The 121,896-nt window shown below is 47.5% G+C and overlaps 2 protein-coding genes across 4 annotated transcripts in view; both read right to left on the reverse strand.

The window, feature by feature from the left end:
• Nucleotides 1-7,075, reverse strand: part of LOC127383811 (5-hydroxytryptamine receptor 7-like) — an 8,542-nt gene extending 1,467 nt beyond the window's left edge. Inside the window, exon 1 of the mRNA XM_051617357.1 lies at nt 6,563-7,075. Within this exon, the coding sequence (XP_051473317.1) occupies nt 6,563-7,074 (512 nt within the window). The 5' untranslated portion in view covers nt 7,075. The remainder of the gene's footprint in view (nt 1-6,562) is intronic.
• Nucleotides 7,076-21,387: 14,312 nt separating this feature from the next.
• On the reverse strand, nt 21,388-120,356 carry SLC4A11 (solute carrier family 4 member 11). 3 transcript variants are annotated; one of them, XM_051617319.1, is made up of 21 exons: nt 120,071-120,356; nt 106,429-106,479; nt 92,909-93,061; nt 82,149-82,195; nt 76,678-76,909; nt 76,000-76,062; nt 75,376-75,457; nt 66,053-66,176; nt 62,688-62,894; nt 57,335-57,419; nt 48,561-48,686; nt 47,485-47,598; nt 46,477-46,609; nt 46,086-46,159; nt 41,249-41,498; nt 40,394-40,500; nt 39,072-39,240; nt 35,638-35,811; nt 31,160-31,355; nt 29,046-29,215; nt 21,388-24,988 (listed from the first exon to the last, which is right to left on the reverse strand). In XM_051617319.1, the coding sequence occupies exons 1-21, from the start codon at nt 120,294-120,296 to the stop codon at nt 24,925-24,927; spliced, it is 2,847 nt and encodes a 948-aa protein (XP_051473279.1). In that variant the 5' UTR covers nt 120,297-120,356; the 3' UTR covers nt 21,388-24,924. The 3 variants fall into 3 exon arrangements, with proteins under 3 accessions (XP_051473279.1, XP_051473281.1, XP_051473280.1); XM_051617321.1 differs by lacking the exon at nt 120,071-120,356 and adding an exon at nt 117,684-117,722; XM_051617320.1 differs by lacking the exon at nt 76,000-76,062.
• Between the last annotated feature and the right edge of the window lie 1,540 nt (nt 120,357-121,896).

Genomic DNA, 121,896 nt, shown 5'->3' on the forward strand with positions numbered 1-121,896 from the left:
TGTGTGTTTGTATCTTGCAGCCCTGGCACCCATGGGAGACACCACTGTCAGCAGATCACCCCCTCACTTCCCTATCCATCCAGCTTGCACTGTGAGGACAAACCTACAGGTTCCTGCAACGTCTTCTGGAGATCATAGAATGGTTTGGGTTGGAAGGGAACTTGTAGATCATCTAGTTCCAACCCAGCTCTGGAAAGTAAGACAGGAGTAAGACAAACAGCTGGAGCAGTTTGCTCCCTTGCATGGCCCATAGCTCCTCAAGTGCTGGTGTCCACCCCTCCCTGGGGAGTAAAATGAAAGGAGCTCTGAGCAGGAGTTCCCATAAGCATGTGGTGACCCACATATTCAGCAGTCCTGATGCCTGGAGTTAGGAGTTACCTTGTTAGCTTGGCTGGAAAGAGCTGGAGACTGCATGACCCACCAGCTCCTGGATAGACTATGGGATGTGATGTTGAATCCTCCCAAGCCTTGGCTGAGAGAGGTCATCTGACTGGAAAATGGTGTTAGTTGGGAAATTACCACTGGAGCTAAGGAGTCAGTATGGAGTTGGCCATGGCCAGCTCCTCCTGCTGAAGAACTTCTGCCTCCTGTTCAGACCCAATCGTTCCAGCAAAAGCTTCTGGCTGTCAGATGAGTTCTTTTCGTGTTACAGCCTTTGTGATTCAACCTGCCGGTTGTCAGGAATTTCCAGGCATTTTCAGACAGGGTCACATCACCTCTTGAGTGTTTTGGGGATGCTGCATCAGTCCAGAGAGGTGGTGGGAACAGTGTGTCCTGGGTGGCATCAAAAGAAGTGTGGCCAGCAGGGCCAGGGAGGAGATTCCGTCCCTCTGCTCTGCTCTGGTGAGACCCCACCTGGAATACTGTGTACAGTTCTGGGGCCCTCAGCACAGGAAGGGCATAGACCTGTTGGACAGGGTCCAGAGAAGGGTCACCAAGATGATCAAAGGCCTGGAGCAGCTCTGCTCTGGAGACAGGCTGGGAGAGTTGGGGTGTTCAGCCTGGAGAAGAGAAGGCTCCAGGGAGACCTGAGAGCACCTTCCAGTGCCTGAAGGGGCTCCAGGAAAGCTGGGGAGGGGCTTGGGACAAGGGCAGGGAGGGATGGGATGAGGGGAAAAGGTTTCAAACTAGAAGATGGGAGATTTAGATGAGATATAAGGGAGAAATTCTTGACTATGAGGACAGTGAGATCCTGGCCCAGGTTGCCCAGAGAAGCTGTGGCTGCCCCATCCCTGGCAGTGTTGAAGGGCAGGTTGGATGGGGCTTGGAGCAACCTGGGCTGGTGGGAGGTGTCCCTGCCCATGCAGAGGGGTTGGAACTGGATGATCTTTAAGGTCCTTTCCAACCTTAACGATTCTATGATTCTATCTATGGGAACAGCAGCTCTATGGAGATGTTTTGCTGAAAGCTTGTCCAGGGAAGAGCAGGCTTTTCTGCCAGAAGAACAATTTCTGCAGAGAATTTCACTTCTGGTTGTACTGTTATTTCTCCCCGACAATCGGTCTCACTGGAGGTGTTAGGAGATGTTTTCTTCCCTGTTTCCCTTTTGCAGATTCTCCTCCAAGATTGGAAGAAGAAGGAAATAAAAGAACAATAATCCAATTCCTCCTCCCTTCCTGGCTGCAAAATAAATTCAAAGCCCTGACTCTGTGATAAACTGAATTTGAATTAATTCACTGAGTTATTCTTGTCCTGTTTTTCTCCTCCCAGGCAAAGCTCTCCATGACCATTGATGCTGCTGGAACACCAGGAAGTGGTACAGGCTGAAGAACAACACTCATGGATGCAAAGGCAACACAACCTCTCAGGAAAGGGCTTTTCACCCCACCACCCTGTGGGTCTCTGTCTGTGAAGGCTGAGACCTGATGAGATGGAGATGGACAACAGAGCTAGTTTTGGTGCTGTCCTTCTAAAAGGACAGATGGACTGAATCCATCTGACTTGGGCCAAGTACAGTGAGAAGTGATGAGCCTGGATCAAAGGTCATAGAATCATGGAATAGCTTGGGCTGGAAGGGACATGTAAAGGCTCCCTGGAGCCTTCTCTTCTCCACGCTGAGCACCCCAGCTCTCCCAGCCTGTCTCCAGAGCAGAGCTGCTCCAGCCTTTGGATCATCTCTGTGGCCTCCTCTGGACTCTCTCCAACAGCTCCATGTCTTTCCTGTACTGAGGAGCCCAGAACTGAACCCAGTCCTGCAGGGGGGGGTCTCACCAGAGCAGAGCAGAGGGGACAATCCCCTCCCTGGCCCTGCTGGTCACGCTGCTGGTGACACAGCCCAGGACACAGTTGGTTTCTGGGCTCCAACACACACTGCTGGCTCATGTTGAGCTTCTCATCCACTATCACCCCCAAGTCCTTCTCCTCTGGGCTGCTCTCAGTCCCCTCACCCCCAGTCTGTACTGGTCCTGGGGGTTGCCCTGACCCAGGTGCAGGACCTTGCACTTGGCCTTGTTGAACTCAGACTGATGGGTTGGGAGCAGCTTGGAGGGATGGTGCCAAATGCCCTCCTGCTGCAGGAAGGGACTTTGGAGGGAGAACACACTCCATGTCCCCTGGGCTGGGAGAAAACCGTGCCCTGCTGTAACAACTCCTAACTCAGCACCCCAAAATCACTTCTTTTTATAACCAAGCCAAGAACTTTGCAAATTAATATACACTGTGATGCATGACACCCTTCATTATTACTGTTATTAATTATTATTATTATTCTATTACTGGGTTTCCTTGAGAAGACGATCCACTCAGGATTTGCTGAAACCTGAAGGAATTTACACCCTGGCCAAGCAAAAGGCAGAGTGACAAGATGTAAAAAGCAGGCAAAGCTGACACGTTTCATCTGGGAGCTCCTCGTGCAGCCACTGCTGGAGGAAACGGGGCCTTTCTGAGGTCTTTACTGGTAATTTTGGTGAGAACAGGAAGACCTCCAAATAGGCCAGTGGATACAGGGGGGGAGGAAGGCAGGATTGCACAGCAATGCAATGAAATTCAAATCAGTTTCTATTGCTTTTATCCTTCTTTTCTCTTGTAATGTGTGTGTTGCTGTTAATCAAGTTTAGAGGCACTCAGGTAGCAGGAGCCATTTCCCAGGGCAGTGATTTAGGGGGGGCTCTTTGTGCCACGTTGCAGGACCCCCAGCCCTGCAGAGCTGATGGTGGAATCCCTCAGTCCTTGGGCCATCAAATCCTGCCATGTCCTTGCTCAGCCCTGGCCATGGGGCAGGAGATCTGCCCCAGGGTGGGCTCCACCATCAACCCCATGGATTAACCAGGTCAGTTCACTTATTCTACACCCAGCAGGAATCGATGGATCTTGTTGCCAGGGATTAAATAATAATAATAATAATAATAATAATAATAATAATAATAATAATAATAATAATAATAATAATAATAATAATAATAATAATAATAATACCCCAACAAAACCAAACCAAACCTCTCCAAGGTGCCCCTTTAGGGTGAAGATGGGACAAGGGGAAAGTGTTTCAAGCTGGAAAAGGAAAGATTTAGGTTGGACATGAGGAGGAAATTCTTTGCTGTGAGGGTGGTGAGACCCTGGCCCAGGTTGCCCAGGGAAGCTGTGGCTGCCCCATCCCTGGCAGTGTTGAAGGGCAGGTTGGATGGGGCTTGGAGCAACCTGGGCTGGTGGGAGGTGTCCCTGCCCATGCAGGGGGGTTGGAACTGGATGGTCTTGAAGGTCCCTTCCAACCCAAACCAGTCTGGGATTCTATGATTCTGTCTCCATCCTGTAGCTGGCAAACTGGGAAAGGACAAATTTCCACCCACACAGGATAGCTGAGCCCAAAGGAGCTCAGAATTGGGGTTTCCTGGACCCCACTGCTTTACCACAACCCCATGTCTCCTCAGGGCCTCAGCTCTGCATCTCTCTTCCCAGCTGACCCCGTGCCTGCCCCATCCTGCTGAAGGAGAAAAAACCCCCAGATGGAGAATATAAAGGGCAGCTGGAGGCTGCAGCTCCCTGTGGTTTCATGTCCCTGCCCAAGACAGGGGTGGTGGGAGCATCCCAGAGATGCATCCCAGCCTGGGATACGTTCAGATGAAGGACACAGCAAGATGCAGTGCAGGATTTATCCCACCAGCTCTTTTGGGAGGCACCCTTTTCACTGAGGACGATGCCAAGTTGGAGCATTTAATCTGATTTCAGGCAAGAAACACCTTTTTTTGTTTGTTTAAGGGAGAGTCTCAGGGGAGCTGCCTGGGAAAGGGATGGAGATTTTTTTCCTCCACTAGGAAAACCTGAAGTGATGTGTGGGGTATGGGGGAGCTTCTTTTTTCAGCTGCTTGGCACTTTTATGGAGAGCTTCCACAGAAGCTGAACAGCCAAAATGTTTTTTTTTCTTGTTGTGCTTTTGTTTTTGGTTCGTGGCAATAAAAAATCCATAGCATTGGCAGGCTTTTATGGAAGAAAAATGGACAAGAAAGATGGATTTTTTCCAGCGTTTTTCTATTTTGATTTAAAAGAAAATCAATCAGACTTCCCTTCAGAAGAGATTGGTTCTTACCAGCTTCAATCAAGAGGCTTTTAGAAAGTGCTCTGCATTAATAACCAGTAATAGCAGCCTACATTTTAATTGTACCTTCATCTTGGGCAAGCCAAGCATCTTTCATATCTAAGCTAACAAAAACACGTGGACTCTTCAGCCACCAGTACAATCACCACCTCTTCCTTGGCAGAAGAAGGCACCTGCCTATCAGTGCTGGCCAAGTTGGAATTCAGGACAGAACAAGAGGAGGTACTGGCCAGAAGACTGAGGAAGGTGATTTTCCCCTTCTACTCTGCTCTTGTGAGACCCCACGTGGAGAACTGTGCCCAGTTCTGGAGACCCCAGCACAAGGAGGACATGGAGCTGTTGGAGAGTCCAGAGGAGGCCACGGAGATGCTCAGAGGGCTGGAGCAGCTCTGCTCTGGAGACAGGCTGGGAGAGTTGGGGTGTTCAGCCTGGAGAAGAGAAGGCTCCAGGGAGACCTTAGAGCACCTTCCAGGGCCTGAAGGGGCTCCAGGAAAGCTGGGGAGGGGCTTGGGACAAGGGCAGGGAGGGGTGGGACATGGGTGAATGGCTTTAAACTGGAAGAGGGGAGATTTAGGTGAGACATGAGGAAATTCTTCACTATGAGGGTGGTGAGACCCTGGCCCAGGTTGCCCAGGGAAGCTGTGGCTGCCCCATCCCTGGCAGTGTTGAAGGGCAGGTTGGATGGGGCTTGGAGCAGCCTGGGCTGGTGGGAGGTGTCCCTGCCCATACAGGGGGGTTGGAACTAGATGATCTTGAAGGTCCTTTCCCAACCCAAACCAGTCTATCATTCCATAAATCTAGGATTTGAGGGAAGGAGAAAGGGAAGAGAAGGGAAGTGGAAAGCAAAGAGGAAAAGGAAGGAATAAGGAAAGGGAATTTTTCAAAGCAAAGCCCATCTGCTCAGCGTGTATCTCCTTGCTGCTCAAGAGGCAGCTCTGACGTGTCACTACTTCATTTCTTCCCTCTAGCAGGGCCAGACCTCTGCCAGCTCCCGATGCACCTGCTTTTTTTAGGCTTTTTATTACCACAGAGCGAGTTCAGCAGCAGTGCTGGCCCTTCTCTGCTGGCCTGGCAGGGATCTCCTCTGTGTCCAGCAGCTCCGAGCTGTGCCAGCCTGAGGAGCAGAGGGCATTTCAGGGTGGGGGCTGGGGCAGGAGCTGCTGTTTGCTCCAGGGGCATCACATCCCCTGGCGGCAGCAGGATTTTCTCTGTCCTCTCTGCTTTCTCACCGGGTTTCACACCTGGGGAGGGTGGTGGAGCTGCAGGCAGGTGTCTCGTGGGGTGTCTCATCCCCTGAGCTGCTCAGCACCCACCAGCCTGGCCCAGTGGGGTCAATGTGAACCTAAAGAGGAACCAGCAGACGTCAGGCCTGGCCCCGGCTCATCAGCGCCGGGTCCCTAATGACGCAGCTGCTGTAATTAGAGCCACGGGGGTGCTGACTTGTCCCAGCCTTGCCTGTTTGCCAGGCAGGCCTTTCCCTCCCGACCCCAGGTGAAGGAGCTGAAGCCAGCAGATCCTCACAAACGCCTGCACTGGGCTAAGCCAGGGATTTCAGGGACGTGGGATGGGGTGGGAGAAGCTGCCGACAGCCTCAGCCAAGGGGTGAGTCCAGGCAGCAGCAGAGCGTCCTGTAGGACTGGGCTCCAGAAGCTCCATCACCTGGATTTTCAAAGGGCGTACGTTTTTGTTTTGTTTTGTTGGATAATTTCATGGTCTAACCTCCTTCCAGGAAGCAGGTCGGGTGACGGAGCTGACCTCTAGGCTCTGTTCCTCAAGCCAAGGAAGAACAATGGGAAGTAGCTGCCTGGAGCTGGGAGCAAGTCACTTAGGGAAGTTAGGTGAGAACGCACCTTAAGCCCAGCTCCTCCAAAGACACTGAGGCACCTAATCCCTACAGAAAACCCTCAGCCACCCCATGCACCTGGAGAACACAAAGCAGCACTTATCCAACCAGCACCATACCCAGCCAGGGCTCAACCTCCAGGGACACCCTTCCACTCGGCAGCCGGCGGGCGCCTCGTCCTCCCTTACCTGTCCACGCTGATGATGCACAAGGTCATGATGGAGGCCGTGCAGCACGTGACGTCCATGGCGATGAAGACGTTGCAGAAAACCTTCCCAAAGAGCCACTCTCCCCCCAGCAGGTCGGTGATGGTGACGAAGGGCATGACGGCGAAGGCCACCGACAGGTCAGCGGCGGCGAGGGACACCACCAGGTAGTTGGAAGGTTGCCGGAGCTTCTTGACGATGCAGACGGAGATGATGACCAGCCCGTTGCCAGCGATGGTCATGAGGATGATGATGGAGAGGACAGCTCCAATGACCACCTTCTCCGTCTCCCCATAGGGCAGGATCTCCTCGGCACAGTCCGTCAGGTTGGTGAGGTTGGAGGAGGACGGCGGGTCTGGCTCGGCTGGGGTGGAGAGTTCCTCAGGCATGGATGGATTCGGGAGCGGTTTCCCAGCTGGGTGCTGCTGCTCTGCCTCCTCCACCAAGAGAAGGGGGTGCTCCAGAAACCTTCTGGGGCTGGCCCTCAGCAACATGCTCCGAGCTCACCGCAGCGGGCGGCGGCACCAGGTGTCTCCCGGCAATGACACCTCCGGTGAGGAACCAGAACAGTTGGTCACAAACAGGCTAAGACAATGAAACATCACCCACCATCACCCTCTCCTCTAGCTCGTGGCTCCCAAAGCTCTGTCTGGATCTCAGGTTCTCAGCAAGAAGCTGCTTCCCAACTCTTCCTACCGCCGTGATCCGTCTCCTGGAAGGCACGGGGTTGGCTGGAGGGAGCTGGTCTCTGCTCTGAGAGGAGCACAGGCTGCCTGGTGCTGCTCCAGGAGGACAGACCTCGGCAGCTGGTGGTCGCCGCCGTGTTTCTTGCTCCTTCCTGCTGGGCTCTGACTTGGCCCGCCCCAGCCCCAAAGCTTCCAGGCGCCGGGATCCCGCGCACCTTCCCCGCGTGTGGGTAGAGCAGAGCGTGCGACCATCAGGCAGGTGACAGCCACAAGCCCCTGCTCGCACGTCTCCTGCCTGCCTCAGCACACCGACTCCAAAGCTGCCGCTGCAGCCCCTGCCCGGGCTGTCTCACCCACCCCTCCGCACACCCACGGGAGCTGGGAAGGGGCGGGGGGGGGGGGGGGAATCCTGCCCATCCCATCACACCCCCCACCCCAGGGTACCAGGCACAGCCAGGGCATCCCAAGCCCTGCCTGCAGCTGCCACCAGCATCCCCAGCCCAGGCACCCGGGGAGCAGCCGCTCTGCTCCCACCCCACATCCCCCTCCCCGGTTATTCACCCCGGTGAGGATTTCCCAACCATCCATCCACCGGGAAACTTCAGGGCAGGGCTCTCCCCCCATACACACACCTCCCCCAGCACAACCTGCTTCCTCTTCTTTCATTTTTTTTGCTCCAAATCCCCTTTTTCTTTCTCCTGGAAGGGGAGTTGAGCCGGAACCGAAGCAGCATTGATACTCCCCCCCCCCCCACTCTTCCTCCTCTCCTTTGGGGAAGCACAACCCGCTCCCCCTTCCCTCCCCGAAGCTGGGGTGATGGGGGTGTCAGCCTTACCTGTGCCGAGGGGGTGAGACATCCTCCAGGCGAGCTCCTGCGAGCTCCGGGCAGGCGAGGAAGCAAAGAGCCACCACCCCTGGAGCATCCTCCTCCCCTCCCCGCTCCCTCCTCCTCCCCTCGCCTCTCCCGGCCAGGGACCCAGATGGTCCCCGGCTCCCTCGGAGCCCCAGGGAGGAGCAAAGCAGCGGGAGGGTAGTGGGGGGGGTGAGGGTCCCGCCCCCACCCCAGCCCTGCAGAGATGCGGGGGGAGCCTGCGGGGAGCGGGAAGGAGAGGCTGGAAGTTGGGGAGATGCCTTTGAGCGCGCTCCCGCAGCGCAGACACCGGCAGCTTCCAGAGCATCCTTCCCCCCCCCCTCTTATGTATTATTTTTCCCCTTATTATTGTACAGGAGAGGGTTTCTTCCCCGGCTCCATTCATCCAGGGGCACGGGTTAGCGGTGGTCTCGGCAGCGCTGGGGGAACGGTTGGATTTGATGATCTTAAAAGGTCTTTTTCCACCCGAAAAAAAACGAGGCTGGGATTTCTCTGTTACGGTTTTTTCCACCCCCAGTGCTTGCAGGAGGTCCCAGGTTCATCCAGCTCCACGCTAAGGAAGCAGCCAACAGCCAGGGTAGAGGCAGGTCCCTAAGGATGAGCCTTTCCCTCGTCCTAGTAAAAAAACCCAAGCAGGGAGAACAAACCGACCAGGCAGGACCACAAGAGATCCAGAGGCATTTCCCTCTCTGCCAAAGGTTTCACGGGCACTCGGGTGCTGGGATTGCTCCGGGGCTTCCACCCAGGACATCAGACAGCAGCTGCTCCCTCCTCCCTGGGCAGAGCAGACTCATCTCCTCCTGCACTGCTTGCTCCTAGAGGCACATCTCCGGGGAGCTCAAGCCCATCTGCTGCCTCCCCAGGGGGACCCTGTGGGGCTTCTCCCCTTGTGTGGAAGCCCCATCCTGCACCCCTGGGGATGGTGGGGGTGCAGGCAGGAGAGGGGCAGGCAGGAGAGGGCAGGCAGGAGAAGTGCAGGCAGGGGAGGGGCAGGCAGGAGAGGTCAGGCAGGAGAAGTGCAGGCAGGAGAGGTGCAGGCAGAAGTGCAGGCAGGAGAAGTGCAGGCAGGAGAAGTGCAGGCAGGAGGAGGGCAGGCAGGAGGAGGGCAGGCAGGAGGAGGGCAGGCAGGAGAGGGCAGGCAGGAGGAGGGCAGGCAGGAGGAGGGCAGGCAGGAGGGCAGGCAGGAGAAGTGCAGGCAGAAGTGCAGGCAGGAGAGGGGCGGGCAGGAGAGGTCGGGCAGGAGAGGTGCAGGCAGGAGAGGGCAGGCAGGAGGAGGGCAGGCAGGAGGAGGGCAGGCAGGGGAGGGGCAGGCAGGAGGAGGGCAGGCAGGAGGGCAGGCAGGAGAGGGCAGGCAGGAGAGGGGGAGGCAGGAGAGGGGCAGGCAGGAGAGGGGCAGGCAGGAGAGGGGCAGGCAGGAGAGGGCAGGCAGGAGGAGGGCAGGCAGGAGGAGGGCAGGCAGGAGAGGTCAGGCAGGAGAGGTCAGGCAGGAGAGGGGCAGGCAGGAGAGGTGCAGGCAGAAGTGCAGGCAGGAGAAGTGCAGGCAGGAGAAGGGCAGGCAGGAGAAGGGCAGGCAGGAGGAGGGCAGGCAGGAGGAGGGCAGGCAGGAGGAGGGCAGGCAGGAGAGGGCAGGCAGGAGGAGGGCAGGCAGGAGGAGGGCAGGCAGGAGAAGTGCAGGCAGGAGAGGGGCGGGCAGGAGAGGTCGGGCAGGAGAGGTGCAGGCAGGAGAGGGCAGGCAGGAGGGCAGGCAGGAGAAGTGCAGGCAGAAGTGCAGGCAGGAGAGGGGCGGGCAGGAGAGGTCGGGCAGGAGAGGTGCAGGCAGGAGAGGGCAGGCAGGAGAGGGCAGGCAGGAGAGGGCAGGCAGGAGAGGGGCAGGTAGGAGAGGGGCAGGCAGGAGAGGGGCAGGCAGGAGAGGGGCAGGCAGGAGAGGGGCAGGCAGGCAGCTCCAGAGCTGCTTGCAGGGCTCAGAAAATGTTTCTTGCTTCCCTGCCCCACACTAAGCACGTGGTGCAGCTCCATCCCTGCTGCCACCAGCTCCTTCACCCACCCCAGGGCTGTGCAAACACCTTCCAGGCCTCCTGGGGAGAGCACAAAGGGCTGATGATGGGAAAAAGAAAAAACACCCCAAAACAAACCCACCTTTAAATCTTGGGGCTGCAGAGCACCCCATTTACCTTGGGTCAGAGTCGGCAGCAACCCCAGGAGACTTTTGGAGCAAAGGATTCCTGCAAAAGTACCTCAGTGAAGGAGAGCTCTGGTGAGCTAGACCAGGGCTGGGAGGGCTGTGCATCACACCAGGGTTTCTCCTTTGCTGCTCAAGCAGCACAGTGTGCGTGGGAGGCTGGCTGAAATAGCTTCCTCACCAGGGCAGGGTGAGCTGAAGCTCTTGGCTTTTTGCATTATGTGCATGAAGATGGTTGGTTTTTTTTTTTGGGGGGGGGTTGTTTGTTTGGTGGTTGTTGTTTTTTCCCCAGCCCTTTGGAAGTGGTGACGTGATGGGGCTGACACAGAGGCACAGCCTGCACAGCCCAGCCCCTGCCTGACCAGGGGAACAAAGGCCACTCTGAACTCACCAGGACTTGGCTGGAAAAAGACACCCAGGGTGTCCAAAGAGACAGGGGGACCTACAGAACACCCTGCTGCAGGACCGAAAGGTTTTGCTGCCTCAAAATGCAGACAAACTCACTCAAGAAGGAAACAATTCCCTAAGGATCAGCTGTCAGGTGCCAGGGCAGTCTGTCACCAGATCAAAGAATCATGGAATCATTTAGGTTGGAAAAGACCTTTAGGATCATCCAGTCCAACCATTCCCCCAGCCCTGCCAAGGCCACCACTGCCCCATGTCCCTCAGCACCACATCTACAGGGCTTTGAAACCCCTCCAGGGATGGGGACTCCACCCCTGCCCTGGGCAGCCTGGGCCAGGGCCTGACAACCCTTTGGGGAATAAATTGTTCCCAAGATCTAATCTAAACCTCCCCTGGCACAACCTGAGATGCCGGGAGAGTTCCAGAAAAACCATCTGAACAGGAGCTGCCAACTCCTACTCTGCTTTCCACCTCCAGGACTGGGGTTGGCCAGGAAGGATACAGGATGGAGGACAAACAGAAGAGGTTTTTCCAGCTTCCCTGGAGACTGCCTTTGGGAGCAGAGCTCAGGGAGCAGCTCCTCTGCATTAGCAAAGAGACACAGGAAGGGATTTTTTTTTTCCCCCCTCTCAAGGCATTGCTGGGAAGCAGTTGGCTTGTGCATAGTGGCCAAGTTCATGTCCTGGCAGAGGGTGGAGGGAGAGAAGATGCTTATGAAGGTGATTAACTTCATGAGCCCTTTGCTCTGGCTGAAGTTTATCTATGGCAGAGCCCCAAAATCCTGCAACAGCTTCAGGAGCAGAGTTAACAACAGAATCACAGACTGGGTTGGTTTAGAAGGGACCTGAAAGATCATCCAGTCAAAATCCCCCTGCATGGGCAGGGACACCTCCCACCAGCCCAGGTTGCTCCAAGCCCCATCCAACCTGCCCTTCAACACTGCCAGGGATGGGGCAGCCACAGCTTCCCTGGGCAACCTGGGCCAGGGTCTCACCACCCTCATAGTGAAGAATTTCTTCCTCATGTCTCATCTAAATCTCCCCTCTTTGATCTTAAAGCCACCTCCTTTGTCCTATCACTCCATACTCCTCTTTAAATTAACCTCCCTCTCTTCTATCCCAACCCCATTCCTTTAGGATACAACCTGTATCTTCTCCCTTCTGAAACCCCTGTTGTGCTGGGGGTTCCAGAGGAGGGTATCCCCCTTTCCAGGGAGAATGAGCTGCTCTGATAAAATGAGGAGCAGCAAAATCCCTGGAAAAGGAAGAGCAATGAGCTGCTGGCTGGCTCATAGGACATGCACTGAGCAGCTGGAGGGCACGTTCTCTGCACAGGTTGGGGAGGACAGAAGATGCTAATTTTTATGTGAATAATAAGAATTCTTCTTCTTCTCCCTAAAACTCTTAGTGCAGCATTTCTCCAGCTACAGGCCATGATGACCTTGTTAAGACGTTTGCTCCTGGGACAGGCTGGGAAGTGTTAATTGCAGTTAATGGCCATTAGGGCAGGAAATGGCCAGCACACCTTAGCTGAGCTGCTAACCACAGCTTTCTGTCTTTGGCTGAGAGGAAAGCAGGGGTTTGGAGGAGCAGGGAGGGTGTTGGAGCAAGGTGGATGAACCCCAAAGAAAACTGTCCTTGCAAGATAAAGCTGAAGACCCCAAAATAGCCAGAGTTTTCCCCCTGCAACTTCAGGCAGGCAAGAGATGAACAAAATCCTCCTCCCCTGTCATGAAGGCAACGCTCACATCCATTCTTCCACCTTCATGTACAAATGACCATTAAAGTGGCTATTTTATTAACTATTGATTGTTAATATTACACCCTATTAACTCTAACGGCAAGGTAATAGGCACAGTTATTAATATGCAAATTGTAAGAAATCTCATCAGCTCCAAGGTCTCCAGCCTCTCCATGTTTTCAGGAGCAATCTTCCCTGCACCCACAGTGTTGACATTTCTCCCTCTGAGCAAACACAACCTGCCCAGATGGATGAAATGAATCACTGGATGCTATTTGTTTTCAGGGATAATTGCTACGGACTGGTCTTCAGAGATATTCCTGATGAACTGGCCTGTGGAATTTAAACCTTCTCTGATGTGGAAACAACGGGGCTGAAACCAATTCCACAGCAGAGGGAAGTCCAACCAAGTGCAGATACCATGCTGCTTCTCCAGTGGTTTGGATCAGGAATCGTGAAGACCCAGGGGTCTGAGGAACACAAAGTGCTCAAAGCATCACCTCCTCTCCATGGACATGTGTCCCTGTTTCCCTCTGAGGCTTCTGCTTCCTAAAGACAGCCCCATCTCCTCCTGATGAGCACTGAAGCCCAGCTCCCCAGAGGAGTTCACCCAGCAAACACCATCTCCATGTGATGGCAAACGTGGTACCCAAAACACAGCTGGGTCTCAGAGAATGGATCTCCAGACTTGGGGTCCAGCCCAAGGCTGCTGGTCTCCACCTCTCAGTGCCTGCCAGAGCTCTGTGGCAAGTGAACCAGAGCACGAGGGGAAACTGAGGCACGTGAAAGGCTCAAGAAGGCAGCCAAGCTCTGCACTTCAGCTTTCAAACCACACAGCTTCAAAGACCAACCCTCAGTTCTAAAAAGGATAAAGGATGTTTAAAGACAAGACTCTAAATAAGACACTGGACCTTTGATGTGGAAGAATTTCGGTTGGACCAGGGCAAGATCTCCTCTCTGCTCCTCCTCCAAGGCACGTGACCCTCAGCATCCCTCCATCCTGCCACCTCTCTGGTTTCCCTCTGCACCAAAGCAGCCAGGGAAGGAGCTGCCTCCTCTGTAAGGACACAAAGAGCAGGGACACAGAGAGGGGACGGGGAGCAGCTCGTCCCGACGGCGCGTCCGGGGCTCCCTCTGCTGGAGCCGGCACGGGGAGCGGGCAGGGCTCCCCAAGAACCCCACTGTGCCCCGAGACAGGCTGGGAGAGTTGGGGTGTCCAGCCTGGGGAAGAGAAGGCTCCAGGGAGACCTTAGAGCACCTTCCAGTGCCTGAAGGGGCTCCAGGAAAGCTGGGGAGGGGCTTGGGACAAGGACAGGGAGGGATGGGATGAGGGGAAAAGGTTTCAAACTAGAAGATGAGAGATTTAGTTGAGATATAAGGGAGAAATTCTTCACTATGAGGTTGGTGAAACCCTGGCCCAGGTTGCCCAGAGAAGCTGTGGCTGCCCCATCCCTGGCAGTGTTGAAGGGCAGGTTGGATGGGGCTTGGAGCAGCCTGGGCTGGTGGGAGGTGTCCCTGCCCATGCAGGGGGTTGGGATTGGATGATCTTGAAGGTCCCTTCCCACCCAAACCAGTCTGTGAGACTATGGGGAGATGTGCTGCAGGATGTGGATGAGGCTGAGGAACCCCCAGTAGCAAACCCGTTGGTGCTAAAAGGGGGGGGGGGGAAGGTTTGGATAGTGGGGGGGGGGGGCTGATGAAATTAGCAGAGAAAAATGTAAAAGCCTGAAATAAGAGAGGAAAGAGTAGACTATTTGGATGGTTCCTCTGAAGTTTCCAACAGACACCTTCAGCCCTGCAGCTGGAGCTCACAGCTGTAGTCACCCATGTGCCAGACTTTCATTAGCCAGCCAGTATCACTAGTGCTCATTATTTATTCAAATGCACGTCCACGTGCAGCATTTCCACCTCCTGCTCTCCCATCCACCACCTCCAAGAGTTTGGGCAGAGCTGGATATTAAAGCATCTGCAGTGAGGTAGGTGCTGATTTAAGGTTTTTTTGGGGCTCAGACAGAGGGTCATGCAGCACCAAACTGGTCCCATCACCTGGAGGGGGGGGAGTTACACCTGGGGACCATCCACATTCAAGAGGGGGAGAAACAAGTGATGCAGAGCAAGCACTCCTGATCAAACCTTTCACAAAATCCACCAGGATACAGCCCTTTGGAGAGCAGCTGGGAGAGGGAAAGTTGTTTCAGGACATCAGAGGACACCTAGAGCTGGAAACGTGAGCTGTGCCTGCAGAGAGGTGAGCTGGCAGCACTGGGGAACTCTCAGGGTTTCTCCATAGACTTGGAGCAAAACCACCAAAGAAAAACCTTGGAGCAAGCTCCTCCAGCCCACGGCTTTGGGCATGACTGCAGCAGAACACGGGGTGATGGTTTTAAAACAAAAGAGAGTGGATTCAGACTAGGAAGAATTTTTTTTTCACACTGAAGGTGGTGAGACCCTGGCCCAGGCTGCCCAGAGAGGTGGGAGATGCCCCATCCCTGGAAACACTCAAAGACAGGCTGGACAGGGCTCTGATAAACCTGACCTAGCTGAAAACGCCCCTGCTCACTGCAGGGGGTTGGACTGGATGAGCTTTAAAGGTCCCTTCCCACCCAAACCAGAAGGCAGATGCTTTATGCTCCAGGTCTGGGGCCAGGCTAATCTTGCACCCACCAGCTCCCCATGTTGAGCCCTGGTTTCTCCAGGCTTCCTGCTGATACCACCAGGAGAGCATCAGGGATGCGGGCTGAGACCCTTTAGTGTGCTGGGGCAGTGGGCAAGTATTCCAGGTTTGGGAATGAAGCATCTCCTTGCCTTCTGTTGTCTGTCCCCTAGATGGCACCTGGTCTCAGCAGATCAGATCCCTGATGCCATCCAGCAGGTTCTGGTTCCTGGGAAGGCTCGGGGCTGCGAATTGTTTTTGCCAGGGAAACAAACAAACAGAAAACCCACCCAAAAAGGCTAAAGAAAAAAAAAAAAAGCTACAATCACTTGTTCTTGACATACCTGACCCGCTGTTGGCTGCAACGTTGCTTCTGCTTTTCCTTCTGGTCCATCTCCGGGTCCCCAAAGGCAGTGAACTGGGATAACGAGCCCTTTCCCAGCAGCAGATGCACATCTGGGGGCAGCAAGGGAACCCATCGGCTCAGGATCACCCCTTGGTGTCAGGATCAGGCCTTTGTAGGGTGGGGAAGCCCAGGGAGGAACACACCAAGGCCCTTGCCAGGGTAAACCAAGGCAGGACACTGAGAACACAAACGTACTGACCAAGTCCTCGTGTCAGTTTGAGGAAAACCCAGGCACAACCACCCCCAAACCCCTCCTTTTTCCAGCTCCTCCGTACCAAGACACAGTACAGAGACAGGTGGGCACTGACAGTCCCACAGATGGCATCTCTGGGGCCCAGCACCTCTTTGAACAGTTTATCCATCTCGGTTTTGGCCAGTGGATATTTAAGCTCCTCCTGCAAAGCTCCTGGCAGGGCATTGCATGGGTGTCCTGGTAGGAAAGGAAGATCATGGTGGGGGAAAAAAAACATATCCTCATCTGATCCTCTCCTTCCCTGGCTCAGATCTGCACCAAATGCCACTGGCATTGAAGCTGACTATTATTAGACACCTGCTTTAACTGGGGACACTTTGCACCTTGCAGGGTGATGGCCTTGCCAGGCTGCAGGTGCCCACCAGATTAAACCCCACCCAGGGACAGCCAGGTGGTGACAAACACCCTGCCCAGCCTCTCCCTGCTCCCCAGCACCCGTTCCAAGGGGATTGCTGCACCTCCAAGCATTTGTGGTCCTGGAGTAGCACCGAGCTCGTTGCTACTCCTCGCTTCCACCCAAAGGTGCTGCCCAGTCTTCCCAGCTTTCCAGAGCTGCTCCTGTGCACCAAGCACAGACCTAAGGAGAGATCCCCATGGAGAGGGCTGTTCAGAGAGGTGCTAGGCCCAGGTGACCCCATAGCTCTCAGGATGCTTTCAGTGATGGGTTCACAACCCCTTCTTACACATTCCAAGTCTGTTCTTGGGCCTTCCTGCCTGTCCAGGAGGGAGCAGCCTTGGCTAGGAACACACTCTCACTCTCCAGTCATCTTACAAGAAGTGCCCCAGGGGTTCAGGACAATTCCTCCACATACACCAGCCTCCATCACAGACCATGGAGGGGGAACATCTGTCCCATGCCCCACTCCCCTCCCACTCTAAGCTGCTTCTTGCTGCCCAGGCCTTAGTCCTGGCACTAGCTTGAGGATCTCTCTATTTGGCTCCTTTCAGAAGTCCTTTTTTTTTGGGTTGTTTGCCCAGCAAACACAGTCTGAGCACTGCCCAGGGCCCAGCACATCGTGAGGGTCCTTGTGCCAGAGCACAGAGCAGCTCAGGTCCCAGAAATTTCAGGCTACCCACGTGCTCAACACCCCTCCCAAGTTATCCCCACAAGGACTGTTTCTCCCCATATTTCCATGGCACTTCCCATGTTCCAGCTTGTGCCCATTGCCCCTCGTCCTGTCCCTGGGCACTGCTGAGCAGAGTCTGGCTCCATCCTCCTGCACCCACCCTGAGACACTTGCAGGCACTGATAAGGTCTGTCCTCAGCCTTCTCCTCTCCAGGCTGAACAGTCCCAGCTCCCTCAGCTTTTCCTCATCAGGGAAGTGCTCCAACCCCCCAGTCAGCTTCATCACACACATTCCTTCCATTCACAGTGGAGATGCTCAGATGCTACAAGTATTGGGGATTCCAGAAGCATCTCAGCTACAGGGATCCCCCCTGGTCCCCAGAGCAACACATCAGCTCAAACACTGCTGGAAGCTAAAGTTTAAACAAAGGAGACTAATCAGGCACAAAGTAGAAATATATAAACAGTATAGCTCTTTTTATTTTGTTTTTAAATACAGAGTTTCCTTAGGCAATAAAGGAATTCCCTTCTCCCCACCCCAAGCAACTCTTATCCAAAGAAATAAATCCCTGTAAAATCAACACCAGGTCAAGGCATGTGCTTTAAGAGCATCTTCAGCAAGTGCAGTATCTATAGGCCATCTCTCCCAAAACAGGAACATGTGCTTTCCCTCACTTCAAATAGTTCATAGAATCATTAAGGTTGGAAGGGACCTTAGAGATCACCAAGTTCCAACCCCCTTGCCACGAGCAGGGAACCACCAGACCAGGCTGCACAAAACCTCATCCAACCTGGCCTTAAAAACCTCCAGGGATGGGGCATCAACAACCTCGCTGGGCAACCCATCCCAGTTCCTCACCACCCTGAGAGTGAAGAATTTCTTCCTGCTGTCTAACCTAAATCTCCCCTCTCTCAGTTTAAAACCACCACCCCTTGTCCTGTCACTGTCCTCTCTGATGAAAAGCCCCTCCCCAGCAATCTGGGACAGGAACCTCCTGCTCACCAAACAGGGAAATATTTAACCAGTTACATGCCACAGGAGACTTTTGGAAGGGAAACCCATCACTGGTCTTCTCCTGGTGGGCTGCAAACCACCCCTGTTCAGCAGCTCCATGAGAATTCACCTGCAGAGGGATGTGATCCGAGATGAGCCAGCTCTGCCTCAGGAAGGTTCCTCCTCTTGGTATCACATCTTCAGACCTTATCTTGCATTTGACACCCCCTCCAAGGGAAGCAGGAGGGGAAGGGAGGGAGCATTTAAGCTACAGAACTTCTCTCAGGTCAGACCAATGCTCAGGAGCATGTACTTAAGAGAAATAAGGGTGGGTTTGTTTTCTCTTTAGTAGGACAATGTTTTTTTTCTGGGGTAACATCTGTGTGGGAGCAAGGTACAACTTCACAGCAATAAAGAAGACAGGGAGAACCAGAGGGGCTACACAATCCCAGAAATAACAGAGCACTAAACCACCTAACTCCTTAAATCAGGGTGGCTCTGCCCAAATTAAGAGGCTAAAATCCTCAACAGCTCAACAAGCTCCTCATTTTGCAGCAGCTGCTTGTGCCTGGTGACTGAACCATGTTTTCTCCCACGGGAACAGATCCACTCAGCCCTGCTGGGTCCTGCTTCAGATCATGGCCCAGCACCTGCCAGGGACAGACACATCCCAGCAGTCCCAGCTTCCAGATGTGGGCACTTAAAACCAGGCTCTGGGTAGACTTTGGCATCAGAAGTCGGGGAGGTAGCTGCCAACACCTGGGCAGGCAAAAGGAGCTCAGCCATGAGGATGTGAATCACCTAGAAGTTTACGTAGGCAGGCTGGGGCTCTGCTGGGGATGCAGCTTGAAACTGGTGGCACTGGTCCCAAGTTTGAGAGGTCCAGAAAGAAGTGATGCTGTAGGTATGTGCCTTAAACAGCAGCAGGGTGGGTAGCACAGCTCCCAAGGTAAGAAGGTGGTGGAGAAGAGGGGGCACTGCGTGAGCTCAGTCACACCACTCAAATGTCAACCAACCACCTCCTGAAATCATCTGCAGGCCTGGAGATGCCCCCCTTATGGCACCAGGGGCTGCATCCTCTGCTCCAGCCACATTACCCTGCCATCACTTGTATGGACACTTGCAGAGACCATCCAACCACGTGGAACTTGTCTAAATTCAATGCTTGGAAAAAAACCAAACATGCTGAGGTACCCAAGGGTGCTGATGGACACGCAGCAAGAACTGATCTCAGCCCTTCAGCAAACCTCCCAAGCACCCAAACTGCTACCCCAGCTGCTGAGCTTGATATTCTAGTTCTCTGCAACCCCAGATCTCATCAATACTCAGAGTGATTAAGGTTGGAAGGGACCTTCAGTCCCAACCCCCTGCATGGGCAGGGACACCTCCCACCAGCCCAGGTTGCTCCAAGCCCCATCCAACCTGCCCTTCAACACTGCCAGGGATGGGGCAGCCACAGCTTCTCTGGGCAACCTGGGCCAGGGTCTCACTACTCTCATGGTAAAGAATTTCTTCCTGATGTCTCACCTAAATCTCCCCTCTTTCAGTTTAAAACCATCACCCCTTTTCCTATCACTGCCCTCTCTGGTGAAAAGCCCCTCCCCAGCTTTTCTGGAGCCCCTTCACTGCTAGACAGTTGTTTTTTGTTGGTGTTTTTTTAATACAAATAATTAAAATACTAAGCAAAAAAGCAGCATAGCTCAAGTCAAGAGGGAGAGTATTTAAGTGCAACCTGTTTTTTCCAACTCCTTGCCATTATCTTCACCTTTGGAACACCCACCTGCAGCTGAAGGAGGGACACCGATAGCTTCTGCAGCAGCAGGAATTTGTCCCAACAGATGAATCTGTCCCAACAGATGACCCACCTGAGGTGCCACACACATCCCTTCTCCTCCTCCAAGAGCAGACCTCAGCTCTCCAAGCCAGCAGCTCTTTGCAGCAGAGATGCAGATGGGGAGCAGAAGGCAGCAGCTCCCCCAGGACACACTCTTCATGTTTAATGAGCCATCAGAACAGTGCCAAGTGACCCAAGCTCAGGCAGAGTTTTCTGCGAGGGAAAGAAAGGCACAGCCAAGGATTTGAAAGGAAAACAACACAAAAGCTGAAGAGGAAAGGGCTAATTTGTGTTCCTAAAGCATGTACTCCAGGTGCTCCCTTGTCTGTCTGCTCTTTAGACAATATTGATGGTTTGCTCTTTGCAACCAGATCTGCAGCCAGGAGTGTAAGGGACAGGGTTTGGTACTTAGATGTTGTAATTAGGTATGAAAACAGTTAAAGAAAGGACTGTTCTGATGTCCACAGGCCTCAGCACAGACAGAAAAAGGGGCAAACCCTTCCCATGATGTCTATTAAGCTGTTTTGGAAGCTTGACAGATGACAGGACAGCTCAGCTGGAACACTGAAGAGATGCAGAAGACAGTGCAACTGTAGGACAATTATGGATCCTTTGTAATTGCTTATTATGGCAAAGCAAGCCCCAAGGGGGCAGCTGCTGCTCAGACACAGGCTCCAGTTCTCTGGAGAAACAAATACCTACTTGGCAATTTGGCAGTACATCCACAGGGGGGGATGCCAGAGAGCCAACTTCCAGAGAAGGGCTGGGGAAGACGAGAGCTGGGTCAGATGATGACAGAGAAAACGGATTGCATTGAAGTTTTGGGAGGATGGACACAAGAGATGAGGTTCAGGCAACCCTGGGTGTGGACATGAACCTTGTCCAGGCAGGTAGAACCACTGTGAAGGGCAAGAAACAGGACACTGTGAACAAGAGAAAAAGCTTGATCCAGGAGTAAGAAGGACACGTGCCAACAGACAGTGGACGTTCATGCCTAGTGGGACGCAGACTGGAGAATGATCACTGCTTTTGGTGACATGGCATGTTTCAGGTCCCTTTTTTTGTCACTGAGAACACCACAAAAACAACCCAGGCCTTTCCCTCCAACCCCCAAGCATTCTCCAGCCTTGACCAAGCTTCATGTTTCTTCGGAGTGCCCACAGAACACAGTTCAGCAGCAGTTCCTAAAGCAGCCAAACTCGAGGTGCAGGAGTTCACAAACAGTTTCAGTCTTCTGGTACAGCTGGGGGTGGGGACCTTTTGGGGAGAACTGTTTGCCCTCCAGTACATGGAAAGGTGACCATTAACGCATTTGTTTTCAGAGCATCCCAGTTCAGAGGTCATGAGGAAGTGTCTCTCATGTCCCACAGTCCTTGGGCTCACCTCAAAGTACTTCACCAGATGGCAGCTCTGAAGCAAACCAGTTCTCTTCCTTTCCTCCAACCCCATCCTCTTGCAACAATGCACTGATGCATACCCAAGTGGAGCTTGACATTTATTAATCACTCCAAACGTTGACACCAGAGAATTTGGGTAGTGTTGCTATGGAAGTGGTCATACTTGCTTCCTAAGCAATCTAGAAAGTGCTAAGCAGCGTGCTCAGCAGTCCATGTTTTCACCAACACTCCTTCATTTACACGGAGCAAAATCTGCTCCCACACACAGCGTGTCAACAGTCTTTCTGAAGGCAACAAAATAAGTCTCAGACCAACAAAACTATTCAGGTATAACTCCAATTTTAATTGTCAAGCTAACTTCTAGCTCCTACATTCAACGCAAGGATCAAAAACTACAAGTTTGAGAGCAGAAGTTTATTCCATCTCCAGTTTCTGATCGTTTTTGGCAGCTGTCAAAAGATAACTTCCCAAATCCACTCGTTCCAGAAGCTTTTGACTGCCTTGGGGTTCCAGCTGAACATCATGGACTCCCTTCATAGCTATCAACATCTTTCAAACCCAGTTCTTTGGCAACAGTTATACATAGCATTGTGCGTATACAAAGAGCTTGTAATAAAACTTCTTTTACATTCTAATTGTCTTAACCTTCACAGAAGTATTAAAGTGCTCAATCATCTCTGAACAAACTCGCCTTCCCTGGTTAGCCTACTTCCTGGAAACGCCTGCACTTCAGTCAGCAAAACCAGAAGCAAACAAGAAGAGAAAAGGTACTTGTATGGGAAAATAAAAATAAACCCTCTGCAGGATCGTTACAGCCCTTCTCACACGTCCCTTCTACCCATCTATTGAGATGTGGGTCCAAGTGTCCAACCCATCTAAGCCAGCCCAACTGCTTTGCCCAGGTTGCACTGGTTTCCCAGCAGTTGATTCTTTGGCCCCTCCACGTTTGTTGAAAGAAAACCCTGTGCAACAGGATCCCACTGATGCTACCAAGAAAATAGGAACACTGAGGCCACTCTGGTAAAGCAACAGCAACAAAAGAGAGAAACAAGTGTTGTGATGGATGTTGAACCCTTCCAAGCCAACTGGATTTTAAATGATCTCAGTTAGCCACGTCTGTCACTATCTGTAATTAATGCTTTCTAACAGGATTTACGTGGGGACATTTTCAGTCCCTCAGAGTGGGGGGATGGAGGGTACATCTCAAAACTACTTCCTCTGGCCAGACCTGCGTGCCAGTTTACCCCACCACGCTCTGTGCTGGAGGAAATCCCACCCAGAGCCTCTGTTCTTCCTTGAAGCCACATTCCCTTGTGCATGTCCTCTCCTTTCTCCAGCACGAGTCCAGCCAGCCCACAGGGTGACTCCTGCCTGCCAGGAGCTGAGACACCAGAAACGCAACCCCAGGACACGGGCATTTAACAGCTTAACCACAGGATGATGCTTTTCATTCTACCTGGAGTTAAATCTTCTGACACCCGTGGGAAAAGCGTGTTATTTAAGCATCATCAGACCTTTGCACTCCCTGTCTTACAACAGGTACTGAACTGTTTGCTGTCACCTGCTCTTTTTCTGTTGACTGAAGATCAGACCTGCTTTTACCACCTCCGCCTTCGCGCTGCCCCCAAATCCTGTTGACTGTTTGTTCTCTGTTCCCACACGCAACCCTTGAGGAACACCTATTAGTGAGCTCGCCACAGAAATGACTCAAAAAGCCAGGAAATACTGTCAACACAGAGTTTTATACCTGCTGTCATGCCACTTCCCAGCTGTGGCAGGAATTACCCTCTGCTGAGGGCCAAACGTGGGGCGTTACCTGCTTCGACGCCCTGGGGTGGTCAGCAGTGGGTTGGTGCTACATGAAGGTCATGCTTCCAAGGGCACACCAGGTTGCTTGACTTGCTAAGCTGAGGGCTTTCCCCCTCCCCAGAACTGTGCAGGGATAATAAAAACCACCTCCACTTCCTTGGGAATACTGCTTTCCTCCATCAGGTATCGACATGAAGATGAAGGGTTTTGTAAGAAAAGAAAACCATAGGTTTTCAAACATGTTTTAGAGCCACAGGCAGCTAGGTCAAGGTGAAATACCATGTGATATTTAGTGCAAATAACACCAAATCTTCAGTGCCTAGAGTCTGGCTTGGCTTCAGCATAGGAGCTTTTGACCCAATGCCTTCCTCTCTCCTTACAGAGTTGGTTTTCCTCCTCAAGCAGAGGAACACTCCACCAGTTTGGGCACGTGCTGCTAAAAACCTGGCACCGTTGAGTGGGCAAGCAATTGGTAAGAAACACTTTTCTGTGCTAAAAATATATTTGCATTTCATTTTAGACAGTTCTTCTTCCCTGGTTTCTCCTGTTAGGAAAGTTCATTACTTTCAGAGGTCCACATTTTCCTTAACACTTTACCTGTGATCTGGAGCGTGCAGCAAAGGACAAGCACTGAGCTAAAGGGGCAGCTTGTTTCACAGTACTCCAAGTAAGAAAACTGACCATAGTACAAGCAAAATTAAATAAACTGAAAATTAAAAGACAGCAGAAATTAGATTCATCCAGAAATATAATATAATGTCTGGGAGTGGGGAAAACTGGAGATTAGCTACATAAACAGAACCGATGAAATGACCAACAAATATTGATTAGGCAAAGGAGGAAAACTTTCATGGCACGCTGTACATTAAAATGAAATGCAAAATTCACACATGTTGGAGCATCATGACAGAATTATGAAGGTCTCAAGCAATGGAAAGAAGAAAACAAAGGAACATCTTGAAGAAAGCAAAGGAACACCTTGAAGAAAGCAACACATGAACAAAAACAGTAACTGAGCAGCTTCAGAAGGAAAAAGAAAAAGCAGCACTGAAGCAGAGAACAAGAATAGGGTCAGGACATCACAGGTAACACTGACTGCACAAAACACTTTTGATATTTTGAAAGAATCAGGCCTATTTGTATTCTATGCAAAATATATACACAAATCCATATGTATATATGTACACATAGGCACTACTGTACATATGTATATGCAATCATCAACACAACTGCCCCCTGACAGGTTTCTGACTCTGGGTGCAAGCAAGAAGGGTGCAGTTGTGCAAAGCTACACTTCCTGTATTTCATTACTGAGAAGAAACAGGAGAAAGATCCAAAATAATTCCCAGATGTGGTTTCATCAACATCACCCCACAGCCCAACCTCTGAACGTTTCCAGCTCGTTCGTAGGAATTGAATATTCACCCAAAGCTGTGGATTGTATTGGTACAAATCAGATCTGTTTCCAACCCTGAGGAGATGGCCAGACAGCTCTCCTGCCCATCAGTGGCTTAACATCAGGCCACCCCACACAGAACACCAATTTGGGAATGCTGGATGCATGGGAAATGGAATTCCAAGGCCCGGACAGGAGTGTCATTCCGTGAGGGAAGGGTCAGGTGCTGTCCTTGTAGTGTTTTGGAAGAAAACACGAACGTGGTGCATAAAAAAAAAAACCACCCCAAAACCAAAACACAACAAAACATTTCCCCCCACACCCCTCAAAGAGAGGAACACATGACAACTCTGAGAAGGCATGCTCCATGCTGATCTTTGGGGTTTCCAGTTTTGGGATGTGGAAAGTAGCATTTCCATCAAGCTCGCTCGCTTCCCTCGCAGCTCCAAAGAGCATCAGCCTCCCGAGTCCAAGGCTGGTTTGGTCTGATACTTCAATGCTCAACTGGTCTTTGATATGTCATATGAGAGCAGAAAGAGAGTGGAGAGAAAAAAAAAAAATAAAGAACTGCAGATAGATTGTTTTATGCCTCAGCAAAGCCACCTTCCCACTCCAAGGGAGCTGCCCTCGCTGCTCAGCGTCAGAGGAGCCTGTTTAATGCTCTGCATCCATAGCATCCAAGTACTTGGCTTCAATGATCTTAGGGAGCAGGTTATACCTAAGAAGAAGCCAGAGAGAGGGAATTAGTGCTTGTTTGTACCTCCTGCAACATCTTGTCTGTCCCAGGACTCTCAGCTGAGTTTGCCCATGGCCATGCAACACAACAGATTCACCCAGATGAAGGGGAGAGGGAGTGGGAAGTAAAACCAACCAACCCTGCAAGCAAATACAGCAATTACAGGAGGAAAAACACAGAGCTCCTCCCTGGAGGAAGCCTCCTCATTTCAGTCAAGGAGGAAAGAGAACTTCCTCATCCTCATATCAGAAAAGTCACTTTCCTAGAGCACTGTCACCACAAAGTCTTCAAGATGCCAAAAATGTACCATTTCACCCAGCCCACATCTCTGCTGCTGGTTTGAGCTGAGGAAGCAGGCAAAGCTTCCTGACAGTTGGCTAGCAGATGGGTGGCTTTGCCAAGAATCCCCATTTACTTCCAGTATCTACTTTCTCCACCACTTTCCCTGTATTTTCCCAACACAAAAGCCCCACCTGGTGCAGCCTTACAGTCACAGAAGCACAGAATGGTTGGGGTTGGAAAGGACCTTTGGAGATCATCACGTCCAACCCTCCTGCCAGAGCAGGACAACACTGTCCACACCAAGCATGGAGAGCTCACAGGAGAAACCCTCCTCTACACTGACAGGCCTGGCTCACAGACCTGCATACATGGGCTATTTATCTTGCACCTCCACAGTTCTGCACATACCCCAGGCCATTCCTTTCAGCTCTCCCACAAAGAAGTTTTAACAGACATTTCAGAAGCTTTGGTCTTTAGAGAAGCACCAAACATATCACCAAGAACAACAGAATAAGGACATGGAGCTGTTGGAGAATGTCCAGAGGAGGCCACAAAGATGCTCAGAGGGCTGGAGCAGCTCTGCTCTGGAGACAGGCTAGGAGAGTTGGGGTGTTCAGCCTGGAGAAGGCTCCAGGGAAACCTCAGAGCACTTTCCAGTGCCTGAAGGGGCTCCAGGAAAGCTGGGGAGGGGCTTGGGACAAGGGCAGGGAGGGATGGGATGAGGGGGAATGGTTTCAAGCTGAAAGAAGGGAGATTGAGATGAGATGTTAGGAAGAAATTCTTCACTATGAGGGTGGTGAGACAGTGACCCAGGTTGCCCAGAGAAGCTGTGGCTGCCCCAACCCTGGCAGTGTTGAAGGGCAGGTTGGATGGGGCTTGGAGCAGCCTGGGCTGGTGGGAGGTGTCCCTGCCCATGCAGGGGGGTTGGAACTAGTTGATCTTGAAGGTCCCTTCCAACCTAAACCATTCTATGATTCTATGACTTGAGAGCACAGTAAGAGGCTAAGCAGGGCTGTGACACTCATTCCTCCATCCCTACCTGGAGTTTGGTTTCCACTGGATCATGGAGACACTAATTCCCTTACTTTTGTTTGCAAGAGCATCCTCACGACTCAATGTATTTGGATGAGCAAGGCAAGGCACTGTAACAGTGTAACAATGCACTATGAAGTTGCTCTCATTAAATCCTTCTACATATTTAGTTTGACACTCGTCTTTGCTTAACAAAGAAGCTGTTCTTCAGCTGTTAAAATAGGGCACAGAGCATTAGAAGACAGTTTAAGACTTGGAAGTGCCTCTTCAACGCTCTGATAGAGATCCCAAACAGCACTACTGAGAAGCATCAGAAACTGCTTAGTCTGCCATGAAGTAAAATGCAGGAGAATCATAGAAACACAGATAAGCATCACAGAGAACTTGGAATGAAGATTATTCCTTTCTGAGGACCTTGACCCTCTTTTTCTCCAGAGCAGGAATAGCTTGTATCCAGAAACTAGTCACCTCAAAGCTCTGAATCAATGCCAAGAACTGGGGATACCCAAAAAGATCACTTTTTCTCCCAACAGGCTGCTCTCCACTGCAAGGAGAAGCCACTGAAGTTCTTGATCTTTCACATTACCACACCACCAGTGGGAAAAAAGATGGTCCCTCACCACTGACAATGCAAATCACGTGTCTGATGCTGTCAGACAGATGGAAACATAGCTTTGAGACAGACAACATGGCTGGTTTTCTGGGTGGGACACTTAACCGTGACTCACTCATCTGGGTTTGATTCTTGACTTTGACCCCTGGCTACTCTCCCATCTCCTCTTCCATCCTTCACTTCTTAAAAAAATATAGATATTTCTTCAACTGTATCTCATCTATTTAGAGTGCCAAGTCTTTGTGAGAAAGTAATTGTTAACTACAAGGCTTATGTTTTGTGGTGCTGTCTTCTCATCTGGAGTCCACAGTAATAACATGAAGGCAAAAGGTATCAGAACAAGGAAAACCAAGGGCAAATTTCTGTGGGGTGCCAGGTAGCACCATCTTCCCCTCAGCAGCAGGGCTGGTTATCCAGCTACTAGAAAAAAGCTGCTCTGGAAGAAGAAATGAGTTAGCAACAGAGCTAGTGTAAGATGACAGTATCTTAGTGACTCAAAACAAGATGTATCTGCACTATTACGTGACCTTGCTCTTATTAGAAAATGGGGTTCTTTGACAGCCCCACATTTCTTACACCACGTCCAACACTCAAATGTTTGGCAAAGAGTGCCCCACCTTTTCTTTTCTGTAGGCAGCTGCTCTGGGCAGAGACCTGCAATTCCCTCAAGAGTCACCCATCCAGAACTGCACACAGTTGAAGTATTTACCAGCCACTTAACCAGCCACCCAAAGTGATGCCTGTGTGAAGGGTGGGTGAGACACTCTTCCCACAGGAACAGCAGTTTCAGTGTTTTCCAAGGTTTTGTTTATCTTTACAAACCCAGCCCAAATAGCTGTAACCTGATCCTGTTGAAAGCCACGGTAGTTTTGATATTTGCTGATGTTTTAGAAAGAACTGGGGCCATCTTTACCACCCAAAGAAAACACAATAGCTGCCTGTGCAGATTATCCCATTGGTGGCCTTGAACTTGAAGATCAGAATGAAAAATCTGAGGCTGCAAGCTCAAAGACAACCAGCTATCACTGGATGCCATGCTGGCCTAAAAATAACCAAGCGGACTGGAAACAGATCTGTTCCTTTCAAGATCTTATTATGGCTTCTCATTATACCCAAAGGATGGAGAGCATTGAATTTAACTGGAGAATGATGGGCACTCACTGTTAATGAACACTAAGGAAGAAATTAGTTACATTTCCCAATGATTCTCTCCCAAGGCTTCAAGATATTGTGGGGTCGTCCCAATTTTAAAGATGCATTTTAAAACCAAAAGTGGCCAGTTTGACCTGACTTCTCATTTGCAATGGCACTCAGCAGTGCAGAAGGTTTGTAAGGTCCCCACAGTACTAGATCAAAGAGAAGGATTCCTCTTAAGAAAAAGTTTCTAGTTCTACTCTGAGCACAGGCCTTAGAAAATCAAATTGCAAAGCCATAAAGGATGTTATCAAATGCCTAGAGGGAAGGCTCAGAATGCACCTTCTCAGGAAGACCAGGCACCTCTCAGACTGCAAAAGGAGACTCATTTGCCTCTCTACTGGCTGTAAGAAAAGTACCTGCCAGCCCAGAACCCTTTGCACAGCACCCAGCATCAGTGAAATCACAGGCTCTCTGCACTATTGCACGTCAAGCCTGAGGAGCTGGTGAAGAAGGGGAGGGACTGTTCACAAGGTTATGGAGTGATAGGACAAGGGGCAATGGTCTTAAACCAGAGCAGGGTAGATTTAGATTAGACATCAGGAAGAAGTTATTTAGAAAGAGGGTTCTGAAGCACTGGAACAGGTTGCCCAGAGAGGTGGTGGAGGCCCCATCCCTGGAAACATTCAAGGTCAGGCTTGAGGAGGCTCTGAGCAACCTGATCTAATTAAAAAGGTCCCTGCTCACTGCAGGGGGGGCTGGACTAGGTCACCTTTAAAGTTCCCTTCCAACCCTACACATTCTATGACTCCATTAGATGAAAAGGTCACCATCATCCACTTCCAGGATCAGGCTACTCAGGAAAGTACCAGATGCCCCTCTAGACCCCTCAGACTTCCTGCAGTCTGAGGCCTGTAGACAAAAGGCACAGGAGGCAGCAAAAAAGACAGCCAAGCTTTGCCCAGAAGAGCTTCCTACCTGATAGGGATCATCCCTATCATGATGAGTGGGAAGATCATCTTCATGTAGGGCAACGGTGACATGCCAAAGCCACAGAGGATGAGGAGCTGCAGGACCTGCAAGCCTGTGAAGTAGTGGATCTTCCTCTGGGGCACTCTGCGGATGTAATGTGTCGGAGGATAAGCAGTCTGGAAGAGAAGAATGACATGTTAGATATGCAGCTACCTGGGCTTGTGACTGCAGGATGTGGCACAGGCTTTTGGACACAGGAGTTTTAAGGAACTCCGTTTACACACACACAATGTGCATCAACAGCAGAGTCTTTAACAGGATTTGTAGGGTTAAAGCAGGTGCCTTAAGCCACAGCATTGGCAGCAACACACAGATGATGACTGGGCACTAGAAACCAGGGGGAGAAAAGACAGACCACATGGCTAAGTTTGCCTTTGGGAGCATCTGGAGTACAATAAAGTATCTTGATAAATACAATAATGAGATTCCCCGAGTAGGATTATCAGGGCTTTGCAGCAACACATGTGGGGGTGTGCAAGGGGGTGATGGTACACTTCCACTCTCTGGCAGTGTTGAAGGGCAGGTTGGATGGGGCTTGGAGCAACCTGGTCTGGTGGGAGGTGTCCCTGCCCATGCAGGGGGTTGGAACTAGAGGGTCTTGAAGGTCCCTTATGACCCAAACCAGTGTGGGATTCTATGGTAAGCAGGTGTATTTGGGTGGTGATACTGCCAGATGGTTTCTCCACCTGAATTCTGTCCTCTGCTGATCTGACTCCATCCTTGCCCTTGGTGGTCCCATTTCTTGGCTTAACCTTGATAAGGGAAGACTAGGAGATGAGACTGGGGAGGTGTAGAAAGAGGCTGTAAGCAGGCTGCAGTGATTAACTCATAAACCACTCATTTTTGAGAAAGAAGAGAAAAAAGTGACACGAATAGGCTAAACGTTGCTCGCGGTTCCTTCTGACAGTGACTTGCTCATGTCTGAGCACAGGCTTTGACTCACTGTCTATACATCAGTGACAAGTATGAGCGACTGTCTGCTGGCACTGATACAGACTCCATGGATTTCAGATTGTGCCATGACTCACTAAAAGGTTTCCAGAAAAGGGAGATCTCCATATTTGAGAAGACTTTGATTTTTTCCCAAAAGCGAAGCTTGGAAAATTCCACAGATAAATTAGCACTAAACCCAGCAGTAATATTCCACATACACCAGTAACCATTCAACCCTCGTTCAAAAATTGACGTGACAAATGGAAGCTTTACCCGGATTTTCAAGAGTTTTAACCTCTGGGATGTAAAATTAGAGATCAAGATAGATTAGCAGAGGTGCAGAACCAACTGGTGGGCTCATTAAGTCCTCGTTGCATAAGAGAAGGTGAGCTGGAGACTCCTTACAACTCCCAGGTACCGCAAGGTAACACCTTCTTAGCAACTGTCACAGAGATGGGTTTGAAAGCAAATCTTCCAGGTATCTTTTCAGCCCACATCAGAGGGGTTTCAAAACTGCAAGTCGTTTTGTTTTGAGTTTAAAACCTTATCTCGTGGTATTTCACACAAGTCAAAATGAAATCACCCATCCTGGAGCTTTGTTGGGGAAAGTGAAAGTCATAATTTACTCATTATCGTGTGCTTTCTAGTACTTTATTATTTTAAATGCACAGCCCCTGCAGCTGGCACTCATCACAGTGGGTTTTTAAAACTTATAAACAACCTACGTTCTGTAAGCTTTTTTTTTCTTTTTTAAATAATCCTTGTTTGAAGGTATTTTTGATTTGCACTCTACACAGTTGAAGGGGCACCTTCACTGGTAGCAGCTCTCCTGGCTCCACTCCCACACTTGTCTTTGCCTCTGGAGAACTGGCCTCCAGAGCAATTCTTAGACTGAAAAGAGAAGGATCATATCCAACACAATGCTCTGAACAAGAAAGCTCAGACTCTTTTGTGGCAGGGAAATGCAGAAAGCCATTTATATGGAATTTGAAAGGCAGAGGAGATGCAGTGCAGTTCTATGAATAAGTCAGCCACCACCTTTTTTTTTAACCCAACAACAGCCTTGCCACTTCTGTTGCTTGACACTGCACTACCCTCCCAACTCCTTTGACTGCTTTTTTGTGTACCTGTTCTTTGAGCAGGAGAGCCACCCTCTCAAAGAGCTGGTTCCCATCAATGGAGGTGAACGCGATGTAGAGGAAGAGGCCATAGAGGACCGGCTTTGGGATCCACTGGAGAGGGAAAGGGAGGAGGAGAAGAGAGAGGCCAACAAAGAAGTTTGCTACTAGACTGGTCAGTCGTGTCTCCTTCACGCTCACAATCCTGAAAGGAAGAAAACAGGGATTAGGGGAGTGGGATTATATCCCAGTATCCATGTCAGCTCCCAGCCGGGGCTCACCGCTCTGCGCTGCTGCAGGACACGTGCCGCTCGGGAAAGGGAAACTCATCTCCACTGCTCTGAGATCAGCACTTCTGGCCCCGTGCTGACACGGAGAAGGCAGAGCTCTGCTGGATCCAGGCCAGGCACTTAATCCACAGCTCAAACAGAGCAGCTGGAAAACCGCCAAATTCCCCTTCTGCAAAGCTCCGTAGATCCTATCCTGAACTAAATTGCCCTCTAAGCTAATTCTGTTCAGCACATTTGAAAAAAAACAAAACACAAACAAAACAACAAACCACAACACACAACAAAACCAAAAACCACTACAAAAAAACCAACCCAAACCAAAACACAACAAACAACAAAAACCCAAACCAGGCAGGAATCCTCTTTCTGGGCAGTAATCCCTTCCTCGATTGAGCCAGCACATCTGTAATTGGCTTTGATCCAAAAGAAAACTCGTTGGCTCCTACAGGAACTAATGAAGCTCTTGTAACAAAACCTGTCTGCACCCTCCTGACTGCCAGGCAGCATCTTTGATGTCTGCAAGGATCTCCTTGTTTACATGGAAGGGAAAGCTGAGAGGGAGCTGGAAACTTAATTCTGCTGTGGATAATTGCAGTTGTGCTGCAAATTGCCTATTACCATGCAAAGCAGGTAATTAATTCATGCAAATTTTCCAGAGCTGACAGGCTACGGATTGATTTGTTTTTTTTTTATTGGGGATGGGGGGAGAAGTCAACCCGACAGGAAAGCTTACAGCAACTTTCAGAGGCTGCTCGGGGGGATGAGAGGAGGTTGCTTTGTTTTCACTTCAACTACACTTGTGAGCATCTCCTAGTTTGAAGAAAAGTAAAAGACCAGAACAATAGGAGGAAAGGAAACCCTCATCTTTCAAGACTACTTACAGATGGAGAAAAGGAGGATTGTTACTTTAACTTTTTTTTAATGATAAATCCACCAATTCAGTGGATAAACTAGTGGATATCCTATTACCAGGATAAGTTCTTGTCTGTAGGTTGTTTTGGTGTCATCCAGTGGTGTCATTCCCTGGGTGTCAGACCTCATATTCCAAATGAACCCTCTACTCAAAATACTCTGAGGATTAACAGAAGAGCCAGCCATGAGATCTATCAAAACACATTTCCCTCTTTTGCATATTCACTGCTGGGACCTGGTAACCTCTTCTGTCCCAAAGAAGACTGCTTCCCACTGAATTCTTTCAGTATTAAGTTTCTGAGAGTCTTGCTTATAAGTAAGGTCAGGTTGATCTCCAAATCTGTTTACACATTCAAGAGCAAAATGAAGCTGTGGGGATGAAGGAGCCTTCCACACCTGTATTTTGAAAGAGGGAAAGGGTAACAGCTCAAGGCTTGATCTCAGGATTTGGAAAATGTGGCAGAATTAACATGGATGGTCATGAGACCTAAGGAACAGCAGGTATCACAAACAGTATACAAAGTCTTGGGGACAACACTTGAATTCCTTGGTGAATAATGGGGCAGGTTGTACATATTATGCAGGATTACCAGGAGAGGATGCTCAGGAGGGACACAGAAGGTGTTAAACCTCTAAGCAACCTGCTCTGCTCTGACTAGGGTTAAACAGCAGGAACTACATCCTTCCTCCTTCCACACAGATTTCGTTCAGATCCTCTTGCCAGCCTCCCAGATCAAGAGATCCCTGCCAATGCAGAAAGCTGAGGTGGGGAAGAGCAGAGCACTTCACTCTATTACCTGCAGACTGCTTTTGCCAGCTCTGGAGGAACAGGGACATCACCTGGGCAGATATCGTTTGACCCCTTTCATCACCTCCAGGTCTGGTTCAAGTCTCAGAGATGGCAGAGCCAAACACCTTGAAGTGCAACTGCAAGTAGCTAATTCAGGGGAACTGGACAGTCTGATAAGCATGTGTTCAGAATCTGGTTTGGCCCTTGAGGAAACAGCTCCAGAAGTCCTGTGCTGTTATGGAAATGAAGTAATTCATGGGGATTAAAGAGCATAATCCAAGCTCATTTCCCCAGAACCCTCTAAATACAACTAGAACAGGATTGGCCATTTCTGACCTCCTCCATATGAGGAAGTGACAGCCTCTCTGCAGATTGCCCCATGAAATTCAAGTGGTTCTTTTACAGTGGAGAAGGAAATTTTGCTTTGAGATAAATCTTTATCCTTGTTTATATCATCATCTTCACTGAGAGCTTTGAGTGCTGGAAAAGAGCCTACCAAGGGAGCCAGCACTGAAAGAGCTCCTGATTTTCTAATTGAGCTTCAGTATGTTTCTTTTTCAGCTCAGCTGGCTAAGAGGAAAAAATAGGGTAATATTGCTCAGTCTCCTGTTTATAGCTCAATGTTTTGCAGAGAGCAAAAAGCTTCAGTTTCAAAGGGAGTTGAAATAACTAGGAAATCCTCGTTCCCTTCTTCACTCCCAATATCCAGTTGACAGCACTCATGTGCCTACCAGTTTGCCTCCAGCAGAGGAAGTGATGTGCCAGGAGAGAACACACTTAGTGAGATCAGGGCACCCCTCAGCCCTTTCAGGATAATCTTTGGAGCTATAACCAGGTTAGCATGAAAAAAAGAGAGCTGTACACCAATCTTTTTGGGCAGCTGAGTGAAGAAGCAGAGGACTAGGGCACAGAAGATAGTCCTTACTTCGGGCACTGGACTTTATTTCGTCAAGGATAAGTCAGAATGCAGAAGACAGTGGGTGGCAAAACAGGAAAAAAGTCACCAGGGATTAAAATTAACAACAGAAGACACAGGAGGGAGGTTTGGAACGAGGGCTTCAATTTGTAAATTCTGCATCTCACAAAGAAACAGAGAGCAGAGGCATCTCAGAGCAGATCCACACCAGGAGCAAGGGTGTGGACTAAGACCCAATAGAACCCAAATTACAAAGTTTTTTGAAACAGGGTTTACTCAAGACAGATATTTGTGGGCACAACTAGGAATACAAGCCCGAGGGACAGATCTCCCAGGAAAGGTCTGTAAAGGCATTGCAGGGAGCAGCAGCACTCAGCAATCCCCAGATGTGCAAGGTGAAATCTGTCCATCACCAACCTACAAAGGAACCGTGCCAGGTTGGGCTGGGCCGGCTGGCACCGAGACCAACACAAAGGCAAGGCTGAAATTAAAAGACAAACTCACTCCATTCCCCCAAAGTAAATGACCATTAGCCTCACTTTTGGTAAGTGGCAACTCTGAAAAGGGAAACCAAGACAGCATAATTGAAACTAATAGCACGTGAGTGGAAATTACCACTTCTGAGCTAAAAGCACTCAACCGTAACACACTGAGATCAAACAGACCAGATAATCTCTGCTCTGGAACAGGTTTAATGAGAAATTAGGGGTTCAATTTATCTTCTTTTTTAAAATACATCTCTGATAAGAGCATGTCAAACAACTCAGAATAGCAAGAAAGCTGATCTTCAATAGAAGGCTGTGACCCAGGCGTGGCTTCACAGTCGCTTTTGCTTAAAACCAAGAGGATTTAATAAGCATCTCACCTTCCTGAAACGTGGTGGAAGATGCTATGGGAGCTCTGAAATAATGCTGCATTTTTCCTACCCTTTGTAATAACCACCAGACAGGTTTCAGGCAATGAATCAGACTGGATTTTTTCTGGTGAAGACAAGTGGAAAGATCTGGCCAAAGCATCTCCTCAGCATTTCCAGATGGATAAACCTGAAAAAGGCCTTGGCAGACTCTTCCAGAGGACAATTTACACCAGGGTGGGTGGAATCTCTGCAGGCTGCCACCAGCCACTGACAACAGCATCAGTCTGTGGCTGTCCTAAACCAAGCTCTTTGATGAAGGGGAAAGAAGAGGGGTCACAGGCTATGCTGGCTGAGTTGGCTTCATTCGGTGCATCTCTCCTCCACCTTTGTATCTTGCAGATGTCCAGGATGACAGCCAGCTCCCCAGCCACATAACCCACTGTACCCAAAGGACACCCACAGGAAGCTCCACCTCAACATGAGGAAAAAACTTCTTTCCTGTAAGGGTGACAGAGCCCTGGGACAGGCTGCCCAGAGAGGTTGTGGAGTCTCCTTCCCTGGAGACATTCAAGACCCAGCTGGGTGTCTTTGTGTGACCTGCCCTAGGTGATGCTGCTCTGGCAGGGGGGCTGGACTCGATCTCCAGAGGTCCCTTCCAACCTCTAACACTCTGTGATCAGGAAACCACAAGTGAAACCAAAGAGATCCAAGATTCCTACTTACGTTTCATAGATGTGTCCATTTTCAACCCTCTCCTCCACATAGGCCAGGGCACGGACGTGCATCGGGGAGTGAGGGAAGGCAGCGTGGATCCACGGGAAGCCAAAGACCGACAGCCCCGTGTTGATCAGTGCCACGAGCAGCAGGTCCCAGTGATAAGCTGTTCCCTTCACCAACCTGAAACAAGGATTTTGTTCAGAGAAGTTACACCCGGGGCAACCTGTAACAGGCTGCTCTGGCTGGACCCAAACTCAAATGCCCAACACCAAAGTGTATTCCCATGTACAGCGTGATTTCACGCTCCTCCCGCTTTACAGCCTGTGCTACATGAACACGAGAGGTAATGAAACTTGATAGCTTGCTCCCAAAGCAGTCATCTCCTGGAAAGAACACGGCTGAGCAGAAAGGCAACCCACTAAAATAACAGCCCATTAAAGTTTCATCAGTGTTTTGCAGAGTCCACTCAAAATACACACACAAACCTGCTGGCAGAGGACGTGTGGGGAGGGGTTGGAAACCTGGGCACAGGCTGCCAAGCTACTGACACTGAAGTTCCCCACTTGTCTTCTTTTTAACCCTGATCTCCCTCCTTCCCCAGCAACAGAACATGTGCTGCATATGCTGCAGCAATCCCCTAATAATGTAATTGCTACCTCATGATAAGTAAACGGGACATGAATTCACCTCCTTAGCGGCCAACCAAGGAGATGTGAAATTTGGTGAAGGAAGATGACCACATTCACTTTCTGCATGGTCTGCCCCACTCCTGAATATACCCATCTGGCACCAACTGCTCAGATAGTATGAGTAAAGTTTAGGAAAAGGCTGGAAAAGGATTCAGCTCTCAGACTGATACCTGGCTGGGAGGTCTATAGCTGTGTTTTTGCCTGGGTATCAGAGCTGACAGCTGTTGTCACACTGATGCAACACAAAGGATCAGTTGAATTGCTCTCCAGGCACCATCAACTGGAAAGGGAGCACCATTTGGGTGTCAAATCATGGAATCATAGAATGCTTTGGAAGGGACCTTCAAGATTATCTAGCTCTACCCCCCCACCACAGGCAGGGACACCTTCCATTAGACTGGTGCAGGCCAGGACATGGTTGGCTTTCTGGGCTGCAAGTGCATATTGCCTGATCAAGTCCAGCTTTTCACCAACCAACAACCCCCAGTCCTTCTCCTCAGGGCTGTTCTAAATTTTACTGGCACCCAGGCAAGCTGTGTTCAACACCTAGAGGCAGGGCCTTGGGAGCCATATGAGATGCTGCAGGATGGGAGGGGCATGGAGCTAAGTAGACAAGACCCAGCACGTGAAGATCTATGCATAAAGCCTGTCTCAAAGAGCAGCAGATGCCATTGTCCAGGCAGCAGAAATCTTGGGTGAGGTTCAGTTTTGGAACAAAGACTTGTCTCACTGGAAGTGCTCACCTCTATTGACTGAGAAGGCCACGGGGTGACTAGGTCAGGTAGATGTCTACATTGCTGTGCCTCTGAAGCTGGAAGGTGCTGGCAGGAAGGGTGGGATTGTAAACGTTTCCTGTGCTGGCTCACCCTTTGAAAGCAAGGCCCCTGCTAACATGCTGCTTTCCCAGAGCAAAGGCATCTCCAGCATCCCTAGGGTTATGGTGATTGTCCTGTCTGCCCTTTTCAGAGGGCTTTCTATGTACAAAGGCCAGACTTTTAAGAGCAGCCATGTCTTAGTCCCCTGGGACACAGTTTGGTCTCAGCAGTCTTACAGGCTGAAAGACTTGGGGTTCTGGGGAAGGCTCTGGGGAGACCTCATAACAGCCTTCTAGTGCCTGAGGGGGCTACAGGAAAGCTGGGGGGGCACTTTGGACAAGGGCAGGGAGCGAGAGAACAAGGGGTAACGGATCAAAACTGGAAGAGGGGAGATTTAGGTGAGACATGAAGAGGAAATTCTTTGCTGTGAGGGTGGTGAGACCCTGGCCCAGGTTGCCCAGAGAAGCTGTGGCTGCCCCATCCCTGGCAGTGTTGAAGGGCAGGTTGGATGGGGCTTGGAGCAACCTGGGCTGGTGGGAGGTGTCCCTGCCCATGCAGGGGCTGGAACTAAACAATCTTGAAGGTCCCTTCCAACCCAAACCACTCCGTGACACTGATTCTACAGCACTGTTTATGACATACACCTGAGCTGCACTGAGCTTGTCTAGATCAAGACACACAAAAAGATCTAGATGTCTTATCCTACATTATTATCTTCACACTTGCCAACCAGCCCAACATTCCTTGGACTGTCCCATCAGCTTGCTGTTACTCTTTACCAAACACACTAGTGTGTGTTCAGGGGAAGCATAATATTTTCCCTATTTTTTTCTACAGGAGGTAAACACTATGCCTGGCAAGACACCAAACAGCACGTTCTCCACTTGGCTGGTATTTTTAATCTGTGATGGTACCACAAACAGAAGGTCTCAAGTCCTAGTTTTTCTGTCTCTAAAAAACCATGTCTTGATACCTGATCAGCATAAGCTCATCCCTGCAACAAGGCATTATGAAAAATACTACCAAGAACTCCAAAGAACAGTTTACACTCTAGTGGAAAACACCACAAGTTTGGAAGGAACTCACAACAGGAGAGAGATGACCCACTTACATGACAGTTTTATGCAACACTTTGAAGGGATAGAATAAAGATAAGAGGAAAAAAAATCAAGTGGTCAAAGAAAACTGAATTTCTCTCCCCTAATTCAGTGTCACTCCAGCTACCACAGGGAGAATGTTAATGTGTGTTATGCAAGGAGAGAACCCTCCCACACGTTACATCAGCACAAAATCCTTGGAGACGTGGTAGTTTCCCAGGAAAAAAAGTCATGCACAGTCATTCTTGCTATCATATCTAATTGCAGCTGGCACAAAAACATCAGAGGGAGTATTTTAATAGTGCAACATCTTGCCTCAAGTTGGCATGTAAATCAGACCTAGCAGTGTTTTGCTTCACTTCTGCCTTTCAGTTGCAGACTGACAGCTCCAAAGCCTTTCCTGATGCTCAGCTGCAGCAGATCATGACATTTATGCAGGTCACTGAGCTCTCATTTTTAAAAAATTCTCTGTACTGCAAGAGTAGTGCAAGTGTCCACGAGGGTCAGGCACTTCCTAAATATCTGGAGGTATTTAGGACCTCTGGAGGTATGTCCACTGACCTCAAACCATACAAAAAAAATATCCAGGTAACGTTCACTCACGGGCAAAGAACAAACAGACTCAAGTGAGGAGCTCACTGGTGCTTTGCATTTTTGACTCATTGCCACAATATTGGGTTCTGGGGACAGCGAGGAGTTGAACAGTAGAATTGCTTTAATCTCTGACAACAGAAGTTCTGAAGAACAGATCCCAGTAATATTCAGACAACGTTTAGCAGTCCTGGGAGAAGACTCGAGGTTGTCCCTCAGCAGAGGAAGAGGAATAGTAAAAGTATTACCTGTTCTCCGGGGCGTTGGTGAGTGATGCCGTAATGTTCTGCTCTATGAAGAAGAGCATTGAGAGGAGGAACCCCAGCCCCATGGCGCTCATCACTGACCCAAAGGAGAGGGACTGCACTGGGGCCAGCACAAACAAGCTCTCAGATGGGTTGTAGTTAAATTTGGACACTGGAAAGAGGAGGAGAATGATGTTAGGAGGCACCTTCTTGTCAACATCATCTACACAGACTCAAGCAACTGCCCATACTACAAATGATGGGGAACCAAGACAGCAAACCAGGCGTGATGCTCTGGGCTGTGGGAGCCAGAAGGCCACAGACAGGCTCACCTGGCTGGTTTAGTTTATATTTTTTCCTCCGTCCTCTTAGAACTTGGCTGCCATCCTGATTTGACAGATTACTGCTAGTTTGGGTGAGGCATTACATACATTTGAGCAAAACAAAAGAGGGAAACTTATTTTCCACAGATGTGAGGTGGTTTTAGATTAGAAAACCTTATTTCTAACTACTCCTCCTGCTCAATTAATCAACTGACAGAGGCAGTTTGAAACTTCCTCATCTCCAACAAGCTGTGCAAGGCAGTTTAGTATAATATGCCCCTACTTTCCTGCCACTGGAAGAAATCCATGGCCAGGGATAAATCACACATGGCCACACATTATACTGAAATCCAACTAGATGGAATGGCCATCAGAAAAAAGCCATTTCTTATTTGTTTCCATACATTTCCTCACATCACCCACTCACGTCACCACAGGACAATGCAATTCCTGTCCCCATAATCACTTCCTGATATGGAAAAGCTGATCTATTTGGCCAATGAATGGTGTCTCATTTTTAGATTTCCTTATGTAACTTAGAAACTGCCCAGATGCTCTGCACCATTTCACCTAAATTAGGAAAACGTAAACTGGAGACAAAGAGGACAGACTGGGATCATCAACTCAATGTCTGTAGGACTGGCAACAACCCTTCCTGCCTGCTAATTACCCTGCCCTTTGTTCTTTGCCAAAAAATTGTTGATCCTCTTTATTGTAAGAGATACATACTTTTAATTATGTTGAAAAGAGACAATGGAATATTTTCTCTAGAGAAAAAGAAGCCTTCATCCAGCATAGTTTTATTAGAGTTTTGAATGAATTAAATCTACTGTTGAGGAAACTCAAGCTCTTGGGGTGGTGGGAGGTACACAAAGAATTTGTGAAATTTTAAGGGAGACTTAGACTATTTTTTTAGCAAAACCTTCCAGGGATTTCATTTCAATTTTTCAGACATCCTAAATAGCTTCCCTCAGTGTTCCAGAGAATAAAAATGTAACTTACTTTTGATTTCCTTGAAGATGTAGGAACCCACAACAGAGAAAGTCAGAACTGAGATGGGTAAGGCACAGTCGGACAGGATTTCACGTACTCTGGCGTGCAAATACGGGCTGCAATTTAAAGACAAACAACTTCCATCAACACCACACAGGAGGGACAATTGCTCAGTCCAGATAACTTTAACAAGTGACAATTCAGTCCAATTCTAATGAGGTATTTGTAGTGGAGAATTAGTCTTTAACTCAGCCCTAAATCGTCTGGAATCTAGAGCTTTTGACAGTTAATGAATGCATAAGCAAAACCTACAAAGAAACAAGAAACTAAGATGTAAGCTAGAAAACAGTCCTCCAAGCACCAATTGGTGTCTCATTTCCACTTTATTTAATTGCTTACTCAAGAATTTCAAATTAAGAGTTTTAAGGGCAATGGGAGTAAAACCCAAATGAGAGCTGGGCATTTGATTCTTGAGAGCACACTGAAGGCACGTTCCCAGGAGACCTTCCAGCACCATGAGAGATTTTTGCCCCCCCCAAAGTGGTTCAATCCCTACTTTGGGGGGCAGTTACAGGAGTTCCAACATGAAATGCATGGTTCACCCAAAGCTTTTTAGAAAGTCACTCACGATGCCAAACCAAATACAGAAGGGCATCATCCAGTGACCTAACATTCTGTCCTGCTGCTAACGTTTTCCAGGTGGCCAGCCAAGTTCATCTCTGGCTTTGGCTTCCACCACCACTAATGGAAGAGTTCCACCTGATTTTTCTGAGTTACAAAATTAAAACCTAAGACCATTAGTGATTTCTCACAGGTTAACAGGAAATAACCAGTAGTCTGAGCTCCAAGACTGAAGCAACTCACCTTTTCTTAAACTGATAGAGCGTATGGCCAAGCCAAAGGGTACCCAACATCAACATGAGACTAAGGACGGCAGTTTCATGTCCACAATGCACATCATTCGTGCCTGTTTGATTCTCTAGGGACATGGATCTGCTCACTGATGAATTCATCAAGAAGGTGGTATTGATGCCGAGGCTTGGAAGAGCATTAGCTCGTGCTTTTTCCAAGTAACTGTCTCCTGTGCACCCTTGGTAGTAATATTTCTTAAAAACTGTACAAACAACCAACAGGCAAGCATTAGGATAGGTTTGTGACAATCAAAGCAAGTAAAATAAAGTGGTTTTTTCTTGCTTGATCATGCAGCATTAACATTATGCTTCACCAGGCTTATAACTCCTCAAACCAGTGAAAAGAAATCAGGAGAACTACTTCTCTGACAAAGCCAGTGCTTCACAAATGTATTTTTCACTTATTTTAACCGGGAAAAGTTATTCTTCTCTAAAGCAACACGTTTCAACTGCAAGGACTTCCAGTGTGAGTTATTTACCTGATCTTGTTCTTAGCACTAGAATCACTTAAACATTTATAGATGTTAAAAAAAATACCTACTTTTCAGCAGACGGGTAAACAAATTCCATCAGGATCTCTGAAAAAAAATTAAGAGCAGCCAGGCTGCTCAGATCCTTAAGGGGACCACAGAATGTGCAGTAATTCCTTTTCCTCCAAAGCTGGTGCAGATTTTAAAAGATAAGTGTTGATGATATGCAAAACCTGGCAGAACATTTAAATTTACACAGCAAACTGAAAATGAGTAACAGAGCACCTGAAGAAAACCTGCACAAGGGAAACACCCAGGAATGCCCCTGGAACTGCCCACAGATGTTCTAGGTTAGCTCAGCATTTACAGGAATAATTAACAATTGTAAATTCACTCTTCCTTTTGGGTATTTAGACAGCTGTGTTCCCATTTCTATGGCATGGGCTGGCTCCAGGCAGGTAAATGTGGTTTTGGGGATGATTTTACTTCTTTTGGGAACATGAGCAAGAAGAAACAGGAGATGGGAGCTGGGCTTTGCAGCCTCAATACTGCCATGTGATGTGACTGGACAGCAGCAGCTGCTCTCCCTCAAACCAACGGGGAGATGCAGGAGGATGGAAACCACCATGTCAGAGCTTTGCTGTCCCTCTACCTTTCCTTGCTTCAGTCATATTATCCCTTCAAATTTTGCAGAGAGATACTCAAAAGTTTAGGGCAGGATCATTCTCCTTATGCAAAAATACAACAATCTGAAGCTTAAACTAGAAAGCTCATCCTAACATCTCCCCTCACCCCTGAGTAACTCCCTTCCCAGCCAAAACACTATGATTTTAAGAAATAATAATGATAAAGTTTCTGAAAACTCCAACCACCCCACTTTTCCCCTCTGCAGCAGCTACAGGGAAAACAGGGAAACCAAACTGTAATTCTAAATACTTGAAAAGAAGCAAAAGAAACTGTGAACACTATTGGAAAGCACAGTTGGTATGTGCAACTACCTTGAATTTGGCTGAAGCATAGCATGTGTTTCTGCTGGTTTGGAGCTCACCCCAACAGCAAATGTCCCACATTTAACTATGCTGCCATTTGAAGAGGGTGATAACCCTTCTTGTACCACCTTTCAAAAGGAGTCTGGGCATTCAACAACTGGATGGGGTCAATAGGGCTTGAAGGTCACAAGAGCCAAGACCAGTTACTTCACATTCAATACTTCTGTATAGAAACTGGAAGATCATAGAAGGTTAACAGTTCAAAGATATAACCTTTCAGTTGGTTCACAGCAGCAACCAGAAACGAGGAGGGCATTGCACTTTTAAAACATGAGAAAGTTTCCTCCCCTAAGGAGCAATCTCATGACAACCTCCGTCAGCACTGGGTATTTATTTCTGCATCGCCTGCTACGGAAGAGCCTCTGCTCCCATTTCCTCCCTCCAACCTCACAGCTGTGTCCAAGCCCAGGCAGGACACCCACGCTTGCTTTGAGAACAGGTAAACTGAGGCACAGATCACTGCTATGACCCACACACTAGCACAGAACAGGTTGTTGGAGGATTTGTGTTTTCCGGCTTGGAACGTTAAAAGGCTGTTTTTGTCATAACAAAAATGATTATGGCAGCATTTCCTGGGGATTAGCAGCTGGTCAGGGCTAAAAGCCTGTCCACCATCTCAGCTGACCCTAAAAGCCTTCCTAGCTCCTAGAGAGACACACAATCACTGAGCATTTGATAAAACAACAGCAAACACAACCCAGCAACTATGCAGAATGCACTGGTATGTCTCCATAGTTAGATTAGGACTGGAATGAGTAGGAACTGAGTTACTTTGTTCTGGGTCTTGTGGATTTCCCCATCTGGGAAGCCCATTTCCCCCACTTGACTATACTGAAACGATACATTTAGGGCTGCACACATCTTTGGTGCATGGAATTCAGCCTAAGCCTCAATCTAATTTGCATCCACCCCAAAACTAGGTAGGGTTGCTCCACTCGGACTTGGATATAAGGAAGAAAGACTTCACTTTTGTATTTTAGTTACAGCAATGAGAACATGCCAAGGTGGCTAACGGAGGCCTCCATCCTGCACACAGGCTTGCTATAAAATATTTGCTTCCTGTGGATGTATAATTTGTTTTTCTCAGAGAGCTGAGTGAATCTTGTCGCCCACATTCAGAGAGAGCAGCAAAGCAGGTGGTGCCCCTTGCTGAAACAGAGCCATTCTCATGCCAAGTACATGCTCAAGTTCCCTCCAACAACATTAACTCCCTTTGTTTGCTCCAGCCAGTTCACCTCTGTTTCCTGCAGAGTGCAGATGTCAGGATCAAACAAGCACAGCTTTTTGGTGGCTGGGCCACTTGGTGAAAACAAAGTGTCACCAGGATAGCATGAACCCATGGGGCTCGATTCCTCTGCACAGCATCACATCCCTCCCCACTGCCTTCCTGCACATCAACGAGTACCTTGCAAAAAGGACCATGAGAAGACTGAGGAAAACAGAGCTGAGCAAGTGCAGCATTTTCCCTGGCACTCAGGAAGCCCCAAATCACTGTCAGCTGGCTGGCCATCACCAGCACACACTGCACAGCGTGGAGGAGGCACTAGCTTTCTCTTTCTGCTTAACTGCTCAACCAAAGTTTTGAGTGGGAGGGGGAGATGGCAGCAGCAACCATCACCTCCTGCTACAAAACAGGAGGGGAAGAAGAAAGATGTGGCTGTGAGCTGCACTGCTGTCATGTAAATCTGGGCAGTGAGAGGGTTAAGGATAAAGGCTGTGCCTGCCAGCATCTGTGCCTTCCTGCATCTGGGGATGTGGCTGGACCTGGGGTCCCATCTGCTGATGCACTGAACACTCCCAGATGCAGCTCAAGCCAACAAGAGTTGGCAAATGAGTGCAGTGTTGGTTTGATTTTATTGCCATTATTCCTATAAACTCAGCCCTTTTCAACTACAAGGGAGAATTACACTAATTCACTAATTACACTCATTAACTTCCAGGATCCTCTTCTGTCCCCACTGCAATCCTCTGAGGCACTACTTGCATATTCTTGGAAGTCTGGAAGCTGAGATCAGCAGATCCTTTCTGTACCTTTAACCTGCACCTCACTGCCCTGCTATGGGAAACCAGCATTTGCAGTCTCTAATTTGAACATTGGAGTTTGCTAATTTTCACAGAGCAGTTGAATATTCTGTTGTGGACCACCTGAGTGCCACAGGGAGACTGTCTCATGTCTCCAGAACAGGGCACTCACAGCACACAGGGAGCAAGGAGAAAGCAGAGTGTCCTAGAAAAGCATCTCCTTCACCAAGCTTTGTCTAAGCAGGATGTTTGAAAGCTGCAGGTGTTCTGCAGAGGAAAAAAAAACCCAAACCTCTGATTGCACAATCAAAGCATATGCCCAAGGAGCCAAATTAAGGATTCCAAATGAAGTGAGAAAGTATCTCACTTCAAATTGCTTTGCAGTGTCAAACCTGCTCTTTGAAGGTGTTCTCCTTGCATGCAAGATACCATAATGAGACAAGCCTGAGAATCCTGAAAACGAGGGATGTTCTCAGCATGCTTAGTTATGTCCTGAAGGATTGTAAAGCATCGCCCAAACTTGGGGCTGTTGGACAACTGGTCATGAAAAAAAGGAATGCAGACTTGGCCAGCTCCACACTGGGATGAACAGAAAGGCTGCTATTCACATGGCATTTTTGCTAACATCTTTCACCTTCATAAATACCTCCTGCCAACCCTGATCAGGAAGAAGACCAGGTGAGAGAAATCTGTTGAACCCCAAAGGCTGCTCATGGATACTCACCTAGAACTTAACCCAGAAATGGGGAGCAAGTAGCTGGAAAGGGCAGAATAACTTCAGGAGCATGCTGGAAGGTGATACAGTCCTCATGTTGCCATGAAAGGAGGGTCTCAGAGGTCATGGAAGAATCTCAAATCTTATCTTTCAACTCCTCTCCATGTAGTTTTTTTAATAATGTGACAAAAGAAAGTCCTAGATGCAGTGCATTTGAAGTGGACTTGTTTTTTTCCAAGCCCAAAGAGACTGGTATCAGGGAAGACTTTCACACCAACATTAACATGGTTTCTCCATTTGTTAAAGACACTAATTGTATCTCAGCCAACTGACAATTACACTGATAGAAATTCTGCATATCCAGATAAATTGCTGACACGGGGCTGCTTCAGCCTCACACATTGTTTTTTTCCCCTGAAGACCATGAACAACCATGGAACAAGCAAACATCATGCATATTTGCAGCCTCATATTTCCCTCTGACAAGGAAGCAAAGCAGAGAGCTCCACTACAGAACATTGTTGCAAGGCTTACCTTTAGTAATGCCTTTGATGGCATCAAGCACAAACGTGACAGATATAAATAGTGCAATTATTTCTTCTGTTGACCTGTGAAAAAAATCCCAGGAATTAATATGGCTATTGGCAGAGTCTATATTCAACTCTATTCAAAGCAAAATTGGCACATTCATGCATTTACATGAAAATACACCCCAATTTTAGTTAGACTCCAACTGAAGAAACAAAACCCAGTGATTCTTTTAAAAGCTTCTTTTGAGCTGGAACAATCAACTGAAATGATACTGGCCTCATCTTGCAAAATACATTTTGTGGCAAGTTTGTTAATTAAGGAGCTTGTCAAATGTGTAATTTTCCCATTTGCTGAATAATCTGATCAAAAAAAATGACTTCTGGAAAATGGCTACCTTTTAAAGAGCTTCATCAGAAGACTGAAATTAAAGAGGGCGTATATCACAAGGAAAAAGCTGTTCCACAGTCCAATCCAGGCATAGAAAGCACTGAAATCCAAGTTGTAGTCATCACAGATTCCTCGGATGACTGCAAAAATGAAGCATTCACGTGTCAGGTTAAAACTTTTGTCATTACCACCCTGTGGTTCCCATCTGCTTGATGGCAAAAAGAAGCAATTTCAAGGCTTCATGGCAATGCACTCATGGCAGATCCCATTAACCCCAGGTTTTACACTCCTGGATAAATACTGGATCAACCTAAATTGCTCTCCCCTTCCCCTATCCCTCTCCTTCAACAGAAATGGGAATAAAAACTTGGAAGAATGGTCTCCCACATTGTTCAAAGCAACTTTTCTTAGGGTCAAGGCTACAAAATCAGCCCTTAGAATTGGTTCTCACTGACATTTCAAGATGCTTTTGAACAAGGGATCTCGTATGTGCTTTTCAGCAGTTTACTCAGTTGCTGCAAAACCTCATGTTTTCAACCTTTCACACTAGTCATGAACCTTCTGGCTGCTGCTGTAGATACCAAGTCTGCTCCTTTACACCTTTGGCTCAGTAATATCCACTTCCAGCTGTAACTGGAAAGCTACAATCTCCCCTCAACAGACCAATAATAACAAAAAAAACCCAACCCACAAAAAACTTTGTCTCAGGCTCTTCTCCTCAAGTTGGTTTAATGCAGCCACATGAGAAAACCATCAGATGAAAAAGGATTTCCTCCTTGAAGCAGAAATGCTTCTTCTCACCAAATGTCTTTTCTATGCAAAATGATTCCTTCAGAAATCAACTTGAAATCTGAATCTAATTCAGTCCCTCTCCCTCAGCACCAGAGAAGCCATTTAATGGAGATTAGATAAATACAATTAAAGCTCTAACGGGATTGTAAGGTTCTCCTACAAAGTCCCATTCCACCCTCTGCAAACACACTGGTCCCCTGATGTACACATTTAGTAAACTTACCATTGATGTAGAGTGCTAAAGGAGCTGTAGTTAGGAGGACAACTAGTGGTTGCCCTGCAAAGAGTGCATAAAGCAGCCCTCCAATACACTGGCCAACGATTGTCTTCTTCACATCTATAAGTAATCAGGAAGGATGAAAACAAACAAGGTTTTTAATAAACACCTCTCTGATCAAGGCACGGAGTGAGAACAAGGTCTAAAGGTGCAGAGGTGAGACACTGAAACCAAGAAGCAACCCTTTGCCAGCCAACCTGTACCAATAACCGTAGAATCCCAGGCTGGTTTGGGTTGGAAAGGACTTGCAAGATAATCCAGTTCCAACCCCCCTGCATGGGCAGGGACACCTCCCACCAGCCCAGGATGCTCCAAGCCCCATCCAACCTGCCCTTCAACACTGCCAGGGATGGGGCAGCCACAGCTTCTCTGGGCAACCTGGGCCAGGGTCTCACCATTCTCACACTAAAGAAATTCTTCCTGATGTCTAACCCCGAATAATTTAGGATGTAATCAGATTTCCAGATGTTGACCTATGAAAACTGGGTGGCTTCAGGTCTTTTTCTGTTTAGTTTGGGTTTGGTTTTTCAGTTTTTTTTTTTTAAGTTGTGTTTTCATTTTAAACAGCTACAAAAAACACAACCAGTGTTTGCAGATGCCTCCAGGACAAGTTTTCAACTAAGACTCCTATGAACTGTGACAGCAGTGTAAGATACTTCAGGGCCACAACTGAGAGGAAAACATCATCTGTTATAGCAGTGGTTTGGGTACTGGCAATTAGAGACAGCTCCAAAGCACAGGAGCTTGTTCTAGCAAAAATCTGCACATAACTATATGGCTAAAGGGAGCAATACTTAAAAGTACAGTAGCATAAAACTGTATCTGTCCAAGTCAGGTGATACTATTGAAAGTAATGTTCAGTATTTTCCTAGTCCTTTGAGAAAAAGCCATCAACTTAACAATTAGAAAAGCTTTCAGTGGTATTCTATTCGTCAAATAAAACCTCCAAGTTTCCTGTGACCAGAGCTACTCAATTGAATACATGGGATCTTGTAACAGATGCACAGAACTGACCAACTCACCAATAGCTCCTCGGGTGTTTTCATCATTGAGTGACCCAAATGCAATGGAGGGAAGGAGGCAGGCAAAATAGAGAAAGATCATAGTTGTGATGTATTTTCCTATAGCTTTGTTGTTTCCAATAATACCTAGTGTAAACCATAACAGAAACCATGTTAGTTCTACCCACTTAGAATCATAGAATGGTTAAGGTTGGAAGGGACCTTAAAGAACATCAGGTTCCAACCTCCCTGCCATGAGCAGGGACACCTCCCACCAGACCAGGCTGCACAGGGCAAAAGTCCTTGTAAAGGACTGAAACCCTGCTTGCACCAGCCATATGGGCCACGAGTTCCTTTAATGCTGAAAGGCAGAAGCAGAATTTAATCCACACTTTAAATGTATAAGTAGGTCTTCAACATTTACTTTTGCACAACCATGCTCTTTTATTCATCAGGGACCAGAGGTAGAAGCTCCAACATGCCACCAGACTCCTTCAAGAGACATTTTTGGCATCATCAAAACAGGAAATACTGGAAAACTTTCGTTCAGTTTTGCCAGCCCCAAAAAGCTTGGAAGAGGATTAAAGCAGAAACCCTCAGTTTAGGGTTTATAAACCCCCTATTCCCTGGTCTGTTTAATACCAGCTTTATAGGTATTCTGGGCTAGGCCCCTAATAAGCTTCACAATGATCACTCGTCTTCACCACTCACCATGCTCTGGGCAGGAAAACCATGAAGCACTTCATTTTTCCCCAGGCAGAAATCTGAGGTTATAGGCTTGAATCAATAATATGCAAGGCCGAGCCAATTAGTGCTTGCAGACTTCAAAACCAAATAGCACAAGAGGTCAGGAATGTGTGCATTAAGAGTTTTGCTTTTGAAAAAGCCCTTCTGAAAAAGCGGCTCCTTTCTTTTCCATCCACTCCCCCCCTCTCATCTCCGTCGGAAAAAACACACCAGGCCAAAACAAAAGCAGCCAGAAAGGGAATTAAAGTGTCATAATATGAATTGAAGGGCCTCTGAAGTAGCTTCCCTTTCCTGTTTTCAGACTGATGTCCATCCCCAGTGAGCTCACATCACACGAGAGAAAGGATGAGAGGTGACAACAGCTGGTGTTGCTCGAGGAGAACAGATTTTTCCACAGGACAGTCTCTTCAGAGAGAACACACCAGAGAGGACCTCGACAAAGAAAGTCTTGGAACAGCTTTCAGCCTGCCCGTGCCACCATCCTTGATGATGCCACTGCTGCAAGACACTTAGACAAGCTTAGACTTGCCCAGTTTCCCTTTCTGGAAGTCTCCTGAGCACTGCACTTCCACAAAGACATCTGTCCCTAAGCTCCCATCCAAGCTTTTGTTAGCATCAGTCCCTTGCCAAGGGAGCCCCCAAGACAAGGAGATGCATCAGAGAAAGGAAGGGAGGGCTGAGCATTAGAGGCTGTTGGTGCAACACAGAAAATCTGGATGTTGCCACAACAGACTTACTGTATCACTGGAAGGAAAAAAGTCACTCAGTGACTTTGGGATCTTATCTAACATCTGTTTTCTGCACCATTTGCAGTGCAGAGATAAGGACAGAAGGAGGATGCAAGAAACAAAACTCAGAGATGATGTGTAATGAACAGCAGCCACATGAACAGAGGACACTGTGATGGTTCCTGTTTGCTGACATGAGAGAAACAGACAGAAATAGGACTCTGGATGCTCAGCATCCTCCAGAAAAGGGCAGGGCCTGAAACTTGACAAGAGACATCTCAAGCATGCAAATATGAGCCTGACCTTCCGGGAGTCACAGGACCAGCTGTTTCAGGGCAGATTCCTTTCAATTTATTGTGAAGATTCAGAAACCTCAAACCACATTCCTGACCACTCCTGCCAACCAAAGGGTCTGGAATATACTTCTTGCAGATGAAGCTCTCTCATGTGATCAGGTCCAACAGCTGCAGGCTCCCACCTCATGTTCCCAAGTGCCTGAGACCTTTAGAGAACTGCAAAGATTTGGCAGGCCAAACAGTGGACCCCATGGTAGTTTTGTAAGTAGAGATGGTACCATCCCTGTTCAGAGGACTCCATGCCACTCCAGAGTACTGCTTTTTGGACAAAGGAGTCCTTCCAACATGGAAGGTCAAAGGTAATGCCTGACAACTTTCAAATCATTCATAAGACGACAGGCAACCAGGACCAGAGAAGCAACTAATATTGAAAAAGCTCATTTGCTGAGCAGCTACGTAAGTGATAATCTGCTTTCTAAAAAAAATTCAGGTAGAAGAGAGGAAGGAAGAAGCCTGGAAGAACATCACAAAACCTCATGCAAGGCTTTTCCTTCCAGCTTCAGCTCTCGCAAAGCCAAGCAGCAGGAGTCCTCACTGATGGTGGAGATCCTCAAGCCACATCATGGCTGGGCCCAAACCTTCCAGCAGGAAGCAGGACTTTGTTTAGTCCATAATGAGCTACATAAGATACAGGGAGCAAAGAATCCCTACTGGTGGGCAGCAAAATTCCCTTCATAACAGAGACAATAACTACATCACATGAAACATACCCCTTCACAAACATGATTAATCACTCTTAATCCAAGGGTGCTGAGGGAGCTGGCGGAGGTCATTGCTAGTCCACTCTCCATCATCTTCGGTAAGTCATGGGTAACTGGAGAGGTGCCTGAGGACTGGAGGATAGCAAATGTCACTCCAGTCTACAAGAAGGGCAAGAAGGAGGACCCGGGTAACTATAGACCGGTCAGCCTCACCTCCATCCCTGGAAAGGTAATGGAACAACTTGTCCTTGGCACTATCTCTAGACATATCAAGGAGATGGGGGTCATCAAGAGCAGTCAACATGGTTTTACCAAGGGTAAGTCATGTTTGACTAACCTCATAGCCTTCTATGAGGAAATTACTAGGTGGATAGATGATGGTAGAGCGGTAGATGTGGTCTATCTTGATTTCAGTAAAGCATTTGACACCGTCTCCCACAGCATCCTTGTAGATAAGTTGATCAAGTATGGGTTTGATGATCAGGCAGTGAGGTGGATCAAGAACTGGTTGAAAGGAAGAAGTCAGAGAGTTGTAGTCAATGGGGCAGAATCTAGTTGGAGGCCTGTGACTAGTGGAGTCCCTCAGGGGTCGGTACTGGGACCGGTGTTGTTCAATATCTTCATCAACGACCTGGATGAGGGCACAGAATGTACCCTCAGCAAGTTTGCTGATGACACCAAGCTGGGAGGAGTGGCTGACACACCAGAAGGCTGTGCTGCCATTCAGAGAGACTTAGACAGGCTGGAGACTTGGGCGGGGAAAAACCTGATGAAGTTTAACAAGAGCAAGTGTAGAGTTTTGCATTTGGGGAAGAAAAACGCCATGCACCAGTACAGGTTGGGGGCTGACCTGCTGGAGAGCAGTGTAGGTGAAAGGGACCTGGGGGTCATGGTAGACAGGAGGATGACCATGAGTCAGCAGTGTGCCCTTGTGGCTAAGAAGGCCAATGGCATCCTGGGGTGTATTAGAAAGGGTGTGGTTAGTAGGTCAAGAGAGGTTCTCCTCCCCCTCTATTCTGCATTGGTGAGGCCACATCTGGAATATTGTGTCCAGTTCTGGGCCCCTCAGTTCAAGAAGGACAGGGAAGTGCTTGAAAGAGTCCAGCGCAGAGCCACAAGGATGATTAAGGGAGTGGAACATCTCCCTTATGAGGAAAGGCTGAGGGAGCTGGGTCTCTTTAGTTTGGAGAAAAGGAGACTGAGGGGGGACCTCATCAATGTTTACAAATATGTAAAGGGTGAGTGTCAAGACAATGGAGTTAAGCTTTTTTCAGTGAAGACCAGTGATAGGACAAGGGGTAATGGATACAAGTTGGAGCATAGGAGGTTTAAGATGAATATCAGGAAAAATTTTTTTACTGTAAGAGTGACAGAGCACTGGAACAGGCTGCCCAGAGAGGTTGTGGAGTCTCCTTCGCTGGAGACATTCAAAACCCGCCTGGATGCCTTCCTGTGTGATGTACTCTAGGTGACCCTGCTCTGGCAGGGGGGTTGGACTAGATGATCTTTCGAGGTCCCTTCCAACCCCTAGGATTCTATGATTCTATGATTCTATGATTTAATTGCAGTTCAAATCACAAGCAAATACTGCCTCTTTGTGCTTTGAGACAAGCACTAAAATCCAGCTTGAACCACAATTTACCTTTTGCCTTTTTAAAGTCAACATCTGGTTGAACATTTTCCGGGTCTATTTGCAGCCCAGGGACTGACATGACTTCATCTGAAAGAAGGTGGGCTGCACAATGATGGCTTTTCATCTGCAGCAGCCTCATAAAGCCATGGAAAAATGTGTCACTCCAACTGCACCAGCCACATTTGTAGCAGCAAATCAACTCTCAGTCCAGGTGGGATATTTGAGTAACTGCCTATTACAGAAGCAATCCCTTGAAATTAAGATCCATCTACACATTGATGCAGGAAGCAATTATGTTCATCAATGTGACAGTTCTATTTTTCTTGCTTGGGTTTCTGAAATGCTGTAGTTTTGAAAGGCAAAGTCAGAGTTTCAGAAAAAACTGCAGCACTGCTGCCTTCACTCTATTTGGGAGACTGCATTAATAAGTTAATGACCAAGAGACCAGGACTAGAGCCCCCCGAGGCTGCTAATTGTACAGTTAGTGAATCAAAATTGAGACAGATGGATATTCTATGATGTGTCTGACTATTAATGTTCCTTCCTAATTCTCTGAAATATCCAATGTAAAACAAGTTTAATGATACTGATCTGCTGCACAGCAGCAGGATGGGTCTATTAAAGCTCTGACTGGAAAAAAAAAAGTTTAAAAATCACTTTTAAATGGTAAAAAACACAGTAAGGATAACTGCTCAGAAGTTTTGAGGCATAAAAACTCCAAGAATTACAAACATCAGCTAATGCCCTCAGGTTGGGCTTTTATGTATGTCAATAGATGCTGGACTCTGCACAATGTTCTGAAGATTAATCTTCCCTAAGGTCCAGTGAAGACTAAATCACAGAGAGACTAAGAACTGAGCTGGAAAAAGGAAATCCACTCTCACTGATCTTGGAGCAGAAAAGCCAAGCATATGCTCAGACTAGTCAAGTATGAAGAAACAAATCAAGGGCTCAGAGCTTTCCCTTCTTTCTCTCAGCCCATTTCCCAGGAAGTGCAAGTGTCTTGGAAGGAAACATCCACAGACAAAACAAGATGCTTCAGATGTTTTTATGCATCTTTAATGCATTCCCATCCACCACTGCCACAAAGATGTCAAAAGCATCCTGGCTGCAAACCCAGGTCATGATGCTCCAAAGCATCCAACAAGTCTTCAAGTGGCTGCTGAACATTTACACCAAGGCAGAGGAGTGTGGAGTGATGCAGGAGCTACCCAACCATCTAACCTAGGGCAACAGAGGCGCTGAAGAGAAGGGAAAAAGCCTGTCTGCAATCCCTTTGTTTTTCCTCCTCCCTCAGGAACACAACCCTGCCAGAGTGGCCAGTGCAACCAGGTGGAGGAGTCAAAGGTTTGGCACATGTCACAGTTCACATTTTAGCAGGTCTAAGTGCTCTGCTACCCTAGACATCCAGCAAGACAAAACTTCTTTCAAATCTCACTTTTCTAGTGCCTTGAAGGTTTCCTTCTAAGCCTGCCTGTATTACCAGGAGCTTTGCAGATCTCCCTCCCGGCAAAACTCCAGCACCAAATCCCAAGGATGCTGCCAGATGTGCTTGCCTAACTCTAGGGAGCTGGTTAAGGACCTTCTTGCAGGACCAAAACACAGAGGAATCCACATCTCCAGCCAAACTATCCACCCACCATGGCCATGTGCCAAGGACACAGGTCAGAGAAAACAAGAGGAAACAGAATAAATCTCAGGTTTCCTGTCTTGCCTTCACCCCCCCTTCTCAAGAGGTGAAGGGATAAGGCAGAACATGGCATCAAAGCCCACCATAAAAACTTCAGGTACCTCAAATTTCACCCTGGGCACTCCAGGTGCTACACTTGTAAGTATTTAGTCCTCTGTGTTGTACCAGAAAATAGACACTGAAGAGTAAGGGCAGCAACTTTAATGGGTTTCAGGAAACTTGTAGCTGAGTCCAGGCAAAATTCCTTCCTTCATTCAAACCAACCTCAAAATAAAAAAAAAATATTCAAGAAGCTCCCGTGGTGGTTCAACTGAGTTTTAAACACTAATAATACAGATATACACATATATATTGTGAGCCTATTTGACAAGATCAGGAGGAAGTTCTGTACCAACTCTTTTAAAACAAAGCAGAATCCCTTGAACAAAGGTTGTAGTCACCAAAAGGAGACTACATGCCAAACTGTCTTAATCCTAACTTCAAAGCAAAATTACAGGTGATCTTAGGCTCCACCATGATCCAACTGTTCATCTTCAGATGCTCCTGCTGGAAGACACCTATTCCAAGCCATCCATATCATTTAAGTCCTGGACCAAAAGTTTAGAAAACTCTTCTTGCATCCTTATGTGTCCAGTAAAGTAAAATGCACAAGACTTCTACAATCCAAAACAGACCTAATGCTGACAAATGTCTGATCTGGAGGAAAAACAGAAAGATGATTCCATTCTTTCCTCTCCCAAGTCATGATGGCTAAGGATAATTTAATGGCCAGCTTTGAGCAGCATGTGAAGACAACCAATCCTATAGAAGTCCAACTGACAAGCATTTGCTGGCCCTACTATTTATCATCCTGCCCTTAATCGGTTTATCTGTCTAAACCAAAACCCCAGGATGCTTCTCAGATTGAGGATTTAGAGACTCCAACCATTCAAAAAAAGGCACCCTTGTAAAATCAGAACTCTTTGATGATGCATGTGTGGTTGTCTGGAGTGCAGACACTTGGATAGCTCAAATCCCCAACGTTCTGGTACACTACTGCTTTGAGAGGGTTCAGGAATTTCACATTCCTGATCACCTTCGGTCTTGGTGGTTTATAGCAGATGCTTTATGCTCCATCTGGTTTTCATTCCACACAGATCCTAAAAGAATTCATCCTAATTTGGGGTTTCTGGGAAGAAATGGCACACATATATAGGGGTTTTAAAAATCCTCTTCTCCCCATAACCTCTTTGAAAGAGCACAACTGCTCCTAAGGTGAGTATTTCCCATTTGAGCTGCCGTAGTTCTTGAGTTTCACTTGGCTTATTTCTGCTTCTTCCATTCTCCAGAAATTGCATGACAGTTTCTCCTGATGGCCAAAGTTGGCTGCAGAACCATCATATTATGCTTTTGTGGCTGTGAACCTGCTGTGCTCATGACACTAACAGCCATAGCAGACACTGTTCTGTCTCGAGATGTGCATGTGTCACCACGAGGTGCTTCTGCAGCACTTCAATATCCCTTTACAGTGAAAAAAAATGACTTTAACACCCTACAAAGCAACAGCCATAGAGATGAACTGTTCTGAATCCACTCCAGAGGTGTCCAGATCAGCAGTTTCAGTCCCCTGCCAGATCTGATGCCAAAGATGCACATGCCAAGAAATATTTTTCTTCCATTTTATCAGACTCCTTGCTGCTACCCTGGAAAAATAATTTCTTGATCCCCTTTATCTGCAACGTACCCTCAGTCCCCAGAAACATTAGCTTGACTTCAAACAGAACCTGTCCTCCTTTCACCCTGAGCCTCCTGAAAGCAGTTACAAAGCACCTGAAGTAAGCAACCAGCACCCAACTACAGTGCTAAGCCAGCATCTCATCCCATTTAATTCTTCCCAGCAGAGGAGATAACACTAAGTTCTGAACCCATCATGCTGGGTGAAGCACTCCCAGCCAGCAAAGGTGGGTCTTTGTGGGAAGCAACTACTTGGCAACTTCCCCAGACACTTGGCATCTCCTTCCACACTCTGCCCATGCTTGCTCTCCAGCTGCTGTGGAACGTGGCTTTGCACCAGGGTTACCTGTCTATAAAATGGGGCTCAAGTGAGCATCTTATTTCCTTCTGCCAAGTCCAAGGGAGATGGCTCTCAGCAGAGATGCAGGAGGGAGGGCTGGGACACTGTGGCTGGAGCTAAGGGGGAATCAGCTGCAGGAAGATGTCTGATAGAGCCCCAAAATTCTCCCTCCTTACACTCTACATCTTCATTTTATGAACACTGGGTTTGATACTTCACTATATTAACCAACTGAACACATTTTGATGTCAGGCTGAGGGTCTGTAACCATTGTTTCTCCTGCAGAGCCTTGGAAAAGCTCTGAAAGTGCAAGTTTGAAAGCGAAAAGGAAGAAACTGACTCTTTAAAGCAACAAAGCCATTGCGAGAGATATATAAAGCCTGCAGCCTGAGGCTCAGTGCAAACCCTGTCTCCTGTGAGCTGGCTACAGCAGACAAGCTACATCCTGTTTTGAAAAAGCACCAAGTGGAGGTTACTGCAGCTCAGAGTTTGTTCAGGTATTCTCAACTCCCACAGCACCCCCTTAATTGCTATTGATGCTGGCTTGCAAAGGCAGCAGCAAGGGCTTATTAGGCCAGTGCTAATTAGGTTGCAATGAGTTGATCTGTGCCCACACATGACAAGAATCAATCCATTTAATCATCTGGTTGCTTAATAAAAATTAAAAGCCTCACCTACCTAGACAGCCAGCATCTTCATTAAGGAAACACTGCAAGGTTCTCACCTACCATGTGCCAAGCTGCCTATTCACAGGTTTTGTCAAGACATTCACTTAAATTTGCTGTGACACATATCAAAGGACACATTCCATGCACCCTGTAAACAGGACATCGCATCACAGAAATCCCAAAGCAAGCCAGTGCTTTCATAAACATTGGCCAACCTACCATCAGTGAAGTCCAAAGCGTACACTGGAAATCTTCGTGCAATGTCATCAGAAATCCCCTTGCCAACATGGAGAAACTCCTGCAGCTAAAGAAAGGAAGGAAGTGCTGGGTCAGTTTAAAGGCTCCATGTATTGTTGAAGGGATTAACCTCCCTTATTCAATACTGATAGGAGCAAAACTGGTGGTTTTGAATAGGGCATTCAAATCGGATTTCGTAATGATAATAAAAATAAACCCTTCACACTTCAATTTATACCCTTCAAAAGCATTGTGAGAGAGAAAAAAAAACCCAGACCACCCTGTTTTCCTCCCTTCCTTCCCTCTTCCCCCTCCCATTCATATCTGAATACCTGCTTTGCAGATGCACAGTGCGGAAGTGACCTGCTGGAAACACCCTGGCCCACAGCAGGATCAGCCCCTGGGGAGCTGAGTAATGCCTGGGTACTCATGGGATAAAGCATCAGGTCACAGATGACTTTGCCATCCTTCCAGCCAACATCTTTTAGATGCCACCATGGAAAGCTCTTCCCCCCCTACTCCATGTGAAGCTTCTGAAAAGGGATTCCCAGCAAAAACCTTTCCTTGGCACTTCCAGGGAAAGGAAGACCTCAAATCAGTGTAGCCACAGAACTAAGACTGTCTACACCTCAAGTTCCATCAAAAAGGAACAAGCTAGAACAACTTCATATAACCAAACTGTCATTTCAGTCCATTAAAAGACAGTAAGAAGGTTTTGAAGGGGTTCCAAAAACCCACCAACATTCCTTTTTATTTCTGGTTTGGGGGCCTGCAAGGTGCAGTATGACAATTTATACAATCTGATGCTCACCACAGGCAATAAGGAGCTTTTCAGAAACGTGACAGCTGCTGCTGACTTCCAGCCTCCCAGTTCTCACAACTACATCCTTACAGAAAGCACATGGAAAGCATCAAGAGTAGGTAACAGTTGCAAATGAGGCACCTGTCAGATTTTTTCCTGCTGTCCTCAACTCGGAGGAAACACACTGTTCTGAGAATCAAATGCACCTTCATACAGTGCTAATTACCCCAGCAGCCTCATCTAAAACATTCCATGTTTGTTGCAGATCCACACAGAGACAACTTGCACTGCTAGGCAGCGTGAAGGGGGTGGTGGTGAGGGAATCACAGATCCAAAATTTACACCAACAGACCATCTCAAAACAGCAGGAACGTGGCTTTAGGTGGAAACCGACAATTACTGCTTTACAAAGGGCTTGACACTACAGTGCTTGTTTAACAGAGCACACAGCTTTACCTTTTCCTGTGGGACTCACCTGCCTTGCAGTGCTTGGAAGATCAGAGCTATAAACAATACACAACAAGGAAGACTCTCCTTTAGAAGGGATTCACTGGACACTGCAAACACTAGGGTTTGAGGTGCAATAGTCTACAGAAGACCAGCCCCTTTACCAGTAATTATCACCCACTTCAGTAAACTCTGTTTCACTTTGCATTTTGCCAACCCACCTGTGTTATTTCAGGGCAGTTTCAGCCCTCTAACCTGAACAACCAGGATGAAAAGACAGATGCCAAGATAACATCTGCATTGGAAGCATTTCCGGAAGAAAACGAGGAGCTTAAACCATATTTGGAGGCATATTTTGACATCAAAGCCATATGCACTTGAAAGGCAATTTAGTCCCCCTACCCCCCACCCCTAGAAACACATTCCTGAAGGCACGAGTCAGCCAGAGAATCACAATAGCTTTAATGACTAATATGTTTACTTGTCTTGCTGCAGTGAATAGAGAGAATGATGCTCAGGGTATCTCATCTTCCAGGGGAGAAGCCACACACTTGCTGCTGGCCTGGGGCTGAGAGCGGGGTGGGGACAGCAGGGGCACTCATGCAGGGGTGAGTGTGAAGAAAAGCACTGCCCAACCTCTTAGGAGCTGGGGCTGTTCAGCCTGGAGAAGAGGAGGCTGAGGGGAGACCTCATTGCTCTCCACAACTGCCTGAAAGGTGGCTGTGGTGAGGTGGGTGTTGGGCTCTTCTCCCCAGTGACCAGCAATAGGACAAGAGGCAACGGGGTCCTGTTGTGCCAGGGAGGTTCAGATTGGATATTGGCAACAGTTTACTCACAGAAAGAGTGGTGAGGCATTGCAACAGGCTGTCCAGGGAGGTGGTGAAGGCACCATCCCTGGAGGTGTTAAAAAAATGGGTGGACATGGTGCTGAGGGAGACGGTTTAGTGGTCCCAGGGGTATAGGGCTGACTGTTGATCTTGAAGGTCTTTTCCAACCCCAATGATTCTGTGATTCTTGGCCCACATGGCACATTGAGGCAAATTTGAAAGAAGGGGAGGCAAGGGCCTATGTCTGACACCCCTGATTCCTTCAGGCATTTATTTCTTGCATGCCTGGAAGTCCAGCCTAGGGTGGGGCACGGGGATGTCAGGCTAAATCTCGTCAATGGCTACACAGGAGGAAAGGTATTTTTTCTGTATAGTTAATCCTCCTCCTACTTTCCTCTCTGCCCCACTAACCTCATACTCAACTTGGGCTGCACTGAGGAGAGAAGAGACCAAGCTTAGTGACCTCTGAAGTTACTGCCCTTTTGGGTTTTACTTTTATCCCCCAACCTAACCACCATGCATCTTCACCATCTCACTCTGCTCCAGACATGTTTCAGCCTAGCTTTTACCTCCTGCCATCTTCTGAGCTCACAACTCATGAGGTTTCCAAAAATCTTGGGAAGGACAATGCTGACACTTCATTCTTGCCCCTTTTTCACTTGCTTCCACATACACTCTGGTGCTGGGAATTTCTTGGACTGCAATTCCCTGCTTCTTTCTCCTTCGGTGGGTCAAGCTTGGCCAACCCATTGGCTTTCCACTCCTGCTCGTGGTGGCACCTCTCTCATGGCCCTGTCAACTTTTTGATTTAACATCCTAGCACTAGGTGGCCTTATTCAGAAGGCCTTGCTTTCCCAGAGCTGCATCCCCCACCAAGCTGAAGATCTATTAGCCTTTAGGAACCACAGCTCAAATACCCAGCAGCAAATCTTCCTTTAGTCTCCTGTTCTCTTCTGCAAGTCCTTCCAGTGCTTTGCCCATGTTGCTCCTAATACATGAGGAGGGAAAGAGCAGCAAAAAGGAGCACACAAAGATCTTCAATTTTCTACTTTACATTTTACAAATCCCTCCAAGTCTCTTGCCATAAATGGTCATTATTTGGGTTAGGGGCTAAATCAGCACGATGAGTTACACAGTCAAACAGAAAATACCTGCTCCAACAAAACAAATCCTTTCTCAATCCTCCTCTGAAGAACTGGGGGGGCTACACAGACCAGGGACACACACTATCCTTCACCCTGCCCATGAAGAGTTGACACAGCCCAGCCCTCTCAGCAAACCCACACAGGTATCAGACAAAAGCCCAGCCAGAAAGCATCACAAATCTTAGGGGCTCCTTCATCAGCAAAACCATGACTAGATGCCTCAGTGAAAAAGAGGATTTCAAGTTGACTTAATTGTGACTGAGTATGTAGCCTTGCCTAAATAATGCCCTGAGATGAGCCAAAGCAAACTGACTGGAGGCACAGCATGGTGGGCAACTGTCATCTCCCCTTTGGCATTTAGCAGAGGTAAAAATGAGCACTTGCAAAAATCCCACAGAGGACCTGAGGCCCATTTGTCCTCCATCAGTGCAGGACCAAAGGAAGAAGGGAGGCAGGTTTTTATGCTACCAGGGGACCTTCTCTTCCTGTCCCCTCCTGAGGGCTCAGTTGTAATAATACCGGGACTCCAGATTAGGGTGTTTAATTCACTAGGGGTGGTTCACAGGTTGAAATGACATCCCTGGTCTCACACTATTTTGTGCTCATATGAAAGGCTTCTTTTCCAGAAGGCTATTGCACAGGTCAGCAGAGGGGGAGGAGATGTCGCTGGAGATGAGTCTTACAGGAACAGAGGAATGTAGGCTGTGATCTCAAATCAACCTCACTTCTCCAGGCAAATCTTTCCTTGACAGGAAAAGAACTCTCCATCCCAACTGTTAAGGTCTACTAAGGTGGGGTGGGAAACAACTTCTTCCACAAGACATGAGAAAGAGTTACTACTACACAGGCTGTGACTTCTGAGAGACCAAGAATGGTCAACACCAAGAGCAAGCACTAAAGAAACAAGTATCACTATCTGCATCACCAGCTCAGAGCTGTTCAAAGTCAGCCTGGCCAAGGCTGCCTGCCCAGAGGCAGGTAGGAACCACTCCTTCTCAAGGTCAACACCTACAAACTCCATGTTGCACCCAGCCCTCCTGCTCACCAAACCACAGAGCAGAAACTCCTCTACAGACATTTAAAAAGGACTGGTTTTCACAAAGGACAGCCAGACACTTCACCCCAAAACTCCTTAGAAAGACCAAGTGCAAAAGGTTAAACCTCTTTTACCAAAATTACATTACTGCATCTACTCCAAATACCACCACTCTGAATGACCTAGGTTTAGAGAGGGTTTCAGGACTTGTTCTGCAAACTTAAGAGCAGGTATGGGGTCTAGGAAAGTTCAAAGCACTACCTATAAGCAAGGGGATTATGCAGGAAAAACATGAGCTTTGCTTATTTCCAGATGTGCAGATCAAAACCCCCTCAGTCTCTTCCAAGAGAAAAAGTGATAAGTCAACCAGCTTCTGCACTGGGAGCAACCCAGAGCTTTAAGGTTATTTGTAATTCAGAGACAGGAGCAGCAAGCTAGAGATGGCACAGATTGTTTTTCAGGTATGCTGTCTAGTTAAAGAATGGATTTCTGAACGGAAAAGCAAAGTGATGACCAATACACAGGAAATTCCAGAAAAGAAAGCTGAGTTACAGCATTTCCCTCCAACTTGAAAGTACAAAGCAAGTAACGTTTTACAGAGCTACAGATCAAACAGTGAGAAGTCAGGCCAAACACTGACAGGCAACTTTTAAGTGAAATTACCATGCAGGGATGGCCAAGTAGTCTTTTGGCTGCAGGAAAGACAAGCAGCAGCTTCCTTCAGAGACTTTTGATTGTAGGGATTAAGTACATTGGACTGACAAGGCACAGTGATCCATTAATCCCATCCCTGACTAAGCATCTGGAATCAAAGTCCTGCAGCAATTTCAACGCCCTAGTGCTCTGCATCCCTTCAGCACCTGCCTCTTTGAAGTACTTGGTTTTTTTAGATTCACAGCAGGAGCTGAGGAAGGTGGATGTACACACAGCAGCCAGTGGTAGACAGCTCAGTGCTGGGAGCTTGCTAGGAGAGAGCCCAACATGGCAAGCAGCACGAGAGCTTCGCCTCTTCACCCAAACCCCCTTGCATTGATGCATCTGAAGATCACTGGAGCATGGTGGTGTTGGCTAGTCTTACCTGGAGTGGTTTAGGAGTATTGGGCTTGTGCTCATCGCTCACGGTTGAGGGTCTCTGGTTCACCATTGTCAACAAGTGGCGTTGGTGAACTAAGGCTTCCTTGAACTCCTCTTCTGTTTTGGTTTCAAGGAGCTTCTGCCGAAAGGTTATGTCCGAAAACATTGTGGCAAAGGTCCTGCCCACTTCTGTGGCTGTCTTGGTGCTTTTCTGAGCAGGGAAGAAAAAAAGAGACATGAAAACCCACATAAAACTATTTTCTTTCACTTCTGAAAGGTAAAACCACTGACTGACTCCCCTGGGGTCCATGTTAAGAGCAAACTGCCTGGCTTCTAAGACCCCAGATGGAGAAGGGCACATGTGGAAATTGTTGCAGATGAACGCACCAACACCCCCAGGATCCTCTGAAGGCATCAACATACAGGGCCTGACCAGAAGCACTGATCAGTCTTAATCAAATTCCCAGGACTGGATCCAAAGCTGAATCATGCTGAGAATGCATTTTATCCCTGGTAAGGCTGCTAACACTAAAGAGTCTTAGCTATCCTACAGCATCTCAGCATTACTACTAAGGGGGTAGAAAGACACTGTAGTCAAGGGTCCTGCAGGGAGGAATGTCTTGAAGTCTTTTCTGGAAGACTGAGATTATTATGCACAACTGCTTCATCAGCTTCCTATTTTCCAGGCATCAAAACTCAATTCAGCTGGCCTCTCTGGGGCAATCCTGGCAGCACAAGTAGAGAGTTAGGTCTCTCAGCTGAAGTAACTACAGGCACAGAAAAAAGCACAAGAAACCAGCAGCTGAGCATACACACATGCAGCAGTGTCCATCTTCACCAACTGCCTGGAAGGGACAGGAAACTCCCAAATATATGAGAACAAGTGTCTATTTGCCAATGTTAACTTTTCTGTGAGCCACAGGCCTGATCTTTGAGGGTCCAACTTCAAGAATGTCCAAGCTCACTTTCCTGCTGCTCCAAACACCTCAGAAATAAGAAACAAAGGCAACAGTAAAGGAGACCGAGCTCCTCATCCCTGCACACATCAACCAAATCCAAGCTCTGCAAATCCTGACCTGCTCACCTGCTTGTACCACCTTGGTCAGACTTGCCAAGGTAAAGTTCTGCAGAGTCATAGCTCATTTGGAACTCCTTTTGATGCAAAGTTTTTACCCCCCTGCCCTAGCTACAGTCAACACTCATCTATCAGCTTCTCTGGTACCCAGAGTCACCAAACACTTCTCTTCATTGAGGTTCAATTTAAAATTATTGGTGGACACATAATGCTTGTTAGAAAGGCTAGGAGTGGTAGAATGAGGGTGTAATGGCTTTAAAGTGGAAGAGGGGAGGAGTTAGGTCAGACATCAGAAAGAAATTCTTTGCTGTGAGGGAGGTGAGACCCTGGCCCAGGTTGCCCAGGGAAGCTGTGGCTGCCCCATCCCTGGCAGTGTTGATGGGCAGGTTGGATGGGGCTTGGAGCAACCTGGGCTGGTGGTAGGAGTCCCTGCCCATGCAGGAGGGTTGGGACTAGATGTTCTTTAAGGTCCCTCCAACCCAAACCATTCCATGATTCTAGGATCACATGCAGCAGCTGCTAAAGACACCCAAACAACCACCCTCCTTTGGGCAGCTTCCAGGCTCTTCTACATTACTGTGAAAAGTAGCAGTGAGCATATGTGATTGATCTGAGTTAGTTTCCATGATTCATAACAAAGCACAGACATGTGGGTGGCACTGCACTAGTCCCAAAGTCATCACTCACACCGGCCTGCCTCTCCCTGTCCTCTGTCACCCTCTCTCCAACACAAAGAATGCCCCTTCAGACATGCTTGCTAGGACACGTTCAATTTAAGTTTCCAGGGAAGGTGTTGGATTTAAGTGAAGGGAAATCTGCTCTGGGAATTGCTTTTATGGTTTGCAAGCTTGGTGCTTTCAGACTGAACCAGCCTGGATTTGCCAGCACAGAGGAGGCTTCTCCTTTCACCTCTAAGAAGCAGCAGGGTCCTCAGGCTGGATGCTGCCAGGGGTTACTTCCAGCTGCCCAAAGCTGTTCCCTTTCTTTGCTTTCCCTGAGAGATGAACTGTTGAAAAAGAGTGCAAAGATTTGCACGAGAACCTAAGTTTTTTCCACCCTACAGCACAACAGATGCCCATTTTCTGAGCTTTCCCTCCCTGCCCCCCCAGCAAGACTCATTTAATCCGTTACTGTCAGCAGGTTAATTATTTTAACTGCTGTACCAGAAATGCGTCCTTTGAGCTGGCTGGATCAACTCATTTAAAATAAAAAGCATATTGGCAACTGCAGCTCTGCTTGGCCTCCAGTCTGTTTCCTTAATTTGATGCTGTCCATTGGAATGGCAAACTTTCAGGATCCAAGCGGATGCAGAGCCGTTTGCTGGGTGCTTTGCACGTAGCTGGCTGGAGATAAGCAAACTGCCACACAATGAGAGAGAGATCAATGCAAAGGTGCACGGGTTCAGTGGTTTGCCTGCTGCTTTTCATGAGGAGCATCAATATGTTTTCAGCCTGTTGGGTTGGAGATCTATGCCAAAAAAGCCTTGAACTGCTCAGCTGGGAAAAGATCTGCCAGAAATCCTGGGAAATAAGGAAACACCAGTATTCCCATTTAAACAAGGGTGGTGGTGGAAGGGAGGAGGAGAGAGACCAGACCAGACTAGAAGGTCCCAAGGTCACACAGATCACATGGTAGAGCAGGAAACTGAATCAGGATATGTCCCATTACAGACAAGGTCCCCAGCACCTCCCTGAAGCACAGACCTGTTAGCCTCGAGGTGCAAACAGCCAGTCTGAGTGTGAAAAGGTCCTGAGCTTTGAACCGTTCCACCATTAGCTAGAAAACACATCATCTTGATCAAGCCAGTGCTTTCTAGGAAGCCAGGACAGTGATCCCCAATGGACTTTGATGCCCCATGATGATGTGGTTCATGTGTACTACTAGGTCACTTGTTGGCCTTGCCTACACCAAAGAACCAGTAAGTACACTTAAGCAAGCTTTAACCATGCTGCTTTGAGTGCTAAAAAACACACCCCAGAGGACCTCATGACAATCTGACCTTACAAGCACCCCAGTTCATACACAGTCTCACCCATGCTACCATAAAGCTCACACAACTACACCTTCCTCTTGGCTACATCTGTCCAACTACAGCTGCTGCAACCACATCTGCAGTGTAACTGTCAGTCCCACCAAGAGAGTTTGCTGACAGTCAACCCAGACCTCAGATCTCAAGCGTTTTCACAACCCTTTGTATTTTAAGAATGTTGTCATTGACCCCAGGAGGAGGAGAACAAGGAGAAGAGATCTTGGGAGAACCCACTGAAGCAGCCAAGCAAAAGAGTCATACTCACCATTTTAGGAGGAGCCAGGACTAATATCACAAATCTCACTTCACAGGAGTTTTCACCCCAGTTCTGAGGCCTCTCCAGGCGGCTGATGCAAACGTGACGTCGCTGAAGGGTCTTTATAGTGCAACTGTCAAGGAAGGTGGCATTGTTACTATGACTCTTAGTGTGCAAGGCTTATCAGGACACAATTCAACTCTGAGAAATCCAAAGTGTTTTTCTGTTGTGAAGGGCTCCCTTCTGAAGTTTTAAAGAGTGATTTTAAGTTACCGTTAGCCCAATGGCGCTAACTCTTCTGTAGGGTTCGACATCCATGTTTTTAGGGGAAATAACTGTCAAGATATCAAGGTGCATTGTCCCTCTTCCCCACCTGCTTTTTCACAGCCAAGAAATCAAAAGACAGAATGCAGCTTACCTGCTACTTGCAGTGCTACAGAAGCTTAGGAAAAACCCAGCACCTGCATTACTGGAAAGCAGTTTAAACTTTTCATTTCACCTGATCTTCCAAAGTACTTTTAGAAGCACTAGGCAAGATGCCAAACCAAGATATTTCCCCTTCTTTGCAGTGGGCAGATCTCTCTCTGGTTGAATGACTTTTCCTGTTTGCTCTCAGCTGGTATTTTTCCCCTTTCTGGTACAGGTGTGTTACAGAAACCAAGCTGACCTCCTTGCTCAAGATCTACAGAGGCTGTAGCAGGATGACTGCTCAGAGGGAAATCCTTGCCTGCAATCCAGCCAGCCCTTCTAGGCATGTGGTGGCTGTTTGACCCCTGTAACAAAGACTAGCAACATGTTGTTTGAAACGGAGATCAGCTGGGGAAGCCACAGAAGACCAGGCCTGTCTCCACCCTGGGATATTTAACCAGAGCTGTGATCCGGGTAGACATTCTTTCTGCTGAGAAATTCTGACAAAGCAGCCAAGTGGCTTGGTGCATTTCCAGGAAAAGGTTAACACCAGCCTGGACAGCAGCTCTCCTGTTCCCTTTAAAGCCACCTACTACTTTTCAACTCCTCTGAACAGCACTGATGAGATACAGAGAGGTTGTGCCTACTGACACCAGAAAAAGTATGGAAGTGTGTTTTCCTACCTCAGAATGATTTATTTTTTCCTCTGGTTCCAAGTCACTGGTTGCTTTCTTTTATTCATCTAACAAGGGTCTATCACAGTCCTTAAATCACCTCTTTAAACTTCTCTTCCATGATCCTTGCCCATTTCTTCCCTATTAACACATAGCCTCACACCCACATGCCCTGAAGATTGTTCCAGTAAGGGCTCCTGAAGATCTTTGCCTGGAGATGTACTTAGTCAGGAGCATGTTCTATTCACTTCTTCACTTGCAAACAAAATCACACCACCGAGTGTTTTCTTGTTGGGTTTGACTTCCTGATCACAGATGGGAAGCAGCCTATTTACACCAATTAATCTGACAAAGGCACTTGTCTGAGAGCAACCAAACAGCTTAATTAGAACAATACAGGTCATGAGGAAGATGACAGTATTTCATTTCTTTCCTAACTCCTCTCCACCACAGCCCCGTCGTTTTTCTACTCAAATCAGCTTTGGAAAAGACAAAGACCAAGGCAGGTCCTAAAGTTAAGAACACATCTTTTCTAAATTAAGAGTGCAAGCTATCCTCCCAGCTAAACATCCAGTTTGGATCTCCAACAATCCTTGTCCTATCCTCCCAAGGGGTCAAGTGTGCCCAGACAACACTGGTTCTCCCAAGCAAATCCAAGCCCTCAGTAGCAATCCTGTTGTGGCTGGTCAGCATACAAGTCTCCTTGTGTTACAATTCAACAAGCCAATAGAAAAGATACATGAACACCAGGCTTCGTACTAACAGGAGGACCTTCAAGTGGTCCAACAACTTCAGTTCTCTCCCTACCCACCTGAACTGGTCATCAGCATTGAGTGGTTAATGCATTATTAGCAAAAATTGCCCTTATTTTGTGCTCCATTCTCAGAGTCTTTGTCCCTCAGATGTTGAGCTCCACAGATTAATTTGTTTTGAGAAGGAAGGCTTTCTGGGTATTTTGAACATCATTTCTACTTCAGAGATGGCCAAAAGCAGGTATCAGATACCTATGGCTCACAGAGCTGTACTGACACTTTCCAGACATCATCCCTTTCCCACCAGCTCTATCAGGCAAGACCTCACAAGAACTACTGAAGTACAAAGCATGACCAGAGAACATCTATTACAGGGCAAGGGCTGATCACACCAGCACACACACCTGGTGCCTGAAGTGGGGGAGGACACCAAGCCATGCACATGAACAGCAGTTTATAGGTGTTTATAGGTGTTGTGGAGGTATGAGTTACCAGCCACCTCTCAGATGTGCTGCTCAGCAGTACCTGCTTGCCTGCTCCAACCCCCCAATCCAAGAACTGGAACCTCATAAAACCCCAGAACTTCAGCTTGTTCCTACCTGAGGCAGGAAAGCCACCATGCAGGAGCCTTGCTCCCCTAGCTACAAGATGTGAAGTCAATGCAAATTATTCGAAAAAATCTGTTATATAGTATACTAACTAAGCAAGCTGCATGTTCTCCTGCAGCTAGCCTTCTCCCTGAAATCACAGGGTTATGTTCTAGCTCCAGGAGCTTGCTTCCAAGGCCACACGTTCCAGAGATGACAGTCCTGCCAACAGTGCCAGTCCACAGGACTACAACATCACCTCAGCTCATGAGCTTACTGGGTACAGAGGGGAAACTTGACTCTAAGAGGCTGCTGTTCACTACTGGATCACTTTCACATACAAGATAATTTTCCTGGCAGCCACGCCAAGACCTTGTGTTTCTCTAAATCAGAAGTCCACCATTTCCTTACCTTGGGGGACTGGGGAAGTGTGCAACAAGAGGATCACAGAACTACATAATTGTCAGGGTTGGAAGGGACTTCTAGAGGTCATCTAGTCCAACTCCCCCACTAAAGCAGGATGGCCTGGAACACATTCCACAGGACTTCATCCAGGCAGGTTTTGAATGTCTCCAGAGAAGGTGACCCCACAACCCCTCCGGGCAACCTGTTCCAGGCTCTGTCACCCTCACTGTAAAGAAGGTTTTCCTCATATTGCAATGGAACTTCGTAAGTTCCAGCCACTAGGCAGTACTGGAAGATTTAGCAACACTGAGCACATTCACAAGACACCAAGAAACCCACTGGCACCCTCACCCATTTTTATCTGAACTTGTTTTATCCTCAGTGCTGGAGTTTGAGACTCTTCACACCTATGAGACAATTTCTTCCAACTCTTCTGTAAAAACCTTCTACTGACACAGATGTTTATCTGAATCCCAGTATCACACCAGAAAAAACGGAATGAGGAATTTTCAGCCTAGTTTAGGTCAATGTATGGACACAAGTTAAGTCAGTAAGACAGGCTGAGTTGGTTTAGTGAGGGTAAACCAGAGTAAAACCAGATTTAAACAGGTACCAGAGATGGTCTGATGCACCTGAGGGGAGAAACACTGCCTTTGTGCAGTCTCATCTGCACTGAGCCTGGTCTTGCTATGCTATAGCTATTTGGGAGGAAAAAAACCCCAAATGTGGTGTCTCAGTAATTTTACTACGAGGCCAAACCACTTTTGCCAATTGATCATTCAGCATCTCAAGCTTTTCTTTTAATTTAAGCCATTATTTAGCTGACTCAAATCCTACTCTCTAGTGTAGCACTTACAGTTCCCACTTTTGTTTTAATTCCAGAATCTAGATACAAATACAAACCAAAACTGCAGTCCCTACTAGACTAGGGTAAATATTTGTAAAAGACAAAAGTTATTCGGTTCACATGGAGAAATCTCAAGTTATGCAAGACTGCAGGTAAAACTCAGCACAGAGGAAGAAGAGAGCCACTTCCAAAATGAAGCAACTTCTTTCAAGTAGCACTTTAAAAAATTCCCACTAAGAAAAAAAAAACACTGAAGGGTAAATAGCCAAAGCCCAACAAAACCTAAGAACTAGCAAGACAGTTTCAGCTGACTCTAAGTCAAGTCTGGTTTGGCCAAAGCTTTCAAGCTCTCTTTTGGTTTGGGCTGAGCTAAATTTGATTCTCTTTTGGTTTGGCCAAGAAGCTGAAAAAATCTATTTTCACCCAGAATTAGTCACACAAGGAAACACTGGGCAATGATTTAATGAGATGCCAGGTTGTGTTCTCAGCAATTTTATCTTGCTCCTCCAAAATAATTGAGCTCATAAAAAGAGCATTTAAATTATAGCACACATTCCTGCCTTGCTGTCCCTCCTCTCTTCCCAGGCTGTGTATCTAGTGGGGCTGAGCGTGGCACTGGGATGGTGAGAACTGGCAAGGATCCACCAAACCCACGGATGCACCGAGTCACACACGCCGCAGGTCTGCCCCACGCCCAAGATGTTATCAGAGTAATAACACATTTCCCAAACAAATCATAAAAAGGGTCAAACTATGGAGACCCAAGAGAAACACAAACCCTCTTTAAACAGGGCAAGAAAGGAAGTTAATTCAGAAACAAATTATCCCCTGCAGTAAGAAAAAGTGCCCAGCAGAGGTAATCAGCTAGCCAGCCTTTTCCTGTCCTGATGCAGAGCAACAATGACACTTCTTGTTCTCATCCACTGCAAATAAATCTTCCTCTGTGGAGCAGCTCCAGGCTCAAGCTTTCAGAAACCAGAATTTGCAAGAGAGGAATGAAGCTGGTGACCAGTGAGCCAGCTCACCCACAGCTTGGCACTGGGTTGTTTTCAGCAACCAAGCAGCTCCAAGCTGGGTATCACTGTGGACTGGTGAATGCACTTTGCTGGCCTCCAGAAAGACCCATCCTCTCCAGCAGTTCATCAATCACCGGGTCAATGCAGGAGGAGACATCTTCTCTTCCCTGTCCACATGCTGCAGGCACTGAAACGAGTTAGCCTTCTTTCCAAGAGATCTCCTTTGGGACCCTAATACCTAATGGAAGGGTTTGAATTTGAGAACTCCTTCTCGTAACACAGCACCTGCAAGAGCTTCAGCTCTCCAGCACTACCTGGGGCAGCCCACCAAGGGTGGCTAGGCACTTAAAGGAAAATTAATCAGTTCTTTGAACTCAAAGAGCACTGGAGAGAGGATGAGTTTAAATGCTAGAGAAAAGAGGCTTCTTGTTTACAAGACTCCAAATATTGTAATCATTCCTCCAAAGGATAATATTTGTTTTAAACACTGTTAAATTAAACTGTTTAATTTCAGAGCATCCTATTTAGCTCTTTGGAAGAAGGGGCACTATTCTGAGGAATAAACAGTAACTGAATCATCCCTATTTGAAATCTATTCAACAGCTAAAATCAGAACCAACGTGGTCTTGCTACAGACACACAAACCTCTGGGTCTGAGCAGATCCTTAAACACATGAAATAGCTTTTGAGTTACTTCTGCTGAGAGGTCCATCAGTCACATGTTTCATAAACCCATCATTTATACATTTAAACTGGCAAGTTCCCACTCTTAAACTTCACTCTATGTGAACAGTACTCCTGCTTGATATCCAAAACAACCTCACAATGCCTGGTTGTGAAGGGCTACTTGGGTTTATCTGAGTTAAACTCCTCTACTCACCACTGCAGTGACATGCTATATCAGAGTAAGCAATTTTATAGCAACACAGAGCACACAAACCACTCTTTGCTTGCAGAGAGGCTTTTTTCCCCCTCTGCTTTGCCTGTTAAAACAGCTTTAGCTAATCAGTTGAATGCACTGAAAATAAGTCCTTCACCAATCCATGTGCCTTATCAATGCAGCCAAAGGAAACTGCTCTTCAACTGCCCAATCCAGGCTACGAAGCAGCTTGGTTTCATGTTTTTCTAAGGATTCAGCTTTGGATGAAAGCAGCAGTATCTGTCACCTGGCAAGAAGAATACAGCCTGGAAGTTGTGATGCCTGGGGAATTCCACACAGCTCAGGGGTTCAATAACCCACACAGCTGGTGCTTCTCTTAGGGGCACAGCAAGGAGAGAGATCCACCAGCAGTCATGGTTACTTGAACACTCTTAGCATTAGGGATCCTTTACTCCATGAAAGAAGAATAAAATTAAAAAGGCATTTGCATCTGTTTGTCAGACAGCAAAAAAATTGGGTGTGGTAGGACTTGACTTGTGATGACAGCCACTTCTTATACTCTCCATTGGATAAGGGGGCCCTTCCTTGGGCTTTTTGAGCCACAAAGCTGTGCAACACCAAAACAAATAGCTCTCACAAGGGCTTCTTCCCCCACCTTTCCTGATCCAGACAGGCAAAGCACCCAATTTATTCCCTTCAGGCTCTGGGTCCTGGTGGACCTGGGTAGTTCACGGGGAACTGCAGGCACCCTCCTGGCAGCACACACAACTGCTGCAGTCATTGCATGCTGGAGGGGGACCAAAGTACCTCCCTAAGCTTCTACTACCAGCCAAGCTTCCTCATGCTAAATAACTAATTAATTCTGAGGATAAGAGTTCAGCACTCCCAGCACTTCCTGTTCTGGGACAGGCCTGGTTATCCCCCATCCCAAGCTCTCTAATGAAACAATCAAACAGCAGCTTCACAGTGAAGCAGCAAGAGATTTCCATGTCAGTTTGTGTCTTGCTGTTCTGCCAAATGCTACAAATGGAAGAAAGAGAGTTGTGTCCATGGCTAAAGTAGGAAAATGTGTCCTTGACTGATTAAGGTAACTCTGAACATTTGCTTTTAGTTGGAAAACCATCATGTACACAAAGATCTAGCAACCTCCATTATTCTAGAGCTGAAGACCTGGTTAGTGCAGTATTGTCCTGCTACCAGCTCCACAGTTTTCATGAAGAAATCTCAAGGTTTCCATAAGCTTATGTACCCTGATATGGCTTCAGGAAGATCAGGTTTTTGTTACTCTTGACCAGAAAGCCCTAAAGCCTGTAGTGAATCAGAAGCCAGTTGTTGTCCTGCACTTCAGTGGACCATTCAAACCTTGAGATCTTCAATCCCCCAATGGTTTGTACTGTCATGTAGCTATAAGCCCAGATGCACTGGGTACATCTTACCTTGCTGGCTGCTCAACAGGCCTGAAACCGGCAGGAAAGCACCAATTCCAGCAGGAGCAGAATAACTTTCACCCTAGGTATTCCCCACCACGGATAAGTCAAATAAGAAAGAACAGCCCTCTCTCCAGCACAGAAGAGAGAGGGAACCAAATTTCTGTGTCCATGAGAAATGTTCTCCCATAGCCAGGCTGTGCACAACTCTGAAAATCCTACACAACTTTTTCCTTCCTTATTCTACACTAATTTGGGCTTTGATATTTCCCCTTGAAATCCAAGCAGAAGCAGCACTACCAAAGCTGTATATCTGAGCTGCTCTTCCTTGTCAGTCCTACCATGATACTTAGGCTTATCACATCCACAAGGAATAAAAAGTTAGTTGAGGTGCACAGAAAACAGCAGTGCTAATTTCCAGTTTAGCCAAGAGGCTACATTAAGTGCAAGGATAAAGAACCACAGATACCTTAAAGGTTCTTCCCACTCATAGGGAAAAATTTTTTTCATCAACAAATTCCTTTTACTTCAGAGTTTTGGAAGTTGTTTTGCAATCTGACTTGAAAAAATGTAAGATCTAAAAATACAGCTCACAATCTGTTGCACAAGAGCTACAGCAGAAATACAGTGCAACAATTAGATAATTATAGTTAATAACTCATCACTGCTTTCCCACCACTTTCTTCTCCCTCTTCAGAGTAACAAAAGGAAGAAACAAGGAAAGTTTTGCTCAAGACACCTTCAGGCTGTAAAGCTTATTTTTCAAATCCTGGCTTGTCATGGAAGCTAGTATTACTCAGATGGATGCATTTAAAGCTTTGGCTCCCTTTCTACAGAAGGGCTGAACCTTCCCTTTTCAGCTTGGTGTGTATAATCACAGCAGTTGTATCATAAGCTCTGGAATTACTTTGTTATGAAGTCAACACTCTCCAAAGCCCTCCAAAGAGCCATGTCACATGCCATGGTGGAAACTTCCACTCTCTACCCTTCCTAGATGTTATTACTGTTGCTCTACCTGTGGCATCCAAAGTGAATTAACTGCTCAAAAGCACCTTCAATCAGTACAGAAAGACTATTTTATTGTATGAACTCATTTTCTTCTTTCTGCAAGCTGCTCTGTGCATACCTGGTGTAAGGGTAGGACTGACAGAAGCACATACAGCACAGACATTACCCAGTTCACTTCTTTCACAGAGCCCTGACACGCAGTAGTTTCCTTCATACAGAAGAGATCACATCTTTCTCTTTCACAAGAGATTAAAACAAGGGTGAGGTTTTTTCTTCTTTGTTGGTGCTTCATTTCTTTCTGCATTTGGGGTTTGTTTGTTTGGGTTTCTTTGGTTTTAATCATCTATTTCCATGGCAGAATACTCCACATTTTTTCCAGCCATAAGCAGCAAGTAGGAGAAGAACTGCTAGTAAAAGAAAAGCTATTGTGACAGTTGTCGTAGCAAACTGGCTGTGAAGGCTAAAATATGTCCATGCATTCCCCAGACCTCTAGGCTCCTATCCAACATATCCTGGTAATTTCTCTGGGAATTAACATATTGCTTGACAACTTAAGAGACTACGTATGCATAAAGCAACAGACAGGAGTCAGATGCCATTGCTATGGTTGGCTTGGTGACTCAGGTTCTGGCCTTGCTCTGTGAAGGGACAGCTTGGCTCGGCCAACATGCCTGACTTTGAGACAGCAACTTCAAATCTCAATTTTGGTCAAGTGGAAGCTGGGGTGAAGCCACCATGTCTCATAAATCCCAGGTGACAGAGTCCTTATTGTCTTAAGGGCTGGTTCCAACATTTAACAGTGTTGACAATCAAGCAGTGTCTGAGTTAATTGTCAGACAAAGCAATCAGTGTGTAAATACTGTCAGAATTTCTGACTTCAATTTTCAGTTCCAAAGTTTAGATGTTTTCATCAAAGAACCCAAGAAATCTTTTGGTACAAGTTCCCAGACTTTGGCAGGCAAAGCAGTACACGAACCAGTTTGCTTGTCCCTTTCTGAAGTTCCTCTCATTAACATTTCTCAGCAATTAGTACTTTCTGGCGCAGATTTTTCAGCATTATTAGCTTGTTAACACCAGATTTTGATAGCATCCCAGAGCTTAATGCCCTGTGGGGCCTGTGAACATCTCTGCCCAGGCTACTGCTGGCCCACTTGCACAAAGCAGCAGCTGAATGCTGAGACTGAGATCCCACAGGCCAGGATGGATGGAGAGGGCATCACCATCTTGATTTACAAGGGCACATTCTGAACTGCAGTTTCTTCCAGAAGCAGGCAAAGCTACAAGCACTGAGCAGCAGTGGATTCTGCTCATCTCACCCAGGTACTTACATGATACAGAGCCAGGACTGCTGATACTGCACCCCTGTGACTGTCGCTGTGACCCCCTGAATTGTGTCTGATAAGAGGTGAACTAGGAAAAGAAGAGAGGGAATCGTTACAGGCTGCCCATGATTGGTTTACAACTACAAACAACATTTCCTTTCAAATGGAAGCTGAGTACTAATAACAAGCACACTTATTTATCTGCATGGTGGATTGATGCAAGGGTGGGGGCTGACAAGGGAAAAAGATGGAAGTACTTATCCTGACATTTTGACTTCTGTGCTTAAACTATTCTCAGCTTGAAAAGGCAACTGTTTTCTCCTCCCAGCATCAACCTACTGCAATATTAGGTTATTAGATTAGCATTATTCAGCACACACAGAGAGGAGTGGCAGAGGTGTCATCTTCTGACTCCCCTGTCCTCTCCTCCCCTCTCCTCCCCTCTCCCTAATTACTATTCTCAGATTATTTCATGGCACTGCTTTTCTTTATTGGCAGAAAGCCTAAAGACATTACTATTGCCAAGCTCTACGACAGGTAGCAAGAAGAAACCAAAGCATGAACATGCTTACTACATGCTCAGGACTTGACAAATCTGTTAAACAAATTCACTCAGGCTGTGACAGTTACATTTGAGGTGCGATGTACATGTTTGTATATTCATTCCTGTTGACTCTGAAACATCAGGGGTGCCTACAGAGAAACAATGCTCAGTTAAGCTTCTTTACATCTTAGGCTAAAACGTAGTGTCTTAGACTATGCTATGACATTTGCTGATAGCTTAAGGTGGCATGTGAGCCAACAGTTTTGTTTCTGAAGAAGAAAGTGCCTCTCATCCCTTCCAATAGGCTGGGAGCAACATGAAGGCTCAGCCCTCCCCAACCAATTACTCGTGCAAAGCAGTGAGAATCCCCAGCCTGTGTGAATTCACATGGAGAATCACAAGGCAAAGGAGCCATTTCTGAAGAGACACTGGCAAGTACCTCTTGGCTGGAGAGCATCAGACTTGTCTGGGCACAAACACATCTAACGGGTGCAAACAGACAAGACACTCCAGTGCTGTTGACTTCTCACCCCAGAGGTGACCATATGTCATCTTAAGGAAATAGGAGCAAGACTCCAACAAAACAAAAACCCTGGAGATACGAGACCCTTCAGTCTGAGCGACGTGGACAAATAAACCCCCAGCGTCACATGCAACATGCAAGTCTGGAGTCTACAAAGCAGTGAGTGTTCAACACCCCGCCAGTAGAAAGGCTGACAACATAATAGTAACCTGCAGGCAAATGCAAATCAAGAGTTGATTACCATTCCCTTCTCGTGGGGTCCCTGAATCCGTGAATAAAGTGCTCATGATTTTTTCAAAGTTGCAGCTTGGCTCCGCGTTCTCTGGATCTTCAGCAAAATGTTTCAGCATGTCTCGCAGAACATCATCCAAGGAGGTGGCTGCTTCATCAAGGATGATACTGGCTCTGGCTAGGAACCCATCCAGGTCCCGGTGAGCTCTGACTTCCTCCTCAAAATTCTTTAATTTCAGGTACTGTGTTAAGAAGAGGTCAGTGTTAGGAAGCTGCACACAATACCCAGCAGCAAAGCTTTTGTGTCGTTCAGTTTTATTTGAGTTACTGCCACCAAACCAACAATTCTGGAATCACTTAGACCCTTCAGATCACATTACAGAAGAAAAGGAGCTTTATATTATATTATTAATGCACTGAAGGCCTGCATTTTCAAGTCTCATCCTAACAGAGTCACCACAGGTGAATGCCTAGGCACCATTTATACCCTGACACAGGAAGAATTAAGCAAAAGTTAGCTTTGTTGCCTAAAGAGTTCTGTTGCCTAACAGAAGTTAGATTAAAAGCAAAAAAGCTTAAGTAGCATTTAAAATTCCCTTTAGGTTTAAACAATTCAAGAAGTTTTCAGCAACATGGGAAGAGTTATTTGGAAGAAATGGACTCTGAGCTCAGCAGCATGAAAAATTACTAGTATGCATCTCAGTGCAATCTAAGCCAGCTCATCTCAAACTGGGAACCACCTTTACCTGAGGCTTCCAGCTGGGAAGCCTGAAGTGGGAGATAGGAAATGCTATCCAGTTCATCAGCTTTTTTGATACTTCCTTAATTTTTGTTGTTCCCACTCCCAAGGAAGTTTTCTTCTTTTGTGCATAACATCTAGTTTTTAATCAATTAAAGAAAAAAAAAAAAAAGGAGGCAGCAGACAGAGAGAAACTGATCTTGTGCCAACTCTCTGCTGGTTCCTTCTGCTGTCCCGGACTTGTTGGCCTTGAGATAGAAGAAAGAGCCACTCTGTGTTCCAGAACCTCAACTCCTTTCTGTAGTTGTCAGCTGTGAAGTTTCTTCATTGAATGATCCAACTACAAATGTGTCATTCCCACTCTGCAGACCTTGGAAGCCCCTCCCCAGTCAGCACTCACAGTACTTGGTCGAGGACTGACAGTCCCATCCTCTCACTCAACAGCTTAAGATGAGTGAGGAAATGGGAACTGCACTTTGTTATATGGATCTTCCTTCCGATGGGAAACCAGCCAGGCTTGAATTCATGACGTTGAGGACCAGATTGTCAAGAGACATTTAAACCCTGAAGCTCAGTAAGAATCGAGCTCTGGAGTTTGCTTTGACAAATCTGACACCAAATTGCCTCCCCAGCCAGGACCTTGGCACATTCTCCCCCAGGTTACAGGACCACCCCAGAGCCTGACTCATGGACCCCCACCCCCCCTCACACACATATTGTCTCTACCTTTCCCACTTATAGCCTAGACACAGGGATTAAAAAAATGCTAATATCTCACTAATTGCTGTAATTATCACAGCAACTATCAAGTTGTCAGTACACATCCATTGCAATTAGCACTGTTTTACTTTGCATCAATCACTTCTTACACAGCACCCTCAGAGGGAGGATTCTCTGAAGGATTTCAGCTCCCACCCCCAAGGCTTTGTTACCATCTGCTCTTAGGAAAGCAGAGAGTGACACAGCTATGCTACAACTCCACCTAAGAGAGACCATGTAACTGCCAGTATCCAAGTCAGTCTCAAATTATCCCTGTGTGAGAGCAGGTTAAATCACCCATCACCATCTCTAACACTGGTGTTCATGGGGTCACCATACGACCAGCAGCCACCTCCCAAAAGTAACTAATTTCTGCACACAGAATCTAACCTAGGATGTAGGTTCATTCAGGAAAGAGGCCAAATGACTTAGAATTGAATAAGGTGGATGACAGAGGAGGTACCCATAGAGGCAAGAGGAAGGCTGAGAGATTCAGGAGTGTCACAGTGCTGAGAAGCTTTCAAAAAGAACAAGAGTAGCTTTGTCACCAACTTCCCCTATGCATGAGAGAAGCCACCAGAAGCAGAGCAATGGAAGAAGTTGAGGGATAGCAGAAATGAATCAAAGGCATTCAGAAGACAGCTGTTATCTGCCCCCATCATCTCAATCAACACTGAACCTTCAGTGAGCCACACATGACAGCATCATTGATTGCTGTGGCAGGACAGCACTGTCAGCAGCTCACTGCAAGTCTCAAGGATTCAGCTCTAGCTCTGCCATGAGCTCTGTGCAACATCTTGGGTAAATAATTTCTCATGCCCCAGTTCAATTTTATTCCCTTGGTCCTTTATAGGAAACAGGGGCAATACTCATCCTCATTATCACTCCCACAACACTGGGGAAGACGTGCACGTCCAGCATGGCAAGGCAACCAGCCACCAGGAAAGGATGGAAACACATCACTCCCTAAGAGAAACCAAAGTCAAACCAGTGGAAGCACTGGTACAGCAATGCCTCAATGATAGCTCACATAGAAATGTTCCAGTCAGGACACCCAGTGGTTTCAGGAGAGATTAACGATTGCTCTTCCACAAATATTTTTAGCTAGATAGTCAAGTCCCACCAGGATACTTGATGCTGGAAACTGCTTAGCAAGAAACCCAAGACAACCACCCAGTAACCACTGAACAGTGTTGAGTATCCTTGATGGCAAGGCTGCACATTGCATAGTGGCAAGAACAGAGGCTGCTGTTCCAAAGAGGAAACGCTCAAACAGCTTCTCCCAACTTCAGGCAGGTCTTCTGGCCAAAGTCACACAGTCTACGTGTGCAAAAAAAGAGCTCTCAACACTCATCAGGAAGGCCCAAAATACAAGTTCTTTGCTGGGTGGCTGCTCTGGAGACCACCTGCACTTCCAGACACTGCAAGAACCTTACAAGAAGGGCTATCCCAAAGCATGTTGTCCTGAGCAGAGGTCTACCTGTGCTTTTACCATGGTCACTTGGGCCAATTCCCTCAGAAACACACAGTGATGGTGATTAAATAGTTCAAATGACACCAAGGAGCTTCTCCTCACTTATGCCTACCAAGTGCCACGCCAGATAGAAACTTTCCTGAGACAAAGACTACCTTTCCAGCACTCCTGAAGGAGCAAAGACAGGGACAACCTAACAGGGAAACATCTCCAGATAAAGCCTCTGACCTGACCAATTTTCTGCTAGCAATTCCCTCTTCCCAGACAAATGGAGCCATCTCATCTGTGACTCAGGTCCCAATTTCCTATGCCTTCAAAACACAACATTTCCAGTTGTTCTCCCTGGAGGCAAAAACTGGCAATAGTATCTTTTCTCAAGCCCTGCTAAAGCATGTTAGGTCTCTGGTATTTATTGCTGAACAGCACACTGAAATGCTCAAGCATGAACTGTAGGTCAGAAAAGCAGAAATTCTTCAGTTCTGAAAAGGAAAAAAAAAATAGAAGAGACACTTCTGTGTTAGCAGCTTGCAACTGCTTCTTATCAGAAGCAGATCCTGCTTTTGGGCTTAGAATTTGCACTTTAAATGATTAAGTTCTTAGGTTACTTTCAGTCAAGTGCATCCAACTTAAGACAACCTTGGGCACTGGTATTAGACAAGACAAATTGCAGAATCGAAGACTATTTGGGGTTGGAAGGGAGCTCTAGAGATCATCTAGACCAGCTCCCCTGCCAAAGCAGGATCCCCTAGAGCCCATTACCCAGGGCTGCATCCAGGGGGGTCTTGAACTTCTCCAGAGAAGGAGACTCCACACCCTTCCTGGGCAGCCTGGCCCAGGGCTCTGTCACCCTCACCCTAAAGAAGTTTCTCTCCATATTTCCATGGCACTTCCCATGTTCCAGCTTGTGCCCCTTGCCCCTCGTCCTGTCCCTGGGCACTGCTGAGCAGAGTCTGGCTCCATCCTCCTGCACCCACCCTGAGACACTTGCAGGCACTGATAAGGTCTGTCCTCAGCCTTCTCCTCTCCAGGCTGAACAGCCCCAGCTCCCTCAGCCTTTCCTCATCAGGGAGATGCTCCAACCCCCCAGTCAGCTTTGTTGCCCTCCCCTGGACTCTCTCCAGCAGTTCCTGTCTCTCTTGAACTGGGGGGCCCAGAACTGGTCCCAGTTCTCCAGCTGTGGCCTCACCAGGGCAGAGCAGAGGGGGAGAATGACCTCCCTCGACCTGCTGGCCACACTCTTCCTTATGCACCCCAGGATTCCATTGGCCCTCTGGCCACCAGGGCACACTGCTGGCTCATGGACAGTTTGCTGTCTACCAGGACTCCCAGATCCTTCTTCTCAGAACTGCTTTCAAGAAGGTCCACCCCTAATCTATATTGGTGCCTGGCATTCTTGCTCCCCAGGTGCAGGACCTTACATTTGCCCTTGTTGACAGGGCAATTCCAATCCTGAGCACAGAACAGCTTATTTTAACCTCTATGACTTAATATCAAGCAATGCTCGAGGGCTTTTTTGGTGGGGGGATTTGTTTTGATGGGGTGGTTTTTTTTTTGGTGAAGTGTTAGTTGTTTGCTTTTTCAACTTGGGGGAGGGTTTCTTTTACTAAACCTATGACACATTTTCCTCTTGCTGTTAACCCAGCCTGCTGAAATACCTTTTCTTAGAGGCCTAAAACAAGGCAGAGTTAAAGAGCAATCTGGGCTTCACTACAAAGTCCACAAGTTAAAGAACCCAACTTACAACCTTCAACAACACCTGCACTATTTGATTTACCAGCACCAGCAGTGCTATAGGTTTTCACACATCCAGCCAGCCCCTCCAACCAGTAGATAAATGGACTCTTAAAGCACCATGAGCCATAACTTACAGTCTCAAAGACTAAGACTCCATCTAGTACTAAATATCAACCCATTTCCTCTCTGCATACTTTCTGTGTACTTTCATGGTTTGTAGTAATACAGCCTACATTATCCTCATTATTAATACTGCATTTCCACCTTATAATTATTGAGTTACGGTCTCAATAGCAAGTGTAAACTAAGTGTTGTTTCCCAGGCATCCTCCTAAGACTGTGTGTTTGCAGGGAATTCACTCCTGGTGAAGCCCATGAAGGGAGATCTGATTAGCTGGAATAAACAGGAAACCAAATCACAGCAATGGCTACAGGGTGTTTCTGCTTTCAGCTGGAGAGGAGCTCAGCAGCCTGAATCTCTATTGGATCCCTTTGCAGGCAGCTGCAGAGGAGAAAGTGATGCATTAACATGTCAAGGAATTGTCTGAGACAAAAAAGCAGTGGAACAATCAGAATTGCAGAGAAATTGTTTGGAGAAGAAGCAGCACATGTCTTTTTAGGTTTAAAGACAGAGAGGAATTCAGGAAAAGGGGCACTGACATGCCTTCTGTCTTGGCCAGGAGAAACCACCTCCCCACCCACACAGTGTTTCAAGATCCTTTTCTCTGCTTCTAGATGGGGAAAAAGGAAATGGATGACACAGAATTCCTACTTACCTTCCTCGATGTGTGCAGTAACACGCAGCCAGCACTTTCGTTTTCAGCTGGAAAGAGGGGGGGGGAAAAATAATCAGAAAAACGTTACTATCACTTGTAGCTGACAGGCAGCAGGAACCAAGCAGAAGGCTCAGAGCAAGGTGAAATATCACTCTTGACAGAGAATGCTCTCTAGAGAGAAGCAGAGATTCGATTTGTACAACATTTCCCATTTTGGAAGTGTAAACCAAGTGTAGAAGACGCTTTGGCATCATCTGATCAGTTGGCATTTTTGTGTCTTGCAGCTTTTTTTTTCCCCCTAGATTCCTTACTATGTATTTTTACTCTTTGTTTCCCCCCCACCTCCCCCCAAAAAATCATCAAACTCTTAATCCTTTAGGTAAGAATTTAATCCAATGCCTCGTTTGATAGATTGAGGCTAAGATTGCATGAGTCACGCTCGTTTGGAAACCATTCTTGTCCTCATTAAAGAGTCAACAATAACACCCAGGCACTTCCAAGGGAGCAGGCTGTGAGAGATCACACGCAGAGACTGGAAGATGAGCACATTTATGTCCTGTCAACTCACCACGCTGCCTCCATAAATCTAAGCATAAAGCAACAGAACTCTTGGGAAAGAAAACTGCTGTTTAGAGACCATTAAATGTCACTTAATATGGAGGGGAATTACAGGGAGGGGGTTACCCGGGAAGTTCCCAGTTCAAACTTCCAAGCATCAACACTAGTATTTCCTTGGGATTATCTACAAAAGAATTTTTGGGGGTATAAGCTAAATAACATGAATAAAAGCCAGTTTTTGCCACAAGGCCAATCCATACTGCTTGCATCCAAGGCAGCTTCTCTAGCACCACAGGTACTTTTAGTCCATCCTGCTCCTTCAAAGTCATAAAATCATAGAATGGTCAGGGTTGGAAAGGACCTCTGGAGATTAAGTCCAACCTCCCTGCCAGAGCAGGATCCCCTGAGGCAGGTCACACAGAAACACATCCAGACAGGTCTTGAAAGTCTCCAGAGAAGGAGACTCCACAACCTCTCTGGGCAGCCTGTCCCAGGGCTCCATCACCCTCACAGTAAAGAAGTTCTTCCTCATGTTGAGGTGGAACTTCCCGTGTTCCCATTTTGTTTGTTGCCCATTGTCCTATGACAGGGCAAAACTGAAAAGAGACTGGCCCCCTCTTCTTGACACCCACCCTTCAGATATTTGTGAACACTACTAAGATCCCATCTCAGTCTTGTCTTTGCCAGACTAAATAGCCCCAGGTGTCTCAGCCTTTCTTCATAAGACAGATGTTCCCATCCCTTAATCATTCTCATCTTCACTCTCTCCAAAAAACCCCACTTAGACTGACCTGCTCCCAAAATTACACATGAAATGCATGAGCAGTTTTCATTCAAATGAGCACAGTGACAGCATGGAAAAAACCCACTGAAGACCAAAATCTTTTCCAGAGACCAAGCTGTGGAAAAGTACAGAGATGTCACACCGTTACGGTTATTCAAGCAAGGTTTTTGCTTCCTTTCCAGATCTGCACTTACAAATCCTAACCTACAAGAACTACTGCAACCCCCTTCCACCAGCTGACCACACACACAAGCACCTTCAAGCCCAGTCCTGCTGCTGTCCAAAAATAAGCAGATCCAGAATGCAATTCAGCTGCCTACACATGAAACCACCACAACTAGAAACTGATTTTCTTGCACAGAGAAAGCAGCTTTAACCAAAACCATCCCTGAATAAATAGGAATTCAAGTCATGTCCGTGGTGGGGTTAAAAGGCTGCAACTCAAACTAGGAACAGAGTTGACCACAGCAGAGAAGGAGGAAAAGCTTCCATCTCCCACTAAACAAAATAAGATGGTGCAGAGGTTTTGGTTACATCACCCAACTTCTCTCCAAGTTCATTCGGATGCATGTGATTAAAAGCATCACTTACTAAACAAGTCTGCTGGTGCAACAGTCCCAATTATTACTGCTTTTGACACATTCTTTTGGAAAACACAAGCCGTTTCATCTAAAAAATGATATTAATTATTAAAAAGCAAGCACCCAAATAAACCAGAAACATCAAGAGTTTTCCCCAGGCTCTTACATTTGTAGTTCTGCAGCACTCACTCACTCAACTCACAGCCTAATTACACATGCTCAAGTATGCTGGAAGATTTGGAAGCCAGAAATATTGAGGAGAAAACACGTTTTGGTTTTTCAGCTGCTGCAAATGGTTCTAGAGAGAAAGAAAATACCCACAGCCCTGAACAATACCCGGCACAAGATCAGGAGAGATCTGCAGCCTGTCCTCACAGATAGATGCAAAGGCAACACAAATTCATGTTGGCCTTTTATTGTGCAGCAACTCTTGGTTCCTCTTATCGGTTTCAAGCGTGTATAAATCTTCCCTGCTGACAGCTCTCTCAGGTGCTCATCTCAGATGAGCACAGAGTGCTGCTTTATCAACACCAGCAAAAACATGTAATTACATCTGTTGGACCAGAGTCTTTTAAACTTGTCTAAAAAGCTATTCTGGGTACAGAGGTGATGCTTTGGAAAGCCCAGAGCCTGATTCATCATTTCATCCCAGCAATATGCTACTCAGATTTGATTCAAGGAGAGGAGACTGATATGGCCATCACAGTTCTGGGCTGTTATCTTAAAGGTCCACTGGAGTGCTCTAACATTAATAAGGCATAGTAGCAAATCCATTGGAACATGAAAAATGAGGTGAAAAAAATACACAGAATTTCCAAGTACACTTCTGCCTGGCTTATGAATCACCCATTTACTTACTGTGGGGGAATCCACCAGGCAACATGGGAGAAAAATCCCTGCAAGGAGTTGCCCATGACATACCCATTAGGAGATGGCTCAGCTAAAGCCCAAGACCAACCACCACCTGCCTGCCTCCCTCACAGCATTATCACTGCTTCCCTTGAGTTATAGGCAGCTGGGATGATGCAACACCCTTGCCCCTTACACCCCCCCACGGAGGTGCCCTTCGTGGGGACAAAATGGATTTAGAGAACTACAAATTCACCCTTTACTGGCAAAGAAGATACCAATCAATCATCCATTATGTCTCTCTACTAGGAGTAATAACTAGATTTCACACCTGAATATCAGGACCTAGTAAACTTTAACAGAATGAAGAGGTCAAGGCCACATAAAGTGTTCATGTCTATTTTCATGGTCCTGCTTGCTGGACAAAGCAGGCTGCAAAAGCCTATTTTAGGCAAGCTAGCTACAGGCATTGTCGTCTCTGTCCTCACACGTAGTTAAAGGAGAGCTGCCAGGGATGGCCGACCTTATCTGTTAGGCTGTGCTCCAGGTTCTGCCCAGGGGAAAACCAGAAAGCCAGCAACGCATCTCCAACATCCCCTGGCAGCCACATCAAGGCAACAGGCATATCCCCAGCTCCCAGGAGGCACGCACACAGGCACGCAGCCCCGCGGAACACACTGCACGCCGCTCGCTGGGAGGTCACTGCCGTTGGAGCCACAGTGATGAATTGCCCACATTAGACTTGCACTCGTGGCCTCATCTTGGCACATTCCAAGCCCTGCCAGGGCAGTGAGGCATGCCTTCATTTTTTCTTTCCCTCCATTTGTAGAAGAACAAGACCACTCCAGCTTCTCAACAGGAACAGGGAGATTTAATACTTGGAAGCAAGAAATGCAGGAGGAAATTTATTTGCTATATTCCAAAGTGGTTTCATCCCAGCTGCCCTTTACATAACATCCCTGACAGCAATCTGGAGAAATTAAATCCCCTGCCTGTTTTCCCTCCATGTCCCATTGAGATAATGACATCTCCTGTGCAAAGACAGCTCTGAAAACAAACCCTTGAAAGTCAAATGCCAAAGTTTAAGGCTTTTCACCTTTTGCCTTACGAGATGTCCTTTCACTTAATGTCCCTTGCACAGGTCTCCAGTACTGCACTTAACACCTGAGAAGACACCAGAGCCCTTGGAGCAAAGCAGAGGATGTCTGCTGCATCTTAAGGCCATATTTCCTTTGGAAAAAAAGGAATGGAAATTGGAGAGTAGCAACCTTTTAGCTGTGCAGGTGTGAGTGCACATTTAGATCGACATACACTCCCCAGAACATCTGCATGATAAACAGGCTAATAAAACAGAGCAGAATATTAAGTTAGCACTTCTATGATTGTCTCAAAAATATCAAGGATCTAGTACCAGTGGAAGTATTTATAGCACTGTTTTTGTAATAAAAACCTCCAAACCTTGTTTTATCTGGGCACCAATTTCTTCAGTGGTCTGAGCAACTCAAGCCTCTACTACTCATGCTGAACCACACTGCAAGCAGCAAAAACTGTGCTGCTTTTAGAATCTGGTGCATTAAAAATACAAACAAACACACATCAGTACATGGCACATGAGGAGCTTGTTAGGAGCAGTGGAGATACCTCCAATTCTCACTGTCAGAGAGGGATTGCACAAGCAGGAGGATCTCAAGGGGATCCTTTGCTTTGCTGTCCTGCCATGGCTGTGACGAGTCTGGACTCATCCCCATCAGACTTAGGTAATTTTGGATAAGTTTTATTAGATAACCTTGCCTTAACTATCCCACGTTCCCACAACAGGGCAGTGCTGCAGCAGAAAGCCTAAAATCAGCCAAGTTCATCCCTCTTAAGCCCACACCCAGGTTAAAGGCAGGTGGGAATAAGCAACAAGCTGCACATTTCTGGAGCAGGTTGGAAAGAAGCAGGCAGGAGGGGCAGGAAAACCCTGCCCAAAAAGAAGTTACTGCTGAGTAATGCTCAGCACAGACTCCACTGGGCAGGTGAGGGGCTGTCACCTCACACCCCTCCCAGGCCATTGGAGAAAAATATTATATATATTTAATGTATTTTTAGTCTGCAATAGGTTTTGTCATAAAGTTTGGGGAGGGTAAAAATGTGGGGTTTTCTCCCCCCCATGCTAACTGGATGAACAGGCCAGTCAAAATCCCAGGGGAAGCTGCCCCAAAGCAAAGCCAAGGTGAAGCACCTCGCAGGGAGAACCCTGCCTTGGTGTGGAACCATCCCAACCCAACCCCCACCTCCCTGGGCTTTGTAAGCACTGCTTTGAAAACACCCTCCTCAGGAAATTCGGAGGGAGGCTGGCCCTTTCCACCCCCCCCCCCCCACCCCGCCCTCCACACAATCAGTGCATCCACTTTCCATTAGAGTCTAGGAAGCTTCGGGAGCCCAACATCCCACACTGACATCAAACTGCTAAAACAGGAGTTATCAGATGGAACGCGTGGGTCAGCATTGTGCCTCGAGACATAAAAAGGACCTTGGTATTAATGTGAGGAAATGTGACTATTGTGTGCAGAATGATACCCATTCAGGCCCAGACCACTTGTCTCTGGACGCTACTCTCTCTGGAATATCCTTGGCGCCAGCAGCTAGTGTTTCTCCTCGTCCCCTTAAAGAAGAAAAAGAATAAAAAGGCATCTGGGCAGGGGCTGGGCCATGAATTAGAGCTCCATGTCCTGCTGGGAGCGGTGGCAGCGGGCGCGCACGTGCTTGCCTCTGGAGCAGGTCACAGGAAGCTGTTGATCCTCCCTATCTAGGAGTGATCAATTGTCCCAGAGGGTGGAACTGGCTTTAATTTCTCATGAAGCGTAAATCATGTTCTGTTCTTTCCTCCCCCCCCCAACACACACACACACACACACACCCCGGCAGGGCCACATCCTGCCTTCCCATTGGCTTTTCGCTGCCGTCCAGATTTTGCCTTCTTCCCCCCAAAAAACTGCCTCAGGAACCTGAAGCCTGCAGATGTAACCACCAGTAAGAGCAGCAGGTCTAAGTGGCAATGCACGCTGCAAAAGTGGAGTGGCTATAGCTCCCCAAATCCTTGATCAGTTGTGCCCAAGTCTAGTTAAAAAATCCTGGGCAAATCCCTCTCTTGTAATCTGGGCACAGGAAGAGAAGCTGAATTGTTTTAAAACCCCAAGCTGCAAGGATGAGGTCCATCTGATTAAAACATCTACCTGGCTGATTTAAGGGTGCTGCCAAGCAGATCACAGTGGCCAACAGCAAAGCTGTGGCCCTGCACAACTCACAGACCCACATCTGCAAGTGAAGCTGGTATTGCCTGTCCAGCAGCTTTAATCTTCAACCTACCCCAAACTGCTGTATTGATGTGCAGGGATTTATTCCCCAGTGTTCTGCAGGGAAAGCAGCAAGGGCTTGAACGCCCTAGTTGGACGTTTCTGTGGCAGGCTGGAGGTATGTACACTCACAGCCCAGGCTCCAGAGGGGTTTATGGACAAGACCACATATAAAACACGAGGAGAGTCAAATTCACATCCAGGCAGCACTAAGAAGGGTTAATACACTTGTAGCAAGGTGAGAGAATAGGAAAGTTGTTGTGAAGCCATGCAAGAGCCTGCAAGGCACCAGACAGCCAACCTGGTAGCTAAGGAATAAACAGGGTTCATAGCACACTGGTTTGGAAAGAAGTCCCCCCCTGCACACCAAACTTGCTGATGCTCCTCATCCTCTCTGGCACAAGTTCTCATGGAACAGAGTATCAAGCTGGATTTTCTACCTGCAACACAGGGAAGGACATGTGCCTCTGCCTGTGACGGGGTCCCTCTCTGACCTCAGGCAAGGGTGTCAGGGGAAAAGGACTTCATTTGGGCCAGGAATACAGTACTGACTCCTGCAAAAATACATACATAGACCTGACATTCCACTTGTACACGTTTATGATGACTTCAGAACAAGTCTCAGTCTCAAAACACCATCTGGACCTCCCTGCTCAAAAAAGCAGATCCCAGGTTCAAAAGCATCCAGCTTCAGATAAACACCTTCATGTTGGAGCTACCAGCATTTGCTGAGAACAGAAATTTTGCCACCAAAACCTAAACTGGAAGGATGAGAGACAGCAGCAAATAAGTGCTTTTCAACAGCTGCCACAAGGAAGCAATAAAACACCCAGCAGAAAGGACCCAAGTGTCAAGACTGAGAAGAATTTTAGTGCTTGGCCATCTGCACTGATTTGGGCTCAATATTCCATGCAAAAGCAGTGTTAGCTAAAAATGAAATAGGTCGTACCTTAAACCCTAGATTTCTTCATACTATCCTGCTTCCTACACATCTGTGCACACAGCCCAGTATTTTATGACAATGGCTAATTGTTGGAATTTTATGGGCCATGCTATGTTTTGTTGGCTCAAGGTTTAATCCCACACAGAGATCTTGTTAAAACAGAATTACAGTAAAGTGCATCCCATTATGCTCACAGGAAGCTGTACATCCATCACACAGAGATTAACAGCTTGCCAGGACGATGACAGAGCTGTTTGTAATTCCACTTCTGTGGCCTGCCAGCACCCAGACCTTGGGGTACCAACTCATCCCCTCCCCAGATGGGATTTTTGGATCTTTGAACCATACATTAAGGTGGGCAGTCACCTCACAGCAGCTCACCAGCAAGAGAGAATTTGGACACCACGTTCAGCCAAGAGTCTGAACTGCGATGACCACAACAGGCACAAAAAGACTCACAGGTATCACAGAGCAGCTGTTTGTCTTGTTTCAAGTCACCTTAGAGGTTTTTCCTGCTGGAGATGGAACAAATGCATTTTATGCAGCCAGTTAATCTGACACAAAGGAGCAAATCAACACAGGCAGAACTGGAGAGCCCTCTTTGCAGAAGATGGCCCATGCTCAGTCCCTCTCTGGCGAGGCAGCAACTGCCCAAGCCCCACTAAGTGCTGCAGTGGGTTGAATGACACAAGAGGGCAACATCGAGCCCTGTGCCACCAGGAGGCCTTTCAACTCGGAGGTTTCACTCAGCTTGGAGAAAGCAGGAAAATAAGATGGGGATGGAAAAAGGTCATTCCCAAACTTGCTTTTCCACTGTGTGCTCTTTAAGAGCACCAGAGGACCTCGCAGGATCCTGGTGCACTAGCTCCCTTAGGGGCTGGAAATGAGGTGTCTGCAGGGATCTTGCATTGCTTGGACAAAGCCTGTTTTTCTTTCCTCCTTTCTTTTCAGCTTCTCTTGCTGAAGCCAAGCACTCAAAGTGCTCAGCTCCACAGTTTTCCTCCAGGAATGCAAAGCCTGGATATAAAACAAAACTCCCAGAGGGCAGCAGCAATGCAAGGGCATTTCTGAAGTGTCCCCTTGCGGAGCTGGACAGGGAACAACCTAAGACAAGACATACCTCAGCCATAGCATATTCAAGCTATTTCCAGAAATGATGTTCAGGAGGCTTGTGAAGAGGGTATTTTTTCAGCTGTTCCAGCAACTTTCATTTGAAAAACTTAAGGAGCTCATCTCAGCCACTTTCAACCATCTGAGAAGTCAGCTTTGCAGGAGGATCAGTTATGCCCTCTGCAGCCAGAGACTGAATTAGTATATATAAAATCCACTCTGGAAGAAGCTTCAGCAAAACCATCTCTGAGAAAGAGACACCTGGAGGAATCCTTTGCCTGACAGAGAAGAACCTGGATTTTGCCTACCTGGACTGCCTTGATGTTGTCACGAGAAAAAAAGAAAAAAAAAAAATTTCACTTCACACCTGCCTTTACTGAAAGTCTGGACTTCAGTTCTGCCTGGAGCCCATTTTTAAAACCTCCATCCTTGCATTTGAAAGGCGACTCCAGCACATCAGAAGTCCATTTTTCCTGAAAAAATCCTAAACATTTCAGCTGAAGAAAAAGGATACAGCTAATATCACCATCATAAACATCAGTGCTTGAGGGAAATAAAAGAAGCCTTTTTTGTCTTGTTTTGACTGGAAGGGAAAACACTTCTGAAAAGCCCAGGAGGACACACAAGGAAAGACAGCTTCTTCAGACACAGAAGAATCCACAGCACTTGCATTCCTCATCCCCAAACAATGCACCCCACGGCATTAAGCCCAGACTTGTCATAGCAGAATACAGTTCCCCTTAAATCTTTCAATTAAGATGGCATTTGTAAAATTGCAGGCTTGAAAATTGCTAGATATTATTCCTAAGTTAAAGTCACTTTTTTTTTGTTTGAGTCACAAGCTTTGAGTCGAAAAGTAGATTTGAAGATAGTCAAGCAGAGGTCCAGGCCATGCCTGTTCTGCATCACCCTTTCCAATAATTACGAGCAAATCCCAATTGATCTTTAATGACCAACCTAAAAATAACTTTCAGCAAACTTAAAGGAGTCTCCAAAACTGTGACGCCAAGGATAATCCAGAGTCCTCACATTTAATCTCCAAAATAGTCAGTGCCCACAGAGGCAGGCTCCAGGATGCCGGGACAAGCCCCAGGCTGCTGCCGAGTCCCAGAGCTGCCTTTTCTTGGGCACACAGCACGTGGCCAGGTTTGCTTGCCCTCCTCCTTCACCATCTAGCACGTGCATTACAGATATTAAAATGGGTGTGCTGGAGGGCAGAAAGAGCAACCTAGGGATTTGATTCCTTCACAGCAAGAATTTTAAGGAACTTCACCATTTGTGTTAACTCGGCTGCTTGGAGGTCCCTTCCACTTTGCTCCCCAGGTTGGGCAAAACTTCAAAAGGATGCTGGCTTAGCATGGAGCACACAAGGAGCAGAGTTTTGGGCAGACATATCCACCTGCAACACGACTGCACACCCACCCTCTTTGTGGCCACTTGGCCTGGGACCCAAAGCTGACACTGTGGCTCCCCAAGGGAGCTGGTGGGTTCACCCCAGCACCCCAGGCACCACCACCAGCAACCACCAGCCTCCTCCCCTGCACGAAGCTGCCCTGCAGCAGGCACAGACCCCACTACAGCATATCTGGGGAGAGCCTGGGCCCTCACCTGGAGGGGGCAATTTGTATTTATAAACAGAGAGACACAACAGCACAGACCCGTGACACAGCTGTGTGCTATGGGCCCTTACCTTCAGAGTCAGAGTCCAGTTTTCCTGGTTTTGCTACCTGTCTCAAAACAGCAGGGGTCGGAATTCCTTGTCTCTAGCCTTAGATGCTCCAACCCAAGAGGCATGTATCCAGCCCCAGAAGTCCCCCTAACACTCTTTCTTCCCTTGCCAACTGCTGCGGAGGGCAGCAACCGACGCAGGTGATCCGCAACTCTGACTCGCCTCCGTTCCAATAAAACACTCAAGAAACCTCGGGAAGCACCAGAACTCCATTGGAGCTACCTCCCATGGCCGCAGGCACCAAAAGCCCCGATTTCTCACAACGGCAAGAGCAACCACAAGGCCTTTTTAAGAAAGGGGGAAGGGGGGGAAAAAGGAGTCGGGATGTTTCACACAGAGGGGTGAATCATAGAATCCTAGGGGTTGGAAGGGACCTCGAAAGATCATCCAGTCCAACCCCCCCGCCAGAGCAGGATCACCCAGAGCACATCACACAGGAACGTGTCCAGGTGGGTTTTGAATGTCTCCAGAGAAGGAGACTCCACAACCTCTCTGGGCAGCCTGTCCCACGGCTCTGTCACTCTCACAGTAAAAAAATGTTTTCTGATATTCACCTTAAACCTCCTATGCTCCAATTTGTATCCATTACTCCTCGTCCTATCACTGGTCATCACTGAAAAAAGCTTAACTCCATCTTCTTGACACTCACCCTTTACGTATTTGTAAACATTGATGAGGTCACCCCTCAGTCTCCTTTTCTCCAAGCTCAAGAGACCCAGCTCCCTCAGCCTTTCCTCATCAGGGAGATGTTCCACTCCCTTCAGCATCTTTGTGGCTCTAGCCAGACTCATGGCGAGTTTGCCAAATACTCAAGTTAAAATGAGAGTGAGGAGCTACCAAGCCTGGTTTTGGGGAGGCTGTCACTCACCAGTGGCATTCGGGGGCACCTCCAGGTTGACGTTGACAAAGAAGCGGATGCTGTCCCCGGAGACGATGGAGGAGTTCACGGCATCAAAGAGCTCCTCGCCCCCCGCCTCCTCCTTGGCCTCGCAGCCATCGTCCGTGTCACACTTGAGGTACCCTGGCAACGAGAAGGCAGCAGGGGGGTCAGCGGGGCCGGGGACATGCTGGGGCAGGCCCACCCGTCACGGCCAGCAGGGCTGCGGCCAGGCCTCGGCAGCACCCGGGGGCTGGCCAGGGGATTCCCTCACGCCCTGGCCTGGTGAGGGTGGGAAACGACGAGCAACGAGCTCCAGCACGTTTCAGGTTGTCCTCAGGAGCCGCGTCTGAGGGGACCACGCTCCGGAGCCGGGCCCGGCAGCAGCGCAGGCTCTGCGCGCCCGTGGTGCGGGGCAGCAAACCCCAGGGGCTACAACACCTCCCTCCTCCCCGATGAAACACACACACGACAGGATGAAAACTCATGGCTACGAGCCATAAAGATCCTAAGCAGCAAGGCAGCAGCAAGACTGGCACCACAGCCCAGCGCCAGTGCCCCCCTCAGCTCCAGCCCGCGCAGCCATTGCATGTGCAGCTCGGCAATGGGAAACTGAGAGGGGGGAAAAAAGGGGGGGAAAAGGCAAAAAAAGAACAAGGCAGGTTTCCAAGCAGACACCTGATGCTGAGGGACAGACCTGCAGCTCCCCGTGGGACAGAGGAGCAGGTCACAGGAGGAAGCAGCGCCCAGAAAGCAAGACAAGTTTCTTCATTACAGCGGGCGACTCCTTAGCCTTTCACAAGGCTTTCGTTAGAGTTTAACCTAGCCTGGTTCAACATCAGGCTGGTTCATGGCAACATTTTATTACAAAGCAGCTGGAGGACTCTTGTGGCGTGCTCGTGTATCATGTTTAATTAGGAGAATTAGGAACATTATACAACGTCAATTTTTACATTACCAATATTATTCAAGCAGCTTCTACCCATCTTCTGACAGGTCTTTCGTGCCTAATTTGAAGTAGGGAGGGATAGATTTCATTTGCTTGCTTTAGGCACTACAGCAAAATGAAAAGGGTGAGGTGCAAGGAGGAAGCTTGAATGGAAGCTAAAATATTGATGACTATTTTTAAAGCCTCAAATAAGCAAACGTAGAGGTGGAGGCAGCTGAAAGCCCCACACAGGGTCTCGAGGGGATCTGGAGCCCGCAGCTCACCACTGCAAAGAACAAGTCCCTAACACAGAGACCACAAACAGGAACTCAGCAAGGCAGGAGAGGGGCTGCAGAGCTTCCTGCTGTGGGCACTGAGCTGACAGGAGCTCCACATCTCCCCAGGGGGGCTGCAGGGGCTTCAGAAAGCATCCAGGTTGCTGCTGTCCCCATCCAGCCTGCCAAGAGAGCCAGCAAAACACACCAAGGGTGCCATCCTCTGCTGGAGTTTAGGCAGCTGTTTCCATCCCTGCACAATGGAAACTTGCCCAAAGCAGCCAGAAAGAAGTGAATTGAGAAGAGCACAGAAACACCTGAGTGCAGGACCCAAAGCATCACAGCACTGGGGGCATGACCAGGTATGAAACATCTGCAGCAGGGTGGCTGATCACTGGGATTGAGGGACAGCCTGCTTCTTGGAGGGGTGGACAACAGGCAGGTAGGGTGCCTGCTGGCATCAGACATACTGTGAAACCTCATGCAAGTATCTTCATCCCAATCAAAGTGCCAAGCTTGGGGTTTTGGTTCCTCCAGAATGCATGATGGACACCATAACCTCTCCTCAGCAAAGCAGAGCACTCACCAGTGCTGACAGCACCCCCGGTGCCAGGGGAGCTTTGGGCAGCAAAGGAAAAATGTGCCTGGGGAAGGCTCAAATCCATGATCCTGGCTTTTCCATTTCAGCCATATCCAGGATGGCAGCCCAAGGGAAGCTGCCACAACAGATCTGCTCTTTTTCACCCTTCCCAATCAGTGGATCAGATGGGGGCAACATGGTTTGAAGACACAGCTCAGAACGTGTTTGAGTTCTTCCCCACTGCCCTAATGCAATTAAGACACAGATGGGTAAAAACTAAGCAAGCAAGAGTATTAATTCACTTCCAAGTCCACGGAAACTGGCTTGATAAGAGGGCAGCAGCCCTGGAGGCAGAGAGGGCTGGAGAGAAAAGCAGCACAGGAGCTGGAAGAAGGGCAAGGGTGGAGTAAGATCAGAGGGTTGGGCAGAGGTCAGCGAGGACTCTGGCAAGGGAAGCATCCTCTGTTCCTCCCTCTTTAGGGGGAGGAAAGAGCAGAACAAAAGGCAGCCCAGCCTCATGTCCCTTGGGCAAGGGACGGACAAAACTCTCGGCTTGCAAATAATCCCAAACCTGGGCTGTGCAGGAACTACACTCCCGAGCAGGTGTCTGCTTTGTCACTAAACCACCTCAAGGCTTCAAACCACTCCTGTTTTGAAGCCCCTTCAGCCGATTTAGTCTGCCAGGCATTTCAAAACAAAGCAACTTATGCCTGTCAAATGCAGGGTCACCTCGAGGTAAGAAGATGAGCTGTGTGCACAGCAGATGCACCTTCCCTTCCTCCTGAGCACTGTTAAACACTGCCTCCAGCTCTGGCAGCTGTTTCCCCCTCTTATCAACTGATGATCCCCAAGTGTCATCCTTGCTGCTTGAATGGCAGCAGATGCCACAAGTCACAGCAGAAGCTGTTCACCTCCTCTGAAAGTTTGGTGGGTGTTTTGCAGAAGTTCAGAGCAGGATCCAGCACGGCCACTGCACAATTTGTGTAAATATCAATCAGGTTTCCATGTGGCAGCACAGTCTCAGTAACACTTTAGAGCCTGTGCCATGAGCAGTTGCTTCAGGGAGGTGGAAGGGAGGGTTAGACACCTTTGCATGCTGCCTCAAAGTGGCTGGGGAAGTGTTTAAGATCTCCAAAATAATGCCCCTCCAACCTCCACCACATTCTAGGAAGGCAGCATATGCTGAAGCTCCCTGAGCTACATGACAGGGTGAGTCAGACCTCTGAGCACAGGAAGTGCCACTTCAACCTGAAATACGGTCTAAAAGCACTAGAGAAAAGGAGATTTTGCTGAGTAGGAGGCCAGAGTCAGGAACTGAATTAAGGTTGGATGAGAAGCTCAGAAGGAGCTGCCCTCCTTCACCTTAAAGAACACCTTGCAGGCCAGGACAATGCCCCTCAGGTGACACATCAGTACTGATCTCATGGCAAAGAGAAAAGGCATAAAAAGTGCACAAGGCCAAAGACAGCAGGCACAACCCTTCAGTGCTGCAGGAACAAAACCAACTCACCCTCTGCAGTCCTAAGTAGCAGACACCTTGACCCTAAGTCTTTCTGTACCTCCTCAACCCACCCCATGCAACAGGAAAAGAAGCCCATTTTATGCAGGTGCTGGGAAATAAAAGGTATTAAAAATGCAATTTCTCTAGCTATTCCTCTCTAAAGCATCACCCCTGCCCCTGTAATGCATGCCTGGCCCAAGCCTGCCTTGCTCTAACACTTAAATAGCCATCCCCAGCCTTCTCTCTTTACTCTAATCACCTCCCCAGATCCACTTCATCTCCCTGGTCCTGCTGCTACAAACTCTCTCACAACCCTGACAAGGTGCTTGCCCTGCAGCTATTTTGCTTCTGAGCTGATTTTTAAGAGCCCAGGGCTGTGTTGGGAAAAGCAGAGAACTGCAGCAATCAGAGGTGACATTACCTCTCCCTCCCCTGGCAGCAGCAGCTGGAGTAATAAAACCATCAGAGTAGGAGTAAGCAGGAAGCACAACTTCAGCCACATCATGTATGCTCCCTAGAAAAGCATAATTGCTCCACGGGAGCAGCACTCACAGCCCAGGGGCTGCAGACTTCTCCAAGAAAGCCAGCATCTTAATTATCAAACTCAATTCCCTGGGAGCAAAGTGGCTGTATCACTAATAGTATCATCTCACTTCCCAGTTTGAGACTCATGCCAGAGACAGCCTCAGCATAATCTCCTGGTGTGCCTCACAGGAGACCCAGTACTGTGTCCAGCTCTGGAGTGCTCAGCACCAGAAAGACACGGAGCTGTTGGAGCAGGTCCAGAGGAGGCCACAAAATTGATTCCAGGGCTGGAGCAGCTCTGCTCTGGAGACAGGCTGAGAGAGCTGGGGTGTTCAGCCTGGAGAAGAGAAGGCTCCAGGGAGACCTTATTTTGGCCTTTCAGTACTTAAAGGGAGCTTTTAAGAAAGATGGGGACAGACTTTTTAGCAGGGACAGGACAAGGGCTGATGGTTTTAATCCTAGTAAGAGGGGAGATTCAGACTAGATATAAGGAAGACATTTCTTACAATGGAGATGGTAAAATCCTGGCCCAGGTTGCTCAGAGATGGGGTAGATGTCTCAGCCCCGGCAACATTCCAGGTCAGGTTGGACAGTGATCTGAGCAACCCGATCTAGTTGATGATGTCCCTTCCAACCAAAACTGTTCTATGATCCTGTGGTGTTTTTAATCAACATTTGCAAGTATGCACTTTGACCCGAAGGTTAGAAGTGAAGTCCATCTGTCCACACTTCATTGCAGACCAAGCCAGACAAAACACCCAAGAAAGAGCTTTGGGGTGTCGATTGGACATTTTTCCTTCTGGCATTACCCACGTGTTACACAGCTCTGGACATGTGCATGTTCCACCAAGATTTTGTTTAGGCAGACATAGTGCTGCTGTTGTTTTAGCAGAAGCTCCACGGATGAGATTAAGGCACACATCCATGGTACCTAGATTAGCAGGACAAAATAGGAAAGTCAAGCTCAAAGCTTCTCTAAATATCTCGACACCTGCCAAGTCTCTGCAAGAATTGCTGGCTTTATTTCTGAAGGACCACATATGCTACATTAACACCCTGAATATTCCAAGCAGGTTTTCAGAAACCACTGAGTTACCCTCAACTTCCAAGGTAATCTACACTAAATCCGGGCAAATGTTCTCATCAGTAGCACCTGTTTGCACAGCAATGCCTATTCCCTCAGCCAAATCCAAGCTCCAGCTTCCAGAAATGATGGTAGATGGTAGATGAAATCTCTCCAGAAAGCTAAAGTGACATTCAAGAGTTCTTTTGTGCTCACAGGATTTGCAGTCCACCACTATCAGCCAGCCACACTAAGAGCCATCTCAGATTTCTCAAAGGAGTTTTTAGGCACAGAAGGCAGCAAATTGCAGGGCAGTCCTTGTTACTGGTTTTGCACAACAGCTTTTGTGGTCAACCTCAGCAGAACAGAGGAGCAACAGTATGCACTGTGCCCCTGCTAGATCCAGCAGCCTTAGATATTTCACCCTGGGAAAAGCAAAAAGTTTTCCTTCTAACATCACTGCTTTAAGTATTTCTGTTACTGATCCTGATCTGTTCAGAACTGAATTCCAGCAGCTGATCCCACTCTTAGCATTTCAAGCCCTAAACCTCACATAGCCAAACAGCCCAGTTCTGCTGCAGCCAGGCAAGTGAAGGATTCTGCAAGTCCTTATTTTGGAAGAGCCTGGGAGCTATTTTGCATCCACTTTCTCAGAAGAATTACAGGTTAAGTACAGAAGGGCAGCAGAAACAATAATAATTATACACATTCAATAGCTTTTAAAGGCCAGGGGGCATCAGCTGGGACATGGGCACCTAAAAGCAGGTCTGGTTCTATGAGGATCCCAGTGCTCTGTGACAAAATAGTGTTAAGGAAGTCAGAGATTTAATCTCTTTATCTACCTAAACAATAATCATGATCCTGGCATTAAAAGAGTCAGCTTCATCCAATTTTTTCCACTCATGGATTTTCAACAGGCTCTAACCAACAATAGACACTAAATCTCAAAAAAGTTTTCATTAACCTGAGCTGATCAGCCTGAGCTTTAAGCTGTCAGAGGACTTGCTTTGTCCCTGGAGTACTGCAGGCCTGCAGAGCCTCAGGAAAACTTCAGAAAACAACCAAATTCCCAACACTGGGAGCAGAAGGAAACTCCATTATGAACTGAGCCTCCACCTCCCTTCTGACCTTTACATGCTGCACAGAAACACACACTCTTGTTGCCTCCAAAGGTTAGATAACCTACAGTTAGTTAATATTGACAGGGATAACACAACTGAAGGATCCAGGAGAGACTAAGAACTTGGTGAAGTGTTACCTGTTCTCCAATCTGCACAGTATGATAGAAAAAAGGTTTAAAGCATCCCACTCTCACACTAAACCAAGGCAAGCTTCTGGTCACTTCTCACATGCTGATTTCAGCATCATCACCTCTTCACCAAAATAGATCTCATTTTTCAGAAAACCAAAAGAAAAAAGAAACTAATCAAAAGAAGTGTCTAACAGCGCCAGGGAAGTGATTCTCCCCCTTTACTTGGCTCTCATTTGAGTATTTTGTCCAATTCTGGTCCCCCCAACATAAGAAGAACATGGAGCTCCTGGAATGAGTCCAGAGGAGGCCATGAAGATGATCCCAGAGCTGGAGCAGCTCTGCTCTGGAGACAGGCTGGGAGAGTTGGGGTGTTCAGCCTGGAGAAGAGAAGGCTCCAGGGAGACCTTAGAGCACCTTCCAGTGCCTGAAGGGGCTCCAGGAAAGCTGGGGAGGGACCTGGGGCAAGGGCAGGGAGTGAAAGGATGAGGAGAATAGTTTTATGCTGGAAGAGGGGAAGTTTAGATTAAATATTTAGAAGAAAATCTTCACCGTGAGGGTGGTGAGACCCTGGCCCAGGTTGCCCAGAGAAGCTGTGGCTGCCCCATCCCTGGCAGTGTTGAAGGGCAGGTTGGATGGGGCTTGGAGCAGCCTGGGCTGGTGGGAGGTGTCCCTGCCCATGCAGGGGGGTTGGATCTAGAGGATCTTGAAGGTCCCTTCCAAACCAAACCATTGTAGAATTCTATGAATATTGGCCTAAATCCTCCATGTTCCTGCTGAGGTTAAATTTCAAAGCTAAGGGACTACTTCTTGCTTCAAAACAAAAGAGAGAAAACCAATTGTGAAAAAATCCTCCCTTCCTAACAAATTACTCCATTTCAGACAAGAACAAATGCAGTGCTGTAGCCACAGAGCAATACCCTCCCAAAGCTGCTATCAAGTCACACTTTGCAAAGCTGTCTCCCACAAAATTAAAAATTTAAGCCATGGTGATTAAATAAAAGCAGTTCTGCATACAGCTGGATGCCTGCTAGAATTTTAAGCTTTTCCTTTGGTTCACAGTCGAGAGGTTCCCAGGGAAGGATCACTATTTTGGTTTTAAGGAGGTTTACCCATCGTGTGGTAGGCAGCCATGTGGACATGGTTCATGCCAACCCAGGAGAAGACAACTTCGGGGGTAGGGGTTGTCTACAGACTGCACTGCTGGACTGCTGAAGGTTTGCTGCTCACATCTATTTGGCCAAGAGGGATCCAGGGTTTCTCTCCCATGCTTTTGTTAGAAGACCTCATTTATTAAGCCAAATATTTTGGGTAGGCACAGGCAGATTAATGACTTCTCTGGGTCATCAAGATGGGATTTAGAGAAGGGCCCTCCAATCTCAGCTCCTTCATACATAGCTTAATCATAGAATAGTGCCATAGAAGGGTTTGGGTGGGAAGGGACCTGAAAGATCATTCAGTTCCAACCCCCTGCACGGGCAGGGACACCTCCCACCAGCCCAGGCTGCTCCAAGCCCCATCCAACCTGCCCTTCAACACTGCCAGGGATGGGGCAGCCACAGCTTCCCTGGGCAACCTGGGCCAGGGTCTCACCACCCTCACAGCAAAGAATTTCTTCCCAATATCCAACTTAAAACTCCCTTCCTCCAGTTTTAATCCATTCCCCCTTGTCCCATCCCTCCCTGCCCTTGTCCCAAGCCCCTCCCCAGCTTTCCTGGAGCCCCTTCAGGCACTGGAAGGTGCTCTAAGGTCTCCCTGGAGCCTTCTCTTCTCCAGGCTGAACAACACCTTAAGGGGCAGAAGAGGTGAGAAAGTGTTGGCTGAAGCTTCTTGGCTTTTGAGCAATCACTGGGAGCCCATTAGATGATGGGTTTGCAGCCTTTTGGAGTATTGGTCACTTGGAGATGTCAATGGAGACCTTTCAGAGTGCTTCAAGACCAGAGAGATCAAACCAAAACCTCCCCTTGTAAAAGAGGACATGGAAAATATCTAGCAGGGGAGTTACCACAGCCAGACCTGCATCCTTTAAGTAACAGATCCCTCCACTACTGGCCAGCCAGAACTTCAGACTCACGTTTCCAACCCTACTCCAAGCCAATCTTTTGTCATGAAGAGCCAGATGGAAACCAAGTTCGCTCTGCCACTTCAGTAATAATTCATAACAGAACTGAAAGATCTGATCTGCTACAAAACAGACCCAACACCCAGGCACTTTTGAATTCATTCCAGTATTGTATTTTGCAGCCAGATTTCTAGGAAATATTGTGAATAATCCAAGTAATTCAGTGGGGCTTTGTTTTTATTTTGTTGTTGTTGTTGTTTTTACAAAACGCAGCAACACGTGGAATCTCAGTTCTCTACCAGAACCCACAGAAAATCAGGAGTGTTCATTTGATTATAAACCTCCTGATAGACAGTTCTCAAAAAGCTGCAAGGGATTTGAAAGCCATCCCCTTGGGCTCTCCACAGGTAGGGAATCTCCTGCTGGTAAACTAGGCAGCTCATTGAGGGAAACCCATTGTGAAAGGATTTGTTGCAGAAAGACATTTAAGATTAATCTCCTAGTTGGGCAAACAATTCCAAGACAAAGATGAAGATAAATTTAAGAGCAAAAGAAGAAACAATAAAGAAAGAACCCACAGCACACATGCCAAATGGAACAGCAAACTGAAAAAAAACAAAAACAAGCAGATAAAATATATCCAAAAATCCCAAACCAGACTAGGGCCTTGGGGCCCTTCAACACAACTGCAATTTCTCATGCCAGCAAAACCAATTAATAAGTCAGAGGAGACCAAGCAGAGGGATTTGCTTTGACAGACAAAAAAAATTATGCTGCAATATCTGTTGGGCCAGCTTTAAAACAATGCAAGAATTCAGATATCCCCAGCATTACACTGGGATTTCTTCCTTTGGATTTTGCAAGAGGAACTAGAAAGTCTCCTGGTTTGTGTCTTATCAGGGAAAGCTCTTGGGTCAATTAAAAACCTCATCATCCATTGGTGGAATTTAATCACTAATCCCCTTGGAGCAGGCACTGGGCACTCTCCCACTGCCACCAAGGAGGGTGCAGAGGGCTGAGAGCCAAGAGACAATGTGGGGCTTGATAAGTAGTTACTCTGAACATTGATGGCTGAGCTGCATTTCATGGGGATTCCAATAATCTTTAGGTTTGGATTGGGTCTACACAATCATCTCATTAGTCACTTAAATTAGCCAGGAAGAAAACTCATCTGACAAAACCACCTCACTGAAGATTCAAGTGACTGAACCACAGGCTGCTCACGGGGTGGGCAGGAGGACACCAAACACAACTGGGCTATGCCAGATTTCCTTCATTTGCTTGTGCAACAGGCTTGTTCCACAGACTTCAAAGAATGAGTAAACCCATGGATTTTCATCAGTGAGCTGTCTCAGAGGTCAGCTATTAAAAATGACAATTTACATGGGTTGAAAGCAGAACGTAACCAACAGCTGCCATCATGCCTGCTGCCACCACACTCTCCATCAGAAACCTCTACATGGGAAGGGACCAACTCATTTCCTTATTTCTTCCTCTTAATGTTGTCTCTACAGAGGAAGCTACTAAACCTATTTTCCCTCCCCCCCTAGTTTGTATTCTATGCATTTACATTCTGCAATGCATTATAGGCCAGAAAAATGGCTTTCAGACAAATTCTAACCTACCAGTTAGGGATGGACTTTCTGGAAAGCAGTTCCAAGGAGAAAGATGTGGGAGTCCTGGCAGACAGCAAACTATCCATGAGCCAGCAGTGTGCCCTGGTGCAGAATCCTGGGGTGCATAAGGAAGAGTGTGGCCAGCAGGTTATTTTCCCCCTCTGCTCTGCCCTGGTGAGGCCACAGCTGGAGAACTGGGACCAGTTCTGGGCCCCCCAGTTCAAGAGAGACAGGAACTGCTGGAGGGAGTCCAGGGGAGGGCAACAAAGCTGACTGGGGGGTTGGAGCATCTCCCTGATGAGGAAAGGCTGAGGGAGCTGGGACTGTTCAGCCTGGAGAGGAGAAGGCTGAGGACAGACCTTATCAGTGCCTGCAAGTGTCTCAGGGTGGGTGCAGGAGGATGGAGCCAGACTCTGCTCAGCAGTGCCCAGGGACAGGACGAGGGGCAAGGGGCACAAGCTGGAACATGGGAAGTGCCATGGAAGTATGGGGAGAAACTTCTTTAGGGTGAGGGTGACAGAGCCCTGGGCAGGGGGGTTGGACTGGATGATCTCTAGAGCTCCCCTCCAACCCTGACAATTCTGTGATTTTTCCAGCAACAGGGGAAAATCACAGTATGCTGGAAACCAGAACTTGTAGGTAAACAGAATTGTTTTGGATGGAAAAGACCTTTAAGATCATCAAGTCCAACCATTAACACAGCACTGCCAAGTCCACCACTAGATCATGTCCCTCAGCACCACATCTACACATTTTAAATACCTCCAGGAGTAGTGACATGTGCTCCTTTGATTTACTTCCTAACTGGCTAAAAATCTGGGACATTATCAAATAGGTTGGTGCATGGATTGGACAATAACAACCCTTTGAGCTTCCAGACTAGTCATATATTAACATCCATTCACTAGAAATCCTTCTTGGGCTTTTTTTTTTTTTGGGGGGGGGGGTTGGACTAGATGATCTTTCGAGGTCCCTTCCAACCCCTAGGATTCTATGATTCTAGGATTCTATGATTCAGCTCCTCAGTAATTAATAGAGCTACCAATTATTGAATATCCAGGAGGTTTGTATCAACATGAAATATCCAGGAGATCCTTACAAAGCACTGCTTTGGTGCTGCAGCCAAAGCTACTCTCACTGCAACGATTTAAACTCAAACCCAAGTCTCAGCTTTTTCAGTTTTAACTTTGCTGCAGCTACTATTGAGAATGCAACATGGGTAAGAAAAAAAAAAGTCAGCTGGCAAAAGACAGACACAGGCCATGAGCAGAGCCCCCAGATATGGTCAGAAACAAAACCATCCTAATTACTAAGGATACAGAAAACCATATGTATGTGCAAGATCTCAGGAGGAGATAAGGGAAAAGCTCAACTGCAAAGAGCAATAGTATCAAAAGATGTTTCTCTCCTGAGAAAGGGGGGAAATGTAAGTGTTAAGGGAAACCAACAAGAGAGTCTGTGTGGTTGGATTTTGCTCCCCCCAATTTAGGGGATTTTAAGGATGGAGCAGGAGCATCTCTTGGTCTCTGTAACGAACTGACGGATCCAAACAAGTGGTGCCAAGAGAAACAGCTCAATGATTACGTAGCTCTGTTTCAAAACAAGCAGTTTTGAAACTATGTGAAAAGGTAACTTCTTGGTCTGCAGTTTCCTCTAGCCCCGATTCAGTTTTTTGGGTAAACCTTCAAGAATCTGAGTGCATGGAACTGAAAGCACTGCCTGGCAGAGGGATGTGAACATTCACACAAGATGTGCTGCCCGTATGTTCTGTGCAGAAAACACATGAACCTTCAGTTAAACCAGGCAGTAGAAGGTGACTCATCCCTCAGCAGCAACTGAACTCCTGTAAAAGGTCAGTTTGTAATGAGGAACAAGAAGGACAGCAGATTTGAGCATGAAATAACTGAGAAACCCACTGTATTTTCTATCATAATTACCAGAGCACTCAATACTGCATATGCAGGCTGAAGAGAAACTTGCAAGCAACCTCCCCTCCTTCCCCCAAACCATGCAGAGGGTACACCAGGAAAGAAGCACACACAGTCTCATCAAGTCCTTAACAGTAGCTCTAAGGTAGCATCTCCTTAAGACAAATGAGGAAGCTGAACAATAACCCAAATAGGGCAGAAATAAATGCTCACTGCCGTGGCACCAAGGTGCATATCTCCTAGGAGAGCTTTGTCCAGGCAATGCCACCAACTGCAAAAGCCTGCTCTAAAAACACCCAGAGAGCTGCCTTTTTTTTTTTTGTTTGGACAGTTTGAGGAGGACACTGTGTCCTGAAAGGGCTTTTCTAGAGCCTTTCCACTTAAGAGCCTAGGACAGACAGCTGCCCATGTGTTCTCTGTGGCAGGAGGGTTTGGCATAAAATAGGGAGCTCCAGAAGACAGCCCACCTTTGTCCTTCCTTCAAGACCAGCAGCATTTCTCCCCAGGCCCTTACACTGCTCTCACCCAGAGGCTTAGTCATCTCACCAGGTTCCAACCTGGACTACCCTCTTATATTCCTAGCCCTCAAGAAAGACAGCAACCAAAGCCCAAGGCCACAAGCAAGCCAGGTAAGGTAAGGAGCAGGACTACCCACACCTCATGCCCTCCAGGCAACTTGCCAATACCACAGGAATAAAACCTCCCTGAGGTCAGGCATTAATTTCTGCCCTTTTGCATCTCAATCCAGCCTTCAGAAAAGACCTCTTACTCAAGGTAAGTGTACTTGCTTCCAGTTTTATCCTTTCACTCCTAGAAATTTGCTTCATATAACGCTTCCAGCAAAGGCAAGCAAGCCAGGGCCAAAGGAAGTGTTGTCAAGAGCAATGCTGGATCCACTGCAGCTGACATCTGGCACACATTCAGCTTCCCCTTCCCAGATGTTAACCTAAGACTTGGCCCCCTGGAACAAGAAAGATGAGCTCTGTGACAGCTACAAGCCTCTACAGGCCTAAATAACTTGAGCATTTAAGTCTTCTGCTCTCACCAGTTGGAAGTCTTGAGCACTCCAAACACTTCCCAAGGGCAAGAAGCCCTAGACCCTTAAAGACTACATCATAAAGAGGCTGATTTTGAGCTCAACTCTCAAAATGTTCTCTTCTTAGCAACGCCTCCCAGATGCTGTTTCTTCAAAACCAGTAGAGAAGTTGGGACTAGACTGCACTTTGACTTTGGTTGTATGATATTTTGGCCCTTTTTCAGCACAATATCTGAGAACTCAGCCACCCTCGTTGAGGCAGATGATACAAGTTTCCAAATGCCACAACTTAATCTTGCTTCAAAGAAAAACTGTAGAGAGCATTTTGCACTAGAAGATGCAGTTACCAGAGCCATCCAACATTTGCCTGATGCTCTTGGCAGGGTGTCTCCAAAGGGATCTGACACCTACACACCATCTCCACTCCAGAAAAAGACAAGCAACTACACCTGCCAGCCCGTGTTACAGGAAAACATCATGAAAGAACTTGAAAAACAAGGAGCCACCCAGAATAGTCAGCGATGACAACGTGGAGATGATTATTTACTGCTTTGAATATCTAGAACATCTACAGGATTGAAAAACGCAGATTCTGCTTCCAGTACAAGATTACACAACCACCATGCAAGGCTGTCTTCACATGCTGCTTTGGCTAAATAGGTTTTTTGTATTGCCTGTTCCAAGTTCTCAGCTAGTCCTGTAGCTCAGCTCTCCCTCCAGTAAGGGGATAAAGTTAAACAATACTTGCCACTCTCTTCAAAGAAGTATCCATTTCGTGACATCGCTGCTGGTGGAGACTCTAAAATGACAGAGAAAAAGGAAACGTAAGAATCATCAAGATGTTGAATGTTACCTTACTGTTAAGATCACTATTAAGCCTGGATTACAGCAGAAAGTCAGCCCCAAAATACTGCAGGAGTCAGATTTACCTGAATGTAGCAACTTTCAAATTTTGTTTGTTTGTGGACTTGAGTGTTTAGCAGAATATCCTAGACAGTCACTGCTTGAAAAAAAGTTAAGTAGTCTCAGACATCCTGAGCTGGGACCACAGAACAGTAAGACTAAAGGTCAGGACAAGCCTAATCATCTCAGTGACCTATCAAACCTGAAGAAGTGCGTCCAAAATTAACACCAACTAAGCATCTACAAGGCTTTTATAAAAACAGTACAGGCCATAATGAAGTCTGAGTTTTATCTTACGCTTGGATACACCCCAGTTTAATTTCAGAAATAAAGTCCCCAGTTTGGATGAGAGCAGGACTTCACATCCTATTCTGCTGCTTCTAATCATTAGGATATCCCAAAACAGTGCTTGGCACTTGAAGATAAGCACCAGAACATGGTAGCCTTCCTTAGCCTGCTTCCTGAGCTGGGGTCCTGCATCAAACACCATCTGCACCAACAGGGTCTCCTGAGGAAGCCACAAATTGGAAATGACCGTGACCAAGAGCAAACCCACACACACAGCAGCACCAGGACCAAGTCCCCACAGTTCATTATGGAACATACTTTGTTAGTGACTCAGTTCTCTAATTAACTGCTGGCAAATTGGCTATCTACCATGAAAAGAGATATTCAAACAGCATCAGAGCACCTGCTTTCAGGTATCCAGGTCTGGTACCCAAACCCAGCCTGGCTGATTTCAATCCTAACAGTATTTGACAGCTCAGACTGTGTAGGCTTGAAGCACCAGCTTTCCTGTACAGGTGCATGCCCCATCTCATGGTGAGCCAACAGAGCTCTTTATTTCAAGCCTCGAGCAAGTCACCCAAGCAGTCCCTTAAAAAGCTGCTCGGAGATGCTGCCTCTTTATAGGCTTCTTCCCAGCCAAAACGCAATCAGAAAGAGGAATAGATTTGCTCTGTCTATCCCCACTTCATTAGGCTAATCAAACATTACCTACGCAAGCCTGGGATGAATTTGGGCCAACAAGGAAAGAGGTTTTGCCTGCTTTATTGTTCTACAGATTAGGCTTCCTGCTTTTCGTTTGAGGTATGAGACGATTTCCCAAAGACCCTTTCTCTACCCCATAACTTTTGGCTTACAGGTTGTGTGTGGGTTTGTTGGTGTTTTTTTTTTTTTTCTTCCCTTTCCCTTTACAGTGTGCCATGTTTTCAAGCATCATAATTCATCCTGGCCCACTGGGAGCCTTTGTGCTCCAGACGGATACAAGTCACACCGCTGACGGCAGCACCTTCCAGCCCCAACACTTGTCACAGCCCAGTGTGGCTCAGACCTTTCAATGCAGACAGCATTTGGCTGCACAGGTTCCTGCAGGAACACCCTGATGACCATTAAAAAAAAAAAACAAACAAACAAAAAGACACCACGAAAAACCTGAGGGCAATTCAAGTGTCTGGTCCAAGAGAGAAACACAATGTTCCAAGTTCATCCCAGAACAATGGGTTGGAGGAACAACTGCACCGTGGCCAAGGGGCACCCATTACACGAGTCAATTGTTTCCCTCCACCTGGAAGGGAAGGAGAAGATCCATCCAGACTGATTAGCATGCTAATGATCAAAGGAAAGTTTTTAAAGAGGCTCTTATTGTGTAGTGATTGCATTTACGTATTTCAGAGAAACAAACAAAACATGCCCAGGCAGACAGGGAAGTACCCAAGGAACTGACATTCCCACCAGGATGGTACAGCAATTTCTCATCTCTATCACTGCTTCTGAGGGAGCCTGAAGAAACATGTTCATCCTTCACTTGGTGAAATGAGACACTGTTTGCTTTAGCTGAACACACCTATTTCCAGGGGTTGATAATGCCGAATGAACTTAGAGTTGGTTGCTTTCTTTGGTAGAAATAGCTTCTAACTGCAGCGTTGCCTGGGCTTGACATCACACCTTTACAGGGGACTCTTTGGTGGCTGCTTGGACCAGGCATGAAAAGGGCAAGGCTGGGGTATTACAACAGGCAGTGCCATTTCATTAGGTGGCACTTGTTCCTCTGAGTCACTAATGAGCGATAGTCCCCTAGGCAACATGCTCCATTATGTTGGAGGTGCTGTTTTTTTCAGATGAGTCATAAAACAGAGGTCCTAACCTCGTAATTAAAGATGCAACGGCACGTTTGGGAAAGAAGAAAAAAAAAATACAGAAGTCAGGCATTCACCCTACTATGTCCTGGCTCAAGTCCAGCCCTGGTAGTTTGTCTTTTCCCTACGTGATGCTGTCCCATAGCACCAAGGGGATTCAGACTTCAAAAACAGGCTTGTTGGAGCCTTTGGAGAGACGTAGCCCCTTCCGTGCAGACTGTAACACTACCAGGAATGGTGTGTAGCCTGCCCAGGAGGTAAGAGGTGATGAGGTGTTTACACAAGTCCAGACACACGCTATGGGACTAGCTTAAAGGTCAATGCATTAGCAGAAATGGAGGGAGGAAGGGTAAATTGGGGGCTACATCATCTCCACCTCAGACAATCTAGAGAAGGTGGCATCCGCCTAACCCCTGGATTGAGCACAACAAAGGAGACAGACTAGGGGGAGATTCATCTCTCCTCCTCAGGCATCAGCCCCATGATTCCCCCATCCTTCTAGCACCAGCAAGCACAGCTTCTGTTTGTGCTGCTAGCTAAGGACACGGCCAGTCAGGCTGTGCCTAAGTGCAGGCTCAGTAGCAGTCAGCAGGGCAGACACAGCAGCGTATCAGAGGCTCCACATGCCTCTCCTTTCACAAGGCTGATGAGGTTTTAATATCCAAGGTCTTGGCTCCTTAGTCATGTTTTGCTGAAGACAGGAGCAATGGGTTCAAGTTGTACAGAACTGACACAAGGCAGAGTCCTCTTCTCTTTAGCAAAGAGGCACACACACGCACCAGCCTACCCTTCCTCTCACCATCTCACCTCCAGCTCTTGAAAAAATAGCTCAGCCAAGAGGCAGTTCTAAAACTACAGTAATGAACACAATTGTTTAGCTTGGGGAAGCCTGGGCAGGAATAAGAGTCATCAAATACATGAAAGATCAACACTACAACAACTCCAGAGGTTGGCCTGAAGTTGCAGAAGTGCTTCTAAGAAGTGTAAGTCAGCCCCTGCATTAGCCTTGGCAGGCTGGAGGAAGAGACCCACAGACTGGGGAGCAGTTTAGTCCCACAGGGTGGGAGCTCCCCCTCTCCACAGCAGCACACCACTTCCCTCTGTTCCACCAAACACATCTTGCCAGTTCTCCTCCCCCAGGTTTTCTTTCATATTTCAGCAACATAAAAAAAATATCCAAGCAATGCAATTTCAGCAAGACATAGAGTCAGGCTTCTAGAGACAAAGCTGGAAAGCACTGTCTTGTGGAGCCAAGACACACAGCACAGCAAATTCACTCTTGTGCCTCTAGTATCTCTCACTAAAAGGTCCATGTCCTCACTCTCCAGACTCTGAAGACATGTCACCCAACACCTACAAGGACAAACAGGTTCTCTAATTGCTCCCCCTGTCCAAAGGCAGAACAAGTTGCCATCTTTCATTCTCTGCCAGAAAGCATGTGGTGTAGCTCTTTTGACAATCCAAGCAATGCTCTTCATTTTTAAGAGTTAATTTACTCCAGCAAGTAAGTTCCTACTGCCACCCCAGCTTATCCCCTACAGGGATGTCTATTAGATGAGACTAAATTAGACAGGCATTAAAAGTGTCACCACTTCACTTCCTTTTTCACAGAAAAAGCTTGGAGTAGTTTCTCATCCCTTTCTGAGCACTGAATTCCAAGGTAAGAGCAAAGAGCCCAAGCACCTAAGTCCTGCAAAGTGGAAAACAAAGCCTGTTTCTCTAGACCCATGGACACAGCTGCAGGTTCCCCGAGTCACTGCCCTTTGATTTGAAGCTCCTGCAGTGACCCCAAGAGCCACCAAGGGGGCAGGACATGAAGTTTACCACTTAACTGGAAGGACAGTCAAGTTTGCTGCAGTGTAAGGTGGCTGGTCTGAGGACCAGGACGAAACGAATGATAAACACTGGAAGTATCAGCCCAGAAGCAGGTACACTTCCTGATTTCTTACATTCTTACCATTTTTACATTTGCATTGAAGAACAAAACCAGACAAAACCCTACCGTGCCAGCCTCCATTATTAAATTCCTGTGGGGAACGTGTCTCAGATCTAATAACCATCTTAACTCTCTTGTTTTAAGGTTAGTAATAAGTTCCCTTGAGCCTTGCAATATTAGTGGATTACAAATAAAAACGCATTCTCTGGATACTTTGGTAACTCAATTACAATGTTCTGCTGCTGGCATCTTCCATGTAAACAGCCCTCTGCAGCACAAGCCTTATATTGAAGCAAAACAGCTCTCTAATAAACTTTCTAGAAGTGGTGCCACAGACTCCAGCTCCTATGACTTGTCTTTAAGTTCCAGCATCTTGATATGGAAGAGGAGTTTGAGACAACACCACTTTTGAAACACTTACTAGGAAGGTACTTTTGCATTTCCAGGCTCTTTAATACTGGCTGCTCTTGGGTTGTCTCTGAACACAGGCTGCCTGGTTCATCTGGAGCATTTAGTTACTCTAAGTACATATCAGAAAACATTAGGTACTTTAATCACCTTTAACTCAGGGTGTGCTCCAATATCCCAGTTTCCACCACCTCCATCTACACTGCTTTTCTGAGGCTCTCAGGGCATTTCTGAAACCCATCAGCAAATGCAGCATTGTTCCTTAAAGTTGAGAGAGACCTTGAGACTCTGAGCAAGAAGTCACAACAAATAAGTAAGTCACTTGTTCAACTGAAAAAAAGCCTTTAGATTTGCCCAGTTTCCTCCCCCTTTCCAGTTCTCAGCAGGACAAAGTGAACAGCCATCCCAGTTACCTGGAAAGAAGTGAACTTTCCAGAAGGCATGCAGGGCTTTAGCCTTGAAGCAATTTTTTGGCCACTTCAAGAAGACTTCCAGGAGTGTTTCAGTCAACACTAAAAGTGTCCATCACTACCATTAAGTAGTTGGGCACCAGCTTCTCCAGCTTCTTCCAGAGGGACCTTGACAGGCTTGAGAGTTAGGCCCATGCCAACCTCACAAAGTACACCAAGGCCAACTGCACTGGGGTTGAGGCAATTCCAAGCACAAATACAGGTTGGGCAGAGAATGGATTGAGAACAGCCTTGAGGAGAAGGACCTGGGGGTGTTGGTTAAGGAGAAGCTCAGCATGAGTTAGCAACGTGCAGATGCAGTTCAGAAACCAGGTGTGTCCTGGGCTGAATCAAAAGAAGCATGACCAGCAGGCTGAGGGAGGTGATTCTGCCTCTCTGCTCCACACCTGTGAGACCCCAACTGGAGTGCTGTGTCCAATTCTGGAGACTTCAGCACAGGAAGGACATGGAGCTCTTGGAGCAAGTCCAGAGGAGGCCATGAAGACAGTCAGAGGTTGGAGCAGCTCTGCTCTGGAGACAGGCTGAGAGAGTTGGGGTGTTCAGCCTGGAGAAGAGAAGGCTCCAGGGAGACCTGAGAGCACCTTCCAGTGCCTGAAGGGGCTCCAGGAAACATGGGGAGGGGCTTTGGACAAGGGCAGGGAGGGATGGGATGAGGGGGAAGGGTTGCAAACTGAAAGAGGGGAGATTTAGGTTAGACATGAGGAGGAAATCCTTCGCTGTGAGGGTGGTGAGACCCTGGCCCAGGTTGCCCAGGGAAGCTGTGGCTGCCCCATCCCTGGAAGAGTTCAAGGGCAGGTTGGATGGGGCTTGGAGCAACCTGGTCCCATGCAGGGGGGCTAGAACTAGGTTATCTTGAAGGTCCCTTCCAACCCAAACCATTCTATGATTCTATGCTTCTCCATGTGATATGGACCACATTGCAGTTGGTTGCACTACCTCAGACAGATGTGGGACCAAGTCCAGCTTGAACAAGTGTATTGTCTAATCCAAGACTTAGATCTGGGCAAAGATGACAAAGCAAACTCTATTTAAGGTTCCACCAGACCTTGTAATTAATATTAAACTCTGAGCTCACTTCTCATTCTTTTTCTCCACTCCACCATGAATCAACACCACAGGACAAGGGAGGCTGCAGTTGTACAGGTCAGCAGAGAGCTACACCCAGGTTCCTGCAATCTGGGAGAAGGGGAAAGCCACAATTTATGTGCTTCACACACACTTAAGATCCAAGTGATGCTGCTCCTCTCCTCCTCCTCAGCAGAAAACCAGAGAGTCTTAAGAGAAAAACCACACACACAAGGAATAATATCCCAAGGGAAATCTGCAGGAGAGGACTTTTTTTAATTATGTGGAGCAATGACTGAAAGGAGCTTGCAGCTGAGAGTCTAAAAAAATCTGTGTATGCAGCAAGAGCTGAACAGCAGGAGGACAAGGAAGCCTCAAACTCCTTTTGCAACATAAAACTGCATCACCACAGAACAACAGGAGAAGAGTTTGACAGGGAGCAAGTCGCACTGACTAGCTGATCAGGTCCAGATATATCAACATTGGAGGACTCTTTCACAAAGCACAGCTGTGCTCCTAGAACTTGAGAGCAGTTTTCAGGGAAGAACCAAGCAGCGAGGTCTCCTGGTGGAGAAGTTTGCTGCAAACCCTTTCAAACCATTCAAGTCAGCAGGAACGAATGGACAGCAACGTGCAAAAAGCTATTTTGCTTTATGTTCCCACTTCTCATTTCTCTCTACACCTTAAGCAGCTGATCCCTTCCCACTGCCCTCCATACCTCAACTGGGAAGCACTGGTGAAAACACAGCTCATACTGGCACGGAGATGAGAAGCTGTGCTGCTGTTCTCAATGACAAGTGACACACAGAGCTTGAGATTTTATCTGCTCTTCTCTACCCCTAGAGAGGTGTGACCAGAAGAAGGAAAAAAAACAAACCACACAAGCCAGGGTTTCAAAACCCATCACTGTAATTCAAGGAAGTGTAAGATGAGTAAGACAGGCTTGTTATTTCTGGGGCACTTTCCTGCCTAAGCATTATGGTCTGTGAGCCCTGCTGCCTGTGGCAAGCCAAAAATGGAGACATGGCCCCAGAAAGCACCAGTTTGCATTGATAAAGGTGAAGGAAAACATAACAGAAAAAGCCTGAGGGGTAAAAGGACCTTTTGTAAGTCATTAAGTGGAAAATGGCAGCACTCAGCTACCTTCCCAGGAGTTTTATTTTGAAGAGATAAGAGTCAAGATCAGTGCAAGGATTCTTCTTCACTGCAGCTTTAAGGCCTTGCTCCCCTGCGAGCACCACACGTGCCTTCACTGCCCAGACACACATCCATCCACATCAGCCCTGGCAGAGGCTAAAAGAGGATAAACCCTCCTTTCATGAGCCACACCAGAGCCCTGTCGCTCCTCAACTTGTCCTTCACTTATCTCAGAGATGTAGCTGCAGGGAAGGGCTAAGCTGAGCCCCAGGACAAGCTGTCCAGCTCCCCAAAGGACCAGCTGTGTTCCTCCTTGCCCCAGTCATATCCACATGCCCATCACATGTATAAATATCTCCCCAACACTGCTTTCTACAGCACTGTTTGAAGAGGAAAGAGTTAACAAGGTACTGGTGGTCGTGGTGAAAACCTGAGGACACTCCAGCCTGTACTCACAGGGAGAGCATCCTCCCCTCTGTCTATACCCAACTTCTGCACTGCTGGCCCCCACTTTTCTTCTTGGCTTCTCCTCCTCCTCATGAAGCTGTCAAGCCTTTGGAAAACACAGCCAGGCACTGAAGGATGGACAAGGGGCATGCCCAGAGGTTTCATGCCACATGCCAGCAGGTATTGACAGCACTATGTAATAAAGCAGGGCTTTTTGTTGGAGACCTTTACCCAATTGGGTTGTTTAACAGATTGTCTGCATGCAAACACCTACAAGAACTCAACTTTCAAGGTCTGGAAAACAGTCTAGAAGAAGACAGGCATGACCCAGGAAAGTTTAAATCTACTCCAAACCCCTCACCTTGGTAAGCTTTTAGAAGATGATGAAGGGTTGGCCAGAGCAGACACCAAGAAGGAAAGTGCTTTTAAGTAGCCCAATCCACTGGCAGGTTGCTGCTTTAGCCAAAAGACTTGGACCTGCAGGGACACAAGCTTTGCCCTCCTTCTCTGTAGACACAGTCAAGACCTCCAGCAATCCTCACTGGAGAGGATCTTGGTTAGCAAAAAAGTACTTTTTAAGTGATGTATGTTAACATCCTCTTCTTGGCACAGAATCGCATCCGTGTCACTTGCCTCCCCTGCCCCCCACTAGAAGCACCCCTGAAGGATTTTCACCCCCTCTTTGCTTCCCACAAGGGTTTCATATCCCCAAGCCTCCCATTCTGGGGATTAAGAGGTCTGGATTTCCTAAAGCATGTTGAACATCCCTGGGAAGTGTCCATTTCTGATTTTTGAAGGAAGTGACAACAACCCTCTGACATCTGCCAGGCTACCCCATGGTGCACCAGCCACTTGGACAGGAAGCTTTGCTCCATGGATCAACCTGAGCAGTCTCCTCCACCACAGCACGACCACCCCGAGATGCCAATCCCAATCCAGGTGGAAAACACAACTTTACAGCTTCATGGCTCAGCAGGCACTAAGTAACAAATGAGGGATTGTACACAAGGAGCTGGAGGTTCTTCTGCTGAAGGGAGATGGTGTGAGGAGGTCTTAAATCATGCCACAGTCACTCTGGTAAATGAAACCCCAGAACTCATTTTCACAGTTGCTGGCTGTGAAAATAAAAAGCATCATGTTGAAGGGATAAAGCAGGAAGGATCCTCCTGCCTGCTCAGTCCCAGGCAAACACACACCCACACACAAGCTGAGGGACCAGACATGTCTCTGCTTTCAAAACATATTCCTCACTGCACCGAGTTCTCCTCTTCACCCCTTCCCCAGCTTCCTCCAGAGCACCCATCACGAGACCATCTAGATAAAACACCACTGGCTCCAGCAGTGACAAGAGGCCTCCCTTCCCAAAAAAAAGAACCATGCATGTGGATTTACCAGCAGCAGCGGGCTTGGCCAAGGTTGACTCCTCACAATTTAGCCCACCTGAGCAATTAATATCCAAGGGTGCCTCCCAGAGGTGAGCTGCAAAAGGAAGCAACCCTGTAAATTGAGAGCCCTGCAGCTGCTTGTTAACAGGGTCTTTGTTTTCCCTCCTCCACCAGGTTTCTTGGGCAGCATTTTGCAGGTGAGCAGGACAAGCAGAGAAGTGAAGGAACAATGACACATTGGGACTTGGCTGGTGGACAGAACATTTGGGCTATTTCCCTCTTTTTTTTCCAGTTTGAAGGGGGGAGACTTCATGCTGTTGGACCCTCCAAAATGATTTAAGACTTGCAAGGATTTCTTGCATAAGTGCTACATAGAGAGGAAAGAAAGCAAATAACCTCCAGAGATCCCACAAGCTGGCAAAGGCCCAAGAACAGACCAGTTGAGGCTTTTCAGTAGGCTTTTCCTGAAACATTTAAATAATTTAGAAAGCATTAACTCTTACTGACAGCTTTCCAGACAGCTCTTCCTATCAAAAAAGCCTCATCACTCTTAATCAGAAGATACTGCAACGGCCCCAAATCTTGGTCAGGGTAGAAATGCGGATTTAAAAAGGGGGCAGAGATATTTCTTTTTCTTCTTTGCTGAAATGCTTTTCTTTTTGTACAGGCTGGTCTTCAAGAGGCCACCACCTGCTACTTATCTGCAGTGGTACTGTGTAAAACTAGCAAAACAGTTAAGAGACAGTCTGACAACATTTCACTTGACTGGGGCTTCTCAGAGGAAGGAGCTGTTCCCTACACCGGTTCAGTTGTGTTAAATACTGTAAAAATTAAGGAGCTGAAAGGTATAAACTAGCTACAGACCTCGTTTGGAGTTACATGGATGAGATGCTCCAGCACCACCAGTTTCACACTCCAGCATCCCCCCAGGATCATGTTTTAGAACATAAAGTGCACGACTATCAAATTTTTATCCCCCGATTGCTACCAGAAATGAAAACAGCTGCTAAAGAGGCAGCAGTGGCTGGGCCAAGCTTTGCAGCAAAGTTATTCCAGCCCCCCTTCTCACCACCACCACCAGGCTGAAGGCACCTGGATGAAACAGGAGACCAGCTCTAACTCACCCAAAGCTGTAAGTTTGATCAAACCCAAAGTTTATACTGGAAACATGGAAGGACACAGAAGAGCAGCAGAGAACCAAGCCACCTGATCACCAAATATGTTCAGTTTTGGCTCCAGGCTTTTTCCCCAGGAAGAAAAAAAAACCTCCCCTTGCTACTAAAATGAACACAGCCCAAAGGATACCCAAACAGCAGCCCAGCTGCCTCTGCAGCCTCAACCCTCCTTCCAGAAACAGGGATTTCAAATCACAACAGCCTTGGCAGGATCACAAAAATCAGTTTCTCCTCTAAGAGCCACAAAACAGAAGCAGAGACAACACCAACACCACAGGCAAGGGGAGAGCCAGCAGCACCAGATCTGATTTTACTGTCCATCATCAACCAGAAATCAGAATTCCCTGATCCAGGGGAGAAAAAATTGCAGGCTGGCAATACATGACAGAGTGATATTCATTAGGGCATTGTTTATGGAGCGTCTACATGGCTTCCATGGCTACAGCAACAGGGGTGATGCTCAACAGCATTTTAGACAGATTATATATATATGCATTTTGTTTTCACTCAGCACTGCACTTTCCCCACGTGAAACATCAGTATGTAAAGCCTCCCAGACAGGCTGTTAAAATGCTTTAGCATTAATTAGAGAAAAACCAGAACAGGTAAGATCTCTTGGTGCTCATTTCCACATGCAGATCTTGCAACTAAATTCAAACCCTGAAAGGCAGCACTCTGCTCCATGTAAACTGAATTCAGGAGGTATCCATCCCTCCATCCTTTAACACTACAGCACACAGACATCAGCACAGGCAAGAGAGATCATCGCTAAGCAGCAAAGCCCACTGAAAATACATCAAGTACTGCCTCACTTTACTGATTTAAATAATTAACAAGCTGGCAGAGCTGGTTTTCTAGATTTCCTGTCTAAATGCACTGCCCAGCAACAGCAGTGCTTCAGTTTGGGTTTGTTTGCTGTTGTTTAAAACCACAACTTACCTGCACTACTCCTTTAATAGAGATGCTGCTCAAACAGCCCCAGCTCCCCTCCGGGCTGCTCCCCCCCCCCAGGAGCCACCGCACTTGGTCCCCAAACACCACTTGGCTCAGGTGGCCGAGGTGGCTGCTTTTTCAATGGCTCCAAGATTCATCCATCCAGAGCATCTTTCTCCCTCACTTCCAATTGGCAAGCGGCAGAGGGGTGGGGTGGAGAAGCCTGACCCATCAGCTCCCAGCTGGGCACCTCCAACTCTCCCAGGCAGAGCAGGGATGCTGGAAAGCCACAAACTTCCCCAGCTCCACATGCCACCGCAGCCGAGGTGGCCGAGGAAGAGCTTGGGCTCCTCCAGCCCCGCTGCTTCTCCCTGCTCTTTGGCAGCAAGGATTGAGGGAAAAAAAATAATAATAGAATAATTAAAGTGACCCTGCGCTTTGGAGCCGGCGGTTGTCGCTGGATGCTGAGGGGAGGAAGCTCCTGAGCCTCCTTAAAAAGAAAAAAAACCCCCTCACACACCAGCTTTGTGGCAGCCAGGCTCAACTGAAGTGAGAAGACAGTGTACCTTGCTGAAGTCCGGGCAACACAAGAGGATGTGAAGATGCAGGAAGAAGAAAGAGGAAGGGAGGGGAGAAAAAAATATAAGATTGCTGCCGAGAGGTAAATGCAGCACGTTTCTTAAAGATGTAGCTGCTGTACTCGGGTGCCTGCCCCATGGCAGGGCTGGATGCTGCTGCTTCATTTGTTGCTTTATTTCCCAGAGTGACAGCTCGAGCAGCAGGGGAAGGGTTAATGATTCAATGAGGAGCCTGCCTAAGGGAAGGAGAAACAGGGCAGCAAGTCCGTGCTCCAGCGGCAAGTTGCAGAAAACAAGAGCTGAAACAGACCTCACCTCATCCGAGGAGGCTCCTCTCCCAAGCCTGCCTGCCCAGCTCTCCACGGCGCGGTGCCTAAAAAGCTTCGGAGGGAAGATGCCACATTGCCTACCCCCCCTCCTCCCTCCAGCCCCTTCTACTGCTTCACTCGCCTTACAATTCAAGATCCTCGTAACAATAAGCTAAGTCTCCCCAAGCTGGATAGTTAAAGCCTGGAGGAACGGTTCCGTGCTGGCAAAAAAACACACCAGAACAAAACATGGGGGTGGGAAACCCACCGAGTCAGCCTTACAAAAGGGAAATCCCTAAAAGATGAGCAAATAAGCAGCAAGTTATCCGAAGGCTGGCAAGACCCCTTCCATCTCCAAGTCCCTTCCAGCAACGCTGACAATTCCTGCCCGTTTCCCAGCGATGATACTTACCAGGAGGCAGCCAACGTTTCCCAGGGCAGGGCACAGCTCGGGAAGAGGCATCGCTTTTCGCAGAGGGATTCAGAGCCACATACCCCTGGGTTTGCAGTCCCTGCTACAGGCTTGTTTCCGCTGCACAAACCACAGGCAACGCATGTTTTTAAACACCTCCCACGCGTTTTCTTTGCCAAGACTGCTCATCCAGTCTCCTCTATTATTTTGTTGTGTTGTTTTTTTTTTTTTTTGCATGCCACCTGAGGAGCTTTTCCAGGTGAGGCGCATCACATCCAGACTGATAAAAAGATGGCAAGGGAGCGTACCGTGGTTCATCAAGAATTTGAGGGGGGGAAGAGACCTTTGGAGGTCTCTAACCCCACTCCTTGCTCCAGGCAGGACCACCTTCAAAGCTCCATCAGGCTGCTCAGGACCTCATCAAGCCCAATACCTTCCCCAAAAAAAGTTTTACAGGCAAGACTCCTTGGGATCAGCACTTCCAGCAAAGCTCAGCTCCTAAAGTATCACCAAGTTTCCCCACATAGACTCTTGGCAGTAAAGTTTTGAGCCAAGCTGACTGTTTTGAAGTTATTTCCTTGCAGTGAGACAAATCTGCAATAGAGGATCTTAATACCTTCCCTTATACCCACACCTGATACCTTTCATAAGTTGAAAGGACAGAAGACAGCATCACAACCCCAAAGGTGAAACAAACCTGCCCAGCCTCCAGCAGGTATTTCAGGTTTCAAACGCTGCCGGATTCATTTCAGCAAGTGAACAAGGCTATGAAACAAAAAACTGGCCAAGATCAGTTTCTATTTTTGTTTTTTTTTCCATGCTGAGGTTGTTTATCAGCTCTCCCTGGCCAGCCTGCCCGGGTGTAGCAGGGACCAAAGCTGCTCCTTGGTGGAGAGGACAGCAGCCAAGAGCGCTCCACTAGGAGAGGTCCAAGAGAAGACTGCCTCAATACAACCATGCCAACGCATCTACCAAGTTCTACTGGCCTTGCTTCCCACCTCACCCACCACCTCCAAAGCCCCCTTTAAATCTTGGTGGGCTTCTCTGCAACCCCCCTCATCTCCAGTCCCAAAGCCCTTCAAACCCATCACGCACCGTCCACCGGCCCGGTCCACCTCTGTTTCCCCAAATGTTGTGGCCATTGGGCCAAATTCTGGGAAGAGCCAGCACTTGCCCCAAACTGGCCGTAGGACGAGCGGAGGAAGGTGAGTCGGGGGTAGCAAAAAGAAGCTGGCTCCATCAGGACAGAGAAGAGAGGAGAGCCAGGTACGAAGCAAACCGCGTCTCCCTTCACCTCCTTCAGCGGGTACTGTTGGGACATGCAGTCCGAGAGCCTTCTCCCCAAGAAGTTCCTTTTTGGGAATTAGTGCAAAAAAAATAACAGGAGGGGTGGGGGAAAAAAAAAAAAAGAAGAAAAAGAAAAAGGAGCTGCTGAAGCAGCCCCTGCTGCTGCTGTCACAGCTCAGCAGAGCACACTGGAAAGGCTGTGTCTCCAGCCTGTATTTAAACGCCCCTCTCAGAGAGCAGAGATGCAGCACAGGAAGAGACAAATTCCAGCTCTGCGTCGGGCTGATAAGCCAGGTTTATAATATTCAAGAAGTATTGGCATTACTACAGTTCCTCCTCCCCCCCCGCAATGAGTATCTTGTGCAGTAGCTGCTCGTGCACAATAAGCAAAAAAAAAAAGCCCAATCCCTAAAAAAGAAAAAGAATCAGCCTGATCCGGTGGGAACAGCCAAGACGTTGAATAAAACAAACACACGTGTGGTAAACCCTGGGGATGCAATTAGGCTTCGAGCAAGGGGAAGAGGCAGTTAACTCCTGGAAAAGGAGGTGGCAGAGGGAGAGGAAAAGGAGAATCAACCTGACGCCCAACTGGGTGCTCCTCGGGGTGCCCTTTTTTCCCCCCAGGGGAGCAGCCCAAGGGGCAGCTCCCACTGCTGCAACCTGCCTGCCCCAGCACCCAAAGGGGAGGAAGGTCACCTCATCTTCAGCCCCCAGATTGTCCCCCTCCTCATTTTCCACTCCTTATCTGCCCCCACGAGTGGGGAGAACACCCAGCAGTAACTTGCTTAATTACCTTCACTGTTCAAAACTCACGCACACCATCTTGAGACAAAGGGTGCCTGGCTCCAAGCACTGACCAGCTGAGAACCTCCCTCCACCAGTTTCAAATCTGGTTTTCCCCCTGCCAGAGCCGACATTAACCCCCATCTCCATCCCTGCCACCAAGGTATGGCTGCAGGGATATCCCTGGGGCAGCCACAGCCCCACAAGCCCTTCAGCTGCTGTTTGCAATTGGTCCTTCAAACCTAGAGAGCTAAAAAGCACCCATGGGGAAGGAAGTTGCTGCTCAACACAAGCATAAAGTCAGGGCTTCCCACTCCAGTGGCTTAAGTCAGGTTGTCATACTTTTCTCCCCATCATCTTGCAGCTCCTTTGCAGGGCACTTATGAGGAATGAAACTGGACTCTATTCCCTCCATGCCCTACCCAAATCACAGCTCCCACTGGTCCACCACAGCTTGCAGATGCTTATTCAGAGTTTGGTTGAAACCTTAATATTTGTGGGTTTTTTTAATTGCAAGTCAGAGCCAGGGATGTACTTAGAAAGGGAGAACAGAAAAACCCATGAAGCTGTGAGTGACAGCTAAGAGCTTTGATATCAAAGCCAGCACTGACAGATGCAGAAGCTACATGGTGCTGCAGAAAGACTTCATGGGGAGCTCATCCTAAATCATACTGAGAAAGTTACATTGCATTATTAATAGAGAAGAGGTTTTCCCATTTCAGCAGGTCCTAGCACAAACTCCTGAAGGAGCTGCTGCTTTGCAGACTTCACGATCACCAAACCCTGCTGAGGCTCAAGTGAAGATGAACTTCAAGGAATTGCCTCAGCATTCCCAGTTTTTAACCTTTCTG

The sequence above is a fragment of the Apus apus genome, chromosome 4 (genome assembly GCF_020740795.1).
Source record: "Apus apus isolate bApuApu2 chromosome 4, bApuApu2.pri.cur, whole genome shotgun sequence".
NCBI lineage: Eukaryota > Metazoa > Chordata > Aves > Apodiformes > Apodidae > Apus > Apus apus.

Excerpts from the sequence above, each read along its gene's own strand:
- SLC4A11 (XM_051617319.1), bottom strand. The coding sequence starts at position 120,296 with ATGTCCCAACAGTACCCGCTGAAGGAGGTGAAGGGAGACGCGGTTTGC. Across the intron at positions 106,480-120,070 it reads GTGGACCGGGCCGGTGGACG|AGTCTCCACCAGCAGCGATG; the intron begins GTGCGTGATGGG and ends CTGTCATTTTAG. Across the intron at positions 93,062-106,428 it reads ATACTTCTTTGAAGAGAGTG|GGTACCTCAAGTGTGACACG; the intron begins GCAAGTATTGTT and ends TCTCGTTGCCAG.